The sequence below is a fragment of the Oncorhynchus mykiss genome, chromosome 15 (genome assembly GCF_057628025.1).
Source record: "Oncorhynchus mykiss isolate SJ-2025 chromosome 15, ASM5762802v1, whole genome shotgun sequence".
Classification (NCBI taxonomy): domain Eukaryota; kingdom Metazoa; phylum Chordata; class Actinopteri; order Salmoniformes; family Salmonidae; genus Oncorhynchus; species Oncorhynchus mykiss.
In genome coordinates, this window is record NC_143036.1 from 64,235,214 (window position 1) to 64,379,392 (window position 144,179).

A 144,179-nucleotide genomic window follows, 5' to 3' on the forward strand; every position below is an offset into this window, starting at 1 on the left:
ACTGGAAAGACTATCATTTTGCAATGCATTCTGTTATTCCCATGAACAAACTGCACATTTACTTGCAATGTATGAGAGTGATAGCCAGCCAACTTGGTAAACAAAGTATGAGGGAAACTGGGACTGACCCTCCATAGTATCCACACTCAACAAAGCCATGCCAGAGGCTTATACAACATGTAGACTTGGAACTAACATGGGCTGTATAAGTCTGTATGGTGAGAGAAGAGACCACTGAGTCAAGATCTACTGTACCTGTTCAGTAGGAGCGACACTGCGGAATGTTCCAACATCATTACCACAACAATAACAATCCCCCAAATTAAGGGTAAAATTATTTTACAATGGGTAATTGTCACCTCCGCTACTGCGAACATATCTCCAAATGAGGTGTCAGTGCTCAGAAGGGAACCTTTTCCATCCTTCTTTTCTTTCCTAACAGTGCTCTTATTGGACTTTATTCTTTATCACCAACCCTTGTCTCTCTGCTTGGCGTCAGCAATATAACTGTTCTGAATCATAGGGGTGGGTGAAGAGAACAGAAGGGACAGGAAGAGAAGAGAAAATGAGAGTGGAGAAGAGAAGAAAATAAAAGAAGAGAGGAGAAGAGAAGAGGAGAGGAATAATCAAAGGTTGTGTAACTCCCCAAGAGCCTCCTGCTGTCCCTGGAACTAACACAAAACAGATAGTCTTCAGTATGGTGAGAACAGAACACATAAGAGACCTGCAGTGGGTCCAATCCTTTCGATCCAATCCTCTCCATTACTCTCTTTCTCTGCTGAGAAAGACATTGGGTGTTCATCAAAGCAGTTCAGCCGGTCTCTGTGTCCAGATGTGGACTATGTTTGATGCTAACGTCTTCATGCATGAAAGTCATAATGTGGAAGGGTCAACCGAAAAGAGAAAACACATTACCTAGCAATGACAAAGTAACGTGATAACTATACCTGAACTAGCAGGACAGCAATCAGCCAAGCCAATCCTGAGGGGCTAACCTTGAGCCACCGTGTTTGATAGAAAATGGTAAACATCATTATTCAGCCAATCAGGTATCACCTAAAGTAATTTATTAAATTAGAAGGTAATTGCTTATGTAAACTAAGCCTAATTGAATATAATGGCCCAGCTTTATTTAGCATTTAATTAACATGGCTGTTTAAGCAGAAGTCTACAGCGGCTGAGCTGTGAAGATGCAGTAGAGCTTGGTGCATTCTTCTAATGTCTTATATTGTTTGGTCTGCTCATTTATGTCGGAGGTAGTGTCGAGAAGTAATATTGAATACATACATACACTACCGATCAAAAGTTTGATGTCACTTAGAAATGTCTTTGTTTTTGAAAGAAAAGCTCCTTTTTTGTCCTTTAAAATAACATCAAATTGATCAGAAATACAGTGTAGACATTGTTAATGTTGTAAATGACTATTGTAGCTGGAAACGACTGATTTTTTAATGGAATATCTACATAGGCATACAGAGGCCCATTATCACTCCTGTGTTCCAATGGCACGTTGTGTTAGCTAATCCAAGTTAGGCTAATTTATCATTAGAAAACCCTTTTGCAATTATGTTAGCACAGCTAAAAACTGTTGTTCTGCTTAAAAAACCAATACAAATAGCCTTCTTTAGACTAGTTGAGTATCTGGAGCATCAGCATTTGTGGGTTTGATTACAGTCTGAAAAATGGCCAGAAACAAAGACCTTTCTTCTGAAACTCATCAGTCTATTCTTGTTCTGAGAAATTAAGGCTATTCTATGCGAGAAATTGCCAAGAAACTGAAGATCTCATACAACGCTGTGTACTACTCCCTTCACAGAACAGCGCAAACGGGCTCTAACCAGAATAGAAAGAGGAGTGGGAGGCCCCGGTACACAACTGAGCAAGAGGACAAGTAAATTGGAGTGTCTAGTTTGAGAAACAGATGCCTCACAAGTCCTCATCTGGCAGCTTCATTAAATAGTACCCACAAAACACCAGTCTCAACGTCAACAGTGTAGAGGCGACTCTGGGATGCTGGCGTTCCTGGCAGAGTTACAAAGAAAAAGCCATATCTCAGACTGGCCAATAAAAATAAAATATTAAGATGGGCAAAAGAACACAGACACTGGACAGAGGAACTCTGCCTAGAAGGCCAGCATCCCGGAGTCGCCTCTTCACTGTTGACGTTGAGACTGGTGTTTTGCGGGTACTATCCCTCTGCAACTGGATCCTGGACTTTCTGTCAAGCTGCGCTTAGGTGGCAAGGGTAGGTAACAACACATCTGCCACGCAGATCCTCAACACAGGGGCCCCTCAGGGGTGTGTGCTCAGTCCCCTCCTGTACTCCCTATTCACTCATGACTGCATGGCCAGGCATGACTCCAACACCATAATTAGTTTGCTGATGACACAACGGTGGTAGGCCTGATCACCGACAACGATGAGACAGCCTATAGGGAGGAGGTCAGAGACCTGACCATGTGGTGCAAGGACAACAACCTCTCCCTCAAAGTGATCAAGACAAAGGAGATGATTGTGGACAACAGGAAAAGGAGGACCGAACACGCCCCCATTCTCATCGACGGGGCTTCAGGTAATCTTTTATATCAAAAGTTAAAGGGTGACATCAAAATTATTCTGAAAAGTCTTTAAAGCATTGAATGAAAAAAGAAAAAAGCTTTTGAGTCTTGTTTCAATGCTGACCTCGTGTAGGCTTGGCCCTAATGTATCTGCTCTCTGCATGGCAAATGGCCCAAGACAATGCTCAAGGACCATCCAGCGGACTGACTACTTGAATGTGTGATAGAATGATATATTGCAGTCATGTTTGTTATCTATTTTATACTTGTCACCTGAGGAGAACTCAGATGCTATCTAATGTATACGGATGTATGATCTCTGTGGTAACTTGCACCTGTACAGGGTGAACTGTAAACTACTGTATATGGATGTATGATCTCTGTGGTAACTTGTACCTGTGCAGGGTGAACTGTAAACTACTGTATGTAAAGGAGTTTTATTGTCTTTAGGAATTCCTCATACCATCAAACCATCATACCAAAAAAGTATAATTTCAAGACAGGCACTGAGAAAAGACACCCTGAATGGTAAGGCCCCCATCAGTCCCTTGTCCTCTTGACTCACTTATAAGGCTTGCTCTTGTATGTCCTGTATGACATTGACTCTATTGCCTCTTGACAACATATTATTTATTTCCTATCTTTCTTCATCTGTGGTCATTGCAATACAATCAGAACTTGTGCACAATTCTGTCTGAGAAATTTCACACTGTATTCATAGATATTCCTCTCTCCACAAACACTCCAAAGCTCCATAACTCAGGGAACTCACATACAGGGAATCATTTCCCAAAACCATCTAGGATGCACTTCCCCTGTTATTATTCAAGTCAAGTCAAGTCAAGTCACAGCATTGCCTGTTGACGAGACACACTCAGTCGGATGGGAACTGGTCCGTACAGATAACGAAAAATATACACTGCATTTCCAGAACGAAGACACTCAAATGGAGAACCAACAATGCATGTTGTGTTGCTAACCAACTTTTCATGTACAGATGGACTAAGTGGAATTTTGGAGTACTTTGAACAGTTCAAAGAACAGCGGGACAGTTTTACTATTTGTTACTTGTGAAGGGTGTTATTGAAACTCCGGCGGATATGGATAAAGAGGACAGTCGGGGAAACACGTTATCAGTATTTATAATAGAAAGTACATTCCCTGCCCGGAGATGAACACACAGATGCATCCATAATTGATCTGGGGAGTTAGGGGTCCTGTGTAGTCTGTGGCGGGCCCTCCTATTCACCACCTCTTGTAATGTGACGATGGATGCTCCGCTGGAGCCAGAGAACACAGAATCACCCAAGAGAGGAAAGACTGAAGCACAGAGATAGTCTGGGAGAGGGAGATCAGCTACTGTAGACAGTGCTAAGAAGCAGTAACAGTGATAAGGAAATAGCTTCATATCTCAGAAAATCCTAAACAATAAGAGGCTTGCAGAGGGAGAGCAGGTCTTACAGCTCTGGTAAGCAGTCCTTCACAGAGTGGGGTGGGCTCTCCATTGTATCAGCAGTGAAGGGGTTCCATAAAGGACCCAAAGTGTTCCCCAAATGGAAGGCTTCAAAGCAAGACGCCCCCATATGAAGGCCTCAATGATATTAGATTGATGATGAGCATAGTAAGGAATGGAATGGTGAGAGGGATTTCGATGAGAAACAACAAAGAAGGAATTCTGGACACACAAAGAGAGGTCTCCGCAGTCTGCACATGTGTCATATCTCACACCCGGCCATAGCAAAAGCCTGACTGCAAACAAACAAAACACTCCAAGCTCATTCATGAGATTTACCGTCAAAATCCACCTGACAAAGACTTCATATAGCTTCCAGTCCCAGCACAGTTCAGAGATCACAGCAGACCATTGATATAACACGTACCTGTTTGTTCCCAACAGAAAGCTCTACAGATGGTAGAAGGATTTACACACAATCCCTAGTGGGATTTAGGGGAAGGATCAGACTCCAGAAACACAGGAAGAGTTGACCTTGTCAGTTGGTGCAAAGTCTTAGTATGGCTGCTAGGTAAACTGCCACCACAAAACATCTAACACTTTTTGGTCTAATTCCTTGTTAAGTCCTGTATTTCTCTGGCATGAATTATTTATCACAGATAGAATTTGGAAACAGAAAAGGAAAAACCAAAGTAAAACCACGAGGGGCAAAAAGTACACTGTACTGTTGAAACGCCTAAAGCCGTCATCTGAGACAAAATGCCCTTGGTTTATATCCTCTCCTCAAAACCCCCTTTAACCTCTATGTTTCTTTATAGCTGGTGTGTATATACACAATTTAAAGAAATGGATTCCTACTCAGAGCTCCCGGGGCTGGGCAGAAAAAAAAACTTGTGTATCAGTGCTTAGAGACGCGCAAGACGGAGAGAAGACCAGAGCCCAGCTGTTCTGTCTGTCGCTGCTCTTTAGCAGTTCCATTAAGAAGCCATTCATCAGATAATGCATTCCCAGGACGCACAACTTTCCCTTTCGCCAGAGTCCCAGTGACTGTGAATTCATCCCGTGGGGGGCGTCGCTAATTGAAATGTCATTATGGCTCCACACTTACATGGCAAAGCGCATTGTTAAAGGAGCTGGATCATGTATGCAACCCACATACTGGAGGATACCAGTCAAGATGAAGTGAGGACTTGAAATGCAGATACTAAGGGAATATGAGGGGGCTAGTAAGGTTATTGCAGCAGGCATCGTTATGGTCTTTTTGACCATTGTTGACTTCATATTTTCCAGAATCTAATTTGGCAGTCCTTGACGCAATTCAAAAAGCTAACACAGGCTTGGTGTGTAACACCGATTTTATGATCAGTTCGACAAAGGAATAGTGCCCAGTGATTGTTCCCTGTGGCATGCTGTTGATAAAAGGCCCATGAGAGGACAAATTTACAAACAAGCTGCTTCTCCACTTTAGTGGTCAGTGCTGTAAAATGTGAATGGCCCTGAAAAGAAGCAAGTTGTAAATAATGACTTTGTGAGTGTGAGGATGTGTAAAAAATAGTATGAAACATTCTAATCAAAGCTAGGGAAGCAGACGGACCTTGAGAAATGTAATTCTGGTCTGCATGCACTTTTAAGAGCCTTAAGAGTGACTAAACCAACTTGTATTGTTAAAAATGGCCTATGTGGCATCAATACGTCAAACATTTATTCTAGTGTCAAAATTTAATGCAAAGTGTAAATAGGATAATTTTTTGTCATAAATTCAGTGTATATCAGAATTGGGAAGCCTGTCTAAACGCATCCTACCTGGCAGTCTAATCACAATTGTCAGTAATCAAATAAACCAGTGCACGCTATCCAATCGCTCACCAGAATCAACCTACACACGCCTCTGACTTGTTAGACAACAAACAAGAAGACGTCGTCGCAAATGTCATGTTGAAAGAACAATCTTTTTTTTTTAATGGCTTGTGTTTATTCCAACTCAAACATTCTGTCATCAAAGATAGGCTACTACACTAAAAACAAGCTGCTACTCTAGAAACACTTACTACTCTAGAAACAAGCACGGTTAACTGCCTTGTTCAGGGCCAGTAACCGAAAGGTTGCTAGATCTAATCCCCGAGCTGACAAGGTAAAACTCTGAACAAGGCAGTTAACCTACTGTTCCTAGGCCATTATAGTAAATAAGAATTTGATCTTAACTGACTTGCCTCGTTAAATAAAGGTTACATAAAAGTAATCAAATGAAATATTCTAAAAACAAGCATCTACTCTAGAAACAAGCTACTACTCCAGAAACAAGCTTCTACTCTTGAAACAGTCTACTACTCTATAAACTAGATTATACTCTAGAAACAAGCTGCAACTCTAGAAACAAGCTACTACTCTAAAAACAAGCTACTATTCTAGAAACTAGATTCTACTCTAGAAACAAGCTACTACTCTAGAAACAAGCTACTATTCTAGAAACCTGATTATATTCTAGAAACTAGATTCTACTCTAGAAACAAGCTACTACCCTAAAAACAAGCTACTATTCTAGAAACTAGATTCTACTCTAGAAACAAGCTAGTACTCTAGAAACAAGCTACTACTCTAGCAACAAACTGCTGCTCTAGAAACAAGATGCTACTCTGGAAACAAGCTACTATTCTAGAAACTAGATTCTACTCTAGAAACAAGTTACTATTCTAGAAACATGCTTCTCCTCTAGAAACAAGCTACTATTCTAGAAACAAGCTTCTACTCTGGAAACAAGCTACTACTCCAGAAACAAGCTACTACTCTAGAAACAAGCTTCTACTCTTGAAACAAGCTTCTACTCTTGAAACAAGCTTCTACTCTTGAAACAAGCTTCTATTCTAGAAACTAGATTCTACTCTAGAAACAAGCTACTACCCTAAAAACAAGCTTCTATTCTAGAAACTAGATTATACTCTAGAAACAAGGTACTACTCTAGAAACAAGCTACTATTCTAGAAACTAGATTATATTCTAGAAACTAGATTATACTCTAGAAACAAGCTACTACTCTAGAAACAAGCTACTACTCTAGCAACAAACTGCTGCTCTAGAAACAAGATGCTACTCTGGAAACAAGCTACTATTCTAGAAACTAGATTCTACTCTAGAAACAAGTTACTATTCTAGAAACATGCTTCTACTCTAGAAATAAGCTACTATTCTAGAAACAAGCTTCTACTCTAGAGACAAGCTGCTACTCTAGAAACAAACTACAATTCTAGAAACAGGCTACTGATTTAGAAACAAGATTCTACTTTAAAAGCAATGTACTATTCTAGAGTCAAGCTACTATTCCTGAAAGAAGCTACTGTTCTAGAAACAAGCTTCTACTCTAGAAACAAGTTACTACTCCAGAAACAGGCTACTACTCTATAAGCAAGCTGCTTCTCTATATACAAGCTACTACTCTAGAAACAAGCTACTACTCCAGAAACAAACTACTACCCTAGAAACAAGCTGCTTCTCTAGAAACAAGCTACTACTCTAGAAACAAGCTTCTACTCTATAAACTAGATTATACTCTAGAAACAAGCTGCTACTCTAGAAACAAGCTACTACTCTAGAAACAAGCTACTACTCTAGAAACAAGCTACTACTCTAGAAACAAGCTTCTACTCTAGAAACAAGCTACTACTCTAGAAACAAGCTTCTACTCTATAAACTAGATTATACTCTAGAAACAAGCTACTACTCTAGAAACAAGCTACTACTCTAGAAACAAGCTACTACTCTAGAAACAAGCTACTACTCTAGAAACAAGCTACTACTCTAGAAACAAGCTACTACTCTAGAAACAAGCTTCTACTCTATAAACTAGATTATACTCTAGAAACAAGCTACTACTCTAGAAACAAGCTACTACTCTAGAAACAAGCTACTACTCTAGAAACAAGCTACTATTCTATAAACTAGATTATACTCTAGAAACAAGCTGCTACTCTAGAAACAAGCTGCTACTCTAGAAACAAGCTACTACTCTAGAAACAAGCTACTATTCTATAAACTAGATTATACTCTAGAAACAAGCTTCTACTCTATAAACTAGATTATACTCTAGAAACAAGCTGCTACTCTAGAAACAAGCTACTACTCTAGAAACAAGCTACTATTCTATAAACTAGATTATACTCTAGAAACAAGCTACTACTCTAGAAACAAGCTACTACTCTAGAAACAAGCTACTACTCTAGAAACAAGCTACTATTCTATAAACTAGATTCTACTATAGAAACAAGCTACTACTCTAGAAACAAGCTACTACTCTAAAAATAAGCTTCTACTTTAGAAGCTACTACCCTAAAAACAAGCTACTACTCTAGAAACAAGCTACTATTCTAGAAACAAGGAACCAATCACGTTCACGTTGTCGCATGGTTGGGATCACCCGCAAACACCTCTCGCTCATGGCTTCTTGCATTTATTAATGAGCAAGCTAAATAGCCAGGCCAAGTCAGTGAGTTCAGCCCCTCCTTGATATCATTTCTGTCTCTAACAGCCATCATAGGATTAATTAATCTAATGTGTGCTGAAAGCCATCTAATGCTAAGGGGACTACTATTGGCTTTGTGTCATAATAAGAACCTTTTCATGAGTGTTGTGCTGAAGTGGGGATTGCACCTGTAGCTACTCCATTGAGTTGGTGCTGGAGAGCATTACACAATGAAGAGGCTGACCCTGTCATTTAAACCCAGCCACTGCACAACACTCTGTTTGTTTACCTTTCATCTCTGTCCCCTTTCTTTTCCATATTCAGCATCAATGGTTGCTGTTATGGCTGATAGTTGTCGATCATTATCTTTGAACGAGATTAATAGAATTGGCAGTGTGGCCTGCTTTCATGGCGGTAAATCGCAGATGTGGACTGCCATCAATTTCATTAGGGGCTGAAATGCTTCCTCTCAGTTTTTTCAGATTTTTCTTCAGAACTCGCCGCACTCTAAGCTGTGCTTGTCATCATCGCTTTTGACATTTGTCTTGCTTTATATTCATTTGTCTGCAGTAAATAGGAACATCTCTCAATGTTCTCCTTCAATTCCAGAGGTGTCTGATTGAATTATGTCATTTGGCATTTATTTTCACCCACACTGCAATCTTAATAGATATTTAGCCCTTGTTGTGGTTTTATACACAGTATCCAGTGGCGTTGATTGACCGAATGATGACATGTACACTACCAGTCAAAAGTTTTAGAACAGAGTACTCATTCAAGTGTTTTTCTTTATTTTTTTTATAATATTGTATAATAATAGTGAAGACATCAACACTATGAAATAACACTTATGGAATCATGTAGTAACCAAAAAAGTGTTAAACAAATCAAAATATATTTTATATTCAAGATTCTTCAAATAGCCACCCTTTGCCTTGATGACGGTTTTGCACATGCTAGGCATTCTCTCAACCAGCCTCATGAGGTAGTCACCTGGAATGCATTTCAATTAACAGGTGTGCCTTCTTAAAGTTAATTTGTGAAATGTCTTTCCTTCTTAATGTGTTTGCATGTGTGTGTGTGTTTGGGGGGGGGGGGGGGGGGGGGGGGTATATACAGAAGATAGCCCTATTTGGTAAAAGACCAAGTTAAAATTATGGCAAGAACAGCTCAAACAAGCAAAGAGAAACGACAGTCTATCATTACTTTAAGACATGAAAGTCAGTCAAAAACCATGAAGTGCTATGATGAAACTGGCTCTCATGAAGACTGCCACAGGAATGGAAGACTCAGAGTTTCCTCTGCTGCAGAACATGTATTCATTTGACTTACCAGCCCCAGAAATTGCAGCCCAAATAATTGCTTCACAGAGTTCAAGTAACAGACACATCTCAACATCAACTGTTCAGAGGAGACTGTGTGAATCAGGCCTTCGTGGTTGAATTGCTTCAAAGAAACCACTACTAAAGGACACCAAAAAGAAGAAGAGACTTGCTTGGGCCAAGAAACATGAGCAATGGACATGAGACCAGTGGGAATTTGTCATTTGATCTGGAGTCCAAATTGGAGATGTTTGGTTCCAATCGCTGTGTCTTTGTGAGACGTGGTGTGGGTGAACGGATGATCTCCGCATGTGTATTTCCCACCTTAAAGCATGGAGGAGAAGGTGTTATGGTGTGGGGGTGCTTTGCTGGTGACACTGTCTGTGATTTATTTAAAATTCAAGGCACACGTAACCAGCATGGCTACCACAGCATTCTGCAGCGTTACGCCATCCCTTCTGGTTTCGGCTTAGTGGAACTACTGTTTGTTTTTCAACAGGACAATGACCCAATACACCTATGCCCGGTTTTAATTACTTGTCATGAGAGGGCCATAACAATAACAAGTTATACATTGCATATTGCAAGAAAGATAAAAATCTCACCTTTCTGGTAATTTTAAAAAATATATTGATGAGATGTACTGAGGTTTGAAGACACAAGCTAGATATTACAAATATGATGAAAATATGAAATATCACATATGATTAAATTCCTATTCATGAACAATGGGTGAATAGGGCTTGAGTTTTGAGGGGGATAATCTACATACAGTGCATTTACGATCAACTTTACAAATGACATCCTATAAGATTTCAGCTGCCTTATTACTGTGATAATTCATCATAAAACTAGTGGTTAGGGGAAATGTTCCTTATTTTTGTGGCACAGCAAAACGAGGCAACTGTGTGCTTTAGGACCATGCGGACGCCTCCAACCAGTCGGGTAGGCTGAATAAAAAAATAAAGTTGTGTCGCCCCCACTTCTAAAACCAAAGTTGCACCCCTGGTGATTGTCATAGAACGATAGGACTACTTCCTATCGATGTGTGAGACTCTCAGCTTCCCAATGCTATGCAGCTTGTGATTTACCCTTCCACCACAAATTGACAGACAGTCGGACGAGGTAATGAAAATGTAGGCGGGACTTCCTAGCCTCCAATGGCTGTGGATATGTAACCTTAGAGTCTTCAGAGGTGAACTCAATTGAAACTGGGAAGCGGGGCTATCAGTCAAAACTGTCACAGAGCGAAGTCCTTATGGCCTGTTGCCTCCTAAGTGGCCTTACTGTTACAGTAAATGTAAGGACCGACGCCGGAGATGAGAAGCAGATACGGGGAGTCAACGTTTAATAAGGAACAGACATGAAACAAGACAAGCACAGCGTCAGCACACGGGCAAAACAACGACATTCGACAAACAATGCTGAAGCGGGGAACAGACAGATATAGGGGAGGTAATGATACAGGTGATTGAGTCCAGGTGAGTCCAATAATCGCTGATGCGCGTGACGGGGGAAGGAAGGTGTTCGTACTGATGTTGGCAAGAGTGTGTAACGCTGGGGAGCCTAGCGCCCTTGAGCACCAGGGGGGAAGAGCGGGAGCAGGCGTGACAGTAAATTTGTTCAATTAGCTACCAAATAAGACCTGTGGAAAAACTGCTACCTCATTCTATAAGTGTTATAGTCAAATCCTATTGAATTGAGTAAGGCACTGCATAAAGAAACTGCATTAAATATGCACTAAACCATCTGTACATGGTGACATACGAGGAAACACCAGCTGAAAACCAGATCAACTGATTGATATGCAATGAGAACAATATCACTATTTGAAGGCCTAGTTATGCAGAACCAACAAGTGCAGGGCGCCAAATTCAAAACAACAAATCTCATAATTAAAATTCCTCAAACATACATGTATCTTATACTGTTTTAAAGGTAATCTTGTTGTTAATCCCACCACAGTGTCCGATTTCAAATAGGCTTTACAGCGAAAGCACCACAAACGATTATGTTAGGTCACAACCAAGCCAAACCATTTTTCCAGCCAAAGAGGGGAGTCACAAAATGCACAAATAGAGATAAAAATTAATCACTAACCTTTGATGATCTTCATCAGATTTCACTCATAGGACTTCATGTTACACAATACATGTATGTTTTGTTTGATAAAGTTCGTATTTATATTTAAAAAATCTGAGTTTACATTGGCGCGTTACGTTCACTAGTTCCAAAAACATCCGGTGATATTGCAGAGAGCCACAACCTTTTACAGAAATACTCATTATAAATGTCGATGCAAATTCAAGTGTTAGACATGGAAATATAGATATACCTCTCCTTAATGCAACCACTGTGTCAGATTTCTTTTTTTTTTAACGAAAAAAGCAAACCATGCAATAATCTGAGACGGCGCTCAGAAAGCAAATACAATTTTCCGCCATGTTGGAGTCAACAGAAATCAGAAATTACATTATAAATATTCCCTTACCTTTGATCATCTTCATCAGAATGCACTCCCAGGAATCGCAGTTCCACAATAAATGCTTAATTTGTTCGATAATGTCCATTATTTATGTCCAAGTAGCTACTTTTGTTAGGGCGTTAGGTACACATATGCCTGATCTGCACGAGCGTTTGGATAACATCAGACAAAAACTTCAAAAAGTTATATTACAGGTCATAGAAAAATGTCAAACTAAGTATAGAATCAATCTTTAGGATGTTTTTATCATAAATCTTCAATAAAGTTCCAACCGGAGAATTGCTTTGTGTGTAGAGAAGCCATGGAAAGCAGGTTGCTATCATGTGAAATGCGCGTGACCAGGAAATGGCTCTCTGCCAGTAACCTGACTCATTCAGCTCTTATTCAGCCCCACAACACAGTAGAAACCTTATTCAAGTTTCTAAAGATGGTTGACATCTAGTGGAAGCCCTAGGAAGTGCAACTTCATCCATATCCCACTGTGAATTCAATAGGGGATGGGTTGAAAATCGACCAATCTCGGATTTCTCACTTCCTGTTTGGATTTTTTCTCAGTTTTCTGTCTGCCATATGAGATATGTTATACTCACAGACATCATTCAAACTGTTTTAGAAACTTCAGAGTGTTTTCTATCCAATACTAATAATACTATCCATATATTAGCAACTGGGACTGAGGAGCAGGCCGTTTACTCTGGGCACCTCTGGGCACCTTTCATCCAAGCTACTCAATACTGCCCCTGCAGCCATAAGAAGTTAAATATGCACTAAACCCTCTGTACATGGTGGCATATGAGGAAACACCAGCTGAAAACCAGATCAACTGATTGATATGCAATGAGAACAATATTACTATTTGAAGGCCTAGTTATGTAAAAGCAACAATATTGCTATTTATGGCCCTAGCATGTTATGTATTTTTCTGACCTTCTGACAGCTGCTGAATTACATGACCTTAAAGCTTATAATTTTTGATACTATGACAATTCTACTTCCTGGTGCGAGAGTGATAGAGACCACCCACCATCCTGTTTAATAATACATGCTTAAATGAGTGAGCTAACCTGGAAGCCTGCCATCCATCTAATGTAGCATGCGGTGCCCTTGTGGGCCATCAAGCTTCAGGGCAGCTCTGCCTTGAGTTGATGGTGGTGACTTGTAGTGAGCAGGAATTTCCCTGTGTTCATTCTGGCTGCTTTTATAAATCTAGGCCCACATGACTGGAGCCAGGCCAGGCCTCTAAGTCAACTTCCACTCCGATGCACAGGTAAACACAACACAATTATGTCTCCATCGAAAATTCATCAGGACATCTGAGTAGTGCTCCCATGTTGCCCCCATTGAATCGGGCACTTGTATAATGTGATACTCAGCCTGAGTCCCAGACCTATCGAGCGGACCTGGGTGTTCCTGCCGGAGCGATTACAAGTAATCCTGGTGCAGCATTTTCACAGATCAATTTGAGGCGCTTCATATTCTCATACATAATTTGCCACCGAAGCGATCAAGTGAAGTGATCGGAGACGTTATCAGGGACTGAAATTTGAAATCGATCACCTGTGTAGGACACACACAAGTAGGTGTGTGGGAGAGTGCACACACACAGACACACACGCGCACACACACATCAATACAAATTCATACAGAGATGAACACACCCTAACATCATTTACTTCATGAGGACATAATTGAGTATAAAGTGTTTAATTGTCATCAAACATCAACAGGGCAAGATTAGGCCGATCGGTTAAACTTTACAATGGACATTACCACATGGCTGTTAGATTAGACGGTCCATTACTGTAAGGTCCTGGGTGTCGTGAGGGTGAAATCAGGCGCAGGAAAGCAGAGAGTTCAATAAAGTGCTCCTTTAATGCATACACGGTGAACCACGGCCACCCCACTTTTGGGTGCTCAAACAAAATGCCCCAGACACAGGAGTCGTGACAATTACAACAATGATATTGCATGTATTCCACATACAGTACTGTGGGAAAACAACAAACGCCATCTTTTCCCTCTAAAGCAATCAATAATATTATTGTCTTGCCTTGTGCTCATTTGTTTTCATTATTCTCAACTAATGAGACAAGCATATTCTCCTCTGCAAGGCACCAAGAGTACACACCATTAACAGCTATGCTTTAATCGTGCGGCTGCTGCCTGGGTTTGTCTGCTACTGTGATAGCAGCTGTCACAATGGAACAATGTGCTTTGGTGCTTTTCCATCAACTCAGACCTCAAACCACACTCTAGTCATGGGGAAGGACCCCTTCCTACTTCAGCATCTTCAATCAGCTCGTCGCTGAGGTCAATACATTAGGCTGCTGAATAAAACTCTGATGTGGAGAATCATGATTTATGAAAGTAGACTGAGGTCAGTGCTTCCCTGAATTATGGGAGAATAAAGGGGCTCTTAAAAGTCTTAATTGACTGCAGTGCTCTCTGTCTACCCACAAGCCCTTGCTTCTGAAGCCGCTGCAGGAAGCCGGTTAGGTTGAGCGCGGCGGGGCCACGGGGGACCCAGTCACAGCTCATTGGTATGCAAACGTACTGTATGTTCCCTCCATTCTTTATTGTCCTTCACGGAGAGTTGCCGTGGAACAATAAAAAGTGAGACTGCTTTAATCTGCTTTTTATTATCCGTCCTCCGACAGGAAACAGAGGAGGGAGAGACACAAACCTGATATTACCATATCGTAATCCAACCGAATGGGTTTAGAGTAATTTGATAATGTATTACACCGTGTGTACACAGGGTTGACTTGGACGCTTGTAAAAAATCCCTGTAATGCTTTGGATAACTGTCAATGTATTCAATGCAGGCAGATTGGTGACCCATTGGATGCTATTGGACAAGGTGAAATAGGTGAAACAGTTTAATTATTTTATGAACTGCAGTCCAGAGCTATAGAGACAAGATTTCAGTAACTCCTCCTAGATGTTTATTATACATTAAATCAATAAGAGCAAATATTTGCCATTTCCTGACTGTGTGATGCCCTGTGTTATCACTTAACCTTCATGTAGGGAAGCTCTCGAGTGGTCACTTCCTCTTGCATAATAAATACAGCCACGGCAATCGAAGAATGTGTTGTATTAAAAGCCTGAAAAGTGAAGACCAAAGGATTTTTTTATCTGTCTGGGAACACGCTGTCGTTTTCCTATTTTATTCAGCCAAAGAAGCGTTATTGATGTAAAACCAGTAACCCTGGGCTGTAATTACTCTGTGCATTCTTATCGCCGGAAACTAGGAGGGAGGAAAAGACGGGCGAGAATGAGAAAAAAAGGCTTTGGCTGAGGTACTTTTCATCTGGCCTGTCATTCAGGTGGATTGATGCTTCCGGACCACGGTAGTTAACAGGTTTTTACAAGATTAGCTTAAAGAAAAACATATCTCTATGTTTCTTTTTTCATTCAGGAGTTAGACAGTTGTTTTGCATCATCTCTTGTTTTGTTGCTTTTCTTTTGATTGTTTTAAAAGTATCTTCATTCCATATTTAATAGTCTACGTATATGTTAGTATTATATATTGTTATTATATATTATTATATACCACCTAACCACTATCAGAAACAACGTTGGTGGGTTTTGACTAGATTCAGCTTTTGTCAGATTTGACTTATTGTAGCAGGGTAGGAGAACTTACGCAGCAGGTTAGGATAATTAACATAGGAGGTCAGGGGAATTAGGTTAAGGTTAGGAAAAGGGTTAGGGTTAGGTAAAATGTAGAAATTTGACAAAATGTGTTATCCTTCTACCCATGAACATGTTGGTGGGGGCAGACAAGTAGTGGTATTCTGTATTAGCCATCATAGCCCAGTTGTCTCATAAAGGATAATGTTCTGTACCAGCAGCAAGAGCTACTGTTGTAGGTTACTATGTTTCCTTGATCCCTCTTTCCCTTCAATCCCCAAACAAGTGTAAATGCTACAGTTCTGTAGTGCAGTTCAAATATAGATCAGAGTGCAAAGCCAGGAGCCTTGTAGTGTCATGCTAATGGCTCACTGTTGATCATACAGATGTATGAACTTAATTTGAGCCAGTCTGCTACAGCAGGAAAATAACCCTGCAGCAACAGGACATTTTAATATTTATACGGTTCATAATTAATGGAAATCTTTATAGGTGATGATACATTTTTCAAGTTGTACATTTCTAAGTGGAAAATACAAACTTTCAGAAGCCATTTGAAACCTCAATTGCACAACAAGTTTTACATTTCTGGCATTGCAGGATCAAATCAAATCAAATGTATTTATAAAGCCCTTTTTACATCAGGAGATGTCACAAAGTGCTTACACAAAAAACCAGCCTAAAACCTCAAACAGCAAGCAATACAGGTAGGAAATACTCCCTAGAAAGGCAGGAACTCAGAGAGAGAGAGAGAGAGAACAGTAGTTCCAGAACAAGGTAACACTTCGGGTAACACTTCTGGTGAATAGGTCAGTGTTCCATAGCCACAGGCAGAAAAGTTGACGCTGGAGCCACACCACAACAAGGTAGCACGTCTGCAGAACGGGTCAGGGTTCCATAGCCACAGGCAAAACAGCAGGAACTGGATCAGCAGCACGACTGGGGACGGGGACAGCCAGGAGTCATCAGGCCAAGTAGTCCTGAGGCATCATCCTAGGGCTCAGAGAGGGGATATATTATTTAGAGGGATTATTTAGAGGGAGCATATTTAAGTTCACACAGGACACCTGATAAGACAGGGGAATTTCACTAGATACAACAGACTGACCCTAGCCCCCCGGCAAATAGACTATTTAATCAGGAAAGTTCTCATGCAACAGGCTGATCAAATTATGATCCTACATCTGTAGCCATTTACTCATTCTGCAATTACATTTACAGACTGTCTTCTATGAGGGCAGAGGGGGATATGGAGAGTGAGTAGACAGAGATGGAGCTCAGATAAGACCTGAAGTTGACATTTTTATTTTAAGTTTTCTGTTGTCTCTCTATCTCTCTCCTGTTACAGATAGACCTGGTGCAAGCCAAACCAAGCATACCCTAGCCATTACCTAAGCATTCCACAGGAAGAGAACCATAATAAACTAACTGGGTTAATCAGGTAATTGCTCAGAAGACTTGAGGTAGGAGAATGGATCAATGTTCACCATAAGATGTTTTTCTTATCTGGTGAAGAGCAGGCTGGGTATTCTCTGCTGTAGCTACATCAACTACCCAGAATCAACGTAAGTGGGGACAATACATTTGTTGACTTCATTTAAATATCCAATATTTGCGTTCATGCAGCAGATTATGAGACTGCAAAAAGGCTCCGCTGCATACTGAGCATGATTAGGACCAACTTCTAGTGCTGCTAAGAACTTTATGTTCTGTTCAGAGGCCAGGGGTATACCACAAAACAGGATAGAGGAGTTTGCTAGCTCACTTTGGTCAACTCGGGATAACCGTTGACACAAAGGTGGCTCATGTTTTAGCCAGGTACATTTCTATGGCAACAAATCCTAAACTCTAACATGCTTCAGGGAAGGCTAACGCCATTTAATCCTGAATGAAGTGTCTGAACTGTGAGTTGAGGACCAATGAAATCATATTCCCTCCCCCTCGCAAAGACTGAGTCATCATACGGCAGGGGGCGGCAGGGTAGCCTAGTGGTTAGAGCGTTGGACTAGTAACCAAAAGGTTGCAAGTTCATATCCCCGAGCTGACAAGGTACAAATCTGTCGTTCTGCCCCTGAACATTGCCTGTTCCTAGGCCGTCATTGAAAATAAGAATTTGTTCTTAACTGACTTGCCTAAATAAAAAAATACCTTTCATTTTATGAAATATTTTATTATTCCAAAATGTTATGTGTTAAAAAGAATAATATTAAAATATGTATCACACTGCACACATTTAGTAATAACGGGACACATTTGCAACTTCACGCGCAGTAACTTCATTTCGACTATAAACAAGGATTTTATCGATAGTAGTGGAAAAAAGGTACATTTCCTTCATTGATAAAACACACCAAAGACGGCATTAATGATACGCTTAATAAAAAATATCTCCCACCATAGATTAAATTACTTCTCTTTCATTTATTTATTCAAAAATGAAAATGTGTCACTGACTCGCCCATTGATAGCTGTTTCAACATTGTCTCAATGAAGAGTTCGGCTTTCAACTCGTTGGGCAATCCATGTGTGACATGCACACGCAGTTACAAGCCTGGCTTGAGTTGGCAGCAGGTGCAGGATCAATATCCACCTTCGTAACACGGATGAAGCCTGAGTTAGACAAACAGGGACACACACACACATGCAGACACACACACACAATTGCACATCCATACACACACGCATGCACACACAGAGTCAGGTTGGGCCATCATGCTCTTGGGAGGAATTGAAAGAGTGTAAACTAAACAACAAAGGTGTACATGGAAATCCATACGATTTATGACGATCCCACCTTCTCACGTCCCATTCTTTATCTGCTTTCTCAGTTTTCCTATACATCTTTTTACAGCATGATGTATACAGTGGGTTTTTCATATGAGTCAACAAACAGTGGTCTAAGGTGAGTTCTGTGTCTATAGTAAACCACAAAAATACCAATATCTCTTGCACAAACTGGTTGATATTCAGCATTGCGTAGGACAGAAATAGATACCTAAACTGAAGTGCTTCCAACAATTCAGTGCCAAACAGTTTGTCAGACTCAAATTGTAGATAATACATACTTTGTCAATGCAGTTGACTTAGTTGACAAAACATGCAGTTCCATTCAGCGCATTCAGGGGAGAAAAATGGAAAAGGAATTACATCCTTTGAACCTGAAGGTGAGAAATAGATGTATCAGACTGAGCAGACAGTCTAGACAGTGGTCTACAAGTCAGCTACATTATTTACACCTTTCAGTGTTGACTAATGTACAATGCGAAACTCGACCAGGATTCACACAGTAATATTGATCCAACAGCTCGACGTCCCACATCGTTCATTAAAAAAACAAACTCCTCTCTCTTACCATTGCATCTTCTTCTCACCAAGCGTGAAATTGATCGACTCATGAAAGTTGTTTAACTACTCAAAGAATCTCACCGACTTTACTTGTTCATATACACATTTCCTGGAGGAGGTGGGTTTATTCAAGGCTCTGTTATCTGCTCAGGGCCGAGAGCAAACACAAGCCCTATATAACATTTACAGCCATCTTAAACATTGATGTTAGGGGTACCCTCATGCCAGGGACTGTCACTATACAAGGACATTAAGAGGCACTGTTGCTGTTTGCTTTACTGCAGAGTGATTGTTTCCCCCCATCTATAGCCTGCATCACTCCCCTACTCCTTTCTCTGTACTGTCGTATCACACATCTACAAGTTATTCTCAAAGTCCAACAGTGAGGTTATACCGCTGTGCCAATCTGAAGGGATCCGCCTCACTCTCGAGCACTCTATCTGAATGTCCTGAGTGCTGGCAAAACTAGTGGGGTAAAGAGGATTCCTAAAGATGTTGGACGGGGGGGGGGAGTGGCAGGAAGGAACAGTGGTGCAGAGTGAGTCTCTCCCTGGTCGCTGCAGGACTCTGCTGGCCTGGCTGGCTTCCCTTTTATTTTTATTTTTTTCACCTTTATTTAACCAGGTGGGCCAGTTGAGAACAAGTTCTCATTTACAACTGCAACCTGGCCAAGATAAAGCAAAGCAGTGCGACAAAAACAACAACAGAGTTACACATGGGATAAACAAAAGTCAGTAACACTATAGAAAAATCTATATAAAGTGTGTGCAAATGGGGAAAGGATGTAAGGCAATAAATAGGCCACAGTAGCGAAGTAATTACAATTTAGCAAATTAACACTGGAGTGATAGATGTGCAGATGATGATGTGCCAGTAGAAATACTGCTGTGCAAAATAGCAAAAAAACAAAAAAAAAACAATATGGGGATGAGGTATGTAGTTGGATGGGCTATTTACAGATGGGCTATGTACAGCTGCAGCGATCAGTAAGCTGCTCAGATAGCTGATGCTTAAAGTTAGTGAGGGAGATATACGACTTCAACTTCAGCGATTTCTGCAATTCGTTCTAGTCATTGGGAGGAAAGGCAGTCAAAGGAGGTGTTGGCTTTGGGGATGACCAGTGAGATATACCTGCTGGAGTGCATGCTGCGGGTGGGTGGCGTTATGGTAACCAGTGAGCTGAAATAAGGCGGAGCTTCACCTAGCAAAGACTGATAGATGACCTGGAGCCAGTGACGAATATGTAGCGAGGGCCAGCAGACGAGAGCATACAGGTCGCAGTGGTGGGTGGTATATGGGGCTTTGGTGACAAAACGGATGGCACTGTGATAGACTGCATCCAGTTTGCTGCAGTAGAGTGTTGGAGGCTGTTTTGTAAATGACTTTGCCGAAGTCGAGGATCAGTAGGATAGTCAGTTTTACAATGGTATGTTTGACAGCGTGAGTGAAGGAGGCTTTGTTGCGAAGTAGGAAGCCAATTCTAGATTTAATTTTGGATGGGAGTGCCTAATGTGAGTCTGGATGGAGACTTTACAGTCTAGCCAGACACCTAGGTGTTTGTAGTTGTCCACGTATCTAAGTCAGAAACGTCCAGAGTAGTGATGCTAGTCGGATGGGCGGGTGCGGGCAGCGATCGGTTGAAGAGCATGCATTTAGTTTTACTAGCGTTTAAGAGCAGTCCCTCCAGACAGCCCAGAGATCCACCCAATTAGCTGTCAGGAACGGAGGGATCCTGGGACTCATTGGGAATGAGCAATCAGCTATTCACCATGGCCACTAACCATCCCAGTAACCAGACTCAGGGTCTTTGAGATTGTAACGGAGAGAGAGAGAGAGAGAGAGAGGGCTCTGTTCACAAACACAAACAGACCCCACAGAGATCCAGGACAGCAACACAATTAGACCCAACCAAGAGAAAACAAAAAGATAATTACTTGAAACATTGGAAAGAATTTACCAAAAAACAGAGCAAACTAGAATGCTATTTGGCCCTAAACGGAGAGTACACAGTGGCAGAATACCTGACCACTGTGACAGGCCCAAAATTAAGGAAATCTTTGACTATGTACAGACTCAGTGAGCATAGCCTTGGTATTGAGAAAGGCCGCTGAAGGCAGACCTGGCTCTCAAGAGAAGACAGGCTAAGTGCACACTACCCACAAAATGAGGTTGAAACTGAGCTGCAATTCCTAACCTCCTGCCAAATGTAGGACCATATTAGAGACACAAATTTCCCTCAGATTACACAGACCCACAAAGAATTCAAAAACAAATACTTTAGTACTTTAACTAAAACAAGTACTTTAACTATTTGCACGTCATTACATCACTGTATATATACAAAATATGACATTTGATATGTCTTTATTATTTTGGAACATTTGGAAGTGTAATGTTTACTGTACATTTTTTATTGTTTATTTCACTTTTGTTTATTATCTATTTCGCTTATGTTTCTCATGCCAATAAAGCCCTTAAATTGAATTGAGAGCGAGAGAGAGAGAGAGAGAGAGAGAGAGAACGAGAGAGAGAGGAAGAAGTGTGAAGGAGAGAGAGAAGGAAGAAGTGAAGGAGAGAGGGAGGGAAAAGGGATGAAAGGGGAGAGAAGATAGGGTGGGGAAGGAGAGGCAGGAAGAGATACTGCAGGGACTAGAAATAGCGGTGAAGAAACGGAATCTGGAAATGGGAACTGTACATAAATGTACATAAATCAACAGGTGTAATGTCTGTCTGGTGTACTAAAAGCCTGCATGACGTAATACAATCCTGCACTGTTTGTCATGTGTCTGGCTATGTCTATGTCTGTGTGTGCATTTCTGCAGTATACACATCTAGCAGCAACTACAGCACGTTTGTCACTCACAATAGCATTAAGATGTCATCAGTGAAAAAAAAAGAAATACTTTTGAACATATCTTGAGGGATATTGTATGTACCAAGAATGGATGCCGTATGATGAGTAATGATGGAATTTGTCAGCCTGTGGCAGAATGATAGAAGGCATTACCATACTTATGAGGTTCATGTGAGATGACACCAGAAAACGGTTTGCCAAAATGCGGTGCAGTCTCATGACTTTCTGCTGCACAAACGTAGGCTACTTTATACCCAAATGTGACTGATATCTGGCTTTGATTTAAAGTAAACAGACAAGGCACAAATCTAACTGCTCCTAAATGCCAAATTAGATACAGTCCAGACCATGGGAGGCTGGTGACAATGGCTGGAGCGGAATAAGTGGAATGGTATCAAAAACATCAAACATTGTTTCAATGCCTTTCCATTTACTCCATTCCAGCTATTATTATTGTCACGACTTCTGCCGAAGTCGATGCCTCTCCTTGTTCGGGCGATGCTCTGCGGTCGACGTCACCGGTCTTCTAGCCGTGATGTGAGGTTTCCTCATTAGATCTCCATCCCTCCTCACCCTTGAGATAGCCTGGCCTAGGGCTTGTCAAGACTGCCTAGGAAACTCCTCTGTTCTCCAAGAAGAGGAGAATGGACTGCTAACCTCCGTGATCGTTAAACCTAGGGGGTAATAAACGGATACAAGGGCTATAGCTAAAAACCTGACCATGAGTAGAAAATGGCAAACTCAACCAACTCCCTGATTCCCAATGAATTGTGATGCATGATTTCCCTTTAGATTCTATAGACGTGCTTAACATGCTTAATTTTACCACCACTCAAATGTACTGCATCATTAGTGGAATATAAAGGGCCCAGCCATCGCTCTTGCCTTCTCCAGTGGTTTGTTATTGCCATCATGCCAAGTGATTTAAACTCATGGCCAAGAGCACCATCTCTTTTACACCTCCACATCCATATGGCTAAACTTTAACAATGGCTGTACACATGCAACACACTTCCCTGTACACGAGCAGTGAGGCACATCATAAAAGGAAATCTCTTTTTTTACATTGGTGTTGATGTGGTGGCGACAGAAAAAGCCTATTACAGCAATGATTTAGTTTTTTGCTTAATTGATCATGGAAGTATGACAAACCACATCAGACATGGAACACATTACGGAATATTTTGTTCTTTCTAAATTGAGAAATTATCTGTATTGAGTTAGTGAGTATAGATTATAGTCATCCATATTGTTTGTGATGGGAAGCCTGGTTTTGTATTTCAAGCCAGAGAAAGGTGGATAACAATGGGTTTCTAAGGAGATGGTCCCATGGCTCCTGTTCAGTCATGCCTACTGTCGAGACCAGAGCTGGCTGATGAATGTGTCTCTTCCTGTCTGGGAACAACTGCTACATGCACAGGGACTCATTTTTTATTTCCTTATACCTGTCTTGCTCCACTTGGCACGATTGATTGTTACTTCTCATTTAGTTTTCAGACAAAGGGACCCCAAGTTGGGCTGAAACTATTCAGAAACTACTCAGAAATTAAATCAAATTGTATTTGTCACATGCACCAAATATAACAGGTGTAGACGTGTATATACAAGGAGGGTCACGTCCTGACCTTAGTTATCTTTGTTTTCTTTATTATTTTGGTTAGGTCAGGGTGTGACGAGGGTGGTATATGTAGTTTGTATTGTCTAGGGGTTTTTGTATGTCTAGGGGTTTTTGTATATCTAGGTGTTTATATGTCTATGGTTGCCTAGATTGGTTCCCAATCAGAGGCAGCTGTTTATCGTTGTCTCTGATTGGGAACCCATATTTAGGTAGCCATATTCCTTGGGTATTTTGTGGGTTATGTGTCTATGTGTAGTTGCATGTCAGCACTAGTTGTTTATTGCTTCACGTTCGTTTTGTTGTTTTGTTTAAGTGGTCTTTGTTTTAATAAAATAATGTTTTACAATCACGCTGCGCCTTGGTCTCCTCGTTATGACAAACGTGACAGAATAACCCACCAAACCAGGACCAAGCAGCTTGAAAAGGAGGAACAGCGCTTAATGGGGAAATGGACCTGGGAGGAGATATTAGATGGAGCAGGACCCTGGACACAGCCAGGAGTATCGCTGTCCTAAGGAGGAGTTAGAGGCAGTGAAAGTGGAACGGTGATACTACAGTACCCAGTCCAGAGCGTCCGGCGACAGTACCCAGTCCAGAGCATCCGGCAACAGTACCCAGTCCAGAGCGTCAGGCGACAGTACCCAGTCCATAGCGCCCGGCGACAGTAACCAGTCCAGAGCGTCAGGCGATAGTACCCAGTCCAGAGCGTCCGGCGACAGTACCCAGTCCAGAGCGTCCGGCGACAGTACCCAGTCCAGAGCGTCCGGCGATAGTACCCAGTCCAGAGCGTCCGACGATAGTACCCAGTCCAGAGCGTCCGGCGACAGTACCCAGTCCAGAGCGTCCAGGCGACAGTACCCAGTCCATAGCGTCCGGCGACAGTACCCAGTCCAGAGCGTCCGGCGACAGTACCCAGTCCAGAGCGTCCGGCGACAGTACCCAGTCCAGAGCGTCCAGGCGACAGTACCCAGTCCAGAGCGTCCGGCGACAGTACCCAGTCCAGAGCGTCCGGCGACAGTACCCAGTCCAGAGCGTCCGGCGACAGTACCCAGTCCAGAGCGTCCAGGCGACAGTACCCAGTCCAGAGCGTCCGGTGACAGTACCCAGTCCAGAGCGTCCGGCGACAGTACCCAGTCCAGAGCGTCCGGCGACAGTAACCAGTCCAGAGCTTCGGGCGACAGTTCACAGACCGGAACCTCCAACGACGGGCCACAGTTCGGAACCTCCAACGACAGGACACAGTCCGGGGTCTCCAGCGACAGTCCCCAGTCCGGGGTCTCCAGCGACGGTCCCCAGTCCGGGGTCTCCAGCGACAGTCCCCAGTCCAGATCATCCTGTGGTGATCCACGCAGCGAGGGTCCCCAGCCCGGGGCCTACGGCGAGGATCCGCAGTCCAGAGCCTCTGACGATGATCCATGGGTCAATGCTACAAGAGCGGACCCAGTGTAAAGAAGGGGGTCGGCGTCCAGAACCAGAGCCGCCACCAAGGTTAGATGCCCACCCAGACCCTCCCATATAGGTTTAGGTACGCGGCCGGGAGTCCGAACCTTTGGGGGGGAGGGGGGGGTTACTGTCATGCCCTGACCTTAGTAATCTTTGTTTTCGTTATTATTTTGGTTAGGTCAGGGTGTGACGAGGGTGGTATGTGTAGTTTTTGTATTGTATAGTGGTTTTTGTATGTCTAGGGGGTTTTGTATATCTAGGTGTTTTTATGTCTATGGTTGCCTAGATTGGTTCCCAATCAGAGGCAGCTGTTTATTGTTGTCTCTGATTGGGGACCATATTTAGGTAGCCATATCCCTTGGGTATTTTGTGGGTTATTGTCTGTGTAGTTGCAAGTCAGCACTAGTTGTTTATAGCTTCACGTTCGTTTTGTTGTTTTGTTAGTTTGTAAGTGGTCTTCGTTTTAATAAAAGAAGAATGTATTCCAATCACGCTGCGCCTTGGTCTCCTCGTTATGACGAACGTGACAAGGAGTACCGATAGCGAGTTATAGTGCAGGGGTAATTGAGGTAATATTCTAGGAAGGGGTGAAAGTGACTATGCAATCAGGATAGATAATAAACAGACTAGCAGAAGAACACTTGGAGAGTGTGACAGTGTGTCTGTGTGTGAGTGTGTGGCGTCAATATGCGTGTGTGTGTGTAGGAGTGTCAGTGTAGTATGTGTGAGTGAGTGGGTAGAGTCCAGTGTGTGCATAGAGCCAGTGCAAGAATGTCCGTGCAAAAAAAGGGGGTCAATGCAAATAGTCTGGGTAGCCATTTAAAAAAATTACACATACATCGGATAGGTGATCAACTGTTCAGCAGTCTTATAGAGCGGGGGTAGAATCTGTTCGGGAGCCTTTTGGTCCAAGTCCGTTATCGCTTGCCGACTTGGGTGGCAGGAGTCTTTTTTTAGGGCCTTCCTCTGACACTGTCTGGTATAGAGGTCGTCGATGGCAGGGAGCTCGGCCCAAGTGATGTACTGGGCCGTACGCACTACCCTCTGTAGCCCCTTTCGGTCAGATACCAAGCACATGCCATAACAAGCGGTGCTGCAGCCTGTCAAGACGCTCTCAACGGTGCAGCTTTAGAACATTTTGAGGATCTGAGGACCCATGACACAACTTTTCAGCCTCCTGAGGGTAAAGAGGCATTGTCGTGTCTTCTTCACGACTGTGTTGGTGTGTTTGCTCAGTGTGGATGTTGCCTGTAATCCATGGCTTCTAGTTGGCATATGTACAACGTCGTCAATGCACTTATTAATGAAGCCAGTGACAGATGTGATAAATTCCTCAATATCATTGGATGAATCCCAGAACATATTCCAGTCTGTGCAAGCGAAACAGTCCTGTAGCTTAGCATCCACTTCATGTAACCACTTCCGTATTGAGCGCGTCACTGGTACTTCCTGTTTGAGTTTTTGCTTGTAAGCATGAATCAGGAGGATAAGGTTATGGTCAGATTTGCCAAATGGAGGGCGAGGGATAGCTTTTTATGAGTCTCTGTGTGTGTAGTAAAGGAGCTCTAGAGATTTGTATTAGTCTCTGTGTGTGTAGTAAAGGAGCTCTAGAGATTTGTATGAGTCTCTGTGTGTAGTAAAGGAGATCTAGAGTTTTGTATTAGTCTCTGTGTGTGTAGTAAAGGAGCTCTAGAGATTTGTTTGAGTCTTTGTGTGAGTAGTGAAGGAAACCTTTACTTTTAAGAGTTTTTTCACCTCTAGTTTCACAGGTGACATGCTGGTAGAAATTAGGTAAAACTGATTTAAGTTTTCCTGCATTAAAATCACTGGCAACTAGGAGAGACGCCTCTGGGTGAGCATTTTGTGGTTTGTTTATGGCCCTATACAGCTTGTTAAGTGCCGTCTTAGTGCCAGCATCGGTTTGTGGTGGTAAATAGACAGCTATATATTGCTGTCTATTTATAGACAGCTATAAATAGAAATAAACATTTTCTTGGTAAATAGAATGGTCTACAGCTTATAATAAGGTATTCTAACTAAGTTGAGCAGAACCTCGATACTTCCTTAATTTTAAAGATTACGAAACAGCTGTTGTTAACAAAATACATACACCCCCTCCCCTGAGCTTCCCTAACGCTGCCATTCTGTTTTGCCGATGTATAGAAAAAACAGCTAGATTGATATTGTACAGGAACTTGTTCAGCCACGACTGAGAAACATAGGATATTGAAGTTCTTCAGGTCACGTTGATAGGATAGTCTCGAACGGAGCTCATCCAGTTTATTCTCCAGTGACTGCACGTTCGCCAGTAGAACGGAGGGTAGAGTCGGTTTATCCTCTTTCCGACGTAGTCTCATCAGGTATCCCGTACGCTGGCCTCTATAACACCGCCTCCTCCTCCAAGTGTCGGAGATTTGGACCTACTCCGGGATAATCAATAAATGATGTCATTCGCCTCTGACTCATTGAAGTAGAAGACCTCATCCAAGGTTAGTGAGAGCTGTTCTGATATCCAGAAGCTCTTTTCGGTCATAGGAAACGATGGGGGTAATATTATGGACAAAAAAGGTTAAGATCAGTGGGAGAGAAAAAATTGCGCAATATCGCATAAAAAGGCTGCTATTCCCTCAAGCTGCATTTTCTATGCAATCCTCAGCCCCTGTTTGTCACAAATAACCTGCACTCGTGTTTGACTGTGACTGTTGGTTGTCCCCTACTTTCTCTTCCATTCTCCGATCCTAAATGATACCTATAGTGTGGTTGCCAGGCCTGACAGAGCTTCTTATAGTTTGGGGTTGATTACAATAATTTGAACCTTGGTTCCAAATTAAATCCCATCTTCCTAACACTGATATGCACAATTTGGCACAACGGGATAGTGCCCATTCCCATTTCCTGTGAGTTGTTGTCCAAGTGACAATATGAGCGGATGCAGGACAGCATTTCTCATAACAGAACATTTGCATTTTTATGAGTCTGTTATGTGTGCCTGCCGTCTCCTATGTCGGTCAAAGAGAATGTCATCACTGAATGATACATAATCTGTAGCGAGAAACACATGTTTATGAAGCCACTGTCCTTTTGCTGACAGGTACTACTGGCAGATAGTTGTTAACCCTATCAGTCCTGAGACCCCAGCAAAAATTGGCTTTTCATTTCTGATACTTGTATTTATCTGCATATTTAGCCTCGCAATGAAGTTTATCATTTTCTTTTTAGGACCACCTGGGCTACAAGCAGAATGCAATTTGACATGAACAGTTGCATTCCTAAGTTTTATTGACAAAATTCAAAAACCGAAAATATCAGCCGAAGCAAAAACCTGATAAAAATGAATTTAGATGAATGCTGTAAGAAAATTAAGTGTTTGCTTAGTGGGAAATGAATAACTAGTCAGTGACAACTGTGTGGAGTTTGTGACAGCAACTATGTGAGCTTATTACAGTGTTATAGACACTATGTGCAGGGATTTCCTATGATCTTCTATGTAGAAGAACCTCTTACCTTCTAACAACTCTTGTAAAGCTTGTGAGCATCATAAAGCAAAATAGCTTTTCATAGATAGTTTGCAGCACAAACTGTTCTGACTCTACAGACGTTTTTGTAAAAATGACCTGGCCCCGGGCCCCTTCGGGATCCGCCCTTCTCTCACAAACACTTCTCTAGCTCAACCACTGTTAATCACACAATGGTTGGTGCAAAATAAATAGGCAAATCCAATGGCACAACCCAGAAGGCTGTAGCTCAAACACACAATGTTTAAAAGTGGTAGAAGTCTAAAATCATGCTGGGGCGACGGTGGGACTCATTGGGATAAATGAAGTTTATTTTCAAACTTTTTAATAAGGATATGCTGTCTTTGGAGAGCATGACATACAGATGTGGTTCTGTATCAATGGACACAGTTTATTTCAGAGATTTTTCTTCAAGTCAGCGTGCCATTACTATCCTCAGATGTATGCAACTACTATGCCGCAGAGTGTTTTTAAACTCCTGCTCTAACTAGTAATTAGGGCAGTGTCCTTGTCATGGTAAGTACCCCACAAAGAGATATTCTAGTAAGGCTCTCTCACTTCCTGATTTCTTCACTGATTCTGGGCTTGTAGACTTTTCTGTCCGTCTTCGCAGTCTGCAGTGAAATGGCAAAGCCTTCTGCTGCGGTTGATTTTAAAAGACAGGGAGTTTTTACTTTTAAATATCCCCCCTTCTGCGTGCACGGACACACTTTTCATTGTGCACACAAGATGTCTTACCACTGCAGCAAATGTTTTATATTCTTCAGATAATAGGTTAGTCTAAGACGGCTAAGCCGCGGCAGAAACATCACTAAGCTCGGAGGGGAGCATAGGCCAAATTGGCTCATATGTGCAGTTTATCACGGCAACTGTCTCAATAAGTCACCTCTAAGAGTTTCCAGAACATACACATAAGGTGTATTTACCAGGCTCAGACTAAATGACCTCAACAGTAACACCACGATACAGACAGACTTTAACTCCTCAGTGCGCTGCACTGCTAAGTGTCATTGTTCAAACAACTTGACTATTTTGAATATGACAGGCCAATCCGGTCCCAATATAGCCTTATGATCCAAAGTAGCAAATACAGACAAGGATCTCCTTCCATTTGTTTGTGAACAGAAAAACTAGAGGTACAGCAGGTGTGCACTTGGGGTATGAACACACATTCATATATATATATATTTTCTTCACAATTATTTAACCAGGTGGGCCAGTTGAGAACAAGTTCTCATTTACAACTGCAACCCGGCCAAGATAAAGCAAAGCAGTGCGACAAAAACAACAGAGTTACACATAGGATAAACAAAAGTACAGTCAATAACACAATAGAAAAAATATATATACAGTGTGTGCAAATGTAGGAGGTAAGGCAATATGGGGATGAGGTAGGTAGTTGGGTGGGCTGTTTACAGATGGGCTATGTACAGCTGCAGCGATTGGAAAGCTGCTCAGTTAGCTAATGCTTAAAGTTAGTGAGGGGGATATAAGTCTCCAACTTCAGTGATTTTTGCAGTTCGTTCCAGTCATTGGCAGCAGAGAACTAGAAGGAAAGGCGGAAAAAGTGGGTGTTAGCTTTGGGGATGACCAGTGAGCTGAGATAAGGCAGAGCTTTACCTAGCAAAGCATTATAGATGACCTGGAGCCAGTGGGTCTAGCGACGAATATGTAGCAAGGGCCAGCCAACTAGAGCATGCAGGTAGCAGTGGTGGGTGGCATATGGGGCTTTGACAAAACGGATGGCACTGTGATAGACTGCATCCAGTTTGCTGAGTAGAGTGTTGGAGGCTATTTTTTAAATGACATCGCCGAAGTCGGGGATCAGTAGGATAGTCAGTTTTACGAGGGTATGTTTGGCATCGTGAGTGAAGAAGGCTTTGTTGCGAAAGAGGAAGCTGATTGTAGATTTCATTTTGGATGGGAGATGCCTAATGTGAGTCTGGAAGGAGAGTTTACAGTCTAGCCAGACACCTAGGTATTTGTAGTTGTCCACATATTCTAAGTCAGAACTGTCCAGAGTAGTGATGCCATTAGGATGGGCGGGTGCGGGCAGCGATCGGTTGAAGAGCATGCATTTAGTTTTACTAGCATTTAAAAACAGTTGGAGGCCACGGACGGAGTGTTATGGCATTGAAGCTCGTTTGCAGGTTTGTTAACAGTGTCCAAAGAAGGGCCAGATGTATACAGAATGGTGTCGTCTGCGTAGAGGTGGATCAAGGAATCACCCGCAGCAAGAGCGACATCATTCATTATATACAGAGAAAAGGCTCGGCCCGAGAATTGAACCCTGTGGTACCCCCATATGACAGTCATATGAGGTGAACAGTGACAATAAACAGGCTGATGGTTGTCTATTCTTCTATTCGTCTCACTGACTGCAAGACTGTTTATGAAGACACCCATTTGTCTCTATTGTGAAAACATTCCATTTAATAATCGATACAGTAGCTTTGGTATACAGTGAAATGTTCCAGATATGTAGATCTTCCTGACCTCTAGCAATCTCAAACAATAGAATAAATATTTGAAGGCTTCTTTCCTGAGCGGTCACCATTAGCGACAGATCCATGGTTCATCTATTCAGGCAGATTTCAGTGCTTTGTCCAACCTACCATCGCTATCACTTCAATTAATTACTCTCAATTAAGACGCTATAAACCAGCCCTCCATCTAAAGAATTGCTAATAAGCTAATTTAGGGACATTGAAGAATGAAACAGAGATGGTGAATGGAGGATAATGAACCCTAAGCTTGTTGTCAGCCCTGTCTGCCGCTCGTCTCCTCACTATGCAACGGGAGGGATTCAATGATTGAAATAAAATCAATCAAGACTTTTCGGTGGAAACTGGAAATATGGAAGATGGATGGACACCTCTACAAAATGGCCAACAAGACAACAAAAGGAGCCATGAAGACAGAGACGCAGAGGTTTAGAACATACTGTCGAACACAGCTACAAAACGAGACCATGTTGTCTAAAACATATACCGTAGGACGACAGCTGTAGAAAATATGATACTATAAGGGGTGCCTACTGGCGGCAGAGAAGTCAGACGCAGGAGAGCAAAAACTGTATTTCCAACGGTGCAGTTGGGAATATGTCCAGAGGGGGAGGAGGAACCTCCTGCACCTCAGACTCCTGCAGCGGACCAGCCACCACCAGCCTGAGGAGAGACACATGGAACGAGGGGTTAATACTGTAATCAGGTGGAAGTTGTAACCTGTAACAAACCTCGTTCACTCTCCTCAGGACTTTAAATGGCTCCACAAGCCGTGGACCCAGCTTCCGTTAGACGGAGGGGCAGGTTTTGGGTCGAGAGTAAGACCCGGTCCGGGGCCTCACTGCAGTGGCGATCTGGGTTCTCCTTTTGGCGCATCATGGCCTGCTGAAGGTGAACACGGACAGCTTCCCATGTCTCCTCCGTGAGCCTGAACCAGTCGTCCACCGCAGGAACCTCCATCTGACTCTGATGCCAAGGCGCCAGAACCGGCTGGTACCCCAGTACGCACTGGATGGGAGAGAGGTTAGTGGAAGAGTGGCAATGCGAGTTCTGTGCCATCTCAGCCCAGGGCACGAACGCCGCCCACTCCCCCGGCGGGTCCTGGCAATAGGACCGCAGAAACCTGCCCACATCCTGGTTTACTCTCTCCACCTGCCCATTACTCTCGGGGTGAAACCCTGAAGTAAGACTGATCGAGACCCCCAGATGTTCCATAAACGCCTTCCAGACCCTAGACGTGAACTGGGGACCTCGATCAGACACTATATCCTCAGGCACCCCGTAGTGCTGGAAGACATGTGTAAACAGGGCCTCCACAGTTTGTAAGGCCATAGGGAGACCGGGCAAAGGGAGGAGACGACAGGACTTAGAAAAATGATCCACAACGACCAGGATCGTGGGGCTACACTGTGAGAGTGGAAGACCAGTCAGAAAATCAACCGACAGGTGCGACCAAGGCCGTTGTGGAACGGGTAAGGGGTGTAGCTTACCTCTGGGCAGGTGCCTAGGAGCCTTACAGTGGGCACACACTGAGCAGGAGGAAACATAAACCCTCATGTCCTTAGCCAAGATAGGCCAGCAGTACCTCCCGCTCAAACAGCGCACTATCCGACCGATCCCAGGATGACCAGAGGAGGGTGACGTGTGGGCCCAATAGATCAACCGGTCACGAACAGCAGACGGGACGTACAGACGCCCAGCGGGACACTGGACGGGAGCGGGCTCTGCATGTAACGCCTGCTCAATGTCCGTGTTCAGTTCCCACACTACCGGCGCCACCAGGCAGGAGGGAGTGGGATCCATGGGCCGCTCCTCTGTGTCATACAGCCGAGACAATGCGTCTGCCTACACGTTCTGGGAGCCTGGTCTGTAGGAAAGGGTAAACACAAAACAGGGGAAAACCATGGCCCACCTTGCCTGGCGAGGGTTAAGTCTCCTTGCCGCCCGGATGTACTCCAGATTATGGTGGTAATCCCCTCAAGCTAATGTCTCCACGCCTTCAATGCCTTGACGACAGGCGACCAAGCACCCTGCGCACCAGGGACACATGCTCGGCACATGTAGCGGAGTATATCAGAATGTCATCAATATACACCACTACACCCTGCCCGTGCAGGTTCCTGAAAATCTCGTCTACAAAGGCTTGGAAGACTGATGGCGCATTCATCAACCCGTATGGCATGACGAGGTACTCATAGTACCCTGAGGTGGTACTGAAAGCCGTCTTCAAGTCCTCTCCCTCCCGGATATGCACCAGGTTGTAAGCGCTCCTGAGATCTAGTTTGGTGAAGAAACGTGCACCGTGCATTGACTCAATCGCTGTGGCTATGAGTGGTAGAGGGTAGCTATACCTCACAGTGATCTGGTTCAGACCTCGATAGTCAATACACGGACGCAGACCTCCATCCTTCTTCTTCACAAAAAATAAACTCGAGGAGGAGGGTGAAGTGGAGGACCGAATGTACCCCTGACGCAGGGATTAGGAGACATATGTTTCCATAGCCACCGTATCCACCTGTGACAGAGTATACACGACTCCTGGGAAATGCAGTGTCTACCAGGAGATTTATCGCACAATCGCCACGTCGATGGGGTGGAAATTGAGTCGCCTTTTTTCTGGAGAAGGTGAGCCAAATCTGCATATTCAGGGGGAATACGCATGGTTGAGACATGGTCTGGACTCTTCATCATAGTAGCACCAACGGAAACCCCTAAACACCTCCCCGAGCACTCTCGCGACCACCCCGTGAGAGCCCTCTGTGTCCAAGAAACAGTGGGGTTATGACTAACCAGGGAAGGTCTAGCACCACGGGAAATGCAGGAGAGTCAATAAGGAAGAGACTAATTCTCTCCTTGTGACCCGCTTGCGTCACCATGCCCAGAGGAGCAGTGACTTCCCTAATCAACCCTGACCCTAATGGTCGACTATCTAAAGCGTGAACGGGGAAGGGCACAGCCACGGGAACAGTGAGGATCCCTAAACTATGGGTGAATGCTCTCAATAAAATTCCCAGCCACGCCTGAATCGATGAGCGTCTTATGCAGGCAATGCGGGGAAAACTCAGGGAAAGTGACATACACAAACATATGTGCAACAAAGGGCTCTGGGTGAGAATGGTGGCGGCTCACCTGGGGTGATGCCAGAGTGCCCTGCCTGCTGCCTCGATACCTAGCGAAACCAACCCGGCACCGACCCGGCAGTGTGACCACAGATGGTGCATGAGCTGGATCCCCCTTCGGACTCCCTGCGCCCTGCCCCTCCCAGCTCCATGGGTATTGGAGAGGGGGTGCGTGGGGATGGAAACAACAGACCCTGATCTGAACACCCATGGGTAGCCAGCAGGTTGTCCAGCCGGTCTGTAAGGGGTGTGTACTGGCGGCAGAGAAGTCAGACGCAGGAGAGCAAAAACTGTGTTTCCAACGGCGCAGTTTAATAACAAAACCCAGCGGAAAACAGAACAATCAACAAATGGGTACATAACCCGACGCACACCAGGACAGACGTGCACAAACACTTACAATAAACAATCACCGACAAGGACATGAGGGGGAACAGAGGGTTAAATACACAACATGTAATTGATGGTATTGAAACCAGGTGTGAGGGAAGACAAGAGAAAACCAATGGAAAATGAAAGGTGGATCAGCGATGGCTAGAAGGCCGGTGACTTCGACCGCCGAACGCTGCCCGAACAAGGAGAGGGACTGACTTTGGCAGAAGTTGTGACAGATACGAATATGTACAGTATTATTTACTGTAAACACACTATACACTATAGGCATATGCGTCTTATTGCTGAAGCTGAGAGCATGTTAATGGGGCCGTGGGCCCTGGGTGGGAACCCAGACAAAGAACACAAAGGCTGATCAGACAAACATAGCACAAACATAGTGCAAAGAGTGGCTACCAGGTCACTTGACTGACACCAAAATACACCTATTATGGGCTGATGCTAACGAAACGTTACATACACTCATTACTGTCACCCACCAGTCAGAAATTTGAGTGAGACCATTAGGGAATGCAGGAACTAAAGAACATTGCACCTTATTTCTGAAGAAAGCAATGTTCATCCATGTTGCAACAGCAATGCATTCATGCTAATATGTGTTGTAATTGCATGATAGTCAGGCCCCATGTGTCAACAAGCTCTGTTCAGCAGAGTGCTTATTAGCTGGCGGGAGACTTCGGGAAATGTGATTGGTCATGCTTCAAGCAGCAAGAGCTGTATAACCAATGGAATTGGATGAATAATTTCAACATCTCATCCCCTTCGCTTTATGTGATGTTTTGCACTTAACTATGTTATATTACATGTTTGATTTGGTTATAAACCAATGTCCTTCCTTTTCAGTGGTGGATTAAACCAATGAGTAACCTAGCAGAACAAATTGTGTCAGATGCTTGTCCCTGGCTTCCATGTAAATGTCTTCCACCTGCCTCTTCATTGATTTGTGCATATTTTGTGAGATGTAGCGTTTCACTCTCTCTCTTTCTCCCTTCACACCTCTCGTCGCCAAGGTCCCAGGTGGATTCAGAGCAGCTCAATTTGTCATTGACTTGTCAGGCCTGAATAAGACAAACTGCTCCATGCTCATTTATCTGTTATAACACCATACCCTGAGGATTCTGGGTCAGGGGCTCACTGAGGGTATACGTACGTTACAATGTATTGCTGATGTTAGAGGTTCATGTAAAAATATATGATAGTACCATAATATCATGTGTACTCTCTAGGATGCACTGCCCAACAGTATTGTAGTGCTCTTCACCCCTGCCCCCGATAGTCCACAGTGTGTGTATGGTTATCACACCTGCTTTAGCTGGTCAAGGTCTGGATGATCCGTTGAAAAGTAGAAATAGGTGTTTTGGCACTAGGTTGGGTCAAATAGCTGCATACATCGCAGCCCTCCAGGATATGTATTGATACTGGAGCAGGGAAAAGGGAAATCATATGTTACTATCCTCCCCCAAAGGGATACAGGACTGTGACTCTGACTGAACAGCCCAAGGGCATGGTGTCCAGCGGAAGAGAAAATGACAACATATTCCATATTTCCAGTGACATTCTTGAAACCTTGCTAGAATGTTGCCTACAGCGTTAGTTGAGATGAATCACATTTAGGCCATTATTACTGTAGTTTTTAACTGGTCAATGTGAGACTACAAAGACACATTCATTCAAGTTTTATTTAATTGTGATGAATGATAAAGAAGGCCCAAAGAGTTCCACCTGACATGTAAGTTACACTGCTGTTAAGAAATTGAACGGATTTTTATTGCCTCTCATCTCCTTGAGAGAGCATTGCTTTGGGGTCTCCTGTAAGTGCAACTCCCTCCATTCTCTCTGGGGGCATTTATTGACGGCTACAGATACAGGATCTTACATTTTTTTTTACAATCGCTAAGATCCATTTCTCAATACGTAGGTCACTTTTTTAAAACTCTTCACACAGTTCTCCTAACCAACTTTCAGTTCGGCACAGCAGTTAATTTCACATCCAAAATGCACTAAAACTACCAAAACACTTCATACATGTCTGAAATCAACTAATTATTCCATAACACTAGCAAAGGATGTCACCCAACACTTTGTCACTCATAAAACAATAACCTAAAAAACACTATCAACCGGTAGCATTACACAATGTTTTCTTTTGTAAAATGTCTTTATAAAACAAGAATGACACCTCTCTACGGTTTAGTCATCCAGCATTCATTGCGACGGGTAGCCTAGTGGTTAGAGTGCTGGACCAGTAACTGAAAGGTTGCTAGATGGAATCCCCGAGCTGTCAAGGTAAAAAAAATCTGTTGTTCTTCCCCTGAACAAGGCAGTTAACCCACTGTTCCTAGGCTGTCATTGTAAATAATAATTTGTTCTTAACTGACTTGTCTAGTTAAATAAATAAAATATATATAACATTTTAAAACTTGAAAAATTGTGTCCATGTGGGACATTTGATCATGTGGATGGTGATCATAAACCTTCCACCTCCACGAGGAAAACAATTCCTCTATGGGGTTGAGGAATGGAGAGTAAGGAAGGAGGAAAATAATTCCTCTATGGGGTTGAGGAATGGAGAGTAAGAAAGGAGGAAAATAATTCCTCTATGGGGTTGAGGAATGGAGAGTAAGGTGGGAGGAAAATAATTCCTCTATGGGGTTGAGGAATGGAGAGTAAGGTGGAAGGAAATGTGACACCATCCTGGGATGGGCTGCAAACCACTCTGTGACTGCACCGGAGTGGTGAAATGCCACATTGTCCCATACAATTACAAACGTTGGCTGATTTCGCCTCACTGCAACCCTTTCCTCACCTGGCACAACCTTCCATAGAGGTCATCCAGGAATGAAATGAGATGCTCTGTGTTTTTTGGCCCAATTAGTGGTTTGTGTAACTGCAATTCATCAGAGAATATTGCTGCACACATTGTGATGTTGGCACCCCTCTGGCCCAGGATATCCACTGTGGCTCTTTTCCCAATCACATTCCTTCCCCGCCTCTGTGTTTTGGCCAAGTTAAAACCTCATCCACAAAGATGAATATGTAGGATGTTTGCCTGGCTTCAATCCCCATGACTCTCTAAAATGAATCCACAAGGCAACATAAGAGTTAGGCTATCACGGTAGCTTTCATTATAACTAAAAACATGCCATTGTGTTCTCAAAGGAAAGGGTGTACAACTGCTTCATCCTGACTTGATGTTGTTTCAGGAAACTAGAAATAGTTTTATGCTTACATTGTGAATATTTCCAAATGTAATGTTGTCTGCCAACACTCTGTCCCGAATCTCTGTGAGGTTTATGCCATTGTTTATGATGACCATATCAACGATTGCAGTTTCCTGCACAACGGTGAAAATCCTACCTCTCCTGCCTGTGGGAGGCAACCACACAAGTGGGTTTGAAGGCTTTGCTCAATTGACTTCTGTAATGTGCAGTTCACTCAGATGCCCTTGCAGAATGCACATCTTACCTGTTGTTTTGCTGGAAATTTCTCACAATAGATGCCACTGTTGAGAGTTCCAGATTTGGCTGCACTCTCAGACCAGCCTCTCTCATTGATATACAATAATTTATTACATTAGAAATCATAGTAGCCTTAATCTCATCTGAGACTGTAGCTCTTGATCTTCCTCTGCCTTCTTCCACCACGCATACGTACTCCTCTTCCTCTCCCAACCACTCTTCCTCTGTCAGCCACTTCTCTATCTCTGGCTGGGTCCATGTTTACATTACAGTACAGCATTATTCCTAAAATGTCCCCTTTTGTATAGACGGTAATACAATTGAAAGACCTGGGTGGGTGTTCAGCTACGATGGGAATCAGCTGTGGTTGGTCTAATTGTTTTGATAGTATTTCATTTTTTAGATTTGGAATATATTTCAACACGGTATTACTGTAGAAATGTAGCAAATTGCTATCTTATTCAAATGTGTGTTATGTTAGGTTTTGAACTTAAGTTTAACAGTTTTGAAAAGAGTATGTAAACATGTGCAAATTGTCCTGCATAGAGTTTTTGTGGTGGTTGTGTCTGAGTGAGAAAATAATTTATGAAATTTGAAAGATGTAGTCATTGAATGCATTTTGTGCCAAAGCAATGAAAAATGATCCACAGTTTAGCCCACATATACTGCTGTTGTGCACACAGTGTGAAGAGTTTTGAAAAAGTGACCTAAGTATTGAGAAATGGGTCCTAGCGATTGTAAAAAAAAAAAACTGTAACTTGATCCCTCTTTTGTTGCTGACAATTTTCCTGCACCCCAATGCAGATGATCTTCCTGATTTTAAATAAATTAGCTGCAATTCCACACTAACACAAGGTTATATTAACAGCATTGCACTTTTCATGTAGCCTACTGTCGGCCAGCTAATAGCCTAACTACCGATCAAGCAACATTATAGACAAAAAATGACAATAGTATTGCTGCAGGATTATTTAGCTATCACAATATAGGTCAAATTAAGATTCTCTGAGCCCCAGGATTAATGAGTGTCCAGTAACTCAAACACACTGTGTCAACCAGGGGAGCACTTGAACATGAGTATTTGAAGAGGGCCATGTTGATATCCTGATGTCAATCATGACACGGCTGCAGACAGGGCTCTAGGGTTCCATTGGGACTCCCCACTATACTCCACCTCCCCAAGGCCTGCTCTTGGGAAAGAAGAGCATTACTGGGTTATTACACTGGACTGGATTGATGGAAGAAAGTTTTCACTCACATGATCCTCTATATTTTGCAACACTGTGCTTGAGAACATACAGTAGGGCTCTGAATACATACAGAGTGGAAGAATAGCCCCTTAATTAATCTTTGGGTTCACGTGCGTGTCTTTAACACATCTTAATTTGATGAAAGACAGTCCATCAACAGAAGACACTCTCTCCATCTACCCTCTAATTGAGGCCAACCTTTCAGCTGTCTCTAGTGTGCCACTTCAATATGCTGTTCTTGATCATTCTCTCCTCTTTTAATCCACCTGTTTGGGGTGACACTCTTTACGCACGTGTGTAAGACACTGTGTGTGTGTGTGTGTGTGTGTGTGCGCAGCATGCATCAGACTGTTGTCCTATGTTTCCTGGTTCTTGTCAGACTTGATTAATAACAGATTTAACAAGAGCATTACTAACACCAGCTTTTCAGGGTCGTCGGGCACCCCAAAAATATGAGGTGGCACAAAGTACAGTGCTTTGGGAAAGTATTCTGGCCCCTTCCCTTTCTCCACATTTTGTTACGTTACAGACTTATTCTAAAATGTATTAAATCTTTTTTTTCCTAATCAATCTACACACAATACCCCATAATGAGAAAGTGAAAAGTGGTTTTTAGAAATGTTTGAAAATGTATTACAAATAAAAAACTGAAATACCATATTTACATAAGTATTCAGACCCTTTGTTATGAGACTCGAAATTGAGCTCACGTGCATCCTGTTTCCATTGATCATCCTTGAGATGTTTCTACAACTTGGAGTCCACCTGTGGTAAATTCAATTGATTGGACATGATTTGGAAGGGCATACAGTACACCTGTCTATATAAGGTCCCACAGTTGACAGTGCATGTCAACAAAAACCAAGCCATGAAGTTGAATGAATTTTCAGTAGAACTCCAAGCCAGGATTGTGTCGAGATACAGATCTGGAGAAGGGCCTTAGTCTGGGAGGTGACCAAGAACCCGATGTTCACTCTGACAGAGCTCTAGAGTTTCTTTGTGGGGATGGGAGAACCTTCCAGAAGGGCAACCATCTCTGCAGCACTCCACCTTTATGGTGGAGGCCTTTATGGTGAAGTGGCCAGACAGACAGAAGCCACTCTTCAGTAAAAGGCACATGACAGCCCGCTTGGAGTTACCAAAAGGCACCTAAAGACTCACAGACCATGAGAAACAAGATTCTCTGGTCTGATGAAACCAAAATGTTATTATTTTGCCTGAATGCCAAGCGTCACGTCTGGAGGAAACCTGGGACCATCCCTACAGTGAAGCATGGTGAATGCAGCATCATACTGTGGAGATGTTTTTCAGCGGCAGGGACTGGGAGACTAGTCAGGATCGAGGGAAAGATGAATGGAGCAAAGTACAGAGAGATCCTTGAAGAAAACCTACTCGAGAGCAGTCAGGACCTCAGACTGGGACGAAGGTTCACCTTCCAACAGGACAACGACCCTAAGCACACAGCCAAGACAAACAAAGGAGTGGCATCGGGACAAGTTTTGAATGTCCTTGAGTGGCCCAGCCAGAGCCTGGACTTTAACCCGATCTAACATCTCTGGAGAGACCTGAAAATATTTGTGCAGCAACGCGCCCCATCCAACCTGACAGAGCTTGAGAGGATCTGCAGGGAAGAATGGGAGAAACTCCCCAAATAAAGGTGTGCTAAGCTTGTAGCGTCATACCTAAAGGTACTGAGTAAAGGCTCTGAATATTTCTAAAAACCTGTTTTTGCTTTGTCATTATGGAGTATTATGTGAAGATTGATGAGGGGCGAAAAACTATTTAATACATTTTAGAAAAGGCTGTAACATAACAAAATGTGGAGAAAGGGAAGGGGTCTGAATACACTCCGAATGCACTGTACATGAGGGTGGCTGGGTGCTGGTTGGAGCAGTTTGCATTTTTCAAACACCTGAAACACCTGACCCATAATCATTATGTTTAATTATATGCATGTCTAAACATACCTCTTGAGCTGTCTGTATATGCTTCTAAATATGCTTCTCTGCATCTCTGCTAAAATCGGGGTAAAAGATATATATGAATGTGAGTCTTATTCAGTACATTTTGTAATTGCTTGCTTTTCTAAAGTGTACCAACCTTGTCAGAATCATGCCAGTTAAGATAGAGTAGCTAGCTTGTCTAACTAACTTGATTGATAGCCTGTAAGCCATCAAAATTGCTTGGTAGCTAGTATTATTACAAAGAAACAACAACAATAAATAAAAAATGAAACAGGACAAATCTGAGGACGCCCATGTGCTCCCTATGGTCTTGACGGCTCTGTGCGCAGTCAAAGCTGCGCTCATAGAGCATGAGTAGGCATTGTTCTGGGGTAGGTTAAATCGTTATAACCAGCGGCTAAACAAATCTCATATCACTGAGAGTGCTGTGCAGTTCAGCACGTACGGGCAAATGGCTAAACTCCTTTATATCCTCCTCTGCAGAGGTGTGTTTTGAAAACGATCAGCCAGCAGCTTTGCCTTCTTATTGACTTTCTCCCCCAGTTTTCTTGCTCAGGCGTCGTGTGCGCTCTCCATGGTGCTGAAAGGCATTCACGTAATCCGCTGAAACGAACAGCCTTGGCTACCCAGACGCCATTTCACAAGTAATTCAAATCAATTTTTGGAACATACAGCGCACAAACAATGCAACCATGATAGGACATATCATTTGTGTAGTATACAATATAATTATCACTCAGTTTGCAACTCTGCATACAATCAGTGTATAACATCACCGTCGGTTTTGTTCGTCAAAAAGCAAGACAGGTACGCAGTGGATTTCACCGGCAACAAATATTATATGAAATGCTGCACTGTGCACCGCCCCCCTCTAACTCTCCCGCTCTCTCTATCTGTCTCTCACATACGCTATCTCCTCCCTCGCCACTTTCTCCAGCCAAGAAGCTATCTTTGCCTCCCCAGCTTTACTCTACAAGCATGTCCTCAGACTTGCAGCCGTGTGATGAAGCGAACCAACTGACTTCCAGAGAGCACCGGATGAAGGAAACCCGCTGCACGAGTAGCAGAAAAGCCTGAGAGCAGGTAATTAACTCAACAACATATGTCCCGCAAAACTTAATGATGTTTGGTTAGAGAATGGAGAGAAATGCACACGATAAAAATTCGCTCAGTCAGTGTACCGGGGCAGAACATTCGTGTGTAATGTAATTGTGCAATCTTTATAGTAGTCTGTACCTTTGGAAGTTTTTATATCAATTTACTTGGGATACATGCATAATGTATCAGCATCAGTCGTGGCAGGATAGTGACAGAACTTTGTGCGCAACAAGCAAAGTTCGACTTGACCTATGGTATATGAGGGTCTTTCTTGGGCATTCACCACATTATACTGAATCAACCGATGCTATACAATAGACAATGTCGCATAGGAGTCATATTTCCTATCGGGGGATGTAATAAACGTGTTTATCAGTGACATGGGAGTGGAGATGGTTTGCGCTTTAGACATGGGTATCTGTATATTGTGCCATGCCATGATGCGGAATGGAATTGTCACATTGCGCAATGAAATTCAGCTTAGCAAATAAATAAATGATCATAGTGCTATGGAGATTGTTTTCTATTACCTGCTGTTGTCGTCAATATTGGAATGATTCTCTTTTATTTTGGAAAAGTAAAAACTATTTTATTCTCATATGATCCATATCTTATTTTCAGTGGATTGTTTCTGCATCCAACAAAAATGAAACGATATATACAAATGTGGTATACAATGTTACGATAATACATCTTTCATTAGTTGTCTTAATAATTACAATGATCATAAATGGAATATTACATTTTCCACCATTTGCATGTCTGTTGCCGATCCATCCATGGAGCGGTTCCTTTCTCTATAGGAATGGTATTGCGCATCCCCGTGCCAGGCACCTCTCCAGCAAGACAGAAAGCATTTCGTGAGAGTTGGCAAATTGTTTTTCAAAGCAAGTTCAACAGTATCGAATTTCCCGCTTGGGCTAGTACAACTGCATTGCTCTAAGATGTTATTCTATTGTGCGACACAAAGAGGGTATACCATTTAAATATGCCATTGATTTGTGTTTTGTATATGTTAATGTGTTTATATATTTAAATAAAAATATAAAATAATCGTAGTCATTTTGCAGTGAAGTATGAAGCATTCGGAAGTTGACTCATGATTTTGACTCGATGTCCTTGATTTGGAAACCTTCATACCTCGTGCAAATACGATTCTGTCCATACAGAATGGTATTGCTGTGTCCCCTACCCCACAAAGGAAGACAGGGAATAGTTTGTCGATTTCGTCGTCAGACTCCATTAATTTATGCATGCCACCATCATAACTATAAATGGACAGCACGCTGCATGAACATACGTTCATATGTTCAAGAGAGGATTTTCAATTATTTCACCCAATGCGCAATGACTTTACTCATGGTTGTTTTGCAGTGGTGATGGGAGAAGGGGATCGTTTTAACGACAAACAACAGGGTTTGTTCAACTGTGATGAAGCTGCATGTCTCACTGAATGTGCGCGTAAAAGCGCGCTTGGCACTGCGCGAGCAACCCCGAAGGATGAGTTTGGAAAATGGCTGGTGCGTTTTGACACAGATTAGCAGATTGTATGATTGTACAACTGACAGCATTAACAGTAATGAAATCAGTGAGCGATTCCATATTTCTCAACAGATCAAATAAGGGGGCTTGCCCCATTATCTAGGTTGCATGATGTGTTCCGAAATTGCGTCAAAATCAAGTTTTGAAATGAGCCACTGCTTTTGTGTTTTGAGGTCGCTGGAAGCTGGTGCAATTCCTCACGATAACGTCACAGTCGTGTCAAGCCTTTTGAGGTTGGAAAATAAAAATATGCTTTGCATCGATTACCATCCCCATGTGATGTATGGGTCCCTGTGATCTCCAATAAAACTCTGGTCACACTGCGGGAGAATAAATGTGCCTGGCTATTCATAAATAGCCCCATAGACTCACATAAGGATATGCATTTATCAGATCGGGTTAAAGACACACTGTCTCGACTGTCCCGCCTGTAACCTGTGAAATATGATTGTTTTTGATCGAGTTGATAGGTGATGAGAAAAAAAAACATTTATTTTATAGGTGAAGAATCTGTGCTTGCATTACTTATTGGTCTCCCAATTCTAAATGACGTTGGCCATTTAACAGATTGGATAGGGGGCGAACCCTTTGAAGGCGGATGCAAATGTTCCTCTTGTTAATGTGTCTGGTGTGTTTTATTAATTAGTGCACTTGATGCATTTGAGGTCCAGGTGCAGGTTGAAAAGCGTGGTCATCATTTATAACATAAAGGCACGGACTCTGCACTCTCTCTTTTACTTGCGTAAGTGCACTGGTAATTATTAGGAACAATGTTACCCTGAATTCATTGTTGAAATTAATTGGTTTTGTGAGATAAAGACTGGGCAGACAACACTAGACCAATTGAATACTGAATAATTGTTGGTAGTGGTTTGGTTCTTGCAAAGTGTATTTAGTTCTGGTACAGCTTGGCTGATAGGGTGCATTCTGGTGCTCACAATTAAGAGCCTTTAACAGAATGGTTATTTGTATTGCCTTTGCGCAATATTCGCAAAATAACATGCACGAGTAACCTAAATTCAGCAAAAAAAGAAACGTCCCTTTTTCAGGACCCTGTCTTTCAAAGATAATTCGTAAAAATCCAAATAACTTCACAGATCTTCATTGTAAAGGGTGTAAACACTGTTTTCCATGCTTGTTCAATGCCCCATAAACAATGAATGAACATGCACCTGTGGAATGGTCATTAAGACACTAATAGCTTACAGATGGTAGGCAATTAAGGTCACAGTTATAAAAACTTAGGACAGTAAAGAGGCCTTTCTACTGACTCTGAAAAACACCAAAAGAAAGATGCCCAGGGTCCCGGCTCATCTGCGTGAACGTGCCTTAGGCATACTGCAAGGAGGTATAAGGACTGCAGATGTGGCCAGGGCAATAAATTGCAATGTCCGTACTGTGAGACGCCTAAGACAGCGCTATAGGGAGACAGGATGGAAAGCTGTCCTCGCAGTGGCAGACCACGTGTAACAACACCTGCACAGGATCGTACATCTGAACATCACACCTGCGGGACAGCAACAGAATGGCACCAACAACTGCCTGAGTTACACCAGGAAAGCACAATCCATCAGTGCTCAGACTGTCTGCAATAGGCTGAGAGAGGCTGGACTGAGGGCTTGTAGGCCTGTTGTAAGGCAGACGTCACCGGCAACAACATTGCCTATGGGCACAAACCCACCGTCGCTGGACCAGACAGGACTGGCAAAAGTGTTATTCACTGACGAATCACCGTTTTGTCTCACCAGGGGTAATGGTCGGATTCACGTTTATCGTTGAAGGAATGAGAGTTACACAGAGGCCTGCACTCTGGAGCGGGGTCGATTTGGAGGTGGAGGGTCAGTCATGGTCTGGGGCGATGTGTCATAGCATCGTCGGACTGAGCTTGTTGTCATTGCAGGCAATCTCAACGCTGTGCATTACAGGGAAGAAATCCTCCTCCCTCATGTGGTACCCTTCCTACAGGCTCATCCTGACATGACTCTCCAGCATGATAATGCCACCAGCCATACCAGCGAAGAGCCCGGATCTCAATCCCATTGAGCACGTCTGGGACCTGTTGGATCGGACTGTCAATATATTCCCATCATTATACATGATCGATATCACATTAGAGACGCAACCACTAAGAGTAAGCATAATTTCCCTATGCCGTTGTGGTTTATGACCATGATTATCTCATACTGTACTGTAAAGGCATGTACTAACCCTTAGGGTAAGACGCTGTATAGGGCTCATAACCTATATTCTATAGACTTGGAGATCTGTATCAGTGTGAATATGTTATGTTGCATATTGGCTGCTGTGCATGACATGCTGGCTTACTAACAATGTGAGTAAAGAGGAAGAATGGGATTTGAGTTTGTGTGTAGGGAGCTATTCATTTATTCATTTTTACCTATGAGGATGTTTTTTATACTTGTTCATTTTTGTTTTACACTCATTCTCCAACATATCTACACCAACTATGAGATAGATGTGGAGTTTGTTCAAAGTCATCCCCCTAAAGGTGGGACATATTGACGGGCTATGTTTATTTGGCAGAGAGAGTTACCATTCAGTGAGATGCTATTTGTGTGTTTTCTCTATAGGGGCACCCCAAGTTGACCCCATCCGGAGACTTCTTCCTGGGCTGAACACAATGGAGACTATTTGACAGTGGAAGTGGAGGTTTACTGTACAGTAGCTCAGCTGGAGTTCCTCACCCCTTCATGACATGCAGTGAGCCGATGCCACTAACAGGTATGGTGGACAATTGTAATTAAGATTAATGACCTAGTGTGATTTTTAAGTTGTTGCTGCTCCAGAACCTATTAGGTAGTTCAACTTTTCCTAGATAGATTTCATGTTTTGCATATATGCCATCTATAGAGTTATGGTCTGTTAGGAGAGCAGCAAGTATCTGCTTGAGAGGGGCCACTTGAACAGCTCTTGAAGTCCTACAGGTTCCCTGCCTCACTTGATAGAGCAGCTGTTAAGAAGCAGAGCAAACTAAGGTAGCAGGCATAAAATAAACACCTGAGCGGGGTCGCCACATTCTGTTTTCAAGGGGAAAGGAAGCTAGTTTGAAAATACTGTATCCCTGAAAACAGGATGTTTCCCCGCTGAGGGTGGGAGCAGAACAGGCATGATGATTAGTCACTTGTTTAATACAATTGCAAAATTAACACATAATGCACTCCTAGCTTTGCCTATACATTCCCACCATGTACGCACCATGTATGCTCACTTTTAAATTAACCCAGGCTCTAATGGAAAGTTCGAGAGGCTGGCACCAGGGGTGCATTTGATATAGCAGCGAGGAGCAAAGGTGTATTTTTAAAAGTTTACATTTAGTTGGTTGTGTGTTTGAATCAACGGACGGAGGCCTTTAGAGCAGTAACCCAGCGGTGGTGATCGAGCAGTGGTGCGGTGGTGGGGCTAATCGAGTAGTGGTGCGGTGGTGGGGCTGATCGAGCAGTGGTGTGGTGGTGGGGCTAATCGAGCAGTGGTGTGGTGGTGGGGCTAATCGAGCAGTGGTGTGGTGGTGGGGCTAATCGAGTAGTGGTGTGGTGGTGGGGCTAATCGAGTAGTGGTGCGGTGGTGGGGCTGATCGAGCAGTGGTGTGGTGGTGGGGCTAATCGAGTAGTGGTGCGGTGGTGGGGCTGATCGAGCAGTGGTGCGGTGGTGGGGCTAATCGAGCAGTGGTGTGGTGGTGGGGCTAATCGAGCAGTGGTGTGGTGGTGGGGCTAATCGAGCAGTGGTGTGGTGGTGGGGCTAATCGAGCAGTGGTGTGGTGGTGGGGCTAATCGAGCAGTGGTGTGGTGGTGGGGCTAATCGAGCAGTGGTGTGGTGGTGATCGAGCAGTGGTGCGGTGGTGGGGCTAATCGAGCAGTGGTGCGGTGGTGGGGCTAATCGAGCAGTGGTGCGGTGGTGATCGAGCAGTGGTGCGGTGGTGGGGCTAATCGAGCAGTGGTGCGGTGGTGGGGCTAATCGAGCAGTGGTGTGGTGGTGGGGCTAATCGAGCAGTGGTGCGGTGGTGGGGCTAATCGAGCAGTGGTGTGGTGGTGATCGAGCAGTGGTGCGGTGGTGGGGCTAATCGAGCAGTGGTGCGGTGGTGGGGCTAATCGAGCAGTGGTGTGGTGGTGATCGAGCAGTGGTGCGGTGGTGGGGCTAATCGAGCAGTGGTGTGGTGGTGGGGCTAATCGAGCAGTGGTGCGGTGGTGATCGAGCAGTGGTGCGGTGGTGGGGCTAATCGAGCAGTGGTGCGGTGGTGGGGCTAATCGAGCAGTGGTGCGGTGGTGATCGAGCAGTGGTGTGGTGGTGATCGAGCAGTGGTGTGGTGGTGGGGCTAATCGAGCAGTGGTGCGGTGGTGATCGAGCAGTGGTGCGGTGGTGATCGAGCAGTGGTGCGGTGGTGATCGAGCAGTGGTGTGGTGGTGATCGAGCAGTGGTGTGGTGGTGGGGCTAATCGAGCAGTGGTGCGGTGGTGGGGCTAATCGAGCAGTGGTGCGGTGGTGATCGAGCAGTGGTGCGGTGGTGATCGAGCAGTGGTGTGGTGGTGATCGAGCAGTGGTGCGGTGGTGGGGCTAATCGAGCAGTGGTGCGGTGGTGATCGAGCAGTGGTGTGGTGGTGATCGAGCAGTGGTGTGGTGGTGGGGCTGATCGAGCAGTGGTGTGGTGGTGATCGAGCAGTGGTGTGGTGGTGGGGCTAATCGAGCAGTGGTGCGGTGGTGGGGCTAATCGAGCAGTGGTGCAGTGGTGGGGCTAATCGAGCAGTGGTGTGGTGGTGGGGCTAATCGAGCAGTGGTGTGGTGGTGGGGCTAATCGAGCAGTGGTGTGGTGGTGATCGAGCAGTGGTGCGGTGGTGATCGAGCAGTGGTGCGGTGGTGATCGAGCAGTGGTGCGGTGGTGATCGAGCAGTGGTGTGGTGGTGGGGCTAATCGAGCAGTGGTGCGGTGGTGGGGCTAATCGAGCAGTGGTGTGGTGGTGGGGCTAATCGAGCAGTGGTGCGGTGGTGGGGCTAATCGAGCAGTGGTGTGGTGGTGGGGCTAATCGAGCAGTGGTGTGGTGGTGGGGCTAATCGAGCAGTGGTGCGGTGGTGGGGCTAATCGAGCAGTGGTGCGGTGGTGGGGCTAATCGAGCAGTGGTGCGGTGGTGATCGTGCGGTGGTGATCGAGCAGTGGTGCGGTGGTGATCGAGCAGTGGTGCGGTGGTGATCGAGCGGTGGTGGGGCTAATCGAGCAGTGGTGCGGTGGTGATCGAGCAGTGGTGCGGTGGTGATCGAGCAGTGGTCCGGTGGTGATCGAGCAGTGGTGCGGTGGTGATCGAGCAGTGGTGCGGTGGTGATCGAGCAGTGGTGCGGTGGTGATCGAGCAGTGGTGCGGTGGTGATCGAGCAGTGGTGCGGTGGTGATCGAGCAGTGGTGCGGTGGTGATCGAGCAGTGGTGCGGTGGTGATCGAGCAGTGGTGCGGTGGTGATCGAGCAGTGGTGCGGTGGTGATCGAGCAGTGGTGCGGTGGTGATCGAGCAGTGGTGTGGTGGTGGGGCTGATCGAGCAGTGGTGCGGTGGTGGGGCTAATCGAGCAGTGCTGCGGTGGTGGGGCTAATCGAGCAGTGGTGCGTGCGGTGGTGATCGAGCAGTGGTGCGGTGGTGGGGCTAATCGAGCAGTGGTGCGTGCGGTGGTGATCGAGCAGTGGTGCGGTGGTGGGGCTAATCGAGCAGTGGTGCGGTGGTGGGGCTAATCGAGCAGTGGTGTGGTGGTGGGGCTAATCGAGCAGTGGTGCGTGCGGTGGTGATCGAGCAGTGGTGCGGTGGTGGGGCTAATCGAGCAGTGGTGCGGTGGTGGGGCTAATCGAGCAGTGGTGCGGTGGTGGGGCTAATCGAGCAGTGGTGCGGTGGTGATCGAGCAGTGGTGCGATGGTGATCGAGCAGTGGTGCGATGGTGATCGAGCAGTGGTGCGGTGGTGGGGCTGATCGAGCAGTGGTGCGGTGGTGGGGCTGATCGAGCAGTGGTGTGGTGGTGGGGCTAATCGAGCAGTGGTGTGGTGGTGGGGCTGATCGAGCAGTGGTGTGGTGGTGGGGCTGATCGAGCAGTGGTGTGGTGGTGGGGCTGATCGAGCAGTGGTGCGGTGGTGGGGCTAATCGAGCAGTGGTGTGGTGGTGGGGCTGATCGAGCAGTGGTGTGGTGGTGATCGAGCAGTGGTGTGGTGGTGGGGCTGATCGAGCAGTGGTGTGGTGGTGGGGCTGATTGAGCAGTGGTGTGGTGGTGGGGCTAATCGAGCAGTGGTGTGGTGGTGATCGAGCAGTGGTGAAATAAAATTGTATTTCTTGCTTTGTATGGATAATCTGAGGCAGCAGCGATGGAGGCTTGTTAAGGAAGAGTATGTAATTAAGCTAAAATGGGAGAATGGAATAAGAGCATGTGCAAATCTTCCACTCTAACGTGTTGAGCACAATGGAGTGGTAAGGAAGTCCTCTCCAGACGGTTTCTTGAGCAGCTACATTGACCATGCTAGTCACCATCACTCAGAACACAGAGATGTGTTGAGATACAGCATGCCCATCTCCGCTCCAAATAAGTACTTACGTTGCACGTTGCATGATTTCCTGATACAACTCTGTAGCCTATATCCTGTAACAATAGGGTTCTCGCAAGCCTGCGATTCAGCTCAAGCAACATCGAAAAAATCGGACAATCAAACCTGTCACGGCAAATACAATCCAGCTGAATTGTGCTGTCATAACAGCAGTCATTACACCTGGAGCAGGTGATGGGTTATTTATCTGACGTTGAAGGAGTCAGAACTTATATGGGGTGTACCGGAGGAACTCCACAGCACTGAGTGATGCTCCTCCAGATCTTCGTCTAGCACTGTGAAGTATGGATCAAATAAAATAGTGTCATTGCATTTCCTACAAAGACTATAGAAGGTCGTTGAACTAAGCGGTATGTCGTATTTCTTCTTCTGTGCATAACAAATGTTGAAGAGATGTAGTGACCCTGTAATTGGTTGTAAAACCCAAGCTTGCTGGTTAGTATTTCAGGGCTCTCTAGTCTATACGGTGGTGAATTACACTACCTCAGACGAACCCAGTGATGATTGTAGTGTAAAAGCTTGATAGAATACTTCAGAAGCCATAACTCTTCAAAATTGGTTCTAGGTTATCTGTTTAGTGTCCCACAGGGGGAGACCTGAATACATTAAATCATGCAGGTTGGCATTTATTGGGATGACTCATGTACTGGAGGAAGCTCTGCGGGGTAGTCACTAGCTGGCACTGCCACAAAGTCATACAATCGGATTTTAAACGCATCCCTAACCGTAATCTTAACCCTTATCGAAACTCTAACCTGTACTACACTGCTAACCTTATGCCTAACCCTAACCTTAAATTCAGACCAAAAAGCACATTTTGGTTTTCATGGTTTCTTAACAATATATAGCCAATTTTGACTTTGCCGCTGGCCCATCTAGTGGAAATCGCTCAGCTCCACCTCCAGGACAAGATTCATTCCAATAAATGTCAACATGCTTTAATCATGGCCGGAGAAACTGTAAGATCTGTTGATATCATTGTAATGAATCATCCACAATGTATCTCTCTCTCTCTCTCTAAGTCTCTTTCCTGGTCCCCTCCCTCTGAAATAGGCAGGCTTCTAAAAGTTTGCAGTGTTTTTGTGGTGCACCGTGACACTGTTCCATTCTAATCAAGAGGGTTCACTGCATTTACCCGTGGGCTAGCAGCTAGCCTATCAGCTATTGTTGGGACACAGCTTAGAGATGGAAGAACGAGCTTCCCCACTGCTGTCTGTAAACAGTGCCGAATCCTTTGTTGTACCATAACAGAGAACCAAGACTGCTTAGTAATAGTAGTACTACTAAGTATTAGTGCCATCGATATCACAATATATTTTTCTGCCTGTTTTCGGTTCTCAGACACAGCTGAGGAAGCCTCAGGTGTTCATAAGTCCTGCCACTCATCCAGTAATAATTCCGGCTGCCATTCCCGGTGCTTAATTGCACTAAGCCTCGGTACCGGATAAATCCGGCCCTGCTCTTCTAGCTCCATTATTATTGGCTCCATAAACATTCAGCAGTCCCCGCTCCCGTTGGAACCATGGCGGAGCAGTGACATTGTAATTTTCCAGCCAGATCTAATTCCTCCATGATGTAGGATTGGAAGATTGGATGACAGAAGACATGGAGAAATGGTTTTCCCTCCCTGCCTTCTGACCTCTCACACACAGGTTGGCTATTGGAGTTACATTTGATGGCGAGGGTCACAGAGAATGAGTCCAAGAGGGGAAAGTACTGTATTAAGGGGTGATTATTTTTCCCAATCCCCCCCTAGACTCAGTAGGTAGATAATGATACAGCCAGCCTGGCTCATCTGGCTGTTATTGTTATCAACTCTGCCCAGACAGAATATACTGCTCTATAGGGACGTTTTCCACTACAGTGCTACTGCTGTTGCTGCTGCTGACCCTGTGGATGTTTGTGAGTGAGCCTTGTGACAATTTCTCCTCTTTCGGGTCATGAACACTAACGAGCAATTAGACAGGAAGAGGGACGATGATACGAGGCTGAAAAATGTCTCCCTAAAGTCCTGGTGAGTTTGAGCTCTTTCAGGCAGAGTCTGACAGGACTGGGCCTTTAATCATTCACAGCCACTAACAGGACCAGTGAGACTGTCTGAATGGGTTTGTGTTATGTCAGAAAGAACTATAGCATCTCAAACATTTGACCTACACACTCCAGGAAGCACGTACAGATACACACACACTTACACTCATAGTCACACCACACACACACACACCACACACACACACACACACACACACACACGCCCGTCCTTTGCCGGTCCTTTTTTCTTCATTCAACATTCCCTGGATCACTGTCATCATCTGGTGCTATCTAGAACCTAATAGTGTTCTTCAGCTGTCCCCATAGGAGAACCCTTTGAAGAACCCTTGTTGGTTCCAGGTAGAACCCGTTTGGGTTCCATGTAAAAACTTTTCCATAGAGGGCTCTACATGGAACCCAAAAGAGTTCCACCTGCAACCAAAAAGGGTTCTCCTATGGGGACTGCTGAAGAATCCTTTTGGAACCCTTTTTTCTAAGAGTGTACCTTACAATGATGCCCTCTTTCTCCTGGATACTGGGCTCCCCACAAAGGTTGACATGTCTACCAAGGTGATAGGTTAATCATGTGTATTTCTTTAATTAATTCAGCATTTCCCCTGTCCTAGTGGATCTGTTGTTTTCCCATTCTCAGCCATTCACTTTCAAGAACTAAGTGTTTTCAGCCCCTATTTAAAGGACTAACATGGTTTTAAAGGTCATTCTCACACTTTAAATTCAATTGTCTTCCTAAAAGGCCTAAACATCTTAATTACAAATCCTATTATTGTAAACCTCTGTGATTCTGTCACCTTTGCCCTGGTCCTGTCCTCCGTCCATTAAGGAGCCCTAAATGCCCCCCACTCTCGTCAAAACTAGAATGTTTTATTTAGTTCTCTGTTCAGTAGATACTGCCAAAACGTACCATTGAAAGGAAGTGGCACGAAATTACAGCATCAATCCATTTTTCCATTTAGTCCTGTTGCGAGCCTCTTGCAACATAAATACTATCATTTTTTTTTTAGGGAATATTCAGAACTGCAGAATGTGTCAAAGAAGCAAAATTGCCCATGCAATTTTACAAAGCAATTGTGCTTCTCCTATCCCAGTGTCAGAGAAGAAAAAAAGGCAATGTGCGAAATTAAACTTCAATTAGAGTAGTGGAGAGACTACTGCTTCACACAAAAGCTCAATTTTGTACAGGCCCACACGCTCTCACCAGCTAAACACAGGCCCTGAACTGAAGATAATGACGGAATCATAGCAGAGAAAAATGCTCCTGTCCAAGATGCTGGCTAATTTAAGGAGCAGAAAGGGAAAGGGAAAGGGGGATACCTAGTCAGTTGTACAACTGAATGCATTCAATTGAAATGTGTCTTCTGCATTTTTGTTGTTGTCAGCTCTGGGATTCGATCCAGCAACCTTTCGGTTACTGGCCCAACATTCCTACCCCAGAAGTGGTGGATCATGTTGAACGCGTGTTAAAACCGAGTAATACTAATAATGCAGGCAATGATCATTTGAGGTTACAGATTTTTTTTTTTTTTTTTTTTTTTTTTTACCTTTATTTAACCAGGCAAGTCAGTTAAGAACAAATTCTTATTTTCAATGACGGCCTGGGAACAGTGGGTTAACTGCCTGTTCAGGGGCAGAACGACAGATTTGTACCTTGTCAGCTCGGGGGTTTGAACTCACAACCTTCCGGTTACTAGTCCAACGCTCTAACCACTAGGCTACCCTGCCGCCCCATTCAGCAGTGCCTCAGTTGATTCTTGTGCATTTGTGAGTGCAGACCTGTTTATACTGTAGCTTCAGGTATAACTCATCTCACCTTTTGTGTCTTTATCCACTATGTTGTGTAGTAAAGCCCAGTTCTTTTATGTGCTCAGCTGGTTAGATTTACTGCGGCTGTCCATTCTGTCTAACTATACGTAAACGCAAGACAAAGTCCAGATAACGGTTGTAAAAACCGCTGTCTTGTTAGTCTTGGGTGGCATTTCATAGATGTCTGTTATTTTCTTGTTATTTCTCAGAAAGAGGAAAGATGTGTGTCTAGCTGTGCCCGGGGGGACAGTGGAGGGAAATCACTGGAGGATGTAGATATATCCCAAGGAGGAAGAGCGACTGGGACGAAGAGGAAACAGGGTCATGAGATACTTCCACGATCAAAACAAGACCAGGACGACTCCAGACATGAGATTTCAGAGACTAAGCCATAAGCACAACATGTCCGGATCATCCAATACCTAGATATCTAGCTAACTTTCTCAACCTCAGGCTGTCAGTGAGAGAAACGACCAGCCATTTGGCCTATAGACCTGCTGCACACAGATCCATGACTCGACCCGACATTCATGAAGAAACCATTGTGGACAAAACTCTTTCCAGGTGGCTGAATTGACATTTGGAATAAATGCCATGGAGAAAGAGTGTATTTCAGCCATTTGTGTGCGTTTTAGGAACTGTGCACGGCCGTCCCCCCGCTGATTCAATGTGGTATTTATATGCGAGTTCTGTGGGTTTTTGAAAGGATTTATTATTTCCGTTATTATCTTTAGACTCCCCGTTGAGTCAGCTAGCCGTGTCAAACTGAACGGCCCCGTCTGATATGCTGTTACTTGAGTTGACAGAGACAAGGTTGCAGAGGGAGCCCAGAGAATACAGTGTGTCAGGAATATATTCTCGGTGTCGTTCCGCACCCCGTAATTCACACCCTCTGACAGACCTCTCCAGAAAGAGTCAGTACGCTGAAGAAAAAGAACAAGCACAACCAGAGAAAAACTCTGGGCTTGTCAGGCCAGGTGATACGAAGACGAGTAGAGAACAGTGAACAGGCAAGCGAGCGATGAAAAAGGAACTCAAGGACAAAATCAGAGGGGCTTCAGCTCAGAGTCGAGAGATAAATGGGAGCAGTAAGAATGCAGGAGACCATTTCAACGTGTTCTGTGGAGGTGGAAGGTATTTGGGTATTGTCCTACTGGTCTATCTCATCAGTCAGGATGGTATATCATCCTAGATATATCAGACCAGATGCCGTGTGAGGAGTGTGTCTGTGACGTATTGGCCTACTGAGGTGGCGGTAGGTACAGACAAAATCCAATGTCCTTTTTAAAAAATCCTGTTTTGCAGTTTTTACTAGTCAGTTCCCATCCTTAAATACTCCTGGCTTTCATTAGAGAAAAGCCTGCAGCTCGTTTCAACAAGCAAATCCCGCTGTGAGTATAAACAGCAGGCTGCAATGCTGTCTTTGTTGCAGTTAAACGGCACTACAGGGAAAAGGGAGGGATTGGTTGCCAAAGAGTAACTACTTTCTTCTGTAAATAACAGAAAGTCTGTGGATATATAACAATAGGCTTGTATAAAGATGAATACATGCAGAAAAAAGTTGAATGCGAAATCTGCTCTTCTTTATTCCATCAGACAAACACTGTGTAGATGTAGTAGGCTAAACGTAAGTGCATTCAATGCATTCTTTACTCCACAGACGTTGGTTCTGAATTGGCTGGTGTTGGCAGAGTGGTGCTGTCGACCCAACTGCCTCATTTTGCCTTTAATGTCACTCAGATCCATCTCATTATTATGTGCATGGTGAGAGAACATTTCTGCGAGCCAGTGGTGACTCACCATGGTCTTGCTTATTGACTGAAGTCTGGAGGCGTGTGACAGCTTCAGTTTTGGGCAGTGGAATGACAAACTGCACTCAAACTCTGCTCAGCGATAATGTCAGGAGAGAGCATTAAACCTAGGTGGCATGAATGAGAATCATTTATTTTTTAAACAATCAATAACATTTTAACCTGTGTGAACAGGATGACAGTGGCTTAGACTTTGAGGATCAAACGCAACCACTTTTTGTCTATGATGGAAAGGTACAGTAGTAACACTATTACTCTGCATCAGCCTTCCTAGTTGACTTATACCTGATTTGGAATACATCTCCATAGATCCAAACCAATTTGGCCTCCTGTCTGTCTGCCATCACATCAGGCATCACATACCTTGGTTAATCCCAAGGGAACCGGATTCTTAACCCGAGTTAATTGAGAATTAAGCTGTGTAGTTTCGTGGCTCTGGAAAGAGATCCCTTGGGGACGTCTTTCCAGTGATCTATTAACTTGTGATTTATTGCTTCAGTTGTTCTCCTTTCCATCGCAACCTGACTTCCTTCCTCCTCTGTTTCTGTTCATGATTCTCCCTCTCCTCTCCCCACAGTCGCCTCATATTTCCTGTCTGTCTCCATCTCCCTCCCTCCCCTTGTGTGTTCTCTTAGCGCAGTGATGGGCTTTTCCCATGCAGCTGGTTCTTAATGGAGGCCCTGCTCCAGAAAGCTGATGTTAATGTTGACTGGGATCACCGACTCTCCTCCGAGGCACAGAGTGGTGAGAAATGACTGTGCTACCTCCAGCCGGCCTGGCCCAATAACTTCTCATATATGGATCCGGAGGCCTGAACGGGGGAAAAGCGTACTGTTTGGGTTTAGAGGAGGGGGAGTGGGGGGGGGGGGGGGAGTAGGGTGTTTATGATAGGATGTGTATGAGTGTATACTGATGTCTTAAGAAATGAAGGTGGATGATAGCACGTCATGAAGGATGATGAAGGAGGGTTAGTACATTTGGGAGACATCCATGCCTAACAGGACAGTGTGTTAACGAAACAGGGAAAGTGGGCCCGTTGCTCCCTCAAGTATTGGTTCATCCATCTTGCTGTCAACAGCATTGACAGTCAGCCTGCTCTGCCGCGCCAACCTCCCTTAACCTCACGACCCTGTCTGACAGCCCTGGAGATGTGCTCTGTTCTGAGAAAGATAGGTGTGTGTGTGTGTGTGTGTGTGTGTGTCTCCAGACGGTGCGGTTAGCCTCATTTACATCGGAGGATTGGTCATGACAGTGACCCTCGCTGACGAACGTAAGCAGACAGAGATTCCCCCGTCTGTTTTCTTCACGTTCTGCCATCAGTCCCCGGCTCAGAGTCTGTAAAGCAGCCATCCATGCCACAGCCTCAGTGACAGCACAGGGAAAAGCACGTCATTACTCCACACACCGTCTCCTCACATTCCCCCGGATGCGTATCCTGCCAGCCTTGCTATGATCTCCACAAACCAGACCAGGCATCCATTTTACATTGAACGGCGGTGGGGGCTGGTTCCATCCTGATTGGGTGACGTTCTAGTGTCTGTGTTATTTGTGACTGTTGGAATGCCATGGTGTGCGAGACCCAGATACGCAAAGCGACTCATTCCCCAGTGCTTAGAGCCAGGAAAGACCGATCCGTCATGCAAAGATCACCGTTGTCCTGTCTCTTTGAAGTGATGGTTGGATCTGGTGAGGCAGGACACAGTGCCTCCGGTGTGAAAATGTTCTACTACCGTGGGGTGACTCGTTCAAAACGTATGTATGAGACCAGGTGTGTAGCCAGGAACCCAGCCAAGTCAATCAACGTCCAATTCACCCGTGGTTTGGAGTAATCCAGTATGTAAGTGGCTTTTTAAATATTTTCTTAGGAAGGTGTGGTAACCCTTGCTCTCACATAAACCTACAGGGGAGCAACATTAATCAAAAGAACACAGAAGGGGTTTGATGATTTGAATTTCCCCTTAAATATGACGTTTTATTCATTTCATCTGTGGGTTTAAATCAGTGGAACGTCCGTTCCAACGATGCCCAGACATCTAAATTGCATGCAGGACTCAAAAATGGGAGATTTATCGTCTTCCTCCACTGGCCTGCATTAATTATTTATTAGTCAATGTCTCTCACACAATCTCCAGCAGCTCTTTAATCCACACTGATATTAGCCTGCCTGACTCTATATTGGTGGACTGAGAGACATATAAAACCAAACTGCTGCGATAACACCTCTCTCTCTCACTCTCTCACTCTCTCACTCACTCACTCACTCACTCTCTCACTCTCTCACTCTCTCACTCTCTCACTCTCTCACTCACTCACTCACTCACTCACTCACTCACTCACATCATGCAACTTTGAAAAACGTTTTATCTCAATGCTTTGCCCGGTTGACCCAATGAGGCGTTGGGCAGGCAGTGTGAAGAATAAAGAGGTACATGGTCTTAGATTGTCCTTTGAATTACCTGTTTCTGTGAATGTAAGATTGGGAAGGAGAAAGAGAGGCTGGCAGACTGGGGGGATTAGGAGGGGCTGATACCCAGAGTAAAGGCTGTCAATTTGTTCACTGTGAGGAGATGTGATTGAGCATGTCTCTGGCTACTTGGACCACAGCCCCGCGTCTCCCCAGTACAGGGATTGATTGAGTCGTACCTGCATAGGGTTCCGTTGGCCCTGCACCCATCCATGGGCCACGTTCCCTCTCCCTGCCCAGTCTGTCAGCCCCTGAAGTTATGACATCATGAGCCCCCTCATAAGGCACCTCCATTGTTTTGAAATGAAGGGACATCAATTTCCCAGACTCCACTGCCCAGCGGATGATTTGTGAGTGCTATTATCCTCAGAAATCATTCCGGAAAATGGCTGCGGAATGGAGAGAGTTTGGGAGGGGTGACTTGATGCATGGAAATGGTGTCTAAGCCACCTGTTTTGGCCAGTTCCAATAGTGGTATTTCACACTTTTGGGGTCAAAACCCCACGTACACATAAACCTACTCAGATTACAGAGTTCATGATTATTAAGCTATTATTTTTGCCCTGAAAGTTTCATTCAGAGAAAAATATGACTTTGTAGATAGGATTGCCAGCTAAGAGAGTGAGAGATGGAAATAAATAGCGAGACAGAGGCAAAAAATGACCAATCACCGGGATGTCAATGGAGCATTTCCAGAACTTTCTCTCTTGCCGTTTGCAAAAGCAGCAGACCTGGGTGCCATCCAGTTGACAGCCAAGGTTTTCATATCAAGGCTTGACTAATTCATTAGAAAGCCACCTGAGTCCCAGAACTTTCCATTGTTAGAACCTGAGTCTGAGAAATAAACTGCTGACTATTCGAAACATGCCTTCCAAACTTGATCACAATGGATAGGTAATGCATTATGCATTCCGATTTCATTATGAATTCATTTTTTTTGTACGGAAAGCGTGTGTGAAATTGTTTTTATTTCCTTGAAGAGTACCTAAACATAGCAACAAAATATGGAAATTTAAAGATAAAATCGCATTCACATTTCAAGTCTGCCCTAATTCAATCTCATCTGTTTCCTTTTCAAAACTTTTGTCCGCATTTGAATCTATTTTACTTAATCTATCTAGTCCTTTCGGGAAGAAGCAACTTACAGTACTTTTGCTTTCAGGAGCCACTCGGCTCGGCTCAATACGTGGTCAAATGCAGAAAGTTATCAGTGCCATGCAGGAACGTCCTCTTCACCACTTACTGAAGAATTCAATTCTCCCACATGGACATGACAGCAGAGGGCTATTCTGCACGGGCAAGATAAACATTACAGTGGAAAACAGTGAAATAATAAATGCTGAAGGAATGTGTTGGGATATTTATCTGAAGGGCCTGAAGATAGGGCCGAGGTGGGGAGAGGACTGAGGACAAATTTGTTTTTGCCATTGGCAGATTGTGACCAGACCTTCTGAATACTAAACATTCTAGTTCCTTTTGTTTTCTGATAATCCATCCCAGTGCGTTGTTCACTGTAGATGGCAACACAATGTCCTGGTCTTAGCCCGTGGGAGTGTCACTGATGTTGGAGATGGGATGTCCTGACCTCATTAACAAGCGAAATACATTTACTAGGTTCAGTAGTTATTCCCATACTTTCTCTCAAGACAACAGCATTTGCATTTACTATGGCCATTGTTATGGCAGGAAATTAGAAAACAAAAAGTCAATTTTAAAATAAGTGTTTCATCCATTAAACACAAACCAATTCTCAATGGAAACGGAACCAAACAATGCAAAATAGCAATATCTAATAAGAGCCAATGAGATGCCATCGGTATTGCAGCAATTGCAACGTCAAACATACAAACTGTACAAGTTCTCACAGAGTACAAATCAACAGCGTAAACAATGCATTCATTCACACAAAAAAGCTGTATATTCCTATATGTTCCTGCCAGGAGTTCACAGGAAAGCTATGAGAATTGCATCGTGTAAACTTCAAAGGGAACAGAATAGCCTAAATCTCTGTCACTGTAGTAACCTCTGACCTCAGATAGTATTACATCAGAGTTGAGAGAGAAGACGTCCTCTCCATCCTGTAAACTTTGTTTCACCCAGATATCCTCGCCTGCTTTTCCAGGAATATCCCCTGCTATTCCTCTTGCAGAGGGAAATGTAATTTTAGAAGGACTCCTCGCCAGAATTCTTTCAAGTTGTGAATGTAATTCTATTATCTCAGAGAAAACCCCTCCTCCGTTCTTTTCCCATCAGCTACTAAACCTCTGGGAGTGCCACCGTTGATTCACTCTACTGCCTGATGATGAGTTCATACAGCGCTCCACACGCACCATTCCTATTTCTCACAGCCTTCAGATGTTTAGGTCTGATTTACATAGATTTAATACTGGTAGGTTTGAAAGGAAAGTCCAGTATTGCCATCAAGATTAGCCTGATCAAAGAGGGGTCGTAGTTCAATCAAACCTCACTGACCTGGATGGTGAAAGACAGTGGTTGGCCATAATGTGTGAGCTAACCTTTATGACTTGGATTGAATATTTATTCACTTCTTATAAGCCCTCCTGTGGCTGGCTAACCCTCGCACCATTCAGGCGCTCCCCTGAACTTAAGGCAGAAATCTTTTTATCCCAGTGTAAAGTCAGAGCTCAGCAGAATAGACTGCTTTCCTCCAAAGGATGATGAACACTGTAAAAGCCCACTTTTCAATAGCAGGGATTTCTAGGGGGATGGGATGAGGTTGAATAAATATGCAGAGGCTGCATGGTTTTGTCCGAGAGCACAGAGTGAACAGACCTGCTTATCGGGTTTTAGATAATATGTGGGAAAAAAAAAAATCCCCTGACCTCCGAATGTCATTATCAGGCCGGTTTACTAGCCTGTAGTATTCACTGCCTGCTTCCTTTAGCCATTAAAATGGGGGGTCCATTCTCCAACTGGCCATTTTAGTAGTCAGACGGCAGCCAGGGGGGACAAATCATCTTTGATATTCATCTGGCATTGAGCTAATTGTCCAGTTGTTGGGCTGTTTACGCATAAATCTGAAATTGCCTCATAAACAGATTACATGGGAAACGTACAAGAGGGGAGCGTTTGATTGAAACGTTGCAATAGAAGACTGGTTGAATGGAGGTTTTATGACTGTGAACAATTATATACGCCAGTTCCAGAGAAAGATTCAGAAAGCAATCACCCCTCTTCCACCAACATAAATGAATCCTTCAGTCCATTTGGCTAGTTTCTGTATGGATGTCATGCTTGAGGATTGCCAGTCATCTCCAGTGTTATGTACAGAGCCAAATTCGTTGTTGTTCAGTTGATGAGAGAAGAGTCTCGAAATCAAATCAAGAATATTAGAAGTCCAAAATAGAACACATTGCATTTTCCAAACAGCACTACGCAAGATCAACACCTGTTTCAACATAATCTTCCTCCCGCATGCTAAATTAATCACACACAAAAAAAGAGTTGATGTAGTCAGTCAGGAAAACATGGAATACCATTCCGTAATTCATGGTATCAGTGTAGGGACTGCTCACTTGGCCAGCTTCAACTGAACCTGTATCAGTCATAGGTATGACAACTCTATGAGTGACAAGGTCAAGGACAACAAGTGCCAGCCAAGTTTTCTACCTGCGCCAGGGTCAACTACTAAGATGTTTGCATTGTCATTCTCTGTCATTCTCTAAATCACCTCGCTGGCGTCGTGACGGGAAAGGCCTTCCGCCTCCTCGTTCTCCTCGTTCTCCTTAATGAGCGCAGTTAACACAAAGCAGGAATATACTGGGACATACTGAGTGGGAGAGAAAAACAGAAAGCAATGCTAATGGCTAAGTAAACAAACTAATAACTGGAGCGCTCGGCCCTGGGGTTAAACAACAGACCCCTCTAATCACTCTCTTTGATTCAGTTGCATTGGTATTCATACAGGGAGCAGCCGAGAAGATGTGTTGTCTGAACACAGTCAACTCCAGCCCCCGGTGTCTGAGCCGGTACGTCGGAATAAACAAGCTGCTGCAGACATATTCACCCATGGAGAAAAACACCAAAACGCATCTGTACGGTATGTGCCTGTAAAATAGCATGCACCACTTTCTTAGACAACTGCAAGCAACTCATCTGTGACGGATGAACGGTTGCTGAGAGCATTTGAGGTTGATCAATATCTAGGGAAGGCAGTCTGAGAATAACAATTCAAGTAAATACAAAGATATCCATCATTTTAACAAATATACAGAGATGTGGAATAGAGAGCAGTGAGAGCTCTGCATTGCAAAGATGTAGCCTATCGTCACACACCAGCAGAGGCTGATTGACGAGCAGCTTTTCCAAATGGTATAATCAAGACGTTAAAGAAGGAAGCGAGCAAAGACAAGCACTACAGCTGGGAGGAAGGAACAAAGTAGACAACAGGGAGAGCTGGTTAAGACGTCTGCTAAATCGGTGATTCTCATTGACAAACATTTAAGAATAGACCCTAAGATCTATAACAGCCCCAGAACCCTGAGAGGCAAGCCTCGTCGTACTGAACCGTGATAGAGCAGCAGCCCATTCTTGGAACAGGCCCTGGCAGTTGGCGCTGAGGGACGCCGAATACTAGAACATTGCATTGTGGGTGCTCCATCCCGAGAATTTCAAAATGGAAACACTGGCAGGTCTGTTTAATGGGTTATGCTTTCTATGAGGTATTTTCAAAGCACTTAACATAGTTCATAGCGGTGCAAGCATATTTTTCTGTAAAAGGAGAATTAAACTAGTCTCTAAGGGGTATCAAATGGAAATGCTAGAGTCTTTGGACATAAAACATCAATTTCACCAGGGAGTGTGTGAGGGGAAATTGCAATGACTCTAAAAACATAATATAAATGGGTTCAATCCCCCATTGTTCATGATGCAAACTATTCTACCTGGGGGGTTTCCAAGGCACCCCCTGGGTAGAATAGCGATGAAACCATTTGCATGGTTATACCAGAGACAATTTGAAGTATAACATCATGTCTCCTATTTGCCGCGTATTAACATCTCTCTTGAGATTATCGCTCTCTGCACAATGTCATAGCAAGCTGTTGTGCAACGTCAACTCACAGTAAGCCAGTGCATATGGAAACAGCCTATTTAGACACCCATGGAGGTCTGCTATACTGTGTGAGCATGCTCCGCACCTATCTGCAGTCTGCACCCCTCTTCAGGGAGGGCTAAGCTGATTTCCCAGATAAATGGTTCTGTCACCCAGTCAGGACGCAGTAGAGGCATGTCAGAGAGACAGAGGGCCTCATTAAGACGTCTTATAGCCAGCGCAGCACCGCAGCTCCCCTGGCCCTTCTGGAGCTGTACTGACCTAGGAGAGGTGATGATGGTAGGCATCCTCTCAGTACAGAGAGCCCTCTGGGCCTTCCTACTTCACCACCTGTACTCTACCTACCGGCAGGGGAGAGAGAGGAGCCGCTGACATATTTATAAGGGTGATTCTGAGAGAGTAAAGGAGTAGGGTGTAGTTTCTCCGTTATATCTGCTACCCGAAAGCAGCTTTTTTACAAGGTTGAATGGGGTAACTTAAACTAACAGCTTAAATTTACAGGCACTGGTGGTAGAAATAGCATAAGCTTACTTTTACGTAATATCTTAAATCTGCCTAATCAGAATCAATTTAATTTACTGTTTACCTCAAAAGCTTCTGTTTACCACTAAAATCACAGGGGGGTAAAGTCTAGATTGTAATTAGTTTCAGAGGTTCTGCAGCTAAACCCTAGTAGATTCAATTCAATCTTGAGTTGCGTATTCTCAGCTACAAAGTGTAATAGAGTATGTACAAGTGATAGGCTATAATCTAAACCTTGCCTCAACCACCAGATGACCTCTAACCTACTACAGTAGTTCAGATCATTATGTTCAACACCCAACACACCCACCAGCTCTGACCTCACAAAACCACTCAGTCACATAATCGTACACACACTTTCATTTTTACACATGACCCTCCTGTACACACACACACACACACACACACACACACAGCGATGCACCAGCCAGGCCCAGAGTAAATCAGCGATCACAGTCTGTTGGGACAGGCAGGCAGCTTTATTAAATCAAAGCCCACTCCCCAGAGGGCAGGGTAAAATATGAGGGAAGATTAAGGTGATGGAGTATGGACAAAGACAGCAGCCACAGCCAGACAGGATCCAGGGAGAACCAAAGACCACACTTCACTGCCCTGATGGGCATTCTCACTGACACACAGATAACTCTCCAACCAGGACAGATACAGCTTGCGCCACAGACAAAGAAGAAGAGCGCCACAGACAGAGAAGAAGAACTCAACTTTATTGGAAGTCAGCAGAAGCTGCCTCCTTATGTCTTTCATCACCATATCTGTACTTTACAAGCTGCCTCACTTGTATGTTTAGTCAGCTAGCAATCTGCATCAGGTATTAACCAGATGTTGAGAAATATAGCTTATGTTCAAAATAGCAAGGATGTGCAAAACACTAATGTAAGGCCTTGAATGGTTTCTAATATTCCATCAGCAAAATGGGCAAAATGTCAAAATGTCATGTAATCTCAATGAATTTCCAGTATCGTCATCATGTGACCGTCACTGTCAGAATTGAGGTGTTCCCTGAAGAGCCAGAAATACCTTAACCAGAGGAATAAGAACTTCTCACAGTGATGCAAATTCCTCCAACCCGTTCCACATGATCAGCTCTCACCAGAGTGTACTTTCCTTTACGTGTGTCTGATCGAACTAACGACGTCTCCTATTAGACTAATTTAATGAATTATAGCCACAGAAACAAAGATCATTAAGCACATTTTCACCAGGGGACAAATCATTTGGACAATGTGACTTTGCACAATGCGAAGTGAAACGATCTGGTTCTACATATGGACTCGTTACGTTATCTGCATTGAAGAGAAAATTACGTCCATCACTCCTGCCACGCCTCAAGGGTGCCATTTCATCTCTGAGGGGCTTTGTGAGTTCTTCACTGCCTTCTTGTTTCAGTGTGATTACTCATAACAGGCAGAGTAGGATATTGTCCGGCTGAATGCGTCGTAACACGCACACCCGCGTCCCATAAACAGAACACGATATCATATTTGAATCTGCTCTGGGATGACAGTGTACAAAACACGACCGTAGCCACAGGACTTATGTCTCATCTAATAACTGTTGTCTTTTTTATTCCTTATTTGAATACCTCGTGTTCTTTAGCAGCCTGCGGTTCGGTTCACAAGCAGGTGTTACATTCATTCTCCACTTAAGGTAGAGTCCCAGGAGTGTTTTTAACAGGCATGTGGCGGCTGGTGAAGAGCTTTCAGAAGTCTTTTGATTTCTGCAAGGTGCTGCGACACAAAATTAGCATTTAAACATCAGGCTGCCTGTTAGGCATAGGGAACTATGGGTAACGGAGTGCTCGGGGGAAATGCTCTCAAAGTGGCATGGTTTTTATAGATGTGGCATGTTGAACTTAGACCGTGCTCATTTACATGTGAGACAGCCAAAGCCACTTTTGCGTATCATAATTAGCTTAGTCTAGTGGAGTGTATGTATTATGTAAATCGTGGGTTACAGGTGCTTTAGGGTCGGAGAAGGAGACTATAATTCAAGCAGTAGGGCTGAGAGAGCAAATCCCATGGCAGTTACATGTTCCACCCTTGAACAAAGTCCCTGGCCATCATACACAACTGTAATTATCAGTTCTACTCATGAAAGTATTCAAGCAACAAATACCTCCCTTTCACCACTCCTTCTCCCTTAAAATATCTTGAAACTCTTCACAACTAATGTTTGGTATGTGAAGGTGGCTCTACTGTTAGCATTGGCCCCTGCTCCATTAATCTCGCTTGTGCTTTATCTAACAAAGACACCCAGAATGTGACGACAGAGTGTTGGATCATGACTGCACGCTAATGGCTCCTCACTCCAAATGGACTTTCACATCTGACCCAAGGAAACCTGTCCATTTTGTCTTTGAATGAGAAAGACTTTTGGTCAAATATATTGGAAATGGAGCTTCAAAAGTGTGCATATTGCTCGCATTTGAAGTTCTTTGTCAAGCAAAGTTACATATGGCCTATGATCCAGTTTTATTCATCGCAAATAGAGAAGATTATCTGTTTGCCAAAGCTCACACCCTCAAGCTTGGGCCATTAACATCCATCCTGTATCTGAGCTAAGCAGATATTTAATGCATGAGCTCTGTGTATTTTCATGTGTGAAATTGCGCAGCCTTAGGTTGGCTTAAAAATGTGCACAGCCACGGGTCGTGTTTAAATCTCAACCAATGAGTTACAGCAACTTAAGGGAGACCCTAAATCCTAAGTCCTTTATTTGGCTACACAGAACTAGTTAACTTCTAACTGACAGTGAGGCATACACCCTGCTGTGTCGTTATGGATTTGAAATGTACATACCTTAATGTTTATTTGAAAAGTCATATGTCTGGCCTGGTATATTGCCTGTCGTTTGCTTAGATCGTCTTTATGAATTTTTATCGGAAATAAAATCTTATAGACTTCACGGTCGGTAGATCATTATCGTCCTCCTCAACAGGCTGGCAGGTTGTATTTCATTATCTGAAATATGTGTGTGATATACAGTGGGGAGAACAAGTATTTGAAACACTGCCGATTTTTGCAGGTTTTCCTACTTACAAAGCATGTAGAGGTCTGTCATTTTTATCATAGGTACACTTCAACTGTGAGAGACGGAATCTAAAACAAAAATCCAGAAAATCACATTGTATGATCTTTAAGTAATTAATTTGCATTTTATTGCATGACATAAGTATTTGATCACCTACCAACCAGTTAGAATTCCGGCTCTCACAGACCTGTTGGTTTTTCTTTAAGAATCCCTCCTGTTCTCCACTCATTACCTGTATTAACAAATACATTTATACTCAGTTTTACTCAGTTTACAATTCCTGACATTTAATGAGTGTAAAAATTCCCTGTCTTAGGTCAGTTAGAGTCACTACTTTATTTTAAGAATGTGAAATGTCAGAATAATAATAGAGAGAATGATTCATTTCAGCTTTCACATTCCCAGTGGGTCAGAAGTTTACATACACTCAATTAGTATTTGGTAGCATTGCCTTTAAATTGTTTAACTTTGGTCAAACGTTTCGGGTAGCCTTCCACAAGCTTCCCACAATAAGTTGGGTGAATTTTGGCCCATTACTCCTGACAGAGCTGGTGTAACTGAGTCAGGTGTGTAGGCTTCCTTGCTTATACAAGCTTTTTCAGTTCTGCCCACAAATGTTCTATGGGATTGAGGTCAGGGCGTTGTGATGGCCACTCCAATACCTTGACTTTGTTGTCCTTAAGCCATTTTGCCACAACTTTGGAAGTATGTCATAGTCCATTTGGAAGACCCATTTGCGACTAAGCTTTAACTTCCTGACTGATGTCTTGAGATGTTGCTTCAATATATCCACATAAATTTCCTTCCACATGAGGCCATCTATTTTGTGAAGTGCACCAGTCCCTCCTGCAGCAAAGCACCCCACAATATGATGCTGCCACCCCCGTGCTTCACGGTTGGAATGGTGTTCTTCGGTTTGCAAGCCTCCCCCTTTTTCCTCCAAACAAAACAATGATCATTATGGCCAAACAGTTCTATTTTTGTTTCATCAGACCAGTGAACATTTCTCCAAAACGTACAATCTGTGTCCCCATGTGCAGTTGCAAACCGTAGTCTGGCTTTTTTATGGCGGTTTTGAAGCAGTGGCTTCTTCCTTGCTGAGCGGCCTTTCAGGTTATGTCGACAAAGGACTCGTTTTACTGTGGATATAGATACTTTGTACCTGTTTCCTCCAGCATCTTTACAAGGACATTTGCTGTTGCACTTTCGCACCAAAGTACGTTCATCTCTAGAAGACAGAACGCGTCTGCTTCCTAAGCGGTATGACGGCTGCGTGGTCCCATGGTGTTTATACTTGCGTACTATTGTTTGTACAGATGAACGTGGTACCTTCAGGTGTTTGGAAATGTATTTTGAATATCCCATGATGTCAAGCAAAGAGGCACTGAGTTTAAAGGTAGGCCTTGAAATACATCTACAGGTTACACCTCCAATTGACTCAAATTATGTCAATTAGCCTATCAGAAGCTTCTAAAGCCATGACATCATTTTCTGGAATTTTCCAAGCTGTTTAAAGCCACAGTCAACTTAGTGTATGTAAACTTCTTACCCAATGGAATTGTGATTCAGTGAATTCTAAGTGAAATAATCTGTCTGTAAACAATTGTTGGAAAAATTACTTGTGTCATGCACAAAGTAGATGTCTTAACCGACTTGCCAAAACTATAGTTTTGGGTGGTTGAAAAACGAGTTTTAATGACTCCAACCTAGTGTATGTAAACTTCCAACTACAGCTGTAAATGGATGCTCTCCAATTTTCAGAGAGCAGTTCTCATAACACTGTAAAAATTAACCTTTGAAACAAAATAGTGAATGTGTGAAGCAATTAGTTAGGCTAGTGCTTCATAAAAATAACAGCAATGTGTTAGCATAGTGCTTCATATCAGCAACAGCAATGTGTTAGCATAGTGCTTCATATCAGCAACAGCAATGTGTTAGCATAGTGCTTCATATTAACAAGAGCAATGTGTTAGCATAGTGCTTCATATCAGCAACAGCAATGTGTTAGCATAGTGCTTCATATTAACAAGAGCAATGTGTTAGCATAGTGCTTCATATCAGCAACAGCAATGTGTTAGCATAGTGCTTCATATTAACAAGAGCAATGTGTTAGCATAGTGCTTCATATCAGCAACAGCAATGTGTTAGCATAGTGCTTCATAATAACAAGAGCAATGTGTTCGCATAGTGCTTCATATCAACAGAGGACACAGTATCAGTCCACCCTGCCAGTCACACATTCCCTCTCAGTTCAAAGCTCTTCTGCATCTCAGATGGAGATAGGTCTATGTGTAAATGGTGATGCAGTGGCAGTGTTTGCCTCTCAACAGTAGTGTTGTCGGTGGAGCTGCAGCATCAAAGCGGTGGTTTGTTTGCCGTGTGAGAGGGAGCACTTCCCAGAGGACTGTCAGGTCAGTGTGGTGCTGTGCTCGTTGGCTCCCTGGCAGGGATTGACAGGAGAGGGCAGCGCAAGTGCTGACTGAGAGCTCAGTGGGAGTGCCCTTCCAATTAGCAACCAGTAACCTTCCAACCCTGCCCTGCTTTCAGCCCGGCTCCAAGGCCAGACAGGGAGGCACACGTAAACCTGGCACACACACACAGACACACAGATATGTTTACAGTGTTGATGAAAACTCATTCCAAGGATCAGGCAGAGCTCATGATCAAGTTAATAGAAGTTTATTCAAGCAATTGTAAGGGAGATCACACTCAGGATAAACCGGAGAGGAACTGAAAAGTTACAGAATCACACAGTCATGATTTTCTTCTTCTACACGAAGAGCTGCTTGCCTCTCCTAGGGGAAGGCAAGTTTACATGAGAGATAAGGGGGACTTGGCTCCACTTCCTTAATGCATTGAACAAACAAGAACAGGTTCTCACAGCCTGCGTGTCTTAGAGAGGGGAGTAATGAGTTCTGTAAAGCCTATTCAGATAGAAGAAGAATTTGGCCTTGTACTGGACCTCTAGTATCCAAAGCGATAAGGAGCCAGCAGCAACTCACTCCTTTGTGCGGTGTGTGAAGAGGGTATTGGACAGTTACCAGTTGATACAGTAGATTTAGTACTATTCAACTCAAGTGTTTACATAGCAGAACCATTTTCCCCCAACACCATCCACACATGTACAATGTTCAATGGAATCCTTAAGACAAACAACTAACACTAATCTGTAGACCCAAACACCCTGCACCTATACATCTCCCCCAACAGGAGGCTGAACTGTTCATGAAGATGAATCTCCATTACTGAGGGTTGTGGTCCAAGGCTCACTTCATTCCATCTCATTGGAGTGGAGGACTCTGCAACCCACTGACCGCTCATTGATCAACACCACGAAGATGTGTCATAAGACTATTCACCTATTAGGAAGAGGGATGACCCATAAAACTAATTGTTCAAATTCGGTGATGTCCCCCCCAAAAATGCTTCATGAAGCATTTCATTCAGCCCTAGGCATTCTTAGTTTGTTTTTGCTGTGTTTCTCCCTCAGCAGACTGTATTGATTGTTATGTTGTATCCACTGAGAGAGAAGCAGAGGAGAGCTGGTATCCAATTGCATTCAGTCGGAGGGAAAGTCGCATTGATTGCGCTTAAAGTGACAAGATTGAGGAGGCCCATATTGAGCTTATTGTCCCGGTAGAAATAGAGCGTTGGACAAAGGGACACAGTGCGGATGGTTCCTCGAATGTGAATGGGTTGGAAGCAATGAATCAATCCTGGTGTGACTTATAGTAAATATAACAGTACATCACACCTTCATACTTCTGGACTAGTGTATCCAATGACAGGCAGACATGGTGATTTAAAGAGACAAGAAAACACCATGGAAATAAATAAGGCCTGTGCACATGCAGGGTGAGAGGTCCTCAGTGCTGCTTGAAATAACATACTGTTGAGCACATGCACTGACTGAAAGGTTATTTCTTCTCAAAGGCAGGTGTTGGAGAGGCTGGGTTTTCATGGGATTTGCTCTGCATAATTCAACACGGAGTAATTTCGGGGATTCCGCCTCTTCTCCTCCTATGATCATCCATCAGGTGAAATTGCTTTCTCCCAACATTAAGCTGTCAGGCTGAAAATAACAGATGAAGACTGGCAGAGAAACACATGATTACTGGGTAAAACTGCTCTGCCGTGCAGGGGCCTGTGACCTCCTTCAGAGGGGCTCAGTGGAGGGAGAGAGTATTCCAGGACTAGCCCATTTGTACATGGTTATACGGCAACGTCGCCTTTGTATTACTCCTCATAAGTGTGTTTTTAAAATGGATTCCTGTGTCATTTGGCCCCGGTAATCTTAAGGGCCACACTTTGCTGAAATGAGCAAGCCTACTCAGTGAAGGTCCAAGTCTATGTGTGCATGACTGAAGCCGCTTGTTGCTGCATAATCCAGGTCTCTGGAAGTCTCCAGGGGAGGCATCCAACGCCTCTCCCTCCTAGCTACCCCCTTATGTTCAGCTGATGTCTAGGCTGGCTGTCCATCGCTGGAATCTTAATGACACAATGAGAAAATTCTCAGCTGGCTAATTGTGCCATGACGTAAAGAGGTTGAGTATGGGGTCTGGAATCTGAGACAGAATCAGGATGGGGGAGTGGCAGATGTGGACATGTCTCAAGAGGGATATTTTGACTTATGTGAAATAGACGGACGGAGGGGGCAGAATGAAGATGTGAGGTGAGAGGAAGATGGAGAGTTGAGTCTTTAGAAGTAGAAGAAACAGAAGGAAGGAAAAGAGAGCAGCACCTTTAAATAACTGTCTGCCAGGAGCCGGAGATCCTTGCTTCAGTGATCTCTGTTTAGTTTACACTGCTTTAGCCTCTCATCTACAGTGTCCACGGGTTTCTGCTTCTGTCAATGTGTGCGCTGGATAGCCAATTAGGCATGAAAATGGGAGAATTAAAGCAGGTTGCATACTTAAACGCTCACGTGATTAACACCTAGTGAGCAGATTTGGCATATTTCAATGTGCTGGGTTAGAATGCTGTGGAATTGTACGCCACCATATATCTCAGCAGCCTGAGATAGCAATGGCTGGAGTTCAGTTTGGATTCCGGACCTGGCAACGTCTGTATGTCACCTACAGTTCTATCAATGGAAAATAACGAAATTACGAAATTTCTGCTTTTCAATATGAGGACACCAGAAGCATGCTAGCTGAGCTCATTACTGCAAGTGGTTATTGATTAATTTATAGTTACAGACACTTTTGACTTATCCATTGTCTGTCTACAACTTTGTGAAGTATTTCAGCTGTATCTTCCTGAAGAAAATGTCTTCAAACCGGCTCCCTTTTCTAAATAGAGATGGTGCAGTAATATTTACATTGGAAAATATTCTACTGAACCCTGGCTTTTGTTATGCTTGATGTACTCTATATTGAATATGTCCCAACAGCAGTCTCTACATGCACAAATATGACTTGGCGGTGTATCATTAGAAGAGTGTGGGGGCGGCAAACGGAAATGTCTGCTGCTGTCCTCAATCTTGTTCTTTTTTAGGTGCACTGTACTTACAGAGAACATTTTAATGAATGGAGCACAGGAAAGAAACAGCATTGGCAGTCACTATGGGATGACGAATAATGTCTCTCATGTCATCTTATTTGATAGGCCTTGAATGGAAGGCCATACCACACAGCACCCTGAGAATATTTGGAGAAACAGGGGGTGGGGATGTTAGGGTAGTGGAGATTATTGAATGGTAACAATTTCCTTATTATACTGTAAATCTCTACTCCAGGCCACAGAGCATTAGGACTTGTTTCCACCGTTTATTTATACCCTCTCATACCAATATCAGCTTACAGAGTTCTATACAGAACACCCTACCATGAAGAAATGGAAATCAATATCAAACTATTATTTCTATACAACTAGCTCTATGTGGCCTTATCAGGTCTGTTGCATAAAGGGCCAGCCACCACTCGGCCGATGGGTTTATGTCCAGTGAAGCCTGCTTATTTGTGATTGAAACAAGTGGCCGTGAGGCATTCTCTCACTAGATAAATCAGATGTGACAAACTAATCTCTATTGCCCTACCGTGCTTGTGTGTGTGTGTGGGTGTGTGTGTGTGTGTGCCTGTGTGTGTGTCTGTGTGCCTGTGTGTGTGTGCCTGAGTGTGTGTGTGTGTGTGTGTGTGCCTGTGTTTGTGTGTGTGTGTGTGTGTGTGTGTGTGTGTGTGTGTGTGTGTGTGTGTGTGTGTGTGTGTGTGCCTGTGTTTTTTTGCGTGCCTGTGTTTTTGCGTGCCTGTGTTTTTGCGTGCCTGTGTTTGTGTGTCTGTGCGTGTGTGTGTGTGTGTGTGTGCATGCCTGTGCGCGCATGTGTGTGTGTTTGTAATAAGTGGTTGACCCGTGCTTGGGTCATTTCCCTCCTCTCTTTTAATAAGGTTCTAAATGTCAAGATATGAATCCCTCTACTGTTTGAACCGCTATGTGTGAGCAATTTGCTGTGGCTCAGTCTGCCAAATAACTATTGTTCATTTTTTGTTTCTGGTCGACCCGGTGGACAATTATAAAGAGATTCTAAATGGACACAACGGCAAAGAGAGAAGAGAGAGGACAGATGTGTGGGAGGGTGATTGAAAAGCTTCTGCCTTAGGCGGCTTTGATCTCTGACCTCTATTCCTTCAGTGTACAATACCACCGTTGCAGGATATATGCGCCATAGAAACTACCCAATTAAGGTCACATTTCCTCGGCATGAAGACTATTGCATGGTTTAATTAAAGCTGGGAGAATAATGAGCCAAGGTAAACAGTAATTACAGGAACCAAGTCATTGATTACAGTCAGGTATGCGAGTGGCCCGGTGGGGATTTCTTCACAGGGCAATGTCTCAGAATATCTGCTTGATTGGGCTATGCCGCTAAACACAATTACAGGCTTACACGAATGCTGGAAATAGTCCTAATTTGTCATGCGGAATTCAGTATCACCATAATTGTGAACAGTGTATCAACACATAATATGGGTTGCTATAATATTATTTTGTATTTTACCCCCTTTTTCTCCCCAATTTTTGTGATATCCAATTGCGATCCAATTACGATCTTGTCTCATCGCTGCAACTCCCTCACGGGCTCGGGAGAGGCGAAGGTCGAGTCATCCGTCCTCCGAAACATGACCCGCCAAACCGCGCTTATTAACACCCGCCCGCTTAACCCGGAAGCCAGCCGCACCAATGTGTTGGAGGAAACACTGTTCAACTGACCACCGAGGTCAGCCTGCAAGCACCCGGGCCACAAGAAGGAGTCGCTAGAGTGCAATGAGCCAAGTAAAGCCCCCCTGGCCAAACCCTCCCTTAACACGGATGACGCTGGGCCGATTGTGAGCCACCTCATGAAGGTCATGGCCAGTTGTGACAGAACCTGGGATCAAACCCGGGTCTGTAGTGACGCCTCAAGCACTGCGATATAGTGCCTTAGAACTCTGCACCACTCGGCAGAATATTATACTATTCTACATAACATTAATATACAGTATATTAAATGAATGTCTCCAACCTGCATTGGACTGTTATAAAGGCATAGGATTTATGAGAGTTCCTATCAACTCAACATGTGACCAATCAAACATTGCCATCTATTCCCTTTGTGGGGATGAATATATTCCCAGAGTTCAGATACGCTCAGTGAATTATGCATGTCCTATAGATTTGGCCTCCACACAGTGAGAAGGTGGAGCCATGATTGGACGAGCATCTAACACATTAAGGAAGTTTCCACATGGGCATATAAATAGCCAAAAACCCCACTTGTATTAATGAAAAGGGTTATTGCATCATCAGTGGATTGATCGGGGTCACTGATGGGTAATAAGAGGCTAGTTGCTGAGGGAACAGTGATAGCTGTCCAATAAAAGTTAGATCAGGTATGAGATTGGCTCATCCCACCAACACCTGAGGTGTACAGTACAGTCACACAGCAGACGATCTGTTTCAGAGTGCTCCACAGCACTGGTAAAGAGTAGCCCAACAGGACTGTCCCAAAATATGCATCTGTAACACCGAAAGAGAGTGACTGCATGTGCTACAACCTGTAACACCCAATGAGAGTGACTGGTGTGCTACAACCTGTAACACCCAATGAGAGTGACTGGTGTGCTACAACCTGTAACACCCAACGAGAGTGACTGGTGTGCTACAACCTGTAACACCCAATGAGAGTGACTGGTGTGCTACAACCTGTAACACCCAATGAGAGTGACTGGTGTGCTACAACCTGTAACACCCAATGAGAGTGACTGGTGTGCTACAACCTGTAACACCCAATGAGAGTGACTGGTGTGCTACAACCTGTAACACCCAACAAGAGTGACTGGTGTGCTACAACCTGTAACACCCAACGAGAGTGACTGGTGTGCTACAACCTGTAACACCCAATGAGAGTGACTGGTGTACTACAACCTGTAACACCCAATGAGAGTGACTGGTGTACTACAACCTGTAACACCCAAAGAGAGTGACTGGATGTGCTACAACCTGTAACACCCAATGAGAGTGACTGGTGTGCTACAACCTGTAACACCCAAAGAGAGTGACTGGCGTGCTACAACCTGTAACACCCAAAGAGAGTGACTGGATGTGCTACGACCTGTAACACCCAACTAGAGTGACTGGATATGCTACAACCTGTAACACCCAATGAGAGTGACTGGATATGCCACGTCTACTCTTCCTGCAGCTATTTCTTATTAAAGTTTAGTGTAGAAAAGAAGCCCAAAATCCGCCTTGGAAAGACATGTAGCTTTGAGTCAATCTAAATGGGCCCCTAGCTGTACATTAATAAGAAAACATATTGAATTATCTATCCAGGCTGTTTGTCTTCTGAGACAGGAGTGTGCAGCCATAAAGGGACTCCAACAAGAGTCTGTTAGCAAGGGCATTAGCAGGGGGAACACGATAAGGCCATACACTTGTGGGTCATTACCATTTATCACCACTATTATAATTACAATGCCACAATCATAATGGCCCAAGAACAAATATTGCGTATGTGTTCAACACCAATTGTATGTATACATAATCTTCCATTACAAGCCTTTAGCTTTCCTTCCGAGTGAGTTAAGAAATGTAAAGGAGTCACGCACACTACAATTTGCATGTGACAGCCAGTGAGTGTGTAACTTGTAAAAATGTAATTTTCTGGGTGACTTCCCCGCTTAGAGATGTCGAAGCCGACGCTGGAAGACCAGCCAGGAGGTTTATCGAGACACTTGGCCCTCAGAGTGTGGCGCTCATGTCTGATCTCGGAAGAGTCTGATCTTGGCAAAGTGCAGCGCAGACATTTTGGGTTATAGTGAACATGTACATGGTGAACCCGAGTGACATGCAGCCTCGGAGGCCCTGCAGCGCTACAATGGATTCACCCACTCTCTCTGCCTCTTCCTCATAGAAAGAATTTCAGTTTAACAAATGGGGCATCCAAAACATCCGCTCTCTGGTGCTGATGGACAGGGATACAGAGAGAGAGAGAGGGAGAGAGAGCAGAAGTATGTGTGGCAGGGTGGGTCACAGCTGGCTCCCTGCCTTGCATTCCCAGAGATATCTCCATTTTAAATAATTAACTTCCTCCAGTATTAAAGGGGTCCAGAAAAATGTGAGTCCAAATAACTATCTGCTCATTTACAAAGAGCTACAAAAGGTACAACATTGGGTTGATGTTAAATTAATGACAACCGTTACTGTCATAAACGATCTAGTTAAGCATATCAATGGAACAGCTGTCGTGGTAATTTATAGATGGCAGAAAGTGAGTGATCAGCAAAGAGTCTAAAAATAAGAGACAGCACCCTACCCTTCCCCCGAAACTCTCATTTCCTCATTCCACTGCATTCTGAATGAAAGTGGATTGTTCCAGGCAGGGTATAGTGCATATGCAGCAGTCCTTTAGATGTGCAGGTTGTTATGGTGAAGGAGGAGGAACAACAAGCTTTTTTCCCAGCTCATTCATAATCACTGGTAACAACTGGAAATCAAAGGGAAGTTATGCACGCTGTTATTTCAGGAGAAAAACATGGACGTTTTGGTGACTTCTGGTTCTTACTAATGAATTGGGGATTCGAAATGTCCACCTTCCATACAGGATTAACACTACAGAGATCAATAGGAATCACAAGAAACTGAGTGGTGAGAGTACCTCAACTTTCTCTCATATCATTATTTAATCCAAGGTTAGATTAAGATCATCAAATTGTATTTACATGAATAAGTAAAACAAAAAAATGACTGCCAATGCAATTATTAACTAAACTCATGAAAAAAAGAAAAGTTCCTATTTCAGGACCCTGTCTTTCAAAGATAATTTGTAAAAATCCAAATAACTTCACAGATCAAACACTGTTTCCCATGCTTGTTCAATGACCCATAAACAATGAATGAACATGCACCTGTGGAACGGTCATTAAGACACTAACAGCTTACAGACGGTAGGCAATTAAGGTCACAGTTATGAAAACTTATAACACTAAAGAGGCCTTTCTACTGACTCTGAAAAACACCAAAAGAAAGATGCCCATGGTCCCTGCTCATCTGCGTGAACGTGCCTTAGGCATGCTGCAAGGAGGCATGAGGACTGCAGATGTGGCCAGGGCAATAAATTGCAATGTTCGTACTGTGAGATGCCCAAGACAGCGTTACAGGGAGACAGGACAGACAGCTGATCGTCCTCACAGCGGCAGACCACGTGTAACAACACCTGCACAGAATCGGTACATCCGAACATCACACCTGCGGTACGAGTACAGAATGGCAACAACAACTGCCTGATTTACACCAGGAACGCACAATCCCTCCATCAGTGGTCAGACTGTCCGCAATAGGCTGAGAGAGGCTGGACTGAGGGCTTGTAGGCCTGTTTTAAGGCAGGTCCTCACCAGACATCACCGGCAACAATGTCGCCTATGGGCACAAATCCACCGTCGCTGGACCAGACAGGACTGGCAAAAAAGTGCTCTTCACTGACAAGTCGCAGTATTGTCTCACCAGGGGTGATGGTCGGATTCTTGTTTATCGTCAAAGGAATGAGCGTTACACTGAGGCCTGAACTCTGGAGCGGGATCGATTTGGAGGTGGAGGGTCCGTCATGGTCTGGGGCGGTGTGTCACAGCATCATCGGACTGAGCTTGTTGTCATTGCAGGCAATCTCAATGCTATGCGTTACAGGGAAGACATCCTCCTTCCTCATGTGGTACCCTTCCTGCAGACTCATACTGACATAACCCTCCACCAATGCCATACTGCTCATTCTGTATGTGATTTCCTGCAAGACAGGAATGTCAGTGTTCTGCCATGGCCAGCGAAGAGCCCGGATCTCAATCCCATTGAGCATGTCGGAGGGTGAGGGCTAGGGCCATTCCCCCAGAAATGTCCGGGAACTGGCAGGTGCCTTGGTGGAAGAGTCGGGTAACATCTCACAGCAATAACTGACAAATCTGGTGCAGTCCTTGAGGAGGAGATGCACTGCAGTACTTAATGCAGCTGGTGGCCACACCAGATACTGACTGTTACTTTTGAATTTGACCCCCGCTTTGTTCAGGGACACATTATTCCATTTCTGTTAGTCACACATCAGTCGAACTTGTTCTGTTTATGTCTCAGTTGTTTGAATCTTGTTATGTTCATACAAATATTTACACATGTTAAGTTTGCTGAAAATAAATGCAGTTGACAGTGAGAGGACAATTATTTTTTGGACTAAGTTTACATACAGTGACAGAACCCAAGTCACAACTCACAAGTTTATATGTCCTTCAACATGCTCCAACATGCTCCAACATCCTTAAAAATGCTCCATAGTGCTCCAACATTTTTCAACATGCTCCAACATGCTACAACATGCTACAACATGCTTCAACATTTTTCAACATGCTCCAACATTCTTCAATATCCTTAAACATGCTCCAACATGCTCCAACATGCTCCAACATGCTCTAATATGCTTAAACTTGCTTCAACATCCTTAAAAATGCTCCATAGTGCTCCAACATTTTTCAACATGCTCCAACATGCTTGAACATGATCCAACATGCTACAACATGCTACAACATGCTACAGCATGCTCCAGCATGCTACAACATTCTTCAACATGCTACAGCATGCTACAACATGCTACAACATGCTTCAACATTTTTCAATATGCTCCAACATTCTTCAATATCCTTAAACATGCTTCAACATGCTCCAACATCCTTAAAAATGCTCCATAATGTTCCAACATTTTTCAACATGCTCTAACATGATACAACATGCTACAACATGCTACAACATTCTTCAGTATCCTTCAACATGCTTCAACATGCTCTAATATTCTTCAACATGCTTCGACATGCTCTGACATGCTCCAACATGCTTCAACATGCTCCAACATCCTTAAAAATGCTCCATAATGTTCCAACATTTTTCAACATGCTCCAACATGCTACAACATGCTCCAACATGCTCCAACATGCTACAACATGCTCCAACATGATACAACATGCTACAACATTCTTCAGTATCCTCCAACATGCTCCAACATGCTACAACATGCTACAACATGCTCCAACATGCTACAACATGCTACAACATGCTACAACATGCTACAACATGCTACAACATGCTCCAACATGCTACAACATGCTACAACATGCTACAACATGCTACAACATACTTCAGTATCCTTCAACATGCTTCAAGATGCTCTAATATTCTTCAACATGCTTCAACATGCTCTGACATGCTCCAACATTCTTCAACATGCTCTGACATGCTCCAACATGCTTCAACATGCTCCAACATCCTTAAAAATGCTCCATAATGTTCCAACATTTTTCAACATGCTCCAACATGCTACAACATGCTCCAACATGATACAACATGCTACAACATTCTTCAGTATCCTTCAACATGCTCCAACATGCTACAACATGCTACAACATGCTACACCATGCTACAACATGCTCCAACATGCTACAACATGCTCCAACATGATACAACATGCTACAACATGCTACAACATTCTTCAGTATCCTTCAACATGCTTCAACATGCTCTAATATTCTTCAACATGCTTTGACATTCTTTGACATGCTCCAACGTGCTTCAACATGCAAGGTACTCATATTTATAGTGGTTAAAGTGGTTCTCAGAGACACCGCAGGGACAGTGGCCAGCTCTGGGAATGGAGAAAGGGCACCCGTCTAAGTTCGGAATGTGAGGTGTCATCATTTGATTCATGCCTGACATCATCGTTTGTTTATATTTGAGCAGCCTGATAAACTGACATCATCGTGTGTGTTTCGACTTGAGCAGCCTGATAAACTGACATCATAGTGTATGTTTCGACTTGGGCATCCTGATAAACTGACATCATCGTGTGTGTTTCGACTTGGGCATCCTGATAAACTGACATCATCGTGTGTGTTTCGACTTGGGCATCCTGATAAACTGACATCATTGTGTGTGTTTTGACTTGGGCAGCCTGATAAACTGACATCATCGTGTGTGATTCGACTTGAGCAGCCTGATCAACTGACATCATAGTGTATGTTTCGACTTGGGCATCCTGATAAACTGACATCATCGTGTGTGTTTCGACTTGGGCATCCTGATAAACTGACATCATCGTGTGTGTTTCGACTTGGGCATCCTGATAAACTGACATCATTGTGTGTGTTTTGACTTGGGCAGCCTGATAAACTGACATCATCGTGTGTGATTCGACTTGAGCAGCCTGATCAACTGACATCATAGTGTATGTTTCGACTTGGGCATCCTGATAAACTGACATCATCGTGTGTGTTTTGACTTGGGCATCCTGATAAACTGACATCATCGTGTGTGTTTCGAATTGGGCAACCTGAGAAAATGAGAGAAATCGCTGATGGATGGCCGACTGCTTTGGCGATAGGCCTCATGTCTCTCCTTGTTATAAGTGAATCTTCTTTTTTTGTAAATCAGAGACCTTGTGGGTGTCACTTTGGACACGATTTCCTGTTACTCCCTTATACTCTCATTGTCTGCCTTCCTTCTCACCCTCCCCCAATAACTAATGATTGGCAGTGGTTGGATGAGGGTAAGATGCAGGCTACAGTCACAGAGATAGATACATAATTAATTTATTGCAGGTAAGCCAGATTATATAGTACCAGATGATGCGGCGGCATACTCTTCTGAGAGCCCCGACCTGCATTGTGAACCACTGTCCCTGTGGTGTCATATGCAGACCTAAACGTTTAATTAACTCAGATGTACCCGAATATAATATGTTGAGAACAATGTGGCCCTGTATACGAGCACATTGGGGTGACTGTTTGTCCCCCTGGGATGGGTTTGGGATAGTTCAAATGTACTGTCCTTTAGGCCAATTGGATACATTTATTTTTCTTAATTTTTTAAAATTATTTTATTTATTTTTTTTACCCCTTTTTCTCCCCAATTTCGTGGTATCCAATTGTTGTAGTAGCTACTATCTTGTCTCATCGCTACAACTCCCGTACGGGCTCGGGAGAGACGAAGGTTGAAAGTCATGCGTCCTCCGATACACAACCCAACCAGCTGCACTGCTTCTTAACATAGCGTGCATCCAACCCGGAAGCCAGCCGCACCAATGTGTCGGAGGCTACACCGTGCACCTGGCAACCTTGGTTAGCGCGCCCGGCCCCCCACAGGAGTCGCTGGTGCGCGATGAGACAAGGACATCCCTACTGACCAAGCCCTCCGTAACCCGGACGACGCTAGGCCAATTGTGCGTTGCCCCACGGACCTCCCGGTCGCGGCCGGTTACGACAGAGCCTGGGCGCAAACCCAGGGACTCTGATGGCACAGCTGGCGCTGCAGTACAGCGCCCTTAACCACCCGGGAGGCCAATAGGATACATTTCAAACTCGACTGATAAGTTGATGTTTAATTTAACACTTAAACATGACCCTTTTCTCTGTTATTCTTAAATTCCAATGTAAGCAACAAGCGTAGCATGTCACCAACACACAAGACTACTAAGCCATTCACAGCCTCCTCTGTCCCAAACCAAAGAAAACAACTACTGTAGCCGCCTGGGCATTAAGCTCCTTTATTGCAAAGTGAAGTAACTGAAGCAATGCTACTTCACACACATTGCAAGTGATGTCTCCCAATTCAAATGAGCTGCCAACCGCTTGACTCAACATAAAGCTTAAAGGCACACTTGAAGAAAAACTGGGAAAGTAATTACGTGTTCTGAAGGAAGTGCTTAAGGGAGGAAAAGACCAAACTAAAAAACAAGGTGTTGAATGTTTCTCCACATCGGCCAGCCATGTGCGCGCTAAACATAAACTTGCTTCACATAGAGTCCCTGTAGTGTTACGCTAATGGCACCTTAAAGGGTCGTGACCTCTCCATCTTACTGTCAACACCTTAACAGACGGTCATCAGTACTTATTTAGAAAAGCAATAGAGTATTGATATCTTGCTCATTACTTTAACGGAGGGTGCAGGGCAGTTTAGCTGCTGGCCTTATGATAGACTGCTTAGACATGTAGTTAAAATGGTTAAACAATCTCAGAGACAGGCAACCACTTAATTACTTCTCCCATCCAATCCATTTAGTGGAGAAGCAACATGATAGCGCTCATATCATCGAGCAAATTCAGTCTGCGTAATTACAAATCAAATGTTCATCCATGTATCATTAAGAAGGTCTCAATCTCCCAGAGTTCATTTTCATCAATGAAACTCAAGACATGTAATCGTATCCACAGGAGGGCCTTCGCTAGCAAATGAAATGGCAATGCCCATATGACGGGAGAGAATGAATACCATTCCTCATATGAAAGACATCTAGCCAGGGAGTAACAGGGTGAATGGGGTGGTTGACTAACTGTCATGGTTTGTCAAGGCCGAACTCATTGAGGATGCAAACCTACTGTCATACTTCCCTTCAGGTAAACTAATCTGGTCACGTCAGATCTGGGTCAAACCAGCTATAGCCTACTATGATTACCATCATCAATAATTTCAGCATTATGTTGAAGAATGTAGACTATCAAAGGTACTTACATTCCAGAGCAGCATAGGACACAGTGTGATCTTTGTAAGGAGACAAAACATCTACCTGTCGAGAAGCTCTTTGTATCTATAAACGCACTCTTCCTGAACTTTTAGTGAAAGTGTTTCGTTTTAAAAGTATCGTGTTCCTTTTAGACACTGCAGTTCACCTTTCCTAATCTCTGTCAAACACCTTCCTCGTCTCGCGGCTGTAATTACGTGGCTCTGTTCACCACGGCTGATTTGGCGGCCCTGGTAATCGCATTAAGTAATCCCTGCTTCTGAATGGATGCAACAGGATGGACATTGTCAAGGAACTTTTCCCCCAACGCTTAGAGGGTGGAAGAGTGCCAGAGATTACTCTATTCCCCCTCTCTAATTGTCTCGTTCTGTTGTTATATTGGAGCTGGTTAACCTTCAGCTGACAGGGGTTTGTTATCCTGCATTGGCCATCCCTGTACTGTGCAGTGTGATGGAGTAGTGGTTCCTTCCACTGGCAATGGATTTTGTAATGGAATATAGTAGAAAGGATGGATCTTTATAGTCTTGGTGCCTCCAGGGAGTCTTCAATGGCTGATCATCAATCTGTGTATTTAATGAATAAGCCAACCTGTCATAAATAACAAATTGACAGAATGACGAAATGAATGAATATGTGGACAGATGAGTGACTTTGAGGTAGAGGGAAACAGAGGGGTAGTCTTGATGAGAATAAGATGAGCTGGGTAGCCTCCGAGGCCTCTGTCTATCCAGGGCAGGCTAGGCAGGGCAGGCAGGCCAGGCAGGGAGGCAGGCAGGGCAGGCAGGCCAGGCAGGGCAGGCAGGCCATGCAGGCAGGGGGAGTGGAGAGGCTGACTTAATTGGATGTGATCAACGTTTCACATGTGTGGTCATTTCTCAGATGCCCTCTCTTTGACTTGGGCATAATGGAAAATTGCTATCCTCTCACTAGCCATTACCCTGGGCCCCCAATCATCTCAGCCAATCAGTGGGTCTGATGAGAGAGAACCCCAATGTCCGGTCAATCCATTAAGAGAAGTGCAATTAGGAATAGAATATATAGGCCTAGCTCAAGGCATATGAAAATTAGTTGTATGGATTTTTTTTGCACAATATTGTGGAGTACTTGTTTGACGGCTGTGAAACCATATAAGATTTGAGTTTATCAAAATATATTATAGGCTATATTGAAATGACGATGGGCAAGGCACATCGAGCAATTTAGGTGATTCAATATCAGTGTCCAAATGTTGCTGCATTTCTCTGAGCATTACTCAACCCCATTAGCATCACAACACCTAGTCATATTCAGGCTAATAAACTGTGTTAGTGTTCTGACACAACGCCAACGAGAGGGACAGTATGTATTTTTATCTATCCACGTCGGCAGTTCAAGAACAATATTTCCTAGTGTCATCCAATAGGGCTGTCTGAATCTCCTTCTTTGTGGCTTTGGCATAGCTATCTGCTCTGAGTGTCCTTCAAAAGACATGCTTGATGGTCTGATGAATCATTCTCCGAGCTCACTGGCTGCCCAACAGAGGGCTGTAGGCACAGACTGAATCCTAACATCGTAATCTACCAGATAATTAACACATCGCAGTATGGAATGTGATCTTGTTGATGCCCTTTCTCTGTGACCAAATAGGTGCCAAAGGAAAAAGGCATTAGACCTAGTTTTTCGGTATTTCCCCATTTTAAATGTGTTTTTGACAGGTAGGTAGAAATAGAAAGCGCTTTGGTCAGAGCTGGGAACATTGTCTGCTCATGAATCTGATGTATATTACTGTCATGTCTACCCCCGCTGCCCCACTCCGGCGCTCGACGTCGCCGGTTCACTAACCACCGGTCCTGGCAACCCATCATTACACAAACCTGGCAACCCTCATTACGAACACCTACGCCCCATCATGAGGCACACCTGGACTCCATAACTACCCTGATTACACATGATGATGATGATGATGATCATCATTATTATTAATAATAAACTCACCACTTGCTGTGATCGTGATCGTGATCGTTACAATTACAGCTGCCTTATATGCAAAAGATACGCTGGAGGCGCTCCTATCTGGTCACCAGCTTTCATTCCCACATGAAAAAAAAATAAAATAAAATAAAACTTTGGTATATCAATCAACCTGTATGGCAAGAGATCTTTCTAATGCTTCTAGATTCATGTGTGACCTATACATACAGCACTTCCATCCCTCTAAGTTAACAGAGAACATGGGTAGACAACCTATCTCAGGTATCAATGTTAAACTGGTATCAGTATGGGGCAGGATGGTACCAGGAGCCAACTGTCAATCAGATTATCTGTAACATCCGCTGAGTGCAGAGTCTCCCATCTACACGAGCATGTAGAATACACTATCATATGTCCACACGGATTCCAGATGTCAACATTGATGGAATCATCACCATGCACCTCATTGTGACACCCGAACACTCACACGTGTCATTCCATTTTCTGATTGCTTGGATTATTAGGCTGAGAGATAAATACTTCTAAAGTATTTCTAAAATGTAACCCTAGGGCCTATGCAATCCATCAATAGGCATTTCTAAAGGTTTTAAAACATTTAATCACAAAACCCAAATAGTTTTTCCCAACAAAATAATATAATTATAATTCAAACCCACTGAATATGAAGTATAAATTACCCTGCACATTTGCTGTAACTTGACAGATTTTCACTTTGAAACTCTTTGTAATTACTCCAGTGAAAATTGCGGTGAGAGAAAACTGTCCCCGTGTGAAGGCAGCGGGAGGGGAAAAAAGATTTGAAAGCACTGTGCTAAGAGCGTGCAGTGACCCATCACTGAATCCTGGCCCCTTTGCCTGTAGTGAACCATCACTGAAGCCAGTGCTTTTATTACTGCAGGGGTCACTGATAATGATCCTTTCATGACTCTGTCTCAGAATAGAGAGGGCTGCCCACTAACCCTGAGAGAGAGAGAGAGAGAGAGAGAGAGAGAGAGAGAGAGAGAGAGAGAGAGAGAGAGAGAGAGAGAGAGAGAGAGAGAGAGAGAGAGAGAGAGAGAGAATCAATGCCCTGATATTTTATATATATATATATTGCGGTTCATTTCCTGTACACTGCAGATTTGGGCCTGTGACACAAGACAATACTCCAATCTAAGTGTAAAACATGCATATTGAAAACCTGGGTAATATGTTAAGGGAATCTTTATCAATAATGACAAATTATGTATACATTTCAATCAGGACTGACTAATCGGAATACTATTATGTTACTGTATATGTATGAATTTTCTTTTTAATCCTAGTACTGAATATAATGTGTATAAATATAATCAATAATTAGAACAATGACTGTCTGTTCCTTGGTAGAAATGAATGAACTATATCGCCAGACTGGCTAGAATGCTTATATACACAGGCGGGCCTTGGCTCGGTCGTAACTAATCTAAATCAGGATAGACGATGTGGGAAGGCTTGAGAACTATACAGCCTTTGTACCAGGGTCAAGAAGAGACAGGACAGTTTGAAAACTAATGACGTCATTTTCAGTTTATAACCTGTGGTAAACTGTATCATGTTCAGTACTCTCGAGAATAAACGCTGCTGGTTGATTTTTGAGACTGGTCTCTGTCCATTTTATGCAAATAAGAGTCTTACAAATTCTTAGGAATTGACAGAGTGTTTGATTTTAATTGGGTATTAAAACATAGAGGAATATAATTCCTGTAACAGTAATACATTTGACCTTTTCCTTTTAGATAACACAATGGTTGCTCAAGAGGGATGGTTGTAAAATGCAAGTAAGGAGTCCTCAATAGTTTCATATAAAACTTGTATACTGGCTTGATATCCATTATTTTTCGCTTTCCAACCCAGTCACATATGATAAGGAAGCAGTGTACCAATGCCAAACTTGGGGCAGGGAACTGTCCAGCTGGACAGTTGCCTGGTAGCGGCCAACTCCCTCTCTCCCATTTCCCATGCATAGCACCAAGCTCTTAGCACCAGTTTATCAAACCAACCACAGCATGAAAGTGTGACAACGGGACGCTGGCAGATTAAAACCACACTCCGCTCCATCACTGCCAGAATAAATGAATAACTGAGTATAATAATATATATGATAATACTCATAACACCGGGTCACAGCCAGATGGAATAATCAAATTTCCTTACCTCACCCAAACAAACAATATTTCTTCCCCCGACACTGCCCTTCTAAATGTCCTGCATTCTGTCCCAGCCAAGGTGCGCCCAGTGTGTTAGGCCATGATATTATCCATTTGTAACACTAACATTATGCCAGATCTGAAAGACTGCACTCACCCTGATTCCTAAGCATTTGTATTGGCTGGCTCCTGTAACCAATCTACTATTGAATGTTTCTCATACCTCTGTCATCTACGCCTGATGAGCCTAAACTCACCTCCCTTCACGGCCAAAACACCACCCACAATGACTGTTTGCTGTCAAGCCAATACAGCAATTGCTTTCATCCTGAGATGAGGGGAATGTGAAATCAACGGCAGCCAAGACGAAACCCCACCTTTAACCTACGCTTTGTTAGCCTTCTTCATTTGGAAATGATCGGATCAATAGGCCACCTAAGAGTTGGCTGCTTAGCCTTCCTCATCACATCGGTGCTGAACAGATTCAACACAGTCAGTCTCTACACTAGGCCCAATCATACAGCTACAGCCTGATGCTAATCTGCTAACGGGGACGAAGGCTCAGAGAGAGAGAGAGAGCCCTTATTAGGCTGATTAATCAGACCTCAAATGGGATTTCCTAATCAGATTATGAGAAAGCACAGTTAGCTAACCGGGGAGACGGATCGGCTAAGAGAGAGGGAGAGTTTTTACCAGGACTTATCATACATAGGAGAGGTTAGGGGTTTTACCAGGACGTATCATACATAGGAGAGGTTAGAGTTTTTACCAGGACTTATCATACATAGGAGAGGTTAGAGTTTTTACCAGGACTTATCATACATAGGAGAGGTTAGGGGTTTTACCAGGACTTATCATACATAGGAGAGGATAGAGTTTTTACCAGGACTTATCATACATAGGAGAGGTTAGGGGTTTTACCAGGACTTATCATACATAGGAGAGGTTAGGGTTTTTACCAGGACTTATCATACATAGGAGAGGTTAGGGGTTTTACCAGGACTTATCATACATAGGAGAGGTTAGGGTTTTTACCAGGACGTATCATACATAGGAGAGGTTAGGGTTTTTACCAGGACGTATCATACATAGGAGAGGTTAGAGTTTTTACAAGGACATACCAAACATAGGAGATGTTTAATTGCTGAATTGAGGCACTGTGCTCATGAGCAAGATCTCTCTTGCTGGAGAACCTCCTCATACGTATATCCAGTTCATGGGGAAATTTACGGTGCGGCAGGTAGCCTAGTGGTTAGCGTGCTGTACGAATCCTTGAGCTGACAAGGTAAAAATCTGTCGTCCTGCCCCTGAAAAAGGCAGTTAACCCACTGTTCCTAGGCCGTCATTGAAAATAAGAATTTATTCTTAACTGACTTGCCAGGTCAAATGAACAAATCTTGTCATTTTTCACTGGCAATGCTGACAGCACCCGTGTCTAACTGGGCTTAAATTCTACTATCAGCATGTTTCTACACCTCACAGTCCCTCAGGGGTCTATGATGACTTGGGAACGGACCGGAGTCATACATGTAGATATACATTTCTATCGACACCATACACTTTATATGTACATAGTTAACCTTACCTCATAGTTTCACATTGAGTAGAACACATTACAAGAGAGGAGTTTGAGGCCTGACTCCTAAAATGTTGCAGCTGCCAAGCATTCATAACACATAAACAAACAGAAATCCATGTTTCCCTCTGCGAGGGGATCTGCATTGAGTAAAACCCAAACTTCCTGGAAGTAAGTAGCTGGTGGCAGAAGCTACACTTCATTTGGCACAGCTCAACGGGGGACAAGGAGAAATCACGCTGAGACATGATGAGAGAATAAACAAACCGATCAAAAGCTCTAAAGCAAACCAACACAACCTAGGGAGCATTTTAAAGAATGCTAAATATCCATTACTCACCTCAAAATAAATATCTGTACTTGTTTAATCTGCTCTTTTTTATTGGGGAGACATGTCATTCTCAAGCACTGTTTGTTGTGTGGAGATAAGCAGGAATACCTGGTGCTGTGATTGAAACCGGTGAATATAAAAGTTGAAGGATTTCAACAGGTGCCTTAGTTTAGCATTGAGGTAAACAGGAAGCAATGCATCTCACAACTGCCCAGAATAGAGAGCAGTGTGTTTCCCCTTTGGCCCATTGAGGTTCTCAGCAGGAGTCATTCCTAGTGTAATGTGTGACTTTTAGCTTAAACGATGAACACGCAGAGCCTAGAGTATCCCTGCACATTGTTAAAATGGTGGCGCAGGGGTTAAGGGCGCTGTACTGCAGCGCCAGCTTTGCCACCAGAGACTCTGGGTTCGCGCCCAGGCTCTGTCATAACCGACTGGGAGGTCTGTGGGGCGATGCACAATTGTCCTAGCATCGCCGGGTTAGGGAGGGTTTGGCCGGTAGGGAAATCCTTGTCTCATCGTGCACCAGCGACTCCTGTGGCGGGCTGGGTGCAGTGCACACTAACCAAGGTTGCCAGGTGCACGGTGTTTCCTCTGACACATTGGTGCGGCTGGCTTCCGGGTTGGATGGCGCTGTGTTAAGAAGCAGTGCGGCTTGGTTGGGTTGTGTATCGGAGGACGCATGACTTTCAACCTTCGTCTCTCCCGAGCCCGTACGGGAGTTGTAGCGATGAGACAAGATAGTAGCTACTAAAAACAATTGGATACTACGAAATTGGGGAGAAAAAGGGGTAAAATAAAAATGGTGCTGGAACTGACCCTGTGTATAGTATGCTTACTTACTTTATTGTGTTCTTATTTCTTATTTGTATATCTTGTGTTTTTGTTCTACCTTGTTATTTTTGGTATTACATTGTTATTGACTACTGCATTGTTGAGTTTAGAGCAGTGGTCACTAACCTTTTCTGAGTCAAGATCACTTTCTGAGTCAAAATGCAAGCATATTTAACCAATTGCAAGCAACATTAACCAATTAAAAACAGTTCTGTAGCAATGAGGTTTGTGCGGTATGTTATAGACCCAATACATTATCACTACATATTGGCTAAGCTTGGATTGCCCTGCCAATGTTGTTCTTCTCAGACCATTTTGAAACTGTATTTCAAAACTGTAGGTATATGATCACCCTGGTAATAGAGTTTGTGTGGTATTACTTGTGAGGCACAGCTGAGTGAGCATTACAATGTGCTTATTGTTTTACTGGACTGATGGCCTGCATCTGATGGGTCCATCTGAGGAATGGAGGGAGCAGCAGTGAGGCTGCCTCTCCCCAGACTTACCGTCCCTCCTCTCTCCCGCCCTCCCCTGAGAGAAGGGGACACAGTCTTCCAGCTGATGACGAAACTTAAGTCAAACTATTACTTCTGCTTCATGCACCAATTCATGTTGTTACTCCTATGACCAGAGAAAGTGAACTGTTCTTCGATATGTAAAAAGACACAAGGCACTAATAATAACAACCCGAGCTTATTGAAACACTTTGCTACTCATTCATTACAGCTGCAGTGATGGTTGTAGCGTGAGTGGAAGTAGGGAGAATGCCCATTTTATGGCTTATAAAAGTGCTGAAGAAAGTGTTGACAGTGCTGAATAACAACTTAAACATGAACCTACTCATAAAAACAGCAGCTCCTTTGTTGTATTCGTTGAGTCTCTCTCTAGTAATGGTTTTAAACGTTTTGAAGTCTCACATTATCAACTTCGCTGCCTTCCAGGCATCTTTTTACAGTCTATGGCTCGGGGAAACTGTGCAGACAAGGTGATATGAGCTATCTGATTGGCAAGCGGTAGGCCTATAGGTGCACTTGATTTGCTCAGTGGGCCTGCCGGGAAGGCGGAGTTCTACCTCCAGACACATGAAATGGTTGAAAATGTGAACACTTTGCCTTCCCGGAGCTAGGGCTGCTGAATCAAATGCACCTACCATCAACACTGTGAATAGAATAAAACCAATAGGAATGCAAGGCTTTATCATTGGGTTTTTTACAGAAATGTTTGGTGATCGACTGGTTGGTGACCACTGGGTTAGAACTAGCAAAGAAAGGCATTTCAAAGGTACTTGCGCATGTGTCATTAAAACTTTAAACTTGAATGATGCATGTAATTTCTGATGTGTGACGCCTGTGTCGTTACCAGAGATATACAGTGTACAGTATGCACACAGCTATACCATATCAAATCACCTACACTAAAAGTTTCAATTCATTTACCTGCACATGGTTCCAGTCTTTTTCGCTCCTTCCCTTTTTTAATCTGACCCGGTGAATGGTGGTGCCCTATAGCAGCATTGCAGAGCTATCTTTAGGTATACCAGCAAACACAGCTACTTCTGTTAGGATGACATTTCAACTTGATAGAAGTGAAAAGGTTACTTACTTGGAAATCAAGGTTGCAGACTTCTTTCAGGCAAATGGCAGAGTTGGAACATTTTCTTTACTCCATTGATGGTCTAAGAAAGATATAACTATTAGTTGGGATATATTACAAGCACAAAAGCGCAAAATTGTGCTCCAAGAAGTACAGTGAGTAGGTGAACACTTCGAAATGCTTATAAAGTGCCTTTGAATTGCCCAGACAGTCTGACTGAAAAAAAATACACGTATTGCATTTCTTTGTTCCTTTTGATGCTTTCCCGGTAATACTGGAACATGTTGCATTGCCGTGTTCCTTTTGATGCTTTCCCGGTAATACTGGAACATGTTGCATTTCTTTGTTCCTTTTGATGCTTTCCCGGTAACACTGTAACATGTTGCATTTCTTTGTTCCTTTTGATGCTTTCCCGGTAATACTGGAACATGTTGCATTGCCGTGTTCCTTTTGATGCTTTCCCGGTAATACTGGAACATGTTGCATTTCTTTGTTCCTTTTGATGCTTTCCCGGTAACACTGTAACATGTTGCATTGCCGTGTTCCTTTTGATGCTGTCCCGGTAACACTGTAACATGTTGCATTGCCGTGTTCCTTTTGATGCTGTCCCGGTAACACTGTAACATGTTGCATTGCCGTGTTCCTTTTGATGCTGTCCCGGTAACACTGTAACATGTTGCATTGCTGTGTTCCTTTTGATGCTGTCCCGGTAACACTGTAACATGTTGCATTGCCGTGTTCCTTTTGATGGTGTCCCGGTAACACTGTAACATGTTGCATTGCCGTGTTCCTTTTGATGCTGTCCCGGTAACACTGGAACATGTTGCATTGCCGTGTTCCTTTTGATGCTGTCCCGGTAACACTGTAACATGTTGCATTGCCGTGTTCCTTTTGATGCTTTCCCGGTAACACTGGAACATGTTGCATTGCCGTGTTCCTTTTGATGCTTTCCCGGTAACACTGGAACATGTTGCATTGCCGTGTTCCTTTTGAAGCTGTCCCGGTAACACTGGAACATGTTGCATTGCCGTGTTCCTTTTGATGCTGTCCCGGTAACACTGTAACATGTTGCATTGCCGTGTTCCTTTTGATGCTGTCCCGGTAACACTGTAACATGTTGCATTGCCGTGTTCCTTTTGAAGCTTTCCCGGTAACACTGGAACATGTTGCATTGCCGTGTTCCTTTTGATGGTTTCCCGGTAACACTGTAACATGTTGCATTGCCGTGTTCCTTTTGATGCTGTCCCGGTAACACTGTAACATGTTGCATTGCCGTGTTCCTTTTGATGCTTTCCCGGTAACACTGTAACATGTTGCATTGCCGTGTTCCTTTTGATGCTGTCCCGGTAACACTGTAACATGTTGCATTGCCGTGTTCCTTTTGATGCTGTCCCGGTAACACTGGAACATGTTGCATTGCCGTGTTCCTTTTGATGCTGTCCCGGTAACACTGTAACATGTTGCATTGCCGTGTTCCTTTTGATGCTGTCCCGGTAACACTGTAACATGTTGCATTGCCGTGTTCCTTTTGATGCTTTCCCGGTAACACTGGAACATGTTGCATTGCCGTGTTCCTTTTGATGCTGTCCCGGTAACACTGTAACATGTTGCATTGCCGTGTTCCTTTTGAAGCTTTCCCGGTAACACTGGAACATGTTGCATTGCCGTGTTCCTTTTGATGCTTTCCCGGTAACACTTGAACATGTTGCATTGCCGTGTTCCTTTTGATGCTTTCCCGGTAACACTGGAACATGTTGCATTGCCGTGTTCCTTTTGATGCTGTCCCGGTAACACTGTAACATGTTGCATTGCCGTGTTCCTTTTGATGCTTTCCCGGTAACACTGTAACATGTTGCATTGCCGTGTTCCTTTTGAAGCTTTCCCGGTAACACTGTAACATGTTGCATTGCCGTGTTCCTTTTGATGCTTTCCCGGTAACACTGGAACATGTTGCATTGCCGTGTTCCTTTTGATGCTTTCCCGGTAACACTGGAACATCTAACAGCTAGCGTTCCTGGGGAGAGCACATGTTACTAACATAAAGGAAACAAGATTAACTATTTTTTAAAAGGGTCATTTTCATATTTTTTGCGTGTGAAGGAAGTGCTGCTATACTGTAAACACTTATATACATTACCGAATGTGTTGTACAATAATAGATCATCTACCATCATACTATGTAAGAAAACTACTAAAATCATGTTTTTTCTAACAGAAATATTAGGGATGTTAGACTACAGATAAAATGGAAGTACCTCACAGTTCAGCTTGTCAACTTTTCTCTGTGTTTGACTGATTCACTACCATTACACTGGTCAGTTGGCCTTGCCACCAATGGCTGAGACAGAAGTGAATTTAATCTCAAGAGACAAGGACTTTTTCATTCTGGTCAATTATCATTTTTCAGTTACCCTCATCTGAATTGCATTACAAAGAGGGGGATCAAAATCACAGCAATTTCTCTGTGAAGGATGGATCCTCGTCTGGCTTTTGCAGAAAGGGCTGCATGCATTTGAATGAATCCGAATCTATTATCTCCCCACCGGAGTAATAGGTCAATTGTGTTCAAAGCTTAAAAGTTAGAGAAAGAGAATTCTGCCTCTTTCATTTTTCATCACTTGTGTTACCATGTTCAAAAGGGGCTACTGCCCTTTGTGAGGCTATGAGGTACTTCCATTGTCACATAAAACAGCTTTTAACGTCTATCATTTATAGGTCTCTGCCGATCACGTACTGTAGCCGCAGATGAGACTGACTAATACGACAATGTAGCCTCCATTTTCCTCAGAGCTCATTTAGCTTGGAAAATGCCACATCATTTTCACAGCCCCATCTCAGAAAACAAAACAGGCTACTGTTATGAAGTATTTCCATCCAGCTCTTCTCCCCCCGTGGATCGACCATTTCTCTTAATGTCCAACCTCTTGCTTGCACTGTCTCGTTTCTTAGACTTTGATCAATATCAGTTTGTAATGTTTGTTGTTTACCCTATCTTGACTGGATGTTTGCCAATGAATCCCCCCCCCCCCCTCTCTCTTCTGCTCATCCTCTTACAAAGGACAATTGGCAAAAGCATTACAGACTAACAGTGAAAGATAGAGAGAGCAAGAGAGCTGAGGGAGGCTAACTTTGCGGCCGAGACCTTGTGTCTTCAAATTGCCAAAGCGCTGCATCATAAGTTCTTGTTGCATCCACATTCCTAATTAATAAGGCTGATTTTGTTCTGGCTTCACGGCTTATTGGTTTGTCCGTCCCTGTTGAAGAACTGTTTGCTTGTGGTCCCATGAAAACCTAAGACAAGACTATATCGACTTCATAAATACAGAGGCTGATCTTCCTCAGTGGAAAGTCCCTTGATCGTACTGCTTACCTGGCTCAATTATAGGATTTGCTCAAACATCTCTGTTGCACTTCTTCCCCTGTGGACGTTCATGTTTGAAAAGTAAACTATGTGATCATTGTCTAAGAAATCAGTCACTATTAGTAAACTCTGTGAACATCATTTAACGAAGCAGTAACCGTTTTGGACAGCTATTCCTGCATTCCTCTCTGTAATGCAAATGAGTTGAGAGAAAAGTGGGAAACTGAAGTGTTTAATATACAGCATGATTAATTTATGACAGTGCCTGTGAAATATATAGTGGGGCTTTCGAGACTGAGCTAATTGGAGTTTGTTTTTGAGCAATTTTGAAAGCTTGTTCTGACATTGTCAATGAGTATTAGGACATTCATTAGCATCTTTTTGAGAAGACTTGATCAAGAATACCTGGTATTGGTGAAAATATGTAGCCAAGTGTAATAATGTTGGGTCCAATAGAGCAAAATAAATAAACAATAAGCAATGTTGAGTGACTGATGGAAGCTGATTAACACACTATGCAGGCCTGTTTAAGGTCAGGAGAACAGACAATGTTGAGTGACTGATGGAAGCTGATTAACACACTATGCAGGCGTGTTTAAGGTCAGGAGAGCAGACAATGTTGAGTGACTGATGGAAGCTGATTAACACACTATGCAGGCGTGTTTAAGGTCAGGAGAGCAGACAATGTTGAGGGACTGATGGAAGCTGATTAACACACTATGCAGGCGTGTTTAAGGTCAGGAGAGCAGACAATGTTGAGGGACTGATGGAAGCTGATTAACACACTATGCAGGCCTGTTTAAGGTCAGGAGAGCAGACAATGTTGAGGGACTGATGGAAGCTGATTAACACACTATGCAGGCGTGTTTAAGGTCAGGAGAGCAGACAATGTTGAGGGACTGATGGAAGCTGATTAACACACTATGCAGGCGTGTTTAAGGTCAGGAGAGCAGACAATGTTGAGGGACTGATGGAAGCTGATTAACACACTATGCAGGCGTGTTTAAGGTCAGGAGAGCATACAATGTGAGAAATCCCATTAAAAGGCTCTGAGGTACCGTGTGAATTCCATCTTCTTTTTGAGTCTGTGCTAATAGCAGCATGCGTGGTCGGGTTATATACAACCTGTCATGTATTCATCTATACTGAGGCTGTTGCATTGGGAGGGGAATGAGAGGTAATGACAGTAAGATGAAGCAGAGATAAGACCTACCTAAGTGATTACTCTCACGATCACCCTCTCTGCTCCCACCTGTCTTGACATCGCCTCTCAAAGTCTTAGTGTCTGTGTGCTGTGCATTGGGAATCTGATGTTTGGATCAAGGTTGTATTCCGTGGATTAGCTTCCTTCAGCCTGTTTCATTTCCAGTCACACATCACACCCCACAGGGCTTTGGGCTGGAGATTACTGCAAGGGAATGTTGTCGCCCACTTGTCTGGCATGTTGCACATTTTGTTCCTCCCTTATCTGACACAGTTGAAGTTGTCTCTTTACAAGTGTTAGACAGATTCTACTGCAGGTCAATGACCACAGAAGACCTTCATACATCAATGATTCTTGAACCGCAATTCCCACAACCCAATGAGGGAACTAGACAGGTTGCAAGTGTGTGTCCTGGATTGTACCTGGCGGTAAGAAAATGAGTCAAGCTACAGAACAAAAGGTGCGGTTCAGAGACAACTTGAACCTGTTGGAAAAACTGCCAAGTAATGTGAACAGGGTAGTATGGTTATAGGTATTCCCTTTAACTATAGCACATTTTCCCTAGACCTATTCCTATGTGTTATACATCTATTCTATCTGACCTGTGCAAACGGGAGGAGCTAGGAAAGCAGGCAAGAACATTCAGGTGAATGGAACAACCTGCTCAAGGACAATGTAGCTTGGCTTTGTCGTCAAGCTCTGCGTCAAAGGAGAAAGGTAGAGGAAGAGGCTGAAAATACGAAAACAATGAAGTGGAACAAATCCAACAGGCCCATGTTTTATCTCCTTCCTTTCGTCTGCCTTTCCTTCCACTCCTGCTATCTTCCTCTATCTTAATGAGCAGCAGAACTTTCCATCTACGGAGAGTGCAGGAGCAATACATCACAAGCAGGACACAGAGAGGGGACAGGGAGAGGACAGGAGCGTGGTGACGGCGATGCTGGCAGAACACTATACAGGGCAATTAAGATTGAGTAGACAGCCACGCTGATTCACAGAGAAGGAGTGAGAGTGACATCATGGCAAGGAGAACGACACAGGCGTCCTGTGTTCTCTTTAAAGAGGAAGCCTATATTTGAGAAAAACGTTTTAATGCTTTATTATATCAATGGTGTGAATTTAAATGATTGCTGTTACTCAATCAGCTTACAAGGTTAAGATTCCATGTGTGATTGAAGTAGAATAAACTCCATTATACTGATTATGTACTGTGCATTCAGAAAGTATTCAGACCCCTTAACTTTTCCCACATTTTGTTACGTTACAACCTTATTCTAAAATGGGTAAAATTGTTTTTTCCCTCATCAATCTACACACAATACCACACAAAAACTGGATTTCAGAAATGTTTGCAAATATATTAAACATAAAAACTGAAATGCTGCCACCTCCATGCTTCACCGTAGAGATGGTGCCAGGTTTCCTCCAGATGTGACTCTTGGCATTCAGGCCAAAGAGTTCAACCTTGGTTTCATCAGACCAGAGAATCGTGGTTCTCATGGTGTGAGAGTCCTTTAGGTGCCTTTTGTCAAACTCCAAGCGGGCTGTCAAGTTGCCTTTAACCGAGGAGTGACTTCCGTCTGGCCACTCTACCATTAAGGCCTGATTTGGTGGAGGGCTGCAGAGATGGTTGTCCTTCTGGAAGGTTCTCCCATCTCCACAGAGGAACTCTGGAGCTCCATCCGGTTCTTGGTCACCTCCTTGAACGAGGCCCTTCTCCCCCGATTGCTCAGCTTGGCCGGCGGCCAGCGCTAGGAAGGGTCTTGGTGGTTCCAAACTTCTTCCATTTAAGAATGGAAAGGAAAGGAAAGGGGGATACTTAGTCAGTTGTATAACTGAATGCATTCAACTGAAATGTGTCTTCCGCATTTAACCCAACCCCTCTGAATCAGAGAGGTGCGGGGGGCTGCCTTAATCGACATCCACGTCTTCGACGCCCGGGGATGATGGAGGCCTTTGTGTTCTTGGGGACCTTCAATGCTGCAGAAATGCGTGCCTCGACACAATCCTGTCTCTGAGCTCTATGGACAATTCCTTCAACCTCATGGCTTGGTTTTTGCTCTGACATGCACTGTCAATTGTGGGTCCTTATATAGACGTGTGTGTGCCTTTCCAAATCTACAATCATGTTTCTACAGTCAAGTTGTAGAAACATCTCTAGGAGGATCAATGGAAACAGGATGCACCTGAGCTCAATTTCGTGTCTCATAGCAAAGGGTCTGAGAACATATGTAAATAAGTTATTTCTGTTTTGAAAAACCTGTTTTCACTTTGCCATTATGGGGTTTTGTGTGTAGATTGATGAAGAAAAACACTTAGTTAATCATTTTTAGAATAAGGCTGTGACATACATATTATTTATTTTAAGTCTGAATACTTTCCGAATGCACTGTATGTGTGAGAGGACTCCGCTTGTGCTGTATGACAGGTAAATCATAGTACCTACCAGAAAGTTAACATTTAATTACACATTCTGGGAAAGACTGTCCCCTGAGTACCATGCTGAATCCGGTGTGCAATTCACTGTGCACTCTCAAATAACACTTGACTCATCCAATCACCAAGATGTCCTGGCAGTTCATATTTGCATAAACCTTAAAGTACTCCACGAGTCATGACTTTGGTATTTTGGTGCTGAGAGTAAAACCACTCAGACGAGGCATTTCGAATGGCCTTAATCTACTAAAGGAAGCATTCCATCTTGACCTGAATGCATATCTCTTGTCCTTGTCTCTCCCATAAAGTGGATTGTGCATTGAGTCCTCCACATCCCACACATTATGAGACTGAACCATGCACTGTACAACAACTGACTGCACTCGTACGATAAGGGCTCATTACCCAAAGTCAATTGATGTCCTCAATGTAACACATTCAGAGAGAGAGAGAAAGAGATGAGCTAATGCAGTGAAAAGGCAATGCACAGAATGAGACTAGAGTCGTTATAGATCCTCAAAACCACCATACTAACGATTCGCCAAATCATCACATTCCAAAGTCCTTACGTACACTACATGACCGAAAGTATGTGGACACATGCTCGTCGAACGTATCGTTCCAAAATCATGGCCATTAATATGTGATTGATTCCCTCTTTGCTGTCACAACAGCCTCCACTCTTCTGGGAAGGCTTTCCACATTGTCTGCGGGGACTTGCTTCCATTCAGTCACAGGAGCATTAGTGATGTCGGGTACTGATGTTTGGCGATTAGGCCTGGCTCGCAGTCAGTGTTCCAATTCATCCCAAAGGTGTTTGATGGGGTTAAGGTCAGGGCTCTGTGCAGGCCAGTCAAGTTCTTTCAACACCAATCTCAACAAACCATTTCTGTATGGACGTCGCTTTGTGCACAGGGGCATTGTCATGTTAAACAAGAAAAGGCCTTCTCCAAACTGTTGCCACAAAGATTGGAAGCATAGAATCATCTAGAATGTCATTGTATGCTGTAGCGTTAAGATTTCCCTTCACTGGAACAGGGCAGAGTCACCTTTCCAACAAGTGACTTGTTGGAAAGGTGACATCTTATGACGGTGCCACGTTGAAAATCACTGAACTCTTCAGTGACCATTCTACTGACAATGAGATTGCATTGCTGTGTGCTGTGTGCTCAATTTTATACACCTGTCAGCAAAGGGTGTGGCTGAAATAGGCAACATACTTGTGTATATGTAGTGTACTGTAGATTGCTCTATTCATAATCACTGAAGACTTTGTTCATCAGATTGGAGGATGTGCTCCTTCACACCAGGTGTGATTCATTTCCATAATCTAATTACTAGACCAAATTGTTTCCATTAATTCCCTAGTTCCATGTTGCTCCAAGTTTGTTCCCAGCATCTGTAAAAGATCCAGACACCTGTTCCTCTCCCTGTACCCTTGAGACAGCTGGCTCTGGACCTTCACAGTAGAACATGGCGTAATGGAACCAAGCTTTATAGAGGAGGCCCCAGCGCAGGGCAGGGCCAATGGGTTATTTCTGCAACCTGATACGACTACTGAGCCACAAACACCCATGAGACAGAGAGGGGAGAGACGGTGCGGCACCGTGTGAAAACCACAATGAGCCAGCGGCAGGCCCACTCATTGCCATGCATAGTATGGATGGCTGTGGACAACAGGAGAGTCCCCCAGCAGTATAAAAAAGGAAACGGGATATATTGTCATTCTCTACGGGAGCGTAGTACCTGGGAGATACGCTCAACTGATGACAGTGGCCATGTAGAGCGTCACATTACCAAGTGTAATGGGTTTCATGACCGTAGCCTCAGCCAAGCACAACCCTGTAGTGATTCTGTTTTCCAGGATACCTCGGTCTTCTCCAATGAGGCTGAACCCAGCACTATATCTTGCTACGTGCCACAGCAGGATTTACTTATCTTTCAATTCAAAAACTAATATTAGTTTTTTTTGCCAGTCGTTAGCACTGCCGGGAAGAATACTGTAAATATAGTGACAAGCTGATGGGAAGTGTCTGTTTTTAGAGTGTTAGCCCATCAAGGTGTACCAGTGACAGTTACCATTGTGCACATTCTTTCCGTGCCATTACCCCCTCCCAAACATGATGCCTGTCCTGGCAGTTGTCGCCTACGGCACTCCAGCAGAGTAATGACCTGGCTGCCAGATGTTACCGTTAATATGTCTGCCTGTTGATAATGAGCTATTTCAGGGGTGCCGCTACTGTCCTTGTAGCCCAGTGGAAAAAATGGCACATCTTTCTGCCAACAATGACACCTGGGACATTTTCCACAGAGGATGAGCCAAAACAAGATTTAACTAGAGGTAATAACTCTTACTTTCTGCCGTGTCAGAAGTCTTGCTGTGTTATGAAGTCTGAACATAGGCCTAATTTGACTGAAGTATCCCTGTTTGTACAGGTCTGTATTCTTTCAGTGCATAAACAATGGTTGTCCTAACCCCAAAAACATGGTATCTAGTTTAGATTTTAAATGATCGCAAGATTACTGAAAATGCACCGAACTTCACCAATAAACAAAGAATGGAAAGACTGCTAATTACTGCTCATCTAACACAGGAAACATACATCCAGTATTTTTCAGTTGCAGGTAAATTATGAATGCAGTAACGTGTAGTGAAAGGAAATATTGGTAGCATTTGGGTAAGTAGCGTGATTGTGTTTGTCTAGTGGCGGCAGTCACACAGGGACACAATGTGACAGGAGGAAATTGACTCATCTGCTTGAGGACTTTGTTTTTTTTTGTCATTAGAATTTGGGCTGTGTGCATCTTGGTTTTTCATAGCAATTTTGACCTGGCTCAGAAACTGTTACCAAGTGAAAGTAGGCTAAGGGAATAGATTATATTTCTCTTGCCCTTCATCTGACAAAAACAACTTTGCATATTCATACTGTCATACTGTGGTGATTTGCATAACTGGGTTAGGAAGGACAACATTAGTTAGTCCTATAGTTAGCTAATGCTTCATCTTCAGGAATGACCTATGAGTTGAACCTTTGAATTACATTGTCCAAGATCTATTTTGTGGCATTTGCTAAGTTGTTCCTGTATAAAGAGCTCCTCCTCTAATGCTGTAAATCAGCAGAGCCCTATTGGTGGTGTGGTCTGACAAGATGACAGAGGTCGTACATGACACTGTCATTTTTCACAGATGGCGTTGGAGACTGCTGTAGAAAACTAGCCAGAATATCAATAGGCAAATCTATGTGCATTCTCAGAGAGCCGTGCAGACAGGGGAGAGAAATAGAGGGCACCTTAAACTGACAGACCTGGTATACGGGAAGTATCATTTGTGGTAAATCAGGATGAATGTAATTTCTAGGAAGTGGCATGTAAAGGTCAGATTGTGGGCTCTTCATCTTCTAAGGAGTAGAGAGGGTTTATTTAAAGCAGGGGGTCAAACTCAACCCATAGAGAGCCTAGCGTCTGCTGGTTTTTGTTCTTTCCTTTCAATGAAGACCTAGACAACCAGGTGATGTAAGTTCCGTACTAATAGGTGACCTTAATTCATCAATCAAGTCCAAGGTTGGAGCGGAACACTCGGCCCTCTGTGGAATGAGTTTGACACGTGATCTAAAGCAATGGAAGCAATGGAGGGAGAGCAGAGGTGTTTTAATGATTCTGTTAACCCTCAATGTGGGGACTGACCAAAGCTGATGAGGAGGTGTTCTCTGGAGAGGATAGCAGACAGTGTTTGCACACCCCAGAGTGTTTTTCCACAGGCTTGAATGTCATTTACTGCTTGTCAACTCTCCATTAACCCCTTGTGCTTTTTGTCCACTCTGCCACTTCAGCGGCGCCTGTGAACTGTATGCTTTGTCACACCTGCTCAGACATTTCCATGCTGAGGAAAAATGGCGCCGGAGGGGATGGCTGCCATTTTACAGGCTCCTAAACAGCTGTGCTTTTTTGTTTGTTTTTTCATATTGTTTGTAACTAATTTTGTACATAATGTTGCTGCTACCGTCTCTTATAACCAAATAGAGCTTCTGGATATCAGAACAGCGATTACTCACTGTGTACTGGATGAAGATGTTTTCCGACGCGAAGGCCCAAATTTCCGTAATCAGCTTGAAGAAAAGATGGAGTAAAAGGGGGAGGAGGGCGGGGTGCCTTGTAAGAATTTGCCGATGAGTAGGTTAACCACCACTTCCCTCCATATTATTGGCTGACGTGCAATCATTGGAAAAAAACTGGATGATCTACGATTAAGACTGTCCTACCAACGAGACATTAAAAACTGTAATATCTTATGTTTCACCAAGACGTGGCTGAACGACGCCACAGATAATACAGAGCTGGCTGGCTTCTCCATGTAGTGGCAGGACAGAGCAGCTACGTCTGGTAAGACGAGGGGTGGGGGGGGGGGGGGTCTATTTGTCAATAACTGCTGGTGCGCAATGTTAAATATTAAAGAAGTCTTGAGGTATTGCTTGCCTGAGTTAGAATAACTCACGATAAGCTGTAGACCACACTGTCTACCAAGAGAGTTCTCATCTATATTATTCGTAGCCGTCTATTTACCACCACAAACCGATGCTGGTTGAAAGACCGCACTCAACAAGCTGTATAAGGCCATAAGCAAACAAGAAAATGCTCATCCAGAAGTGTGCTCCAGATGGCTGGGGACTTTAATTAATTTTACCTCATTTCTACAAGCATGTCACATGTGCAACCAGAGAGGGAAAAAAGCTCTAGAACACCTTTACTGCCCACAGAGCTCTCCCTCTGTAACGGTTTTCTTCTGGTGAAAGAGGCGGACCAAAACGCAGCGTGGTTATAATTCATGGTGCTTTAATAACGAAACTATACATGAATAAACTACAAAAACAAGAACCATGAAAACCCGAAACACAAAACAGGCTACCTAAATATGGTTCCCAATCAGAAACAATGTCTCTGATTGAGAACCATATCAGGTCAAACATAGAAAAAGACAAACCAGACACACAACATAGAATGCCCACCCAGCTCACGTCCTGACCAACACTAAAACAAGGAAAACACACAAGAACGATGGTCAGAACGTGACACCCTCGCCCTCCATTTGGCAAATCTGACCATGATTTAAGAATATTTGAGCTAACATTTTTGAGGCCGTTCTCTTGGCCGCAGAGATGTGTTTTAAAGCTTATTTCCTGCATTTCTATACATTTTGCCACGGCTTCTGTCATGTTCTTATGCTGAGTGACTCAAACATTATAACAAAATGAATGGGGTTCTCCTTGACTTTAATTTAGGAGATTGTTAGTTCTCATTATCTGTTTTTCTACCTACTTTATATCTGATTTTAGTCATTTAAGTGTACACTGAAAACATTTTATTATCCTGAAAATAATCTCCGGCTGTGGTGCAGCGAGGAAGGCCTGTGTATTCCATGCATGCCTCGCCACAAACAGCGCAGTAAACAAAGGCCTTAACCCTGTGTATTCCCATGGAGAGCAGGCAATAAAAACGCATCTAATCATCTGAAACAGGGGGTAACTGCCCTGGGCTTTACCTTGAATCAGTGCTCGGAGATGGGAATGAGAATCTGTACCCTGGGGAGTCAGCATAATGCATCACTTTAAGTGCAGCTAAATAACCCGCACATCTGTAATCACATTCCCTTGCATGTTTTATACAGAATCCAGATGAAATTATGTTTGTGTGTCTCCCAAGACATAGGTGAAGTCAGAATATCTCTTGTGAATCTAACAAATGTGACCTGGAAAGTATGCCTAAAAAAAAATCTTGGTCAAAACGATCAATTTGATTTATTAGATTTCGGAAGAAAACTTTTCTTTTGGTTTTGCATACTGGTGATCTGACTTGTTAGACAGTGAAGAGAAAGGGAAGGATACCCACACAAATGCAGAAAAAGGGAGAGGTTGGCCCTCCCTGCCTCCCAAAGGGGCACAGGCAATTTTCAGCTCTAGTGATCCAGCTCCAGGAGCAGCAAAGTCCAATGGTGGAACAATACTCAACTCATGTATTCACACATCCACCCCACAGTGGCAACTGGCTCTCCTTGGCGTTTAAAAAAACACACTAAACATGGGGAAATGGGGACAGTGGAAATCAATGACATGGGAGATGGGACTACACCACAAATCACAGGAAGGCAATACAAATATAGATATATTCATAAGATAATCTAACATTAAAAAATATGTTTTAGCCAAGGAGAAAACGGTGTACATGACAGGGCAATAGAAAACAAAGTCAACGACTGCAAGGGAGTCATTATCCACCTCACAGGCTGGGATGGCACCATTATCTCCCTGTCACGTTTTGTGCCTCAGCACCAATCACTGGGGGATATAAAGTGAGTTCAGAAATGATTGACACCCTTGATAAAGATGAGCAATAAAGACTGTATAAAATAAAGAATTCAAATACTGAGCTATATTGTATGCTGAAAACAATGGAGAAATTAATCGTGAATAATGATGAGTGAAAAAGTTACACAGGGTCAAAGGTCATACCCCCAAGACATACTAACCTCCCCTGTTATTGGTAATGGTGAGAGGTGAGCATGTGCCGTGACTCGGGGGTTGTATGTAACTCTCACTCCTGCTGAGCTACAGCTAATTCTCGGTCAGAGGGAGCAAAAGGCCATAAAGGCGGGAATTCATCGTGAAAAACAGAAAAACAAGAAGGAGAGGGCCAAGCAGCTCCGCCCGCGGTCAGCCAGGGATTGCAGCATCAGCAGGCTTACTTCCATCGTCAGCACCTTCACCTTCAGCCAAAAGTGGAGCCCGGGGAATTACCAGAACAGGGGGGGTGTGCAGTGAAACGTGAACTTCCACTAACCCCCTTCTTTGACGTCCTTCTGGAAGGAGACGTCAAAGAATAACAACGAGGACTGGGGGTTTGAGGAGGGGCAGTCCATTATGGACCAGATGTTACCAGTTTTAAGGGAGTGATTGAATGAGCGGAAATTACAGTATTGTATGAATTTGATGTAACCGGTTTGTGGGGAGGAGTGTGTAATGGAGGCATGATTATACTGTATGTCTTTGCAGGTTAGAAGGGGTCTGCTTTGTTTCAGGGCCTATTTTTTGGACCTCTCTCTTTTTGGGGATTTTTTTGCTAATGATTTACTGTTTTTGTTCTTCACTTTTCGGGAACACTGTTGTTGGGGGCTGAGCCTTTTTCTGAATTCTTCTAAGACATCAGTTAGAGGTAAGCCTCCATTCTTTTACCCACACGGGCAGGGTCATATAATTAGGATGTTTCTTTAGGAGGAACAGGATTGGGTTGGATACCCTAGGATTGACAAAGGTATCCATAGGACAAGTAGACTGATTGTAAATGGCTTTGCTTAAATAAAAACAGGGAGTGGATTTCCTCTTCCTCACTGACCGAAATAAAACAGAGGGCTTCCTCTCTGTTACTGTGTGGGCCCATGCTTGGGGTGTGTGTAGCAATGTCTAGGATGTTAGTTAGGCTAAGTCATGACATGGTGACTATACCATTTAGTCTCGTGAGACACTAGGTCCCATAACGGGGAGTACCTCCAGGTCCACAGGTGAAGGGTTGGTGACGCGCACCCGAAGGTGTAAAACAAAATATGTATTTAATAATAACAGTTGCCAAGCGGAGAAAGTATACTCACCACTCTAGTTTCCCTGTTTTTTTTCTCGTTTCCCTGGTCTTATGATTTCCCTTGTCTTATATCTCCCCTGGACTTATAGTTTCCTTGGTCTTATTTTTCCCCTGGTCTTATGGTTTCCCTTGTCTTATAGCTCCCCTGGTCTTATAGCTCCCCTGGACTTATTGTTTCCCTGGTCTTATTTTCCCCTGGTCTTATAGTTTCCCTGGTCTTATAGCTCCCCTGGACTTATAGTTTCCCTGGTCTTATAGCTCCCCTGGACTTATTGTTTTCCTGGTCTTATTTTCCCCTGGTCTTATAGTTTCCCTGGTCTTATAGCTCCCCTGGACTTATAGTTTCCCTGGTCTTATAGCTCCCCTGGACTTATAGTTTCCCTGGTCTTATAGTTTCCCTGGTCTTATGGTTTCCCTTGTCTTATAGCTCCCCTGGTCTTATAGCTCCCCTGGACTTATAGTTTCCCTGGTCTTATTTTTCCCCTGATCTTATTTTTCCCCTGGTCTTATTAACATGCCACGTTCAAAAAATGCAGAACTAAGAACAGATGTAGCCCTTGGTTCACTCCAGACCTGACTGCCCTTGACCAGCACAAAAACATCCTGTGGTGGACTGCAATAGCATCGAATAGTCCCCACGATATGCAACTGTTCAGGGAAGTCAGGAACCAATACACACAGTAAGTCAGGAAAGCAAAGGCCAGCTTTTTCAAGCAGAAATGTGCATCCTGTAGCTCTAACTCCAAAAAATGTTGGGACACTGTAAAGTCCATGGACAACAAGAGCACCTCCTCCCAGCTGCCCACTGCACTGAGGCTAGGTAACACGGTCACCACTGATAAATCCATGATAATCGAACATTTCAATAAGCATTTCTCAACGGCTGGCCATGCCTTCCTCCTGGCGACTCCAACCTCGGCCAACAGCTCCGCCTCCCCCACAGCTACTCACCCAAGCCTCCCCAGCTTCTCCTTCACCCAAATCCAGACAGCAGATGTTCTGAAAGAGCTGCAAAATCTGGACCCGTACAAATCAGCTGGGCTAAACAATCTGAACCCTCTCTTTCTAAAACTATCCGCCGCAATGTTGCAACCCCTATTACCAGCCTGTTCAACCTCTCTTTTGTATCGTCCGAGATCCCTAAAGATTGGAAAGCTGCCACGGTCATCCCCCTCTTCAAAGGGGGTGACACCCTAGACCCAAACTGTTACAGACCTAAATCCATCCTGCCGTGCCTATCTAAAGTCTTCGAAAGCCAAGTTAATAAACAGATCACTGACCATTTCGAATCCCACCATACCTTCTCCGCTGTGCAATCCGGCTTCCGAGCCAGTCACGGGTGCACCTCAGCCACGCTCAAGGTACTAAACGATATCATAACCGCCATCAATAAAAGACAGTACTGTGCAGTACTGTACTGTTTCATCGAACTGGCCAAGGGCATGTTGTCTGGACCTCTGACAGTCTCTATGGGGGTACCACAGGGTTCAATTCTCGGGCCGACTCTTTTCTCTGTATATATCAATGATGTCGCTCTTGCTGCGGGCGATTCCCTGATCCACCTCTACGCAGATGACACCATTCTGTATACTTCTGGACCTTCCATGGACACTGTGCTAACCAACCTCCAAACGAACTTCAATGCCATACAACACTCCTTCCGTGGCCTCCAACTGCTCTTAAACTCTAGTAAAACCAAATGCATGCTTTTCAACCTTTCGCTGTCCACACCCGCCCGCCCGACTAGCATTACCACCCTGGACGGTTCCGACCTAGAATACGTGGACAACTATAAATACCTAGGTGTCTGGTTAGACTGTAAACTCTCCTTCCAGACTCATATTAAACATCTCCAATCAAAAATCTAATCTAGAATCGGCTTTCTCTTTCGCAACAAAGCCTCCTTCACTCACGCCGCCAAACTTACCCTAGTAAAACTGACTATCCTACCGATCCTCGACTTCGGCGATGTCATCTACAAAATAGCTTCCAACACCCTACTCAGCAAACTGGATGCAGTCTATCACAGTGCCATCCGTTTTGTTACCAAATCACCTTATACCACCCACCACTGCGACCTGTATGCTCTAGTCGGCTGGCCCTCGCTACATATTCGTCGCCGGACCCACTGGCTCCAGGTCACCTATAAGTCTATGCTAGGTAAAGCTCCGCCTTATCTCAGTTCACTGGACATGATAACAACACCCACCCGTAGCACACGTTCCAGCAGGTATATCTCACTGATCATCTCCAAAGCCAACACGTCATTTGGCCACCTTTCCTTCCAGTTCTCTGCTGCCAGTGACTGGAACTAATTGCAAAAATCGCTGAAGTTGGAGACTTTTATTTCCCTTACCAACCTTACCCTTGTGAACTATGTAAGCAGCTAACCGATCAGCCCACCCAATCTACCTACCTCATCCCCATACTGTTTTTATTTTATTAACTTTTCTGCTCTTTTGCACACCAGTATCTCTACTTGCATCTGCTAAATTGTAACTATTTGCTCCTATGGCCTATTTATTGCCTACCTCCTCATGCCTTTTGCACACACTGTATATAGACTTTATTTTTTCTACTGTGTCATTGATTTGTTTATTGTGTTATTGGCTTGTTTATTGTTTACTCCATGTGTAACTCTGTGTTGTTGTCTGTGTCACACTGCTTTGCTTTATCTTGGCCAGGTCGCAGTTGCAAATGAGAACTTGTTCTCAACTAGCCTACCTGGTTAAATAAAGGTGAAATTAAAAATTAAAAAGCTTCCCCTGGTCTAATAGTTTCCCTGGTCCTACAGATTCCCTGATATTATGGTTCCCCTAGTCTTATAGTTTCCCTGGTCGTTTAGTTTCCCTGGTCGAATAGTTTCCCTGGTCTCATAGTTTCCCTGGTCTTATAGTTTCCCTGGTCTTATAGTTTCCCTGGTCTTATAGTTTCCCTGGTCTTATAGTTTCCCTGGTCTTATAGTCCTGGGAGAGCCTGATGAACTATGGGTCGTCCTGCCCCTGAGCTGGACACCCCACTGAGTGGTTTTTAGTAAAAAGGTTTCTTCCACTCCAGCTGTCGGCCGCCGAGCTCTACGCCACTGGTATCAGTGGGATGCTGGGATCGGGACTGGGCTGGAAGGGCAATGCCCATTGGTAATAGGCCTGAAGCAGGGATAATCTAGGCCAGCTCATTAAGCTCAAGGGGGAGGCGTGAGTTGGGCAAGACACATGTCTTGGTGGTGTGATCTTTGACACTGTAACTTTCTCATTCATCATTATTCACAGGATTATCCGTAATTATGGTAGCATCCAACATGACACAATACATTATTTACCATTAATTTCTATTGGGCACAAAATAATCTGAAACACAACCAAAACAAACTGCAAAGGCATCCAACAAGTTTGTAGTCACAAGGTTGATGTCGTCATTACGTGCTATGAACATGGGACGAAAAACTTTTGACTACTTTATTTATAAGGTCAATGATTTGGACCCTTAGCTTTTAGAGAGAAAATAAATATTACTTGTTGAATACCATCTAGGTCACATTTTATTTGGATAGTGTGGATACTTTACAGATGGTCATACTATCAACACATTTTCTGTTGATAAGCAACTGCCTGCTAAGGTTAGGGTTAGGGTTAAGGTTAGGTTTATAATAAGGGTTAAGGTAAGGCTTAAGTTTAGGGTTAGGATAAGGGTTACGGTTACGGTTAGGGTTAGTAGATAGTTAGTTGAAATGTTACTGATAGTCTGTAGAGCATCTATAAATAAAGTGTTACCCATTTAGTCAAATGAGCAGCCAGACTGCAGCCCCGGGTCAGGCATGAGGCATCTGTGTCCCATCCTCTCAAGGGAAATGTAAAATACTGACTGGCTGGGCTCCCTAGAGTGTGAATGCAATGTCTTCAGCAGGGTGATGTCACCATGACAAGGTGAGGAGACATTTAGAAGAAGACTTTCTCTAGAGGCCCTTAAGCAACATTTATGTGCCATGGATCTGCAGAGAGGGGATTTTTGACTGTCTCTATTTGATTCCGGAAGGGCAAAGCTTTGGCTGTTATGGCAGAGATTTCAGGTGTAGGACGAGGCTTATGTTAGCTGGAGGTGGACAAAGATGTGCCGAGGGACATACTGACTACCCCATCCTCAGTCTATCCTCACTGAATCATCCACTTCCTTTCTCTAATCCACTTCTCTCTAGTGAACCACAAGTGTGTCCTGTTTGTATTGTTTGGATGTTTTAACATATAAATAGGTGGACTTACACATTTGATGGGGATTAGTCCAGCTTAGCTCTGTGCCTAATGCAATGATTAGGGATTTCTGTCAGAGCAGATAAGTAAATTACTGTATCGCTAGTTATTCAGAGGCTGTGTTCAACTGTTAAAGGGGAAAAAGCCTAAAAGAAGGACCTAAGATAGAAGGAGCTGTTCAGTGTCAGTTAATGACCTGTCAGCCAATACCTCCTCATTAAGTCCCATTCACATCAACCAATTGTGCATGGTGACAGTCAAACAGGTCCCTGAACCATCCAGTATCACAAAACAACTACTCAAAGTGACAAATTAGAGAGACAATCTGAGTAACTCAGTCAGATGCTGTACACCAAATTAGATCGCCCTGCCCATCAGCTGAACCACTATTAGATGTAGCAAACGTGCAGAGCCTCCCTCTGAGAGCATGTTCCCTCCAAACACTTTACCGTGAGACTGGTTGTAAAGGTTTTCCTACTCCTCTTCTGAGGAGGAGTAGCGAGAAGGATAGGAGGACCAATGCGCAGCGTGGTAAGTGTCCATATCGTTTAATAAAACAAACTGAACACTCAATGAATACAAAACAATAAACGTGAACAAAACCGAAACAGTACTGTGTGGCGAACAAACACAGACACGGAAACAATCACCCACAAAACAACAGTGAAACCCAGGCTACCCAAGTATGATTCTCAATCAGAGACAACTAACGACACCTGCCTCTGATTGAGAACCATACTAGGCCGAACACAGAAAACCAACCTAGAAACACAAAACATAGAATGCTCACCCAATTCACGTCCTGACCAACTAAAACAAACAAATAACACAAGAAGTAGGGTCAGAATGTGACACTGGTAGCTTTGTCCGATTCAGGCTAACGGGATAGACTACAGGCCACGAAACAAGGTAAAATACTAGGGGCCTGAAAACACATGGATCAATTTGTCTTTTCTTTGAGCTGCAGAGCCAGTCCCCCAAACATCTGGATATAATACTACCAGCTCTTACCTGCCTGAAACACAGCTGGATATAATACTACCAGCTCTTACCTGCCTGAAACACATCTGGATATAATACTACCAGCTCTTACCTGCCTGAAACACATCTGGATATAATACTACCAGCTCTTACCTGCCTGAAACACATCTGGATATAATATTACCAGCTCTTACCTGCCTGAAACACATCTGGATATAATATTACCAGCTCTTACCTGCCTGAAACACATCTGGATATAATACTACCAGCTCTTACCTGCCTGAAACACATCTGGATATAATACTACCAGCTCTTACCTGCCTGAAACACATCTGGATATAATATTACCAGCTCTTACCTGCCTGAAACACATCTGGATATAATACTACCAGCTCTTACCTGCCTGAAACACATCTGGATATAATACTACCAGCTCTTACCTGCCTGAAACACATCTGGATATAATATTACCAGCTCTTACCTGCCTGAAACACATCTGGATATAATACTACCAGCTCTTACCTGCCTGAAACACACGTAGCTTATCAGGTACAGGGTGAAAGCATCAAGTGAAATGGTGGAAGGAACAGCATAGTGAGAGAGTGTATTGGTACTGTAGATGAGGGGAGCTCCTGCTAGGTCTGCATGGCCCTGTTAGGCCAACACATAATCACTGCCTACCAGTAATAGATTTCATTTCATGTAGGATAACCTAACACAACACAAGAGAAAAATGAATTGGTCTGTCAATTCAATTGTTTTTTTGTAAACAATAGGTGGAAACACATCTCATTTCTGGTGTTGTTTTCTTTTGTTAAGACTAAAAGGGTCTTCTCTTGTAACTGTTGTCAGTATGTAGCTTCCTCTCCAACTTCTGGTTGTCTCGTTGTCCTGCTGAAAGTATCTCCTCCCATGTAGGCTACAATAGTTTTTGTTTACCAGGCCTGTTTTCAACAGCAGTATACCACCAGTAAGTTGTTGAATGTCTTGTTTTAACTCGACAATATGATTAGTCCTCATCGTTGTTTGTAAACAACTTTGTTTTCATAGCACATCTCCGCTAATCATCTTGTCGCACACATTCATTATTATTAAATAAAGATAAATGTTAATGATGTTATATGTGTGGAAGTAGCCCTAGTTTTCAGTAGTTTCCCCAAATTTGAATTTTGATGTATGCATGTAGGATAGTTAATTATCTAATCCATTATTTTCCTGTTTCCCTCCATAGGTGCAAAGGCGATTCAACGCCTGAACTCCAACTGAATAGAAGAACATCCCCAAGACCAGATGCAATGGAGATGTTCAATTTCACCAACTTCACCTACTGGAATGCCTCAGAAGGCACTGACGCAGGGCCTGTCACTGAACCCGAAAGCCCATACAAGACTGTGGAGGTGGTGTTCATCGTATTGGTGGCTGGGTCCCTCAGCCTGGTCACCGTTATTGGAAATATCCTGGTCATGCTTTCCATTAAGGTCAATAGGAACCTACAGACTGTCAACAACTACTTTTTATTCAGCCTTGCATGTGCTGACCTAATCATCGGGCTGTGTTCCATGAACTTGTATACAGTATACATAGTGATTGGCTACTGGCCCTTAGGGCCTGTGGTGTGTGATCTGTGGCTAGCCTTGGACTATGTAGTGAGTAACGCATCTGTCATGAACCTACTCATTATCAGTTTTGACAGATACTTCTGTGTCACAAAGCCCCTCAGCTACCCTGTCAAAAGGACCACCAAGATGGCAGGGATGATGATTGCTGCTGCCTGGGTCCTGTCCTTCATTCTGTGGGCCCCGGCCATCCTTTTCTGGCAGTTCATCGTGGGCGGGCGGACAGTGCCTGAGAGGGAGTGTTACATTCAGTTCTTCTCTAATGCAGCAGTCACCTTCGGCACAGCCATCGCAGCCTTCTACCTGCCCGTTATCATCATGGTCATTCTCTACATACAGATTTCTATAGCCAGTAAAAGCCGGGTAAAGAAGGAGACCAGGAAGCCGTCAGGGCCCAACCCAGAGGCCCTGTCCCACGAGCAGGCAAGGGCCAGTAATACTGCCAAGCCCATCAACAACAACCTGACAGCAGAGGACACAGAGCAGGGCACGACCCAAGCCACAGATGACGTGGCAAACCAGCACGAAGGTAAACTGCAGAACGGCAAGGGCCCGTCCACCACGGGTGGAGAGGAGGAGATGGAGGGTGAAGACGGGGGAAGGGAGAACTGTGCCCACGGAGAGGAGAAAGAGAGCTCCAACGACTCGACATCTGGCAGTGCAGCGGCGTCCAACCACAAAGAAGAAGAAGCGGTGCCATCCAGAGCAAACTGCAACACCGAGCTCGTTCAGCAGCCAACCCGCCACCGGGCCAAGGCAGGCGGCTCCAAACTCACCTGCATCAAGATTAAGACCAGTTCTCTCAAGGGGGACTGCTACACGCCCTCCAACGCCACGGTGGAGATCGTCTCCGCCGCGGAGAAGCAGAACCATGTGGCGCGGAAAATCGTGAAGATGACCAAGCAGCCGCCCAGGAAGAAGAAAGCACCACCGTCTCGGGAGAAGAAGGTGACCCGTACCATCATGGCCATCCTGGTGGCCTTTGTGGCCACCTGGACCCCTTACAATGTCATGGTGCTCATCAACACCTTCTGCTCCAGCTGCATCCCCAGCACAGTCTGGACTATCGGCTACTGGCTGTGCTACATCAACAGCACCATCAACCCCGCCTGCTATGCCCTCTGCAATGTCACTTTCAAAAAGACATTCAAACATCTCCTCCTCTGCCAATACAAAAACATTAGGTCAGCTAGATGAATATAGATGCGAGTGTGCGTGTGTGTGCGTGTGTGTGCGTGTGTGTGCGTGTGTGTGCGTGCGTGCGTGTGTGTGCATGCGTGCGTGTGTGTGAGAGAGAGAGAGAGAGAGAGAGAGAGAGAGAGGGAGGGAGAGAGAGAGAGAGTTAGAGAGTGACAGAGAGAGAGAGAGAGAGAGAGAGAGAGAGAGAGGGAGGGAGAGAGAGAGAGAGAGAGAGAGAGAGATAGAGAGAGAGAGAGAGGGAGAGAGAGAGGGAGGGAGAGGGAGAGAGAGAGAGAGAGAGTTAGAGAGTGACAGAAAGAGAGAGAGAGAGGGAGGGAGGGAGAGAGAGAGAGAGAGAGAGAGAGGGAGAGAGGGAGAGGGGGAGAGGGGGAGAGAGAGAGGGGGAGAGGGAGAGAGAGAGAGGGGGAGAGGGAGAGAGAGAGAGAGAGAGAGAGAGAGAGAGAGAGAGAGAGTTAGAGAGTGACAGAGAGAGTGACAGAGAGAGAAGAGAGTGACAGAGAGAGTGACAGAGAGTGACAGAGAGAGAGAGAGACAGAGAGAGAGTTAGAGAGAGTGACAGAGCGAGAGAGACAGAGAGTTAGAGAGAGAGAGAGAGAGAGAGAGAGAGAGAGAGGGGGAGAGGGAGAGAGAGAGAGAGAGAGAGAGAGAGAGAGAGAGAGAGAGAGAGAGAGAGAGGGAGAGAGGGAGAGAGAGAGAGAGAGAGTTAGAGAGAGAGAGAGAGAGAGAGGGAGAGAGAGAGTTAGAGAGAGTGACAGAGCGAGAGAGACAGAGAGTTAGAGAGAGAGAGTGACAGAGAGAGAGAGTTAGAGAGTTAGAGAGTGACAGAGAGAGTGACAGAGAGAGAGAGAGAGAGTTAGAGAGTTAGAGAGTTAGAGAGTGACAGAGAGAGAGTTAGAAAGTTAGAGAGTTAGAGAGTGACAAAGAGAGAGTGACAGAGAGAGAGTGACAGAGAGAGAGAGAGAGTTAGAGAGTTAGAGAGTGACAGAGAGAGAGAGAGAGAGAGTTAGAGAGTTAGAAAGTGACAGAGAGAGAGAGGTTTATGATGTGCTCCCTTTCCTTTGTTTTTACTCTACGGCTCATAAGAGAACATGTATCCTACAGCCATGTTGGGTTTGGCTCTGATGAATGAGATTTGTGATGCAACTGTTGAGACATAAAACTTACAAAGAAGCACACAGCCAGGAGAACAAATAGACCGAACTTGAAAAGGACAGTTGGATAGAGAGCTCTGCACTGCACAAGACGAATTCTAAGGGAAAATAGGGCTGACTGAATTCACAAACTTCCCGTTTGAAATTCAGTGTAAAAAAAAGAAACCTGTATATTTCAATGTATACGCAAAATCTGTGTGTGTGTGTGTGTGTGTGTGTGTGTGTGTGTGTGTGTGTGTGTGTGTGCATCAGTCTGAGCGTGACAGAATGATCCATCACACAGTTTGAGTGAAGATGTCCGCCAGTACAGCACAAGGACATACAGAACATACTACAAACTGTTATCTGTATGCCGGTGGCACTCTGTGTTGGCGGCACACAAAGCAGAGCAGCTTGTCTAAACTGCCTCTCTGACATGTTCATATACGACTGAGTAATATGGCTGGGAGCCTTCCTATCTCCAGGGATGGACCATAAGTGGCCCCTGAAGGGCATAGCAGGACAGAGACCAGGCCTGGCCAGGGTCACCTCTCACCACAACGCAGGACTGAGGTTAGGAAACTTGTTTGAAAAAGTAGATTCTTCCCACCAAAGAAAAAGGTGGAAAATGGTCATGAGTAAACAAATAAATAGATCATGTAAAAATACATCCAAAAAGGCATTGTTCAATTACATTATTTAGCTTGCTATTCGTTTTCCACATACTTTTAGATGATCAGCGATTTGATCTCTAACAATTCATTACATTATGAATTTGATGTTTATTTGATTGTATATTAAGAATTTTTTTTTTGTCATTTAGTCTACACTCTTAGAAAACAAGGTGCTAACTAGAACCAAAAAGGGTTATTTGGCTGTCACCGTAGGAGAACCCTGTGAGAACCCCTTTTGGTTCCAGGTAGAACCCTTTTGGATCCAGTAGAATCCTTTTGCGTTCCATGTAGAACCCTTTCCACCCAGTTCAACATGGACAACAAAAAAGGGTTCTCCTATGGGGACAGCTTCAGAACCCTTAATGAACCTGTTTTCTAAAAGTGTGTTGATGCTTGGAGCTTGTAAATACATTCAGAGGGTGGCAGTTGGCAGGGGCTTGGAGCCAAAGCCTATTCAATTATACAGGAAGGGATCTTGTGCTTTTCCAGGGGTGAGTTGGATATTCCTCTGAGATTGGATTTTCAACATAATTTGATCCCGCTGTGTTGCAGATGTTACCGCCTGTGACGAGCCTGTTGTATGTCAGTCCTGACTGATAATGAAGAGAAAGATTGAAGAGGATTGTATTTTGTCTTGCTGTCATCAGAGGTGGTTTGTATTCGTTAGGTAGGGGTTACCAAGGTTGTAGAGTGATTGATAGAGTGTCATAGATTTAGAGGTTATTTCAGTGCATGTTTCTGTTGTTACCCCAGAATGGGGTTATATACCAATAATCACAGGCCATGGCCTTGTGAATTATAAGGGCTACTCGATGTTAGATGTACTAATTAATCTACATCTGTGTGTGTGTGTGTGTGTGTGTGTGTGTGTGTGTGTGTGTGTGCGTGTGTGTGTGTGTGTGTGTGTGTGTGTGTGTGTGTGTGTGTGTGTTTCATCACATGAATATAGATGAAGTCATATGTAATGTTTATGTATGTGTTTTTGAGATCACAGTCTAATGATGTTAGAAATAATACGACACTAGAATTCCCATGGTTTTGTGCCATACTATTTGTGTCCATATATGTCGTCCACACCGTATGCTGATCTCCAACACAGTCCATGTATCTCTAACATGCTAATGTATTCCAATTTAAGTAATGAATATAAAGCAGCCATGGGATGGTCGCCACGTTGGTTGCTAGGGGGGCTTAACAGAAAATGACACCCGCATTGAGCAGCCCCTTAAGGCAGTCTCCTTAAAGAGAGATATGGGACAGGCCTTTAATGGAAACTCACCATGAGCCTGATCAGATTATAAAATGATGTGGAACACCTACTGGAGATTAAAGATTGGCTATTACATGCTCGGTTTACACAGCCCCTCCCCTCCCATCCCACTTAGTGTCCCACTTCCTCCTGATCCCGTTTTGTGTGACTGTGACGTCCACTATATCAGGGCATTGTTTAAAGGCCCGTGAAACATAAGGAACATCATATTTGCATTTTCTATCTATCTATCTATCTATCTATCTATCTATCTATCTATATATATATATATGTCTCTCTCTCTCTCTCTCTCTCTCTCTCTCTCTCTCTGACATTGTCCCCCAGTGTCTCCTCCCCCTTAATGACATTGTTATGACTAACATTGCCCCCAATATTGGAAAGATAAAAGACAACGCAACCTACTGCAAATTCACTAGAGGCGTCAAAATAACACAACATTTAGGTCATGAGTAATTATTAATAAATTCTGCTTTTAATGGAAATAGTGATGGCAAAGGAAGTGGAAGAGGATGAAGATCATCTGAATCCTTGCAATCTTCCTTATTTAAATGCAGGTTGTCCTCTGGAAGCCTGGCACGTATAATTCAGTCAATCTGTTTGACTGCACGAGCCCAGCAGTGTGCGAGAGGCATCCATCCAAGTTCACAATCCAGCCATCCGTCAGGTTGATAAGTGGACCCATGTCTGGGTGTCATCTGTCACACATCTCAGTGGTTGGTGTTGCTAAGAGCCTCCTAGCTTCCCAGAACGGAACGTCTGATTCAGCTCAGGCTAAGCTGTTGTTTGAGTGATACCAGCAGGAAAGTAAGTGCTCTCCAACACAACTGGTGGTCTGGGTCTTTTTAGAGAACAGTTATCCGGGTGTTTGACGGAAAGTGACAGCCATTTATCACCAATGGAGGGACAGGGTTCACCGCCCCCAGACAAGATGGCTGTCACTCACTGTGTCTCAGCGGAATGCTCTTTCTGGTGCTTTCAGACACAGTGGAAAGCTCACACCCCTTTAGCACTCCTCACCTGTCAACAGCATGTCATTTGACTAACAGGACAAAATAAATCCTGCACTGTCCACTTTGTACGGTCCGATAAGCCTGCAACAGGCTCTCACATCTTAGGTACCATGTTTGGATACTGTCAGCCATTTCAGACAGGGTCAGCCAAAGGTTTCCACAAAATAAATTACCCGTCCTTCAGGAATCCCACGCTACTGTATAGTCTAGGGAATGATGGAAACAAGGTTGATGCAGTACAGTAACTCTCAGATGGATTTTGGCTAGACTTTTTATTACCATACTGTAACAACAGGACATGCTCTCTGTCCATGTGGGGGGGGGTGTATTTCTCATTGAGTGGATTCACTTGTCGACGTACGAATAGCCTTATTCAACTGTTATATTTACCCTTCATCACATAACCATTGTCTCCATGGCGTCAACAGATCATCATGTGTCGTCTGAGCTAGCTGGGCTCCTCTTCACACGGCTTGTTTCAAAGGGCTAAACCTTTTTAGGGAGATTTATTTCTCCCTAAATGTATGATTGTGGTTTATTAGATTTTGGGAGATTTTTTGGTTTAGTAGTTAGTTAGTTAGAATTGTGATGTTTTGATAGTGTACTTGACAAGTGTGTGGAAGAGTATTTATTTAGATTGTTACTGTGTTGTTTGGTCTGTTCTTGAGCAGAGGGTTAGTACCCATTGAGATGGGAGCATCCTGAGTCTCTGTTTCCAGTTGAGATATTTGGGCTGCTTCTGCCTCTTATAGCCATGTTTCCAAGGCGATGTGGTAGGTGAAGTGTATCTGAACAGACAAATATATCGCCACATTGTATACTGAGCAATTTGAAGTGCCTTATTACTTATTACCCATTCGTATAATTGCTCATTGATGTTTAAATGGATGTTTTATATTTTCAGTAGATGACATTTTTGTTAGCTGGTGGTGCAATTTAAGGTGACAGTCATAGATGTAGAAAAGCACAAGATCTTCTAAAGTCTAAAATGTTTATTTTCTCCTTCGTTGTGGTCGTAGAAGGCATAGGTTTAGTAAAGGGGGAAAACATGTCATTTAATCTCCATCACTGGAGGTTTAGAGGGTATTTTAACACGTGTGTGTGTGTGTGTGTGTGTGTGTTTGTGTGTGTGTGTGTGTGTGCAGGGGTGTTATGCACCCCAAAAATCTATGTGAAGGTGGCTGGGGGGTGGTCCTGAGGGGGGATAATTTGGCATTTTTCAAACACCTGAAACAGCTTTTTTTTCTGCAATCTAGACCCATAATCATTATGTTTAATTATATGTCCAAATGTGTCTATTTTTCTGCATATCTAAACATACCTCTTGAGCTGTCTGTATCCTCCTGACTGGTGGTTCTTTTTTTAAATCAACTAAATATGCTTCTCTGCATCTCTGATCAAATCTGGGTAAAAGATTGAAAGGAATGTGAGTCTTATTCAGTACATTTAGTTAATGCTTGCTTTTCTAAAGTCAACCAACCTTGCCAGCAGGCATGCCAGCTAAGATAGTTAGACAAGCTAGCTACTCTAACTTGATAGCCTGAAATGGCTTCATGGTAGTTATATATGAGGTTGGGAGATTGGGAACCTATCTGGGCTAAAACCAACTTTATAGAATTGCTAGGTGGCTAGTAGTATTACAGAGAAAACAACGACAACCACACACACACACACACACACACACACATATATATATATATATATATTAATTAAACAGGCCAAATCTGATGGGGCACATCCCCCTGTGGGCATGATGTGTCTGTGTGTGTGTCTGTCTGTCTGTGTACAATAGAGAGTGTGTGTGTGTGTGTGTGTGTGTGTGTGTGTGTGTGTGTGTGTGTGTGTGTGTGTGTGTGCGTGTGCGTGTGCGTGTGCGTGTGTGTGTGTGTGTGTGTGTGTGTGTGCTTTGCTCTATAAGAGACCCTTAGCATGTCAAAGCACCAAGTGGCATCTGTGAATAAACACAACCCCATAGAAACACAAACCACACATTGCATTCAGGGGGGTAAGAAACAATAAAGGATTCAACAAACAATGTTGCTTCTGTCCTCACCTCACATTCCCTGTTTGAAAAGTGTCTCAAAAGCAAGTGGCTTCCAAAGACACACTCTGAAAGATAAAGATTTACAAGACAAACATTTATTTTTGCCTAAACACATGTAAACACAATATGATCATCATACTGTACATTTTGTATCACGTTTTATAAAGCTATATCTATTATATTGTTGTACAAAATCTAGAATTGAACAGTGTATCAGTATGTGTTAGATGAGTACTGCATCCAGACTGAACATGTGTTTATTGGAGTGACAATATTATGGTGGGAAAGAAAGAAACATCGTTTAGTGAATGAGAAAACAAATGCAATTCTGAGAGAACGGACCACTGCCGTGTGACATTTAAAACTGAACTAAAGTACACTCAACTGTCCCACTTTTTTTTTACTCTGTTGCATGTTTGGGCTTTGTGAGACTGACGATCAGCTGAAGAGGAGAATCAAGTGGTAACCTGCTGAATCTGTAGAGAAAAAAATCCATTACTGACAAACAATGAAGTGCTGATGTGTGTTCGTCATCCATTTTGTCTCAACTTGTAAATGAGTGATGAGTGAAAAGGGACACAGACTGACCGTAGGGAGAAACTGTGAGACCAGCTGCTACAACATGCAGTGTAGTATTGGAAACATCTGGACCTCTTCCAGATATCTGGGGGAATTGTTATTGAAACATATTCAAAGTCTCGAGGGAATGAACCATTTTGAACCATTGTAGGTGTGACTTCACTGAAATATCTCTTCAAATGGACAAACAGATTACAAATGATAAAAACCTATTTTGTGGAAAATGTATATACAGCAATGTACACTCTTTCAAAAGGTTCTTCAGCTGTCCGAATAGGAGAACCTTTTTTGGTTCCACGTAGAACCCTGTGTGGAAAGGGTTCTACATGAAACCCAAAAGAGCCCTATCTGGAACCAAAGGGTTCTACCTGGAACCAGAAAGAGTTCTTTGAAAGGGTTCTCCTTTTGGGACAGCCGAAGAACCCTTTAAGGTTCTAGATAGCACCTTTTTTTTCTTACGAGTGTACAGGGTGTTAAGTTTTCAGTTGCGTCAGTACGTAAATCTAATCATTATGCTCTCATCCACTGTGCCTCATGGCTCCTAATACGGTCGATATAGTGTCTGTTAAAAACCTATTATTTGAATTGTATATATCTCTATAGTATACATTATATGTCATTTGGATGAGGTACAGTTGAAATGTACATTAGTCTACACATGTTTAATAGCTATCTGAATGTTCCCTTCCCTTCTCACCCTCCCTTGTCCTAATATGATACTCCCTTGCCCCTAATGTACAGTAACAATGTTAATGGTTTCCTTTGCGCCATTAGTTGATTGTTTAATAGTTCTGGACAATGAAGCTGAGTGTTAATATCACTGGCCACTCACTCACTTATGAAGCTGTAAAATATTAACCATATTCAGTGGATTTATGGTGCCATATTCAATTTTTAAATCAATTCAAATAAAGTGTATGAAAAATGTTTCATGGCATTTTGCGTCCAGATTATTGAAATGATAGTGGTGTGGAGAAATGTATCACTTGTTAGGCGTGAATTGGAAATTGCACACATTAGGTTTCTATTTAGCTTTCATATTAAGCCTCCATGACTTCATCTCAACATGTAATTACTTCAATCAGGGTGAGTAAACATCACACATATTTGGACATCATTTCAAACTTTATTTTATTTTTTAAATGTAATCCATAATTAGGACAGGTCAACTCAAGTTGTAAACTACAATAACAGTTTTGCTCAGAGTTCAACTGGAGAGCGGGGGAACTACAAAGTGAGTTATAATAGCAGGAAGACCAGAACTAATACTGGACACAACCTCTTACACACTAACAACTGTACAGTACAGTAGCTAATGTATACAGTCATCTGATAAAAGTTTACATCTTTCACTGTAGATAACATTAGAAAAGGAATTTCCTTTACATCAGTGAGTACTTATGTGTCTTATTAATGTATGCCCTCAAAAATTGTTAGAAAAGTTGTTAGCAATTTTGCTGTTGAGGGTACCAGCAAAATAACCTTTAAAACCCCAGTAATTGCACGAGGTTTTAACTTGACGCTGCTTTAAATCAAGACATGCAAGAAATTATTTTTTATTTGAGTGAGAATAATTTTGTCACCTCAAACAAAAAGGATGTTATGTAATATGAACAAAAATCCAATCTATTTTGTTTTTCCAACAATGACCCTGAAAAATGTTAAGCTAAGCATTTTAGTAAGAAATGCTTAATTTGTATTATTCACACAGAGTATTAAATCCCCTACAATATTTTCCTATGAGAAATTAGGAAAGAAATACATTTTATCACTACTATCCAACTCTTTGTTGTGTAGCTGCTACAGGCCCCTATAAACCTACAGGACAAACAAATAGGAACCATGCTGAGATAGGGCAGTATAAGCATCAACTTCCACTTCCTGCTTCCTATGATGCACCACTAATCCATCGGGGTGCGCTCCCTCTTCTTCCCCTCCCGCTTCGGCTTCTTGGCATCTGCAAAAACAGGTGGGCATCAGGTTAGAATCTACATGCATACTGTCACTTACCCTGCAGTCAGGTTTTTGAAGATCATAACCTGCCTTTCAGACAGTCTTCCATGAAAAGTGAATTTGCCAGTTTTCTAGATATCATGAACCATTTGGGTTTTAGTAGAACTTGTCATTGGTCATCAAACAGGGAATATCTTTTGCTATTTTTATTTGGGCCTTAACTGGCACTCCACTTCAAGATCCTGTCTCACTCATTCATTCCCTGGATGTGTTGTTAATCCTACCACAGGTTTACTGTGCATGTGGACAAACATGAAAAGTGCTTTATCATCGTCCCACAAGAGTGGCTTTAGTACCTGGCAGCCGTGACAGGAACCACAGTCCATACCCCAGTCTCTGGTCTGATGAACAGGAGCAACATAACCCCCCCCCCCCCCACACACACACACACACCCCATACATATATTTTGCTCTCTATCCATCCATCCATCTGTCTATCTGTCTGCTTGTCTGTCTGTCTGTCTGTCTGCCTGTCTGCCTATCTGCCTGCATGTCTGTCTGTCTGTCTGTCTGCCTGCCTGTTTATCTGTCTGTCTGTCTGTCTGTCTGTCTGTCTGTCTGTCTGTCTGTCTGTCTGTCTGTCTGCCTGCCTGCCTGTCTGTCTGTCTGTCTGTTTATCTGTCTGTCTGTCTGTCTGTCTGTCTGTCTGTCTGTTTATCTGTCTGTCTGTCTGTCTGTCTGTCTGTCTGTCTGTCTGTCTGTCTGCCTGCCTGTCTGTCTGTCTGTCTGTCTGTCTGTCTGTCTGTCTGTCTGTCTGTCTGTCTGTCTGTCTGTCTGTCTGTCTGCCTGCCTGCCTGCCTGCCTGCCTGCCTGCCTGCCTGCCTGCCTGCCTGCCTGTCTGTCTGTCTGTCTGTCTGTCTGTCTGTCTGTCTGTCTGTCTGTCTGTGTGTGTGTGTGTGTGTGTGTGTGTGTGTGTGTGTGTGTGTGTGTGTGTGTGTGTGTGTGTTTAGAAGAGCGTGAGGGGGAAAGTAAACAACAAGGAAAAGGCAGGACTCATCTATAGTCTGTTTCCCCCAGGAGCTCCTATCATTGTAGATTACAGGGTGGGATGTTGTTGGTGGGCGGTAACAGACGAGGATGTCAACTGGCTAATCAACACCTGTTTTTTTTGTACCTGATCTAAAGCAAGTTCCCACCTGCTACTAATTTAAGATCCTCCCACGTCAGTTTGATGATGAAAGCCTTGCCACCCTCTCCAGCTAATCTGAGAAAAACGTCCTCAACATAAACAAACACTCCATCAATAGTACTGTACGTTGCTGCTCCACTGCAACATATTAGAACGATTCAAACTGGATTTAAATGTACAGCACATGAATCGATCTATTCACCACCAATGCAGCATTAGCCAATATACTGTACCAAGCCATGTCATGTACAGTACAATAAGCCATCAGCATTAAACAGTAACAAAGTCATGAAAACATTGAGGAATCATTTGCTTATCCTTCACATGCCCTTTAATAATCTATGTGAAACATCCGATCAGCAGTGGAGCATTAATGTGAAGAATGTGATGATAATCAGCTTATAAAGTATTGTAAATCATCCCGATGCTAATCGTTCATCCCTGATAAACAAACATGCAATCCATCGGTAAATACAGAAGTAATGATTCCTTGCTTGTATAGAATTTACAAATCATTAATAAGTGGGTATAAATGAACCCGTTGTAAGGGTCGATATGCATCAGGCCAATGCACAGACCTAGAGATGACTCATGATTCACAAGTGTCTAACTGATTGATGATGGCCTACCAGATGTTGCCTGTGCTACTAACTTGCATAATGTGTGTGCAATCACTCGAATCCTCCTCAAATATAATGCTGACGTCAATGCCCCAGGGACCTGCTATCTAATCTATACATTTCTCATAAGCATACGTGTTGCGGACAAGCCTAGAGAGTTCTGTGAGTTTGGAGATTGGGACGTGGGTGTTTATACAAATCCATTGAAAATTGCTCCTCGCTCCATTTGTTTGGCCGGTTTTAATTTGTTTAACTGTGTTTTTGCCTGTGCCTTTGTAAGCACATTTGGCTCCCTAGGGAGACAGAGAGGATCACATTCCCTCTGCGAGCCCCGTCTGTGAGATTGGAGCTCTCACCATGCCGGAGTGCTTTCTGCTGCATAGGCACATTACTGTGTACTCTCTCCGCTCTCATTTCTGCCACCGCACTTTTGACACAGACTCATAATAATCAGAGCGGCTCGGAGAGAATGTGTTTTGAACCGGGATGCCATGAAACAGGCTGAGTGCAATAAAACTGAATTCTGTGTCTGAATGGGCTGTCTTGTACACAGAGAAACAACAACACAGCCCTTCTCAGGGGAATGATAAACCGTAAAACAACTCCTTGACGGCAGCCGCAGGGTTTTCATCACTATAAAGCCTTTTGTTTCCCCCTAAATCATCTCTGACATTTTCTGCTCCCCACTGTGGCTCCCCTGCTCATTCTTCTGGGTAAGGAGGGAGGAGAATCGGAGAATTCTACAGGTATTCATAATGTTTCATTTCTGCTTCATTTCTGTCACTCTCTGTTTTCCGGCCTTTCCGTTTCATTCCGTGGGGCCCGTCTCTACCTGAGGTTAGACAAGGGAGAAGCTGACATTGAATCTCAGATCACTCCCTCGCTGCCTCGCAGCATTGTCTCCTCAAGACTATGGGCCTGACAGATGTTTTCTTCATTGCTCCTGGCAGCAACAGACAAGGTGGCTTGTTTAGAATTGTAAATATGACTGGGTGGATATGGGGGCCCCAGCCGGAAGTGAGATAGTCCCTCGCTCTGTAGCCGGGGTTCATTACAAGTCCTCTGATCCCTCCTCTGTGACTCTGCCTCCCCTTCCAACACACACACAAACACACACAGAGGCAAGCGCACACACACACACACACACACACACACACACACACACACACACACACACACACACACACACACACACACACACACACACACACACACACACACACACACACACAAACATTGTCAGCCTCTGTTTCCCAGTAACCCTTTAGCTTACCAGGGCTTATCTGTCAAATGGCAGACATCGGAAATCATACTCTCAGATAGCAGGTCTTTCTTTTCAACTCTCTCCATTCTTCTTCTCCACCGTCATCCCTCCTCCTTTCACACTGTGGTTCTCACCCTCCCCAGGGCAGTAGGCCCGACTTAAAACAGGACTGGCCTCCATCACACAGGATTCATTTGGGAGTATATGATAATTCATACAGCTATGCAGTCCTGCTCATGTGCTTGCGCGCACGCGCTCACACACACACACTGTACAGAGATTACCATTAAATGTTATTCACTGCAGAAATAATGTTATTTCTGTGTGTCACCTTGCTATTTCTGTCACTGAAATACATGTGCACCGAAGAAATACACCAACACAAATATGCTTTTAATTCGGATCAGATTCCTTACACGTGACATCCTAAATAGGCTTTGCTCAGCTTATGTGAACGATATTGTAGTTTTTTCGAGAACCATTACCCAAACCAGGGGTTCCACTCCACTGTCAATCTGACATGTTTTTTCCGTCACAGTGAGAGTCTTACAGTCTTACCAGCTGTTTAGCCTTTTGATTTCCCTAACTCCCAAGTTATTAGGAGGCGAGGGAAACTTGTCTTGAACCCAAAATCACAGTCAGATTGACAGGAGTGTTTTTCTCTGTCCTCAAGAGGGAAAACTGTCTTAACTGTAAGCAGCCTGCCTGAAACACAATGAGGCTCTGGTCCAGTCGTTCCTGGAGATTCTGTTCTGTTCTGGCACACTCTATCACACAGCAGATTACTGCTGCCAAATCTCCCCTTAATCCAGGTTCACACTCTCAACATATCACCACAGTAGCCTACTTCTCAAAACGCAGTCAGATTGGACACAATGTACACACTAGCCCCATGAGTCCTTTACCGGCAACATCATGCAGCATTCATTCTATTTTTTAACAACTTCTGCTCTCACTTGATTGGTTTTAACAGTGGGAGTCATCAGCTAAATAACGGACAAGTGGGAGTCGTTAATAAAGCCTTTATGTGGGGAAAATAGATGGAAATCTGTGTGTTGGCCTCTATGTGTTGGTAATATTCTGTCACTGTATTAATGATGGAGCATTGAACTAAAGTATTCATCTGGTTTGCTTTTGGAACATTTTGTCATGTTTGGACATGAGGTCTTATAACAAACTGAATGGCAAAGAATGTCTTATGTTAAACACGGTTTGATGAATGATGAATGGCAATGTTCATCAGCACATTGAATGAAGTAGTTAGACAAACAGGGCTAACTGTGGCTGACCTAAATATTGAATATGCAATTGAATTGATATCAAAACATCATTATTCTATTAAGATACTCATCTAGTTCATTGTATCAGACAGGTGATATGAACCAAGACTAAATACATTAGGAATCTATAATGTCTGTTGGGCGAAATGCCAACTAAAACCATCATCTGCAATCCTCCATGTCATGTCCTGTGATCAGTAGTTCTGTTTGGACTAACTCACATGACCATCTCAGTCTCACTGCTTTCCATAATTGAAAGAGAAAAATCGATGTTTCCTGACGTCTTCTTTAAATGGGTGAGTCTAGATGTCTACTGGCAGTTACTGAGAGAATGCAGCATTACATTTTCATACTTGTACTGCTCAACACTTGTATTTACCTTAGTTCACCCGAGTTGAAGACTTATAGAAATCACTCCCACTGAACATTTTAGGCTCAGTGAAGAGGCTAATTCCACCATAGTGGAGCTGGATTACACATGAATCTCTGACAAGTCTAGTACTATCGCAGAATGAATCATTCAGAGGATGTGGAGTCTTCAGCAGGATGTCATCGGTGTGAGCTGTGAAAGTACTGCCAAATAGTATGCTAATAAATATACATTAACAAGGTTAAATGGTGAAAAAAGTTGACTGAAAGTGGCAACGTGCTTTAAATATGAAGCATAAAAGGAGCAGGTGAATATGGTCCTTTTCTGACGGTTTAATTACCTGAAAGTAACATCATCTTCCAACGCTTCCACACATTTATGGAGATTCACTCTCCGATGTATTGACTATTGTGTTTAAAATGGATCCTTTAACTTTGTGTTTTGTCCTCAACCAACCATGTACAGTACCAGTCAAAAGTGTGGACACACCTACTTATTCAAGGGTTTTTCTTAATTTGGACTATTTTCCACATTGTAGAATAATAGTGAAAACATTAAAACTATGAAATAACACATATGGAATCATGTAGTAACCAAAAAAAGTGTTAAACAAATCAAAATATATTTTATATTTGTGATTCTTCAAAGTAGCCACCCTTTGCCTTGTTGACAGCTTTGCATTCTCTCAACCAGCTTCATGAGGTAGTCACCTGGAATGCATTTCAATTAACAAGTGTGCCTTGTTAAAAGTTAATTTGTTGAAATTCTTTCCTTCTTAATGCATTTGAGCCAATCTGTTGTGCTGTGACAAGGTAGGGGTGGTATACAGAAGATATAACTATTTGGTAAAAGACCAAGTCCATATTATGGCAAAACAACACAAATAAGCAAAGAGAAACGAAAGTCCATCATTACTTCAAGGTCAGTCAATATGGAACATTTCAAGACTTTGAAAGTTTCTTCAAGCACATTCGCAAAAACCATCAAGCGCTATGATAAAACTGTCTCTCATGAGGACCGCCACAGGAAAGGAAGACCCAGTTACCTCTGCTGCAGTGGATAAGGGCTCCCGAGTGGCACAGAGTCTGAGGCACTGCATCTCAGTGCAAGAGGTGTCATTATATACCCTGGTTTGATCCCGGGCTGTATCACAACCGGCCGTGATCGGGAGTCCCATAGGGCGGCGCCCAGCATTATCAAGGTTAAGGGAGGGTTTGGCCAGGGTAGGCCATCATTGTAAAATAAGAATTTGTTGTTAACTGACTTGCCTAGTTAAATAAAGGTTCAATTAAAAAATACAAAAACAATAATAATACGTCAATTAGAGTTACCAGCCTCAGAAATTGCAGACCAAATAAATGCAGACACATCTCAACATCAGACACAACAGACAGACACACAAGTAACAGACACATCTCAGCATCGACTGTTCAGAGGAGACTGCTTGAATCAGGCCTTCATGGTTGATTTGCTGCAAAGATACCATTACTAAAGGACCCAAATAAAATAAGAAGAAGAGACTTGCTTGGGCCAAGAAACACGAGCAATGGACATTAGACCAGTGGAAATCTGTCCTTTGGTCTGATGCATTCTGCAGCGACACGCCATCCCATCTGGTTTGTGCTTAGTGGGACTATCATTTGTTTTCAACAGGACAATAACCTAACACACTTCCAGGCTGTGTAAGGGCTATTTGACCAAGAAGGAGAGTGATGGAGTGCTGCATCAGATGACCTGGCCTCCACAATCACCCGACCTCAACCCAATTGAGATGGTTTGGGATGAGTTGGACCGCAGAGTGAAGGAAAAAAGCAGCTCAGTATATGTGGGAACTCCATCAAGACTGTTGGAAAAGCATTCCAAGTGAAGCTGGTTGAGAGAATGCGTGTGCAAAGCTGTCATCAAGGCAAAGCGCAGCTACTTTGAAGAATCTAAAATATAACAAATATTTTGATTTGTTTAACACCTTTTAAGGTTATTACATTATTCCGTGTGTTATTTCATAGTGTTTATGTCTTCACTATTATTATTCAATGTAGAAAATAGTCAAAATAAAGAAAAACCCTTGAATGAGTAGGTGTGTCCAAACTTTTGACTGGTACTGTATATATATTTTTAGCCTAGTGATATATTGACTGGTACCTACACTATTTCCTGGTATTGTAAGTTAAAAATTCACCAAACATGTGTTCCCTTTGCAGTGGTTTATCTTACCATTCAAATCCCCCAGGATAGACACTACTGGTAAAGACATATATGTACCATATACAGTGCCTTGCGAAAGTATTCGGCCCCCTTGAACTTTGCGACCTTTTGCCACATTTCAGGCTTCAAACATAAAGATATAAAACTGTATTTTTTTGTGAAGAATCAACAACAAGTGGGACACAATCATGAAGTGGAACGACATTTATTGGATATTTCAAACTTTTTTAACAAATCAAAAACTGAAAAATTGGGCGTGCAAAATTATTCAGCCCCCTTAAGTTAATACTTTGTAGCGCCACCTTTTGCTGCGATTACAGCTGTAAGTCGCTTGGGGTATGTCTCTATCAGTTTTGCACATCGAGAGACTGACATTTTTTCCCATTCCTCCTTGCAAAACAGCTCGAGCTCAGTGAGGTTGGATGGAGAGCATTTGTGAACAGCAGTTTTCAGTTCTTTCCACAGATTCTCGATTGGATTCAGGTCTGGACTTTGACTTGGCCATTCTAACACCTGGATATGTTTATTTTTGAGTTCAAGTGGGGGGGCGTGCACTGTATGTAAATCTATGGCTTTGCTGGTATGCTCTCCCACACTCCCCCTCAGCCTACCTTGCAGCTTGGTCTTGGGGATCTTGCCGCAGGGCTTGGTGGCGCTCACTGTGTTAGGACAGGTGGCATCCATGAGAGCTCGTTTCAGCACCCCCGACCGGTTCTTCTTCCCCGTCACCATGTCACACTCTCCCCAGGCCTGGAAGTCATACTTGCATTCACCTACAGAAAGATGGTTACAACAGACATACATGTACAATGCAAAACACACATTTTACAGGATTGTTACAGACATAACGACTGTATATACACTACCGTTCAAAAGCTTAAGGTCACTTAGAAATGCCCTTGTTTTTAACGAAAAGCACATTATTTGTCCATTAAAATAACATTAATAAATCTTCTTTGGGATCGGTGTCCCTTCCACGGGACAGTTGAGCTAACGTAGTCTAATGCAATTAGCATGAGGTTGTAAGTAACAAGAACATTTCTCAGGACATAGACATATCTGATATTGTCAGAAAGCTTAAATTATTGTTAATCTAACTGCACTGTCCAATGTACAGTAGCTATTACAGTGAAATAATGCCATGCTATTGTTTGAGGAATGTGCACAATTTTGAACATGAAAAGTTATTAATAAACCAATTAGGCTCATTTAGGCAGTCTTGATACAACATTTTGAACAGAAATGCAATGTTTCATTGGATCAGTCTAAAACATTGCACATACACTGATGTCATCTAGTGGCCAAAATGTAAATTGCACCTGGGCTGGAATAATACATGATGGCCTTTCTCTTGCATTTCAAAGATGATGGTACAAAGAAAATACAAAGGAATGGTTGTTTTTTTCTTTGCATTGTCTTTTACCAGATCTATTGTGTGATATTCTACTACATTCCTTTCACATTTCCTTAAACTTCAACGTTGTTCCTTTCAAATGGTATCAAGAATATGCATATCCTTGCTTCAGGGCCTGAGCTACAGGCAGTTAGATTTGGGTATGTCATTTTAGGCGAAAATTGAAAAAAAGGGGCTAATCCTTGATCAGAAATACAGTGTAGACATTGTTAATGTGTAAATGACTATTGTAGCTGTAAATGGCAGATTATTTTTATGGAATATCTACATAGGCGTACAGAGGCCCATTATCAGCAACCATCACTCCAATGCCACGTTGTGTTAGCTATCATTTGAAATGGCTAATTGATCATTAGAAAACCCTTTTGCAATTATGTTAGCATAGCTGAAAACGGTTGTGCTGATTAAAGAAGTAATAAAAGGGGCCTTATTTAGACTAGTTGAGTATCTGTAGTATCAGCATTTGTGGGTTCGATTACAGGCTCAAAATGGCCAGAAACAAATAACTTTCTTCTGAAACTTTTCAGTCTATTCTTGTTCTGAGAAATTAAGGCTATTCCATGCAAGAAATTGCCAAGAAACTGAAAATCTCGTACAACGCTGTGTGTGACTCCCTTCACAGAACAGCTCCAACTGGCTCTACCATGTAGCTAATGTTAGAGTTAGCCACTTAGCCCCCTAGCTAACATTCACAACAAATTGGAATTCGTAACATATCATCCTTATTGTAATTTGTAACATATCATACAAAATGGATGGACAGCCACAAATGTCACGCCCCGACCTTAGAGAGCCTGTTAATTTCTCTATTTGGTTAGGTCAGGGTGTGATTTGGGTGGGCATTCTAGTTTTCTATTTCTTTGTTGGCCGGGTATGGTTCCCAATCAAAGGCAGCTGTCTATCGTTGTCTCTGATAGGGAATCATACTTAGGCAGCCTGTTTTCCACCTGAATTTGTGGGATCTTGTTTTTGCATAGCTGCTGTGGAGCCTTCAGAACTTGATGTTCGGTTGTATTTTGTTGTTTTTTTGTGTCATTTGAAAATAAAGTGAAATGTACGCCTACCACGCTGCACCTTGGTCTCCTTCTAACGACGAACGTAACAACAAATGAATACATACCATATCATACTCATTTGAGTGTCCCAGATTTGTAATTACTATGTTACGTTTACCCCTAAGTCCAGGTTGCTTGTATTATGGTGATTGTAGCACCCAGAAGACATCCCATAGATTTAATACAGCTGATCAAGCAGAAAATTACATGTAATAACATTTTTCGGCCTAGAATCAGCAATTAAGACCTGGACCCTCAAGCTCAGAGAGCTGCTGTTCAGGAACATGCTTTCTTTTACTGGAATTTTTTTTTAAATTTGTTGTAATCCATTAAATAATCTGATCTTCTACTCAAAAACACCAGAACTGGTAATATTGGCAAAAATATTTACATTCCAACGATTCTCAGCCCCAGGACTTTCTTTATCAACCACCAACTGGTGCACCGTGTTATTAGCCAATGTATGGCTTTCCTGCCAAGACCGGATTGTCTCCTTTATGCTCCATTTTGCCCAGTTTCTCCACTCTGAAGATTACATCTGTCTTTCCCATACACAGACAGTCTGGCATTCTCAGCCTTTCAAAGATGGCCTCCATTCTCTCACTTTATCTTTTATTATCTTTATGGAAGGAAAACATTTAAGCAGTCTACAGGTTGGATTTCATTAAGGATCTTATTTTACATTATATTCAGTCCTCCTTAAACTCCTCCCCAAGGATGCAGGGCTGTTCCAGGAAAGGTTAGCCATGCCCCGTTCTTGTGTGTAAGAATGTGTCCGCATTCGTGTGTGTGTGTGCGTGTTTGTGTGTCTGTTTGTGTGTCTGTCATCCCTCCATCTTTCTCCATTCCTTTTGTTGGACTCTGGCGTAGCTCCCTCTTGGCTGTGACACTCGTTTCCCTACTCCTCTCAGATAACAGCTTGGGCCGCTGTAACCTGGCTCTGAAATCCCAGGGCACTCGGATGAGGGGAGTGGAGGGGGGGGGGGGGGGGGGGGGGGGGTTGACAGGACCATTGTTCTGGGAATTCTACAGGGATCTTCAAAACAGAGTGCTCTAAAAGCGTGTGCCTCTGTACCTATAATTTGGCAGTGAACACGTGTAGCATATGGGCATGTGTGAACTTTACTCCTCAGCCTGAAGTGTCCCCACTAGCGCCAGAGAATAGCTAGCTTTTCATGTGGCGCCGACTGGTAAGACGCTTCAGGTGTGCTAGCAAAGCACACGTGACCGCCTGAGTGTGAGCTGAATCAGGAGTAAGTGGTGCTCTATAAGCAAGTAGGGAAAGTAGCAGGTAGCCCATGCTCTGTTTGAAGATGACACACATCCCTGCTGTATACACCCAGGCTGTAATTTCCTGAACCAGGCATTCTCTGGGGTCCATACATGTCCATACATGAAAACTGAATTGGAAGCTAAACTGAAATCCTACTCCAATGAGTGGGAGCATGTTTTCCCCTTTAATGGACATGGATACACAACAAAAAATATGACCAAAAAAGCATGACATAAAATCCCTAGACCAGTCATGTTCGTGCTGAATTGTAAATGTGAGTCCGCTCCCCATGACCATACTCACACACCTCCAAACTGCTTCTTCCAGTTACAGGGGATCTTGCAGCGCTGGGTCTTGATGGTCTGCTTGCAGTCGGTGCCAGTGCGTGTGCCCTCCCTGGTGCCCAGGCCGCAGTCACCCTCGTTGGCCACGCACACACTCCACTGCCACTCCCCACAGTCCGACTTACGCTCCTTCTTCCCTGCAGGGTCGCACACACACACCAACCTTATACTGCAGTTATGTCTGGAACATAATTATGTGGGCTGTAATTAGGCCCGTCTAGAGCTACACTACCACCGTGAAAGGTCAAAGTATTCAAATTTATAAAGCACCGAGATGTGCATCTGTCATTGTGAGTCTGCAGTGAGCCCCCCTGCTTAAAGTGTATTTATGCACAAATCTGACCTGATTTGAGCTTTACATCAAATTACCATTCATACCTTGTAGCAGGTACTGTAATAGGAGATCCCCTTCCATCCACATATCAACTGTCTGTCTGACTGCTACCAATCTGCCGGTGTTTCTCACCTTGTTTCTCAGCTTTCCCCCCCTCGCCTGCTGTCACTGTGAGGACCAGGAGGGCCATGATGGCCAGAAGCGTCCAGTGCTGCTGTCCTGACATACTAGGAGAGAAGGAGAACAGACACAGAGGAATAACAAGTACAGCAACCTATGTAACTCTGTGGGAGACATTCCATCGAAGGCCTCCCCTTCACCAGCCTCTCATTTCTTCAGACGAAGGGGCAGACCTGACAAAGAACCACAGCATGCCCCTACTTACATGTATGGTTCACAGTTACAGGTGAAGGCAAGCTCAGGCTATTTGTGGAATAAACGGTTGTTATTTGCTCCAATAGCCTGCTGTGTGCTGCACTGTGCTCGTGTCTACAGACGTGTATGATGACATGGGGAAATTATCGGCTGTCAGACAATGATATAGACGATTTGGAAATAGAAATAAACCTTTTTTTGCATGTTCTTTATGAATAGACTAATTGTTTCCCCTCCAGGCGCTCTCTGGCCTCCGAGCGGCCAAATAAAGAGAAGCACCATTCTAATCGCGGGTGCTGCTGTGCTCAGGAACTCTGGGTGGTAGAATTAGCGCATTCATTCCCTCTTTTCACTTTCCCCCTGTTTATTTTGGAGATACCCTAAAACCCACAGAAGGGGAATCAGCGTGAGATTTAAGCAATTACAGAGCATCTTGGATGCCAAAATGCTCTACTGTGCCCAAATGACTGCAAAAGGTACAGCCTGGCGGGGAAATCATTTACATTCGTCAATTTTAATTAATCATGAGCTGACATGGCTCTTACCGCCGCCCTGACGCACTTGGCCCTGTATTTTTAGTCCTCTCCAGTTTGAGACTTTGCAGAAGTTGATGCACCCCACGTCTATTAGCCATGTAGGCAAGGTGATAATCAATTTAAAAAGATGGCATTCAAACTCTTTCTTTTCTTTTATTATTAGCCATTATTAATAGAGCGTTCACTGGTTGAATTCACTTCTGCTCTCAGTGCATCTATATTTAATGAGTCTACTCTGAGTTGAACTCATCTGAACCCTTACAATACAGGGCTTGAACCCTCAACAGTGGAAGCATACAGCATACCCACTTTAACTGAGAGGCATTTGATTTGATTTGATTTGAGAACCCCTTTAGACAGACTGTTTTCTTGCCAGAAGCAGTTTTGTGTCAGTCAAACTGTTCAGCCAATGGTCCATTCTTCTCTCTATTCCAAGAAAAATCTTGTTAGTCCAACAGCTTTGATCGTTTCTATAAATAGACAACCTGCGAAACCTAAAGTGTTTTCTGAAAAATTCCCCAATCGTACTCCAGGTTTGCAACCAAACCATTTTGGAAGCTACGACATTGTGACTTCTCAAAGGAGAAGTCTTTCCCTTTAATGATTCATGAGCAGTCTGCAGATGAGTTCCAGTCCAGGTATAGTTGAGGAGAGCTAAAGGGGGATATCAACCTCCTGCAGCGTTCAGTACATTACGTTCAGACAGCATAGTATGCTGAGGGGTAGACTACAGGGTTTCCCTCATTGCAATGGAATCAAGTGTTCCTCCTTTCACTCACTGGTGATGTGCATGAAATATTTACACCAAATCCCTTTCTGTCTCTCAGAGCATGACCACACTTTCCATAATGGATGAATGGATTGATTCAGTACACTTGACTTTTAGATAATACATATGCATCTCCATTGTAAACTTTTACAAAAAAAATAAAGATGTTTTTATTGTCACATACACCAGATAGGTGCAGTGAAATGTGTTCTTTTACAGGGTCAGCCATAGTAGTACAGTGCCCCTGGACCAAATTAGGCTTAAGTGCCTTGCTCAAGGGCACATCGATTTTCCACCTTGTTGGCTTGGATATTCAAACCATCAACCTTTTGGTTACTGGCCCAACACTCTAGCTGCTGCGCCACCTTCCACCCGGCTACTATAGAGTCCAATCAATAATACCTGAGTTCTCAGATACTGTACACACCATGCATACTGTACCATACCCAGGATATCGTATGATGTTTAACTTGTATTCGGGGATAAAGTTACGATTTTGAACCCTGTGAAAAGTAATGTGCGTTTGACTTCCTAAAGTGCTACTTCACCCGCATTGGCCCATAGTGAGATCCAAACTGGGGTAAATCATCTGACAGAGTAACAGTCAGGAAACATTGAGCCAGAAGAAAAAAAATATCAACGCACCATTGATTCTTGATTCAATCCCTGTTCTGTCCACTGCTCAGGGGAAAAAAATTATCATTATCCCTCCCAACACCCATAGATAATTTCAAATTGTGGGATTTATATCTTCTCATATCACAACCAGACACCCTATCACAGTGGGATTCAAAGTTGAGGTCGTGAACCTCAAGTTGGGTGCCAAAATGGTACATTTTTATAGATATATATATATTTTTAAATTAATTTACCAAACAACTAAGAGTACAGATTATTGTATTGGACAATATACAAACATTTTGATAAAGATTATTTGAAAAATACAATTTTATTGAGTGAATATATTTGTGACTATTGTCCAATGTCCTCTGTCACATAAGCCAAAGTCTTGCCTGATTATGTATGTCCTGATTATGTATGTCCAGACGTCGATTAACAACCGTTTATTATGAAAATCACATTTATTGACTGCTATTGATGTGGGGATATTTATCATGTGGAATGTATTACCTGAAAGTGTTTGTACCTTTTTCATACCTTTATTGAAGTTGACTGTCAATTAGGTAATTGGTAGGGTTTGTGATGCTTTCTGGGTAATAGGTATTGCTACAAGAAGCTTATAATTTCTTTGCTTTTTAGACAAGACATCCAGGTAACAGGTTGGCTTGCTGCCAGTTAGTGCTGAGCGATTAACCAACATATCTGTTATTGCCTGTTTTTTAAACAACTAATTGACAAACATCAGTTCTATTTCATTCTGTTTTTTCCTGTGAGCTCAATAGTGAAATTGCACAGAATCTCCATGGATGAATCAGATCCAGCCTGAACTGTGCAATATAGTAGGGAGTTGTAGTTTCCAGCAGGCCAATATTCTACATAATTTAGCACGTACATGGTAATTAACTACAATGACCATAATCTAATTGTCCGGTCTGTGTTTCCAAAGACAGCACAGTTTGAAATTGCATGCTTCTTTACGCCTGCTACAGAGGAGACAAGAATGCTGTATCGTGAGGGGATGTAGAGATCAGCTGTTGCTTGGCAAGGTATCTCTACCTGAAAATACATGATCAAAGGAATTGATGGTTGGTATTCAGGTGTCATAAAAGCATGCATTATTTACTTTGAAGAACTACAAAATAGTGATTTTTGTCAGACAGCATAGGCAGCAGCTCTATAGCGATTACATGATGACTTGGAATGAATTAAGTGTCACGCCCTGGCCTTAGTATTTTGTGTTTTCTTTATTCTTTTGGTCAGGCCAGGGTGTGGACATGGGTGATTTATGTGTCTTGTCTTGTTTAGGGGTTTATTCGATTTATGGGGTTGTGTTTAGTAGAGTTGTCTAGGAAAGTCTATGGTTGCCTGGAGTGGTTCTCAATCAGAGGCAGGTGTTAATCGTTGTCTCTGATTGGGAACCATATTTAGGCAGCCATATTCTTTGGGTATTTTGTGGGTGATTGTTCCTGTCTCTGTGTTTCTTGTTTTGTATATTGTTCATTTTTCGTCTTTCATTAAAGATGTATAAAGAGCCACGCTGCATTTTGGTCCTCCTCTCTTTCACCAGAAGAAAACCGTAACATTAAGAAAGTAATCAAATAAAACTAATATAATATACACAAGAATTGAATTATTTTATTAAAGTAAAATAATGTGAATAAATGATGGTTAATAAGTGATAAGCAGTAATGGGCAGTCACTACCATCATGGGACTTTTCATTGTATTCATTGTTTTATTCTGTGTTACAGCATTCAACACAAATAACCGAAATCGAAACCTTTCATTTTTAATGTAACCGAAACCGACCGCAAAATGCACTAATGGTTCAGCACTACTGCCAAGTTTACAGGAAGGATTGTGTTTTCTTTGGTTAGAGATTTATTTGATTCCCGTCTGTAGATCTGTGTTGTTGCAAAAACAAAATCCATGATCAACTTCACCGTATTTATTGGTTACTTTTCATTTCAATTAGAATTTAAGGTTATTTGTTGAAGTAAAAAATGTAAATGTACCGTTTTTAAGGTTGTCATTAGATTTGAGGTGGGGTGGGGTCGTGAGAAATTATTGTGAAAAAAAAGTAGGGTCCCCAGAAATTCTGGTGGGGAAAAAATGGGGTCCAAGCTGAAAAAGTTTGAATACCACTGGAAGCCAAATGAGAAGGCCTAATACGATGAGTCATCACTCCTATCTGTCACAATGAAGTGGGATTCTTTCCTGTGGCGCAGCGGGGAAGATCACAGTGTGGAGTGCTGGGTAGGCATGTGAGGCTCAACACCAACCACTCCGTTAGAGGAGGACGACATGGCTTAGGGACCACAGGAGAACTTGCATTCACCAGCTGCCAAGCAGGCGGGTGCACCTCAGTCCTCCTTAGCCCTCGACAGAAGCACTGTGGCAGACACAGTCCATGAGCCAGGCAGAATTAGTCCTATCAAACACTCCATTTCCCCATTGATCTGTGAACAGCGGTGGCGGCGCTCAGATAGGGAAGCAATGGAGGATAGCTAGCTAGACGCTGGGCCTGAAATCGATGGGCCCTCAATGAAGCGCTCCAGGGCTATGCACAAAAGGCTGTGCCACTCAGAGGCCAAGACGAGCCCTGGAACTCACCACAAACTCCTTCACCTCCATTCCCGCTCCACTCCCTCTCTGCTTCCATAGTTAAAGCCTCTATTCATATTATCTATTCATATTATCTGATCCTTTCAGTAGCATTTGAACCAAAGGAACGGAGGCAATAAAGTGTTTAGCCGTGGAAGAAAAGAGCTGTTCAAATGAATAAATTAAAAGACAGTAGAAAGAGAATCGACTGGAGGGTATTAGCTTTCTAAAGTTACATGCAAAATATTGGACCACAGTCATCCTCCAAAGAACGAAAATGTACACTTGATCTTTTTTTCATGTTTTAATATTTTGAACGGAATAGATGATATGGTAATCCAACCATTGCAACTCTCTACTGGTACGATCGAGGGAAATATCCTAACAAATGAGGGGGCTAAAGAAAATAAAACCTGCATTGAATTCTATCCTCCTAAAGGCTCAGAGGCAAATCCCCATTTTCTTAAACCAGCAAGAATGAAATTATACATAGAGCGTATTTAGAGATAAGTGTAGCCTTTCAAAGCAGGTTAGGTTCAAATAAACCTTCCGCTGTTCATCCAACCTCAGCCGCTCACAGATTACGAAAACAAATAGGCCTAACAGGGAGCCGTAACTCCCTCCCTTCCCTGTCCTATGCCTAGTATTGTTGTCGCAAAATGTAATGCGTACATGACAATCCTCTGTTATCTTAGTGAGAAGGTGACCGACAATAACAGTGCAACAGTGTTTATGTAGGCTAGAGAGATGTCTATCAATGCCACTAAACCAGGGTGTAAAACCTAGTTCTGGGAGTGACATTTGTCAGATAACAGCGTCCTGTGACTGGCTGGTCACCTGGCGGGTTTATATACTCCTTAAGACGTTGTTGTGATATCTTATTACTTAGCAATATAAAAGGTACAACAACCACTCATGCCTGGTACAGGGCTATGAGAGGGCCAGGAGTCTTTCCTGACTTTGTGAGAAACTCCAGGCCTTAGTAAGATCAGGTCATCACGTCACTCTCGATGAGGTGACCCCTAGTTTAAAACGTGATGCCAGACTATCTCAAAAGATCACAATTCACTTGTTGGTTTAGCTATTACTTTCTGTTGACTCTTATTGAAAGGGGAAATGAAGTTTGAGTATTTTTCTATTTGTCATTGGGGAAAGTAGCATGGATATACACCTCTGAGGTGTTTTAGGTCTATTTTAGAGAAGCAGAAAAATGCTTAATCCAGACACACAGTACATTAAAAGGATGTGTTTCTTGTTGAGTGTTTGCCTGTTTGTGTTTCATCATCACACCTTAAGATATATTTCTAAACAGATGAAAAACATCTTGACTACGGAGTGCAGTGAAATACTGGTTGCAAACACAGCCATACAGTATGACCGGAACAACAGTATGACCGGAACAACAGTATGACCGGAACAACAGTATGACCTGAACAACAGTATGACCGGAACAACAGTATGACCGGAACAACAGTATGACCTGAACAACAGTATGACCGGAACAACAGTATGACCGGAACAACAGTATGACCGGAACAACAGTATGACCTGAACAACAGTATGACCGGAACAACAGTATGACCGGAACAACAGTATGACCTGAACAACAGTATGACCTGAACAACAGTATGACCGGAACAACAGTATGACCGGAACAACATTATGACCGGAACAACAGTATGACCGGAACAACAGTATGACCGGAACAACAGTATGACCTGAACAACAGTATGACCGGAACAACAGTATGACGAGAACAACAGTATGACCGGAACAACAGTATGACCTGAACAACAGTATGACCGGAACAACAGTATGACCTGAACAACAGTATGACCGGAACAACAGTATGACTTGAACAACAGTATGACCTGAACAACAGTATGACCGGAACAACAGTATGACCTGAACAACAGTATGACCGGAACAACAGTATGACCTGAACAACAGTATGACCGGAACAACAGTATGACCTGAACAACATTATGACCGGAACAACAGTATGACCTGAACAACAGTATGACCGGAACAACATTATGACCTGAACAACAGTATGACCTGAACAACAGTATGACCGGAACAACAGTATGACCGGAACAACAGTATGACCGGAACAACAGTATGACCTGAACAACAGTATGACCGGAACAACAGTATGACCGGAACAACATTATGACCGGAACAACAGTATGACCGGAACAACAGTATGACCGGAACAACAGTATGACCTGAACAACAGTATGACCGGAACAACAGTATGACCGGAACAACAGTATGACCGGAACAACAGTATGACCGGAACAACAGTATGACCGGAACAACAGTATGACCGGAACAACAGTATGACCTGAACAACAGTATGACCGGAACAACAGTATGACCTGAACAACAGTATGACCGGAACAACAGTATGACCGGAACAACAGTATGACCGGAACAACAGTATGACCTGAACAACAGTATGACCGGAACAACAGTATGACCGGAACAACATTATGACCGGAACAACAGTATGACCGGAAACAACAGTATGACCGGAACAACAGTATGACCGGAACAACAGTATGACCGGAACAACAGTATGACCGGAACAACATTATGACCGGAACAACAGTATGACCGGAACAACAGTATGACCGGAACAACAGTATGACCTGAACAACAGTATGACCGGAACAACAGTATGACCTGAACAACAGTATGACCTGAACAACAGTATGACCGGAACAACAGTATGACCTGAACAACAGTATGACCGGAACAACAGTATGACCTGAACAACAGTATGACCGGAACAACAGTATGACCTGAACAACATTATGACCGGAACAACAGTATGACCTGGACAACAGTATGACCGGAACAACAGTATGACCGGAACAACAGTATGACCTGAACAACAGTATGACCGGAACAACAGTATGACCGGAACAACAGTATGACCGGAACAACAGTATGACCGGAACAACAGTATGACCGGAACAACAGTATGACCTGAACAACAGTATGACCGGAACACCAGTATGACCGGAACAACAGTATGACCGGAACAACAGTATGACCTGAACAACATTATGACCGGAACAACAGTATGACCTGAACAACAGTATGACCTGAACAACATTATGACCGGAACAACAGTATGACCTGAACAACAGTATTACCGGAACAACATTATGACCGGAACAACAGTATGACCTGAACAACAGTATGACCGGAACAACAGTATGACCCTAACAACAGTATGACCTGAACAACAGTATGACCGGAACAACAGTATGACCTGAACAACAGTATGACCGGAACAACAGTATGACCTGAACAACAGTATGACCGGAACAACAGTATGACCGGAACAACAGTATGACCTGAACAACATTATGACCGAAACAAGAGTATGACCGGAACAACAGTATGACCGGAACAACAGTATGACCGGAACAACAGTATGACCTGAACAACAGTATGACCGGAACAACAGTATGACCGGAACAACAGTATGACCGGAACAACAGTATGACCTGAACAACATTATGACCGGAACAACAGTATGACCTGAACAACAGTATGACCTGAACAACATTATGACCGGAACAACAGTATGACCTGAACAACAGTATGACCGGAACAACATTATGACCGGAACAACAGTATGACCTGAACAACAGTATGACCGGAACAACAGTATGACCGGAACAACAGTATGACCTGAACAACAGTATGACCGGAACAACAGTATGACCTGAACAACAGTATGACCGGAACAACAGTATGACCTGAACAACAGTATGACCGGAACAACAGTATGACCGGAACAACAGTATGACCTGAACAACATTATGACCGGAACAACAGTATGACCGGAACAACAGTATGACCGGAACAACAGTATGACCTGAACAACAGTATGACCGGAACAACAGTATGACCTGAACAACAGTATGACCTGAACAACAGTATGACCTGAACAACAGTATGACCGGAACATCAATATGACCGGAACAACAGTATGACTGAACAACATAAAAGTTCACAAAACCCCAGGAAAACAGATATTACTGTATTGCTAGATATTGCTGCACTGTTGGAGCTAGAAACACAAGCCTTTCGCTGCATCCGCGATAACATCTGCAAAACTGTGTACGTGACCAATAAACTTTGATTTGATAGAAAAAACCTCTACCCCAAACCTCCACCAGCCAGAGGAAGAGAGTCAAAGTCATGGTTAACAAACCTCCACCAGCCAGAGGAAGAGAGTCAAAGTCATGGTTAACAAACCTCCACCAGCCAGAGGAAGAGAGTCAAAGTCATGGTAAACAAACCTCCACCAGCCAGAGGAAGAGAGTCAAAGTCATGGTAAACAAACCTCCACCAGCCAGAGGAAGAGAGTCAAAGTCATGGTAAACAAACCTCCACCAGCCAGAGGAAGAGAGTCAAAGTCATGGTTAACAAACCTCCACCAGCCAGAGGAAGAGAGTCAAAGTCATGGTAAACAAACCTCCACCAGCCAGAGGAAGAGAGTCAAAGTCATGGTAAACAAACCTCCACCAGCCAGAGGAAGAGAGTCAAAGTCATGGTTAACAAACCTCCACCAGCCAGAGGAAGAGAGTCAAAGTCATGGTAAACAAACCTCCACCAGCCAGAGGAAGAGAGTCAAAGTCATGGTAAACAAACCTCCACCAGCCAGAGGAAGAGAGTCAAAGTCATGGTTAACATGTGTGTGTGTGTGTGTGTGTGTGTGTGTGTGTGTG

At 43.5% G+C, this 144,179-nt stretch overlaps 2 protein-coding genes across 4 annotated transcripts in view; one reads left to right on the top strand and one right to left on the bottom strand.

Annotated features, from left to right (window-relative positions):
* The first annotated feature begins 42,230 nt into the window (after positions 1–42,230).
* On the top strand, positions 42,231–114,813 carry LOC110490488 (muscarinic acetylcholine receptor M2). Its single transcript, XM_021563897.3, has 3 exons — positions 42,231–42,453; positions 46,602–46,752; positions 112,932–114,813. Exon 3 carries the CDS (start codon positions 112,996–112,998, stop codon positions 114,511–114,513), a length of 1,518 nt encoding a protein of 505 aa, XP_021419572.2. The 5' UTR covers positions 42,231–42,453; positions 46,602–46,752; positions 112,932–112,995; the 3' UTR covers positions 114,514–114,813.
* Positions 114,814–122,329: 7,516 nt separating this feature from the next.
* Positions 122,330–144,179, bottom strand: part of LOC110490490 (pleiotrophin-A) — a 66,181-nt gene continuing 44,331 nt past the window's right edge. For all 3 annotated transcript variants that reach the window (XM_090200782.1, XM_036944880.2, XM_036944879.2), the window contains exons 2-5: positions 134,657–134,751; positions 134,154–134,327; positions 130,716–130,877; positions 122,330–123,180 (exon numbers count right to left, since the gene is read on the bottom strand). In XM_090200782.1, the coding sequence (XP_090056908.1) occupies positions 123,125–123,180; positions 130,716–130,877; positions 134,154–134,327; positions 134,657–134,750 (486 nt within the window). In that variant the 5' untranslated portion in view covers position 134,751 and the 3' untranslated portion in view covers positions 122,330–123,124. The remainder of the gene's footprint in view (positions 123,181–130,715; positions 130,878–134,153; positions 134,328–134,656; positions 134,752–144,179) is intronic.

Bases quoted from the DNA above. Each gene is read 5' to 3' on its own strand.
- LOC110490488 (XM_021563897.3), top strand. From the start codon at position 112,996: ATGGAGATGTTCAATTTCACCAACTTCACCTACTGGAATGCCTCAGAA.